Source organism: Balaenoptera ricei, chromosome 20 (genome assembly GCF_028023285.1).
Source record: "Balaenoptera ricei isolate mBalRic1 chromosome 20, mBalRic1.hap2, whole genome shotgun sequence".
NCBI classification, from domain to species: domain Eukaryota; kingdom Metazoa; phylum Chordata; class Mammalia; order Artiodactyla; family Balaenopteridae; genus Balaenoptera; species Balaenoptera ricei.
This window is the reverse complement of record NC_082658.1, coordinates 58,753,182-58,897,360: the sequence shown is the minus strand read 5'-3', so window position 1 is coordinate 58,897,360 and position 144,179 is coordinate 58,753,182. Positions and strand designations below refer to the sequence as shown.

The 144,179-nt window shown below is 41.2% G+C and overlaps 1 protein-coding gene across 3 annotated transcripts; it reads right to left on the bottom strand.

The window, feature by feature from the left end:
• Window positions 1-37,980: 37,980 nt before the first annotated feature.
• Window positions 37,981-143,488, bottom strand: MAP2K4 (mitogen-activated protein kinase kinase 4). 3 transcript variants are annotated; one of them, XM_059907716.1, is made up of 13 exons: window positions 143,374-143,442; window positions 132,783-132,815; window positions 112,386-112,488; window positions 84,114-84,288; window positions 69,366-69,485; window positions 62,440-62,559; window positions 59,983-60,034; window positions 56,955-57,082; window positions 48,510-48,587; window positions 45,942-46,090; window positions 45,651-45,811; window positions 41,766-41,811; window positions 40,481-40,569 (listed from the first exon to the last, which is right to left on the bottom strand). In XM_059907716.1, coding segments are annotated over exons 1-13 (1,173 nt in total). In that variant the 5' UTR covers window positions 143,381-143,442; the 3' UTR covers window positions 40,481-40,568. The 3 variants fall into 3 exon arrangements, with proteins under 3 accessions (XP_059763697.1, XP_059763698.1, XP_059763699.1); XM_059907714.1 differs by lacking the exon at window positions 45,651-45,811 and having other exon boundaries at window positions 37,981-40,569; window positions 143,374-143,488; XM_059907715.1 differs by lacking the exons at window positions 45,651-45,811; window positions 132,783-132,815 and having other exon boundaries at window positions 37,981-40,569; window positions 143,374-143,488.
• Window positions 143,489-144,179: the final 691 nt, after the last annotated feature.

The window sequence follows — 144,179 nt, the reverse complement described above, 5'->3', positions numbered from 1 at the left end:
TGGGATTTTAGAAGCTCCATTGTTTTCTCCTACTGTTGCAACAACTCTCAAGGTCAAAAGATTTCGCCTCAGGTCTCATATTTTCTTCTTTTGTTGCAACGGAGTCGGAAACACAGCCACCACCTTGTGCATAAATATCTTTCAAACATGTGGAAAGTATTCCCAGGATCACAGAATTTAGGGCTGAAAGCAGCTGCATGGATGATAGAGTTTATCTGCTTCATTTCCCAGAGAAGCAAACAAAGGCCCAGAAAGAGATAAGGTCTTCCAATCCAGCTACTATGGGAGGGGCCTGCTTTTCTAGTCCTCTCCTCCAGGAGAAATAGTCCCAATTCTTTCCATATTTCTCCCACCGTTCTCGCCTTCATCCATCACTGTTTTCTAGGTTTCCTTGACCTTCTTGCAAAGGCCAGGCCTTCCACATGGTATAACAACACCAGTCGAGGCATGGCCGTCAGAGCATCGCCCCCCTGCCCTGCACACAGCTGTGGAAAGTCTTCCATCAAGACCACGTTCCTTGGCAGGCCTGCGAGCAGGGGAAGCTGTGAGGTGAACGTGTCTCTCCTCCTCTCCCAGCTCACACAGTCTAAGGGCAAGTCAGGAAGCATTTCTCTCTTTTGTGTATATACCCCTCTGTGGTAAACTGAAAAGCCGAAACGTTGGTCCACGGAAGGGGGCAGGACACTGCACAAGGACTGTGGTACCTGAGGCCAGGAAGGCCGCAGGGGGATTAGGCGGGTCCACAGGTCACAACGCAAGAAATTGACATGTACATATTCGATGCTGGAAGTCTGCTGCGAAGACACTTGGGAAATTCCCTCATCAGTGCGAAATGGCTCTTGCTTAGTTCCAAGCCTCCACGGTGGGTTTGTGGCACAGGTTTCCCTGCCTATCCAATCAAAGGTGGGTTCCCATCCCCTGGTCTCCACCCATCGCATGACCCTGATGTGTGCAACCACGTTTATTTGTCTGTTTATGTTTACCATCTCCTCCTCCCTACTCTCACTCTCCCCAGAAGATTCCCTGCATTCTCTCATTTTTTTTTTTCATTTTTGCCCAGATCAAGTTCATCCTCAAATGTGCTTCTCTCCTAATAGGAAAGCGGTGCCAGCAGCAGAAATGGGGGCTCTGTGTTCCTCATTCACATCCACACACAGAGAGCCATGTCCCACGAAAGGACTGATTTTCACACCCCCAAGCCCTTGGTACCAATCCCCGTGGACAGAGGAAGGCTGAGGGCTGATTGGCTGATGCAAGGGAGATGGGGCTTCCGGGACTGGCTTACTCTACGCGGGGCTAACCCTGGAGCTCCAAACAAAACGCAGGGCAGACACACCATGCAGGTGGGAGGCTTCGCAGAGGAACATCTGGCTGCCATTTGAAAGGAAGAGGAAGAGAAATGGATGCTGAATGCACAACCAGCAAACATCCACAGCAACCGGTCAACCCCGTCTGCTTCCCAGCTACCACCCTACCCCTGAATCCCACACCGACCATACCCGTTTCGGGCCAAATTATTAGTCTAGGCACATATATAGTGTATCTTATATAGTATACTTTGTTTCAAGCAAAGAATTGATTTTCCGGGAGACTTCTGTTGTGGACTGAAAACATCTCTGTAAAACTCTACTTTGAACGGCCCTATCCGTATGTCCCTACAGTTCGTGCAGAACCTTCAAAGAACTTTTCCTAGAATTTAAACTATGACTTCATTAGGGCAAATGAGAAGGACAATCTCGTGTCTGAATGGCTTTCTGCAGCATCTGAAAATGCTTCTTTCAACTGTGAATCATTAAACAAAAAGTTAGTTTTGATTTAGAGAATTGCTTTACAGGGAGGAAGGACCTTTTGGCTGCATTCCTTCAAGAGAGGGATGGGTCAAGATAAATCTGGACAATGTGTTCAGTTAAAAAAAAATTCAGACTGGCTCACGTGTTTAGGGGGAGAAAAATGAAAACGTGAATTTTGTAAAGCTTGAGGGTTTTTAGTTTTCCAGATTTCTACAGGTTTTGTTTTTTGTTTTTTTCTGTAACTAACGTGTAGATTTGTTTCTCTCCTGGATTTCAGTAGAGTGTTATTACAGACATTAAAAGTTGCTGGATTTTTCTGTGGCAACAAAAGTGTATAAATACTGAGATGTAGATATTTAATAGGTTCAAGGTGTTAATGCACATTTTAAAATTATGATCAATTTCTTTTTTATTATTAGAATGCTAGGACTAAACAGATTTTGTTGGCTGGCTCACCTTTTTGTTTTGCAGATAAGGAAACCGAAATAAAGAAGGGTGAAATGACTTGGATCGATTCTCCAACACTCAGCCCAAAGCTCTCACCATCCGAATATATGGTTTTCCTTTTCTGGGAGCATCTTCTCAGGCAAATACCACCTTAAGTGAGCTAATCAGTGCTCCTGGGTTAACCTGAGCTAAAAGCTTGACGTATCTTTTTTCCTGACATACTAGGCTTATGTTTTACTAGTGACTTTGTAGAAACACAAAGGATTGATCAGGCAGGAAGTTTGAACTCTGGTCCTCAGTTGAAGTTCACTCACTCCACACAGGATTTTCTCACATTGTTTCTCCAGCTCTATCCCTTCCCTTTGAAAGCCCCTGTCCCTGTGCTTTGATAAATGTATATCGTGCCACACCAGCCCTGAAGGAAAAATACTGACCATCCCAAGGTCTACAGTGAGAACTTTCTCACCCCAGCAGTTTCCTCCAGGATGCTAAGCTCTAAGATGTGGAAACAGTTCTCCAGCAGATGGTTTGATCAGGGAGGTCAGGGAGGAAGGGAACTCTGGGGCAAGGCTTCTGGACTTCTGAGGCTCACTGTGTGCTGGGAACGAAGCCCAAGAGGAAAGATATGTACACTGCTGGGAGTGGAAGGAGGGTCAGGGCTGTGACTCTGTCTGCATGCCCGGCTGAACAAGGGAGGTGAGCAGAGCTGGGCAGGGAGAGCAGGGGCATGTTATGGGGGGTGAGGAGTGGAGAGCAGTCTTCAGCAACGGGGCACAGAATCAGGCAGGAGGTTGGAGGGTCAAGAGTCTTGGAAGGAGGAAGTTTATACCGAAACTTTGTTGAGCCAGTAGGGACCTAGACCAATAGAGCAGAGGAGAAGCAGGGGGGTTTATAGGAAGCAGAACCTGAGAAGATGGATTTCTCATCCTTTTTGTGACTCCACCCCCTTTACTTTTTCTCCCTGTGTTATGGGTTGAATTGTGTCCCCACAAAAGATATGTTGAAGTCTTAACCCTGAGCACCCCAGGTGACCTTATTTGGAAATAGGGTTGTTGCAGACGTTAATTAGTTAAGATGAGGTCGTACTGGAGTAGTTGGGCCCCTAATCCAATATGACTGGGGTCCTTATAAGAAGAGGGAAATTTGGAGACAGACACACACAGAGAGGAAAAAGACATGAAGACACAGATACCAGGGAAACTGAAGACAGAGGCAGAAATTGGAGTCATGCTGCCATAAGCCAAGGAACACCTGGAACTATGAGAAGCTGGAAGTAATGAAGAAGATCTGTGACTTCCCTGGTGGCGCAGTGGTTAAGAATCTGCATGCCAGTGCAGGGAACATGGGTTCGAGCCCTGGTCCGGGAATATCCCACATGCCACGGAGCAACTAAGCCCGTGAGCCACAACTACTAAGCCCACACACCTGGAGCCGGTGCTCCACAAAGGGGAAGCCACCGCAATGAGAAGCCCACGCACAGCAACGCAACTAGAGAAAGCCCGCGTGCAGCAACGAAGACCCAACTCAGCCAAAAATAAATAAATAAATAAATTTATTTTTTAAAAAAAGAAAGGAAGAAGATCTGCCGTTAGAGGTTTCGGAGGGAGTGTGGCCCTGCTGACACCTCGAATTTGGACTTCCAGCCTCCAGAACTACGAAACAATAAATTTTTGTGGTTTTAAGGGACCCAGTTTGTTGTACTTTTTTATGGAAGCCCTAGAAAACTAATACACACTGCTTTGATGATGTTCAACCTCAGCCAATTCCAGGAGAGAGAAACAAAGAGATTGTCAGACAGTGTTTACACTAATTAGCCAAAGTCTACCCAGATACCCAGACATCCACTGTCTCCATGGGCAGCCTTTGTTCTGCCCTCCACCAATTTTTTTTTTTTTTTTTTTTTTGGCCTGCACCAATTTTGATGCAGGACCCTCTTTGGGGTGGAGAGAGGATGGAGCCCTCAATATCAATTTTTCTAAAGAGCTCTTTGTGGCAGAAATCTTTTCTCGCCAGCTCTGTGAATCCTTTTCTATTCTCAAAGTGGTTGAAAGAATCTAAGTGTTGCAGAACAAGTTCTCAGAAATTCCTGATGAATATCTGCCTCTGGTGATTTGTCACCTCTGTTTGAAAGTTCATATCTGTTGTATCTTGGTGCTTAAGACTTTATTTCAACAAATGTTGAAAGATTAAAAGACAACAGAGGCTTGCACACATGATCAAGGAATGAGAATCTATTTTTAAAAAAACAACCAAAGAGATTTGAAAAAAGAACGAAACATAATTTCTAGAAGTAAAACATAGACTCATCGGAATGAAAAACCTGATGGACATGCAGTGGGTAAGGTTCAGCTGCCACCGGAAGAGATCTTACAATAATTCAATCCGTTAAAGAACAGAGTGGTTTATTTCCCTCTGATGTAATAGACTGAGGCGAGCATTCCAGGTTGATGGGAAGCTCTGCTCCATGTGGTCATTCAGGGCCACAGGTTCTTTCCATCTTATTTATCATCCATCCCCTGGGACATTAACCTCATCTGGTCCCAGGCACAGGTGACAGAACAGTTCTTTTTCTTCCAATCCTTTTTGAACTATTAGTTTTATAAAATACAAAAAAAAAAAAAAAAAAATGAATGACTTGCAAAATGATTACGTGCTTGGGTATTGTGACAGTGTTGAATTGCTATAAAGGGTCGAAAGGCTTTTCTCTCCGTTTTTTAACTAATCCCATTGTAAGCCATGAGTTTATGGACCTTTGAGTAGTACCTTTTCATCTCACAAGAAGGAGACAAGGTGTGGAAGAGACACACCCATTGTCCACACCACTTCTACTCACATCTATTGAAGGCTTAGTGTCCTGGCCACATTCGGCTGCAAAGTAGTCTGGGAAATTCCATGGAGCTGAGTAGCCAGGTGTCCAACTACAAGCGTATTAATACAGAAGAAGGAGGGGACGATGTATTGTGTACAGTCAACTGTCTCTATCACAAATGGGTTACAAACATACTGGATGGAGTGCATCAGAATGTCAGTGAACTGAAGGATACAGCCAAAGAAATCATCCAGAAGACCCTCCAGAGACAAAGAAATGGAAATATAAAAGACATGCTATGAGTCTTGGAAAAGGCCCAACAGAATGGGGAAGAGACAATATTTAAAGCAATATAGACCAAGAATTTTCTAGAATTGTTGAGAGATTCATGAAGCACAGAGAATCCCACGCTGGGCACTGTTGTAAAGGCTTATATATTAACACATTCAATGTGCACAACAACCTTATAGGGAAGGTATAGTTATCATCACCATTTTACAGAGGAGGACATTCGAGGCTCAGAGAGGTTAAGTGACTTGCCCAATGTCACACAGCTAGTAAGGAGCAGAGGTAGGTTTCCAGAGTCTCTTACCACAATACTCTTTTAACTTTTGAAAAATCTGTGCTGTTTTAACAAGAACAACAAAGGCAATGCTTTAAAAAATATACTGAATATTTTTATTTATGTCTAATTATTTACTTTAAAACTTACTTTAGGTCAATAGACCTAAATATGACTCCATCCCAAAGATTAAATTCATACTACTGGGAAATATGGTAAAATTGGGGTACATTTTCATAAATCTCTCCTAGAAACTCACCCCCTCAAAATAATAATAAACCAAAAAATAGAGAACTTCATTTTCAGTGAAACTGGGAAACAGCTGCAGCTTCACAAACCCTGAAGCCTCGAGAGCAGGCACTGCCTATTTTCATCTGATGATCAGAGAGTCCACAGAGCCAGGTCACATTTGCACCATCGTTCTCAGTGACCACAAGGAGATACCATCTTCTGTGGCCTGAGAGGTGTTTCAAGAAACCATCTTGCTCTGCGTCCCGGAGAGGCAGAAACACATGACAGCTTTCCTCCTTCCCAGTTTCTCTCTTTTCTCAGGGTTCCTTTCTCCACCCCGAGCCACGCAACAGGGAGAGGGCAGGCCTCCCAGTCCTGACTCGCTTACCAAGAAGCTGTGCAACCCCAGGCAAATCACTCTACCTCTCTGGACATCAGTGCCCTCACCTGTAAATGAGAGGCCTGATTTGCATCAGCGGTTTTCAGACCTTCCCAAGACTCCAATCTTTTTCTCCTTACAAAACCTGTGCCAGAAATCGCATACGTTGCAAGGGGAACGAAAATCAAACCACGGGAGCTGAATCAGGGAGGCAGGGACCAAGGCCCTGCCCACCGGGCCTTCCCATCGCCTCGCAGAGACTGGGCGTGAAAACCCTTCAGACTCCTCAGAGCAGTTTGGAAATCACCCGTTTCTGAGATTTCTGACATCCTTTCCAGCTGTAATAGCTGCTAATTCTCTCAGGAGCTGGACGACTAAATATTGGTCACTGCTCTCTTCTTTGGAAAAGAACTGTCCAGAGGAGGGGGAGGAGGAGGGGAGGGGAGGAAGGCAAGGGAGAAAGAAAAAGCCCAAGGAGCATTCAAACCAGAGCTACAAGTTACAACTGTCTTTGCTTAGTGAATAATTAACATGAGGTAACTGAATAAGACATTTATTAACAAGAATTATGTACCCATATCCCTTTTATGCACCATCCCATTAAAATGTCTTGCCAAGAAAGGGCCATTTGCGGCCACGGGTCTCACCTGGGGAGCAGGCAGAGGGGAAGCCAAGAAGCCCATTCCTCCCGGGCCCCGGTGAGAGCTCTGGCTTAAACCAAACAAACGTGTCAGCCCCCTGGGTAAGCCAATCTGAAGGATACCAGCAATGTGGAAACATGGAACAGGGTCAAAAAGCCTCTTCTGTCTCGAGGGCCACACAATAAAAAAAGGGTTCTTTTTTCGGGCCATAAGAAAAGAATTCCTTTAAGCGCTCAAGCTGACATTTTCATGAGAAAACAAATAGGGACGATTTCATTTACTGCCTGCAGATACTCAATGACCTGGAGAGAGAACCAAACAGCTCCCTCTCCTCCCCGGCCACAGCTGTTACTTCGCACTTGCCTTTTTTGCTTCCCTACATATCCCTCAGGTGCCTAGAACATTCTTCTATTTATTTATTCGGGGTAATTTGGAGAGCGAGTATTGTGTCTATCTGCCATGTGTTTTCTCTCAACGTCAGTAGCAAAGTAATTCTCACACTTAAACAGCAACGAGGGGTATTAAGATGGCAGTGCAGTGATGTTGCAGAAAAGAGCCCATCTCGGAGGAGCTGGCCCTTGCAGAGTGACATCTGCTCCTGCAGGACCCCCCCCCCCATGAACGCGGCACCCCCCCACACACTTGTCCCTGTCGCTGGGTACTGCTCTTCTCCCAGACCTTCAAACTCACTTTACTGTATTGCATCAAATCCGAGATCTCACCGCTTCTGAAACACTCCACTATTTTCTGTAACTTTAAGAAATACAAAATTCCTGCCCATGAAATTCTGACGCTCTGCTTTCTTAACATTCAGAATGGTTATGTTATACTTATCCTAAGACATTCTTTTAGGCTTAATTAGATGTAGGACTGGGTTGTTTATGGCTCTTGTGCCTACATAAAAATGAAGATACATGCTCGACTGATTGATTATGGTATCTCTACAATCTCCCCAGGCTGAGAGGCCAGCTCTTCTGAGTCATCAGTGTCTGTGCTCTTTCTTGGTTTTTCATCCCTTGCGCCCACCAGAGTGCTGGTGACGCTGGGTTTCTTATCGTGGTTCCTCCGTTGTCAGCGAGATTTTCTTCCAGTCACGGAAGAAATTGCATTCATTCTGTAATTTTTGTTGTTGTTGTTGTTTGTTTTAAATTTATTTATTTATTTATTTATTTTTGGCTGTGTTGGGTCTTCGTTTCTGTGTGAGGGCTTTCTCTAGTTGCGGCAAGCGGGGGCCACTCTTCATCGCGGTGCGCGGGCCTCTCACTATCGCGGCCTCTCTTGTTGCGGAGCACAGGCTCCAGACGCGCAGGCTCAGTAATTGTGGCTCACGGGCGTAGTTGCTCTGCGGCATGTGGGATCCTCCCAGACCAGGGCTCGAACCCGTGTCCCCTGCATTGGCAGGCAGATTCTCAACCACTGTGCCACCAGGGAAGCCCGATTCTGCAATTTTTGATGTGGACACTTCCTTGGTCTAACGAGAGATGTCAGTGCAAGTTTTCAGGTGACAGTTGAGACATATTCCTTTCTCAAAGGAATATAAACACCGGAGGATTTCTCCTGTGTGCAGGCGATGACAGTACGTCACAACTGCCACCTGGCCAAAAGGCAGGGTGAGATGTTATCAAGGCTCAGACTCATCCCAAGTCCAGCAACGGGAACGTGTGTGTCTGAACCCTGAGGCCACGGGGTAGATGCTGGCTCCCCTCTCTGCCCCTCAGTCACGCAGCTCCTCTTGTTCTTCACGACCCAGGGGCCTTGTGCTCTACGTCGATCCCGCCCTCCCCTTCAGGGCTTGTCTCTCGGTCTGTAACTACCCGTTTACAAGTCTGGTTACCATGCGATGGGAGGAATAAAAGATGTATTGAAAAAGATGCATGTGTGATTGCTGATGGAACTTGCACGCAGAGGTACGTCCATGTGCAGTCAAGTTTTATCCAGGTGTAAGGAATGAACATAACTGTAAATCATTTATTCAACCAACAAATTTTTTTGGAAATTTTAGAAACTATGTTTGCTTTCAGAGCTTTATAATTATTTTCTATAGATTTCTGATTTCCTTGTTATGCTCTTTCTAAATTCACTTTGTTTTGTTTTTTTTTAGTTTTTTTTGTAATTGAAGTATAGTTGATTTACAATGTTGTGTTAGTTTCAGGTGTACAGCAAAGTGACTCGGTTATACATATATATATTCTTTTTCATATTCTTTTCCATTACGGTTTATCACAGGATACTGAATCTAGTTCCCTGTGCTATATATTAGGACCTTGTTGTTTATCCATTCTATGGATAATAGTTTGCATCCGCTAATCCCAAACTGCCAATCCATCCCTCCCCCACCCCCCTCCCCCTTAGCAACCACAAGCTTGTTCTTTACGTCTGTGAGTCTGTTTCTGTTTCGTAGATAAGTTCATTTGTGTCACATTTTAGATTCCACATATAAGTGATACCATGTGGTATTTGTCTTTCTCTGTCTGACTTACTTTGCATAGTATGTCAATCGACAAATATTTTTAAGCCCCTTTAGGTAGTGTGCGTTTCAGTAGGGGTGACAGATAATAAAGATATGTATATAAAAAAAACCAAAAAAAACAACAACAAAAGATATGTATAGTGTGACGTGATGTGGTATGATCTATAATAGGTACCAATGAGTTACATCAAAGAAGATAAAGCAGGGAGAGAGGATCGAATTTAAAAGAGCAGCTTTAGGTAAAGCTTCAGTAAGTCTTCTGGGTAGGTGACATTTGAACTGACCCCTAAATGAAGAGAGAGGAAGGTCATAAAGGTATTGACTCCTGAGGGAAGCACTTCCCAGGCCGGGTGGGAAGGCAGAGGCCCAGACACGGAAGGATTTGGCATATTTGAAGGATAAAGGGCCTGGTGTGCAGGAGCACGTGGGCAAGGAGAGCTGTCCTAAACAAGGTGACGGAGGCAGCCAGAGGATAGATCTGTGGCCTGAAAGCCACTCGAGAGACACTGTGGACCAGTTAAACTGGTCAGTTGTCCTGGCGTGCTCTCCAGAGGAACTCGGCCGTGCTGATTCCCTCAGGGATTTGGGGGGCAGTGTCCCAAACAGGACCACGAGTGACCCCCCGCCCCCAATCTCCTTCCCCAACCTGGTCATCATGCACTAAAATCCCTGCCTACCCAGAGCTCCTCGGGGCAAGTGCATTTGTGCTTTGAGGTACCTTCTGGCCATAAACACTGAACAAGAGGGACGCGTAGGGCATGATGCTTACAAAGAGGCACTTTGCTTTGTCCCCTTTTCCCAGTGCTGTGCCCGCTGGGACCCCTGGCCCTGGATGAAACTTCAAGGAGAAGCTATAGACACTCATCCTCCATCTGGATGGGAAAGTGGCAAAGACATGAGGTCAAAGAGCCTGGGGCCTCCAAGGATAGCTGAAGTCATCTCTGAAATCCGTCTGCTGCCACCGAGGCCTTAGCTTAACCCCTGGGAGTGGATGACAATATCGAGACGTCTACTTCCAGCCCAGACTACTTCAAAAGTCTGCTGTGACTTTCAAACACGGAGAACTGCCTAATATTTCCACTGAGAAGCTGAAAGCAGGGTTGGGGGTGCAGGACAGACCGACGTACAAGGTGAGCTATGCTTTGGAAGACGTTACCAGGCTTGCGCGCTGGCTTATGTGTTCTTTCGGTTTTCAAGTGATTCCAAACAAACCCAAATTTATATTTCTATATTTAGCAGCCCCCAGTTTGATTCTGATCCTGTCTGGAGACTGCATGGCCTTCTGCCAACGATGAAATTAGCCTGTGGGATATCTATTGCTCTAACCAATGGGCATGGGATATTTTTAGCAACTGTAATATAGTGCTGGTAGAATGGTGCGTTTTTTTGACTTTAAAGTAATCTCTAATACGGTTTAAAAGTTGTGTCCCTTATTAACCACATAAAGGCCACAGGCCTCTGCAATAAGAGAGAAATAGATTGGGTTCTTGATCACTGAGACAGGTGACACCAGAGTACATCTGTAGAGGAAGTCTCTCCAACAAAACACATACTCAGGGCGGGTCCAGCAAAGGGCATCTCCTTCGCCACATCGGAATGAGATGAGGAAGAAGTTGGGAACGTGGGTAAGAACACCTTTCTAAAACAGCCACTTCTGTGTGCCCTGAACAATCCACTTACTTCCTGAAAAGCCCTCCCCGTCACCCCGCACACCCCCTGCTGTACTCTTCCCCGTACCCTGAGCCTACCCATCTCCACGCTCTCCTCACACGGTCTCTTCTGCTGGGATGCTCTGTCCTCAGCCCGTCTGCCAAGGCCCAGCTCAATACTGCGTTCTCCACAAAGCCTTCTCACCTCGGCTCACGGATTGTAACAAATGTCCCACACCTGTGTCAGAGGTTATCCGACGGGGAAACTTGGTAACATGGGAACCCTCTGTACTATCTTTGCAATTTTTCTGTAAATCTGAAACTGCTCTAAAATAAAAGGTGTGTTACACACACACACACACACACCTCTGCCAGCCTGCTGTTTAATTGCTACTGAAAAACAGGAGGACCTCTACTGTTAAACCTGCTGAAAATGAGTTCCATAGATGGTCAATGTTAACCACATCTGCCTCAGGAGAGAGCACAGAAAACCCCAGAGCCCAGTGACCGGGCTGTCCCTGGGGGCAAACTCTCCTCATCTACTCTGATCCCAAGACCAGATCTGCCCAAATGCGTGGGGAAAAAGAGATTTCACACAAAGGCCTAAAAGATGGATGAAACTATACGAATGGTGTTGGACATCATTTTGAACAGAGAGTAAAATGTCATCGGACACCAAAAAAAACTTGTATGAACCTTCTGGGAAAGTACTATGCTGATATCTACTAAACTGAAGAGTACATACACCCTTTGACAAAGCAGCTTCTCTTTGGGACTCAACTTTTAAAAACGAGCTGCAGGACTTCCCTGGTGGCGCAGTGGTTAAGAATCCGCCTGCCAATGTAGGGGACACGGGTTGGAGCCCGGGTCCGGGAAGATCCCACATGCGGTGGAGCAACTAAGCCCATGCGCCACAACTACTGAGCTTGCGCTCTAGAGCCCACAAACCACAACTACTGAGCCTGCGTGCCACAACTACTGAAGTCCACGTGCCTAGAGCCCGTGCTCCGCAACGAGAAGCCACTGCAAGGAGAAGCCCGTGCACCGCAACGAAGAGTAGCCCCCGCTCGCCACAACTAGAGAAAGCCTGTGTGCAGCAATGAAGACCCAATGCAGCCAAAAATTAATAAATAAATAAATAAATAAAAACGAGCTGCAGCGGGACGTGAAAACATGGGAGCGAGGGTTCTCACCGTGATACAGCTCAAAGAGGCGCAGGCTGGGCAACCCCTGAACACCCATCCACAGGGAAAGGGCGGGTTAACTGCGGTAGAGACAAGCTACAAAGTCTTATCGCGACCCTAGAAAAGAATGAGCCCTTTAACCAGCAGGAGGTTCCTGATGTCTCGTTGAGTAAGAAAAACAAGTCATGGAGGAGGAAATGGGGAAGGGGAAATGGGGAACGGCTGATGAGTGGGTATGGGGTTTCCTTTGGGGTGATGCAAAGGCTCTGGAATTAGATAGTGATGATGGTTGCACAACATCGTGAATGTACTAAAAGCCACTGGGAAAATATAAAATAATATAAGGCTCACTGAATTGTACACTTTAAATTGGTTAAAGTGATGAATATCTACCATATGAGTATTTTACTTCGATCTTTTACGGTTATAATGAATAAATCCTATATATGTGTGTGCTTTCAAAGAGGTGTTCTGAGAACTCCTTCTGGGTAAAGAAGACACTTGGTGTTGATGAGTTGCTGCAGGAGGAGAAAAGGGCTGCCTGCAGGCCAAGGTTTGCGTGGAAGGAAAGACATCTCTCCAACGGGAAAAGGAAGGGGTGGGCAGGGCACTGTGTGGGGAAGCCTGAGCGGGGATGGGCCTCATGACTGGGGCTCAGAGGAGAGATTAGGGAGGAACCTGTCCATTGAAAATATTTGGGGGGAAATTCTAAGTGCTGAAGGACGTCATCCCTCTACCACGACTTCACAAACCCTCAGTGAAGCATCAGACCTGCTTATTGACGCTTAGCTGAGGCATCCTTAGTGTGTTTCATTTTCTTGTGGAAGCCAAGGAAGAGGATGAGGTTTAAGTCAAGATCAAGATGAATCAATATCAAGGGTGAGCCCATGGGGACCTGGAGGACAGCCTACAGTGGGTTGTGCTTCTTTGGAAGGCAGGTCCCTCTGTGCCTCAGTTAATTGGGGGCACACCTGTTCCATGAGGACATGGTTGGGGTCTTGTCCATCCTTGTCATCCCTGTAGTACTTAATACAATGCCAGGCATGTAGTAGGTGTTCAATAAACACATTTATGAAAGTTGCATTGTATTAAGATGGATTTTTAAAATTGAGATATAATAAACATATAACACTGTGTAAGTTAAAGGCATTTCCCAGACAACTTTGCAGTTGGATGTGGCCAGGCCACTAAGTCTTCAACAGATGTGAGTGAAAGTGGTGTGGACAATGGGTGTGTCTCTTCCACACCTTGTCTCCTTCTTGTGAGATGAAAAAGTACTGCTCAAAGGTCCATAAACAAACTGTCATGCACAGTTTTCTCCACATCTTCACTGGCACTTGCTATCTCTTATCTTCTTGATTATGGCCATTCTAACAGGTGTGAAATATCTCATTGTGGTTTTGATTTGCATTCCCCTGATGATTAGTGATGTTGAGCACCTTTTCATGCTGTTGGCCATCTTTTCATCCTGTTGGCCATTTGGATGTCTTCTTTGGAAAAATGTCTATCCAGTTCCTCTGACCAGTTTTTAATCAGATTGTGGGGTTTTTATATTGAATTTATAAGTTCTTTATATATTTTGGATATTAACCCCTTATCTGATATAGGGTTTATAGATATTTTCTCCTGTTCCATATGTTGCCTTTTCATGTTGTTGATTGTTTCTTTTGCTGTGCAGAATCTTTTTAGTTTGATGTAGTCCCATTTGTTGATTTTTGCTTTTGTTGTTTATGCTTTTGGTGTCATCTCCTGGTGTCATGTCCAAAAAAATCATTGCCAAGACCAATGACAAAGGGAGGACCAATATCCCCCCTATGTTTTCCTCTAGGAGTTTTATGGTGTCAGTTCTTCTGTTTAAGTCTCTAATCCATTTCGAGTTAATCTTTGTGAGTGGTATAAGATAGGGGTCCAATTTCACCTTTCTGCACGTGGTTATCCAGTTTTCCCAACACTGTCTGTTGAAGAGACTATCCTTTCCCCACTGAGTGTTTGTGGCTTAAGATGGATTTTTTTTCCCCATTATTTCTAATCCAGAGATAACCTGAAGCTTGCCGAGTTAACGCTCATCCCCAAAGTCCAAAGGACATGAAAGCCTCTGTCCAGCCTTCTCTCCGTCACTCTCCCTCGGAGGCCTTCCTTGGCCCAGCCCTGTCCACTGCACTGCCAGGCGTATCTAGCATGGCAACCTGCGGGCATTATATTCAGGCCACAGACCAGGGTGTGAGGATGAACTGTCACTGCCCTGGTGGCCAGCAGAGAATCAACTAATTGCTTTCCAGACCAGATTCCTCTTCTCCCCTTACGGCTCCTTGGGCACCCTCCTGGATTTTCTCCCCAATCCCCTGCTGCCCCCAGACGGGGTGGCAAATCGCACACATGAGCGGATCACACCCTTGGCCTCACACCACGTGGAACAAGTTTAGAGTGAAGGTAATTGTCTCTGACACCTGCTCAGCTCTGTGCATTTCACTAAATTCTTTCACGGGTGGCATTATTTTGACCTCACCATAACCCTAAGAGGTACACGGGCAGCTTTTAGGAGCCCTGTGCTATGGATGACCAAACTGAAGGTCAGGAAAGTTGAAGATGTAGCAATCAATGGGATTCCCACTCAGAATCTAAATCACAGGGGCAGTTTTTGTGAGTTAGGTCTGCCCTTCTGGGAACAAAATCTACCAGCTGAAGCCAACGTGCTTGTCCATTCATTCGGTCACATGTCCGTTTGCTAATCTTTGTATTCCTCCCAATGGCACCCTGTTTAAGCTAACAGTAAGCCTCACTAAACATATTAGAATCAATAAATGGCACGTGTCCTTTTCTAAAAACGGAGCATACCATCAGTTGTAATGATAAGCAGGTCAACAGTCAAACTACAGTGTTAAAACTATAATGATATTAATTAAATTAATATTTGTTGAGCACTTGCTATATGCCAGGAGCTGGGAAGAGCCAGGAAGGTGCTTGTGGTGTGGAATTTCAGCAGTGGATGGGAGCTTGGCACCTGGAGTCAAGTCCTGGCTCTGCTATTTGAGCTTTGGGACTTGGGCAAATTATTTAACATTACAGGGTGTCAGTTTCCTCCTCTGCAAAATGGAGATCATAAGACATACTTCACAGGGTAGCTGTGAGGACTGTATTAGTTAACATACGTAAAAGTTTCAGAATGGTGCCGGGTCAACGGTAATTTCTCAATAAGCGTTAGTTATCTCTATGACTAGTTATTGCATTTAGGAAGCTGTGATGTAAAAGGCAGTGTCTACAACTAGAGGGAAACTCAGATATTTTTAAATTATAAACTTCAGATAAAATCTATGATTTTATTTTTTAAAATAATTACAACCCACCAACATATATATATATATGGTCAATTGGTTTTTGATAAAGGTACAAAAGGAATTTGATGGGGAAATGAGAATCTTTTCAATCAATGGTGCTGGAACAATTATTAGATAGCCATATGCAAACAAACAAATCCCCATCCTTATTTCACACCATACACACAGTTTAACTCATAGTGGACAACAGACCTAAACGTAAAAGCTAAAATTACAAAACTTCATCCCCAAACACTCCCTCATTCTTTTGCAGTCTCTCCCTTCACCCTTGACCACCCATCACAAGCTTGCTTTCGGTCACTACAGTTCTGCTTTTTATAATATAAGAAATGCCATATAAAGTGGCATCACACAATATTTAGTCTTTTGTATATGCCTTTTCTGCTTAGCATAATGCTTTTTTCTTCCAGTTTTGCTGAGATACAGTTGACATACAGCACTGTATAAATTTAAGGCTTCCAGCTTAATGACTTGTCTTACGTACATTATGAAATGATCATCACAATAGGTTTAGTGAACATCCAGAATCTCATAGAGACAAAGAAAAAAATTTTTTCCTTGTGTGAGAACTCTCAGGATCTATTCTTTACAACTTTCATTTATACCACACGGTAGTGTTAACTACAGTCATCACGCTGTACATTAGATCCCTAATAGTTATTTACCTTATAACAGGAATTTTGTACCTTTTGACCACCTTCATCCAATTCTCCTTCCCCCAAACCCCAGCCTCTGGGACCCACAAATCTGATTTCTTTTTCTCTGAGTTTGGTGTTTTGCTTTGGTTTTTAGATTCCACATATAAACGAAATCATACAGTATTTGTCTTTCTCTGTCTGACTTATTTCACCTCGCATAATGTCTTCTAGGTCCATCCATGCTGTGGCACATGGCAGGCGTTCCTCCTTTTTATGGCTGAATAGTATTCTACTAGGTATATCACAACTTCTTTATCCATTCATCCGTCGATAGACACTTATTTAGGTTGCTTCCGTGTCTTGGCTGCTGTAAATAATATCATAATGGTTTTGAGATGCATCCCCGTTCTTGCACTTTTCTGAAGGTTGTTCATTTTCACGGCTGAGTGGCACTCTGCGGTATAGACAGACCACAATTTCTTAATCCATTCACACGTGAACACTTGGATTATTTGTAGTTTGGGGCTACCATGAATAAAGCTGCTGTGAATATTTGAGTACAGGTCCTTGAATGGACACGTTTTCTTCTCACTTGGGTAAATAAATACCTATTCATAGGATAGGAGAATGTTTATAAGAAACTTCCAAGCCGTTTTCCAAAGTGGTCATACGATTTTGCATTCCCACAGCCTCTAAGCCAAACTGGGAGGAAGACGAGGATAGGCAGGACCGCTGGGCTAGCCTCGGACCTTCTAAAGAGACGCACATATGGTGTCAGATGGCGCAAAAGAGCCATCCCTCCTCCTAAGATAGAACCTTAGGAAGACAGAGGCAGAGCTAAGTACACAGCAAACGAATACCTACCACTGGAGCCCAAACCAAAGGCAGGGTCTCATGCTGGCATAACCTCAACACATCTTAAAGGCAAGAGAAGGCAATTTTCTTGCTCTCCAAGCTCACATTCTTCATCCCTGTGTTCAGTGTTTGGCACGCAGAAGTACAAATATTTAGGAAACAAGAGGATGGGGATTATTCTACAGACAGACCAGGGGCCCTCCTCGTGAAGTGTTTCCATTATGTGAGTATTTGATTCATATTTGCCTCATTTGTTTAAATTCATTAGACGAGGACTGAAGTCCCCATGAAACCCAACAGTTCTGTAAAAGGCCGGAGGAAACACAAACAGCAGTGGAATGTTCTGCAGAAGTGTCCCCTGCAAGTCCCTCGCTGACCTCATCGACCGCGAGGCCGCACAGACCCGGACACACAGGGCGGTGATCAAATCGGCAAAGGAAAGAGAGCGTCGTATGCTGGGCAGGGCTGGGATGGGGGAAGGGGTCGCGGGCAGATCTGAAGGCCTGATCCTCGTGGCTACAGGTGGTCAGGCCAGCATCGGCAGGTGGCCGCAGGGGCAGGGTGTAGAAGGGCTCCCAGGGGCTGGGGGAGGGCTTTTCACACGACACCCCACTGAGGACGGGAGGGCACATGGGGCTTCTGGCTCCTCTCTCTGCCTTCAACCAAAGCAGCTCTGCTTTTCAGTGTTCTCTCTATATATTCAGGTTTGCACAAGATTTTGTTGGGTTTTTTTTTTAAAGCATTTTCTTTCTAAAAGCAATTTGAAAATGACTCGTTCAGAACTACATCCCCAGATCAGGCCTCTACAGAGTAGAGGTAACATAAATGAGTGAAGAAGATGGAAAAGCATATAAAAGGGAGCGGCGGGCTTCCCTGGTGGCGCAGTGGTTGAGAGTCTGCCTGCCAACGCGGGGGACACGGGTTCGAGCCCTGGTCTGGGAAGATCCCACATGCCGCGGAGCAACATGAGGCCCGTGAGCCACAACTACTGAGCCTGCGTGTCTGGAGCCCGTGCTCTGCAACAAGAGAGGCCGCGATAGTGAGAGGCCCGCGCACCGCGATGAAGAGTGGCCCCCGCTTGCCACAACTGGAGAAAGCCCTCGCACAGAAACGAAGACCCAACACAGCCAAAAATAAATAAATAAGTAAATAAATTAAAAAAAAAAAAAAAAAAGGGAGCGGCAAGGACCGCGCAAACTGGAGAACACCCGTTCCCTAACTGGCGGCTGCTCTGGGACGCCAGCGGGCTGGGGGGCTGAGGGACTGAGAACCTGGTGCTTCCAGACCTGCGCATTCTCAAAAGAAACCAGAAAACCCAAACTTTACATAAAAAGTCTCCATCATTAACTGTCCTCAGCTAATTCCATTTACTTTAGATTAATGTCTGGTTCCAAAGCACATCAATGACCGGATTTGCCTCTAGGTCACTAATTAGCTCTGGTCTGGAAAATACTAGAAATGATAGTTTTCCATTGGAGGCGGGTGGGGCTCATACCTCCCAGGAAGGAGGAAGCTGGCTCTGTCTTTGTATTTTCTCGTAATCATCATACCCCCGGCGCTTAGCACAGAGCCGGGCACATTTGGTGCCCCCAGATATTGGTTGAAGGCCTGACTGGATCACTTTCGCCCAGCTCCCTCTGTTTGCCCAAAAAGGAGCCTGGAATCTGGAACAAATCTCCACTTTTGCTCTGATATCCAGGTGGCAGCCCTGACCCTTCAGGAACACGGAGGTGAGATCCAGAAAGCCATTCCTGGGCACACCTGGCACATTCGTGTCTTTCTGGGCACCGGTGAATAATTTTAAAAAGACAGGCTGTAGGTCAGCCTGTCAGGGGCACCACTCTGCAGTTCCCAGGCCCTTTTAAGGAGCAAGTAACTTCTGGCTCGTGCCAGCAAACCTCTCCCCGCCACCAACACTTGTACTTAGGGATGATGGAGGCCTCGCTTCTCTAAGGAAAGGACATTTGAGCAAAATCTTGAATGATAATATGGATGGATGTCAAAGGGCTGAGCCAGTTTCATCAGATGCCCCAAGAAAGCCGAAAGCAAGTACTCCCACACTCCAAAGTGAGGGATTTGGCCGACTTTGCAGGACTCGCAAAGGAAATAACTGAATGACTCTGTGACCCGTAGCCCACCTTGACCTTCCTAAAAGCTAAAAATAGGTGAATTTGGGAATCAGGGAGAAATTGTCTTTTAAGAGTACTCAGTGGGTGGTGAGGTTGGAAGGGCATTTTCCCTTCGTCTAAGCCTTGTGATGTCATGGAACCATCTGGAGAGCTTCCCTCACATCTCCTGGAGTTTGGAGGGCTCTGCGGACTGTGTTCAGGAATTTTCCACCTTCCTATAATGGTGCCTGTGTCTAAATAAGAGAAGCCGCGGCTTTCAGCCCGAAGAGGAAGACATGTCCACCCACATAGGGGACAAAGAATGTGTCTAATGGATCAGATGTGGGTCACAGGAGAGAAAGGACTTTCATGGGACCACTTAGGTCCTGCTCGAGAGATCTGCCCGGGGAGGTGTGATGGCCCCAACCAGAGGTGGGTGGTTAGACCTGGATTCCTAAGGGCAGAGGGAAGAGACAGAAGTGGCCGCTGGAGGGAAATGTATCTCGTACGCTACAAGCATAGCTGACTATTCCCAGTGCAGACCCCAGAGGACCCACAAACGCACCCCAAGAAGCAGAGTCAGCTTTGCCCATCTACCAACTTGCCATGGTCAGAAGCAGTCAACAGTCGATGACACAAATACCCGTCATGCCAGACCTTTCCTGTCGCCCACCCGTCCTCCCTCCCCTAATTAAGACCAGAAATTTCAACTAGTAAGCTGGGGGCAGGGCAGCAGGAAGAGAAGTACGGGGGAAAAACAGAAGAGAAGCTTCCCACTCACACCCCACCCGGTGCAGACACACACACACACACACACACACACACCCCACAACTTCCACAGTGGGTGAAGCTGGGATGAGAGAGGGGATAGAAAATTCAACCTTGAATAAAGTTGAAAGCATTTCTTCCCCTTAAACATTGCATTGGACTGGATATATTAATTACTAAAATGAAAGTATTCTTGAAGCTAAAAATGACCCAAAGCCTTTTTAATTCTTAAGAATGAGCTCGCCAACTCCATTGATGGCCCAGGATTTCATCAAAGTGCAGAGGAGACATTCTCCCCAGAATGTTGTGGGAAAGAACAAAATTGTTAAAGTAGAAGTTTCCTGATGTGGAGGAAGAGGGGAAGGCATTCTGGACCTTAGGACTAGGATGTCCAAAAGGCATCAAAGGTGGGAGGCTATGAGGTAGGCTGATGAGGCCAAAGCAAAGGAAGTGAAGAAAGTAGACGGGACCGGCTCACAGGGAGACTTGTTTCCAGTGCTCTGAAGTGTGTCCTTTGTTCTGCTGGAGAGAAGGGCATTCTCTGAGGAGGCAGATGTGGTCCGGTGGGAACTTTCAGAACGTGAATCTGAGGACAGTGCGGGCAGAGGCTAGAGGCGCTCTGAAGGTCATTACAATAATCCCAATGAAAGACGAAGGGCTGAACCAGTACAGCTGTGGTTGGAGTGGGAAGAGGATGGATCTGGGAACCTCTCTGGAGGGAGAACGGACAGGAACCAGGCCCCCACTGGATGGGAGGAGCTGGGGACCAGGAGAAGCCAAGGAGGGCAACTTCTCGCAGCTGGGGCAACAGGGAACTGAATGGCTCAATAACCTGGGTATGAAGTAGAGAAGGAGGAACTTGGAAGGAGAGTAATGAGTTTCGAACGCGTTGAGTCTGAGTTGCTATTGACAGGGAGTTCTTGGGAAGATGTCTGAGAAGCAGCAGGAAATTCTGGTGTTGGAACCCCAGACTGGTCAGGGCTGGTGAGAGGGAGGCCCTTCTCCCAGCTCACCCTTCTTCTCCTGGGAACAACTCCAGCAGAAGGCATTTGTCCACCCTTGGAAAATTCTCCCAATTATTTGTTACTCCATCTTAGCGGTAGAGGAGAAAAATGGATCTCCTTTTAACATTTTCATTACGTTAATTCTAAAATTATACTCTCCTGATTTCCGAGGACTTCCAGGGCCTGGGGTTGATAGGTAACCACATAACTTCACCCTCTGTATCTAATGCTGAATCACTTATGCCTTGTCCAGGGCTCACTCCTGACATGGGATGTCAGACAGAAATAGAACATGCACGTCCTGCATCTGGGGCTGAAACCTTACAGAGAATTCCATGAGCTGCCATAAATAATCCCCGACATCCCTGGAAAGGAGCTCTGTGCGCAGACAGGGTAGGGTCATTGCAGATTTATGGCAGCGGGCTCTCCAGGGCCCGGCGCAGGGGCCTGCGGATTGTGGGAGGTCCAAGGAGCAAACACTACAGAAGGATGGCTGGTCCTGGGGCAGTGACACCTGGCCACCTTGAGAGCCATGTAACAGATGCTTCCATTTTCTAGCTTTTTTTTTTTGTTTTTTAACAGTGACTTTCACTGCCAGAAAAAGAACTGGAGGTTTATGGAAATCTGGATGTGTTTTCTGACAGGCACATTCAAGTCTGACACCGAGAACACTGAGACACACTTGTGCTCTTGTGTGATAAAACATCTCCTGGCTACACAGCACGTCCAGAGGTTGGCCTTAGATGAGCGATGCCCTCCCTGCCCGGGTGACGATTCCTCCCCATCTCCCTGTTTATGTTTTCTCATCTCCCATCCCCTTGGCTTCCCTTCTCCCTCCCTCCCCTGACCATCTCTTAATTTTCCTACGAGAGCCCCCTTCTGGTGCATAGTCTGTGGTACTTTACCTCTCAAGCCCTTTATTTTCTCACCTGCAAAATGAAGGTGTCAGACCAAGTGCTTCTCAAACTCGAATGTGCAAACGATTCCCCAGAGGCTGTTGTTAACATACAGCTTGTGGTTTAGTATCGGGATCTGGGATGGAGGCCTTCACGTCTTCAGGGCTAACAAACTCACAGGTGATTTCAATGCTGTTAATCCACCAACCTCACCTTAAGTAGGAAGAGGAATCATGTGAGGCAAAGGATCCTCACCTGCAGGGCTATCTTCCATGATCCCATGCTTCAGTGGTAAAGGCTGCTCGTAGAACTGTGTTGGGAGTTCTGGGGAAGAGAAGAGAGTAGAAAAACAATAGAGAAAAATCAATGAAAATTCAACAAAATTGACAAATCTTTAGCTAGACTGACCAAGCGTAAAGGAGAAAAGACTTGAATTAAAATCAGGAATAAAAGAAGCAACATCACTAATGACATTACCAAAATAAAAAGGATTATAAGTGAATACTATGAGCAACCATATGCCAAAAAATTAAATAATTTAGATGAAACAGGCAAATGCCTAGAAAAATACAAGCTATACAAAACTGACAGAAGAAGAAATGGTAAATATAAATAGGACTATACAAATAAAAAGACTGAATTAGTAATCATAAAACTTCCCACCAGGAAAAGCCCAGAGATAATGGTGGAAGGAACGTGAAGTTGGATAAGGTTGAATTTACTGATATGGGCGCATTAAACAGAGATTCTGGACTTGATGCTGTAGCTCAAGGGGTTAGCAAGGGTTCTCATGGTATTTTTGGTGGTTGGTGGCTAAAACATGGACAAAAAGATGGTAAATACTAAATGAAGGTGAAAAATCAGAACTGCCTTGGTATACTGTAGAGGAAGGTAGCCAAAGGCTCAGGGAGATTGGAATGTTCGAGCAGATTTGTCACGTGAGACCTGCTCACTTACTGCAGGAGGGTCCAGAGGACACACCCATCACCACTACTGTGCGAAGTAATTATACGAGGGGAGCCTAGCATCCTTGAATTGCTCTGTGCTTGTTCATCTCTGAAGGTGAGAAGTTACAGTGGAATCTGCTGCCAGTGAGCTGGGATCCTTCAATACAAGAGGGATCATTGGATCTTGGAGTGGCAGGGACCAAATGTTGGCCCTTAATTGCTGAAGACAAGGTGGGTGTGATGACCATAATGGACAGTGGAGCCAAATATGCGATCAGAAGAGTCTGAGTCACAGAGACCTATGGCACTGGCAGGGGATCACGGTGTGCCAGAAGAGAAAGCGAGGCACAGTCTACTAAATGCTTACTTGACCTGTATAGGCAGAGGAGTTTTAGGCTGAGTGAACAGAAGTCCAAGTTGAATCACCAAAATAAAGAGTCATGGCTCCCTAATCAATTCCCCGGCTTGAGCCGGTTTACAGAATCAGAACCCCTTGAATGAAGGGAAGACCACCGTGTCCTATTGAGGAAAGACCCCAGTACACTGCCAAAAATGTATATTGTTAATCTTTCTCCTAGCCTTCCCCCAAAGGCACCTACAGCCTTTCACCAATGACGGTGCATTGGAGAAAGAAAATAATCAGACTTTTGGGAAATTACTGGACACCAGCTCAGAATGACACTAATTCCAGGAGACCCAAAATGTCCCTGTGGTCCACTAGTCAGGGTAGGGGCTTATGGAGGTCAGGTGATCAATGGAGTTTTAGTTCAGGTACATCTCACAGTGGGTCCAGTGCATCTCTGAACCCATCCTGTGATTATTTCACCCAGTCTGAGAAGCAAAATTGGAATAGATCTACTCAACAGCAGGCAGAATTCCCACCTTGGTTCCCTGACCTTGCAGGCCTGGGGTAATGTTCTCAGGAGTCTGTATATGCTCTAAATCAGCATTTAAACTATGGGGCTATTTCTCCCATAGCCAAGACTCATGGGTCCAGGAACCAAGAGGTGGAAATGGCAGTGGCACCACTCACTCTTACCCCTACTGATCCGCTAGCAAAAGTTTTGCTTCCTGTTCCCATGACCTTACGCTCTGCTGGTCTAGAGGTCTGAGTTCCAAAGGCAGGAATGTTTCCACTAGGAGATACAATAGTGATTCCATTAAACTGGAAGTTAAGACTATTCCCACTTGGCCACTTTGAGACCCTCGTGCCTCTGAATTGACAGGCAGAGTCAGGCGTCATTGTACTGGCTGGAGTGGTTGATCCTGACTCCCAAGGGGAAATTGGACTCTACTCCACAACAGAGAGGAGGAAGAGTTTGTCTGGAATACAGGAGATTGTTTAGGGTCTCAGTACTACCCTGCCCCGTGGAAAACTACAATCCAATTCAGGCAGGACCAGTCCTTTCAGGAATGCAGGTTTGGATCACCTCACCAGGCAAAGAACCATGACTAGGAGGTGCTTGCTGAGGAAATACGGAAAGAATAGTGGAACAAGGTAGTTATAAATATCAGCTACAATCGCGTGACCAGGGAAGACTATCATTGTTATGGGGACTATCATTGTTGTAAGTATTTCTTCCTTACTTTGTTATGAATATGTCTCTGTATGTGTATGCAGCAAACATTTTTATTTTCTTCTCTTTTCCGCTTATCATCTAATACAGATATATTAATAGTAGTTCACTTTATATCATATTATTTAAGTTATAGGCTATCAAGAAGACTGAACATCACTCAGGGCCTTTGCACCCTCTTCTGTAGAAAGGGTAAGTGTATTTTTTGGTGTACACAGGATCATTGTACCATTTAAGCTTGTGTGGTGCCAGATGGGTAAAGAGTTGGGTTGGGTAAAGAGTGAAATTATGTCAGGGTTATGGTTTGGAAACCACACCAACAATGAAGGGGGGCAAGAAAATGATTTCAGTGATTGACCATGGATTTTAAGCAGGCTATGAAGGAAGCAAGAACAGGAGAGGAGTGAGTAACAGTGAGAAGATGGTAAGATCAATGGGTGGAAGGTTCCATTGGATCCAAGTGCGTTTGGCACCCGGGCTTTGCTCCTGGCCAGTAACTTCACCGTTGTCGTCATTCACACATTAGATTCCCCTTATTTCCATTCTAAAGAGGAAGGCATAAATTAATATTCAAATAATAAATAAGATGATTTTACATAGTGATAAATGCAAGCAAACAAATAAAGCAGGGTACGGGCATGGAGAGTCGTGGCAGAGGTGAGGGCTATTTAACCTTGTTGGTCACGAGACTCTGAGCTCGGGCACTTGCTCTGCAGTCACCGTCCTTAGCCAGGTTCCTCCCCCTCTTTAACAAGCCCCAATCCCACTTCTGCGTCTCATCCCACCCTTGCCAGCTAACTGCGCTTCCTTCTTCCCTGGGAAGCATCACCTAGCAATAAGCTCCTCCGTGTTCCCTGACCTCTGCCTCCAAATGTTTTCTCTTGCTCCAGCCAGCCCACATTTCTGTCTCCGCAAGTGAGAGACCTCTCTCCTCGTAAAGGACAACCTCTCCAGCTTGCTCCTTACCCAGCATGTTTGATCTTCTCCTCACTGTCCTGCTTTCAGACAGCACAGATCTTCCCGTGTGGAAAAGAATATTCTCTTCAACTTTGGTGCTTTGCTCGAGAACACTCAGAAGGGGACCCCAACCCTGAGTCTCCTCACCTGGGAAATACTGAGAGTCTGTGCTATGGACTGATGTGGGCGCCCACCGAAAATTCACATGTTGAAACCCGCATTACCAATGGGACGGAATGTGGAGGTGGCCTTTGGGTGATAAATAGGGTTAGAGGAGGTCATGAGGGTGGGGTCCCCGTAGTGGAAGAGGAAGAGACATACTCCCTCTCCCTGCCATGTGAGGACACAGTGGGAAGGTGGCTGTTACCAGCCAGGAGTCAGCTTCCACCAGACACCATATTTGCCGGCACCTTGATCTTGGACTTTCCAGCCTCCAGAACTGTGAGAAATAACTGTTTGAAGTCCCCCAATCTAAAGTACTTTTGCTATAGCGGCTCGAACTCACTAGGATAGTCCCTGCAACTCTCATCTTCCTCCACAATGCAGCTTTCTCTCTGGCCTTCCTCTTTCTTCCTTTCATTCTTGGCTGCATATCTAAGTGACTTTTCTCTTTTCCCTGTTCTTTATTTCCAGCCTTCTAGTTCCAAGTCTTCTTCCAAGTTCCCTCACAATGCGTCTCACAGCTGTTCTTCCAGCTGGAGTCCTACTGTCCCCATGAGAGTCCACACCCTTGCCACCCAAGACTAAAAATCTTGAACAGCCGTCCGACTCCAGAATCACCTCCCGCTAATCCATCCTGCATAGATGAACCTTTCTAAACTACCATTTGGTTCCTTTCCTGCTCGAAATCATTTGCACCTCGCCCACGAAATTCCAGACTAAGGAGTTTGGACTTTGACCTGGAGACAAATCTCTGCAAACATGGCTTCAACCTATCTTTTTAGATTTGTTTCCCATCATACCCCTCAAGGACCCTTCTGTCACTGTCTGACCTGCCTTCCACCATCTCCAGACATCTCCTGCATGCAGCACCGCTGTCTGCCTCATCACATCCTACCCATCTCGTGGCCAGTGACTTTCCCCGCCAAGAAGCACCGCCTCCTGCCTCACAATAACCTGCGGGCTCTGAGTGCAGTACAGCAACTTTTGCAGTATATTAACTCATCCCATAATTTTAGAGCAAAAAAAAAAAAAGACCCTCACACTCATGTGTAAGATCAAGGACAGGGCTAGATGATTGCCCACACCAAGAGGGAGTCAGAAACTTGCTGCAAACCAAACAGGGATAAGCAGGTCAAAACTGTTTTACTGCTTTCCTAGCACCCCTTGCCTCACACAGACTAGCTCCTGAAGTCTGTATCTTTCATTCCAACAATGCGCTAAGCACTGCTCTGTGCTGGAGATGTAGCAATAAACAATGGAGAGCCCTGCCCTCACAGAGCTAACATTCTCCAGGAGGGAGATAGACATTAAGCAAAATAAATGGAATATCTAGAATTTGGGGTGTACGTGCTATGGAAGAAGGAAAGGAAGTGTGGGTGGGGGGGCTGTTGGAATTTTGAAGAGTGGTGAGGGGCGATGTGGGGGCACAGACAGGAAGGAAGGAGGTGAGGGGGGAGCTCTGCAGGCGTCTGGGGTCAGAGAACAGCAGGCGAGGGAGACAGGTCTAAGGTGGGAGGCTTCCTGGAATGTGCGGTGGCCAGCAAGGAGGTCAGTGTGGCTAAGCTGAGAGGCCAGGTGGGGAAAGAGTAGGGGACAAGGTTAGAGATATTTGGAGACACCACCGGAAGGGCGGTTACAAGGACCTGAGTGAGATGGGCCACCACTGGAGGTCTCTGAGCTGAGGACTGAGTGACACGACAGAGATTTTTAACAGCATCCCTCTGCCACTCTGCAGAGTAAGCTACAGAAGGGCAGGCGCGGGGAGATCAGCTAGGAGCCATGGCAACAACCAGAGATGAGATGATGGTGGCATGGACCGTGATGGGAGCAGTGGAGGTGGAAAGAAGTGGTCGGTTTCTGGATTTAGCCTGAAGATCACGGCCAACACTTTTGCTGGTGAATTCAACGTGGAGAATGAGAGAAAGGGTTTAAAGGCAACTGGAAGGTTGGCTGAGCAAACATAAGAATGGGGTTGCTCTGAACTAAGAAAGTCTGCTGGAGGAGCAGGATGGGAGAAGATAAGGAGCCAGTTTTAAACAAGAACATGAGATGCCTCACGGCTTCCAAGTGGAAATGTTGTGTAAGCTGTTAGATGAATGAGCCTGAAGTCCGGGGGGAAGATCTAGGTGGGAATATAAAGTTGAGAGTTAACCACTTACAGGGAATACTTAAAGTCTGAAATTGGATGAGCTCACCAAGGGAGTATGTGTGTGTGTGTCCTTATCCTTGTGTATCAGTAAGTTTCTTGAAAGCAATACCCATTGCCTGTATTTTGTAAGAACTGTGTATATATATCAGGGCATGAGATGTATTAAACAATATCTGTTAATCTATTCCTTTTTAAGCAAAGATCTCAACGAAATAAAAAGTACAACACAAATTCATCAGCCGAGAACTTGAGAAGGGTAGGATGATTTTCAACTCTACAAGGAGGAGCAGTAAATTTAGCCATGCTTGGAACCTAGTAGGCTTGTAACAAAAGTTGATTTTTTTCAAGTGATTCGCTGATGAATTGGGGAATAAAAAGACTCTAGTCTTTAGCTTACCAGTTACTTGCATGACTATGAGCAAATCACTTCTCCTCTCTGAGCTTCTGTTTCCCTGAATGCAAAAAAGAGAGAATGAAACTAGATGACCCTTAACTCTCCCTCTCAGACTAGAATCTCTACTTAACCTTGCTGGGAACTTGTCTGTTTTTCAGCTATATGGCTCCCCCAAGTGGTCGACGGAATGAATGCAACTTGCGTTTTAGGCCGTGATTATTAATAATTGCACTCCACCGGTGAACCACTGTGGTCACCATTTTGGATGCATTTTTCTCATTAAATTTTCACCAGAACACTGAGAGGCACTTATTGCTTTTATTTCTAGCTCATAGATTAGGAAATTGAGACACAGGACTCAAGGTGGCAACAGTAAGTGATGATCCAAGATTCAAACCTAGGCATTTAGTCTGAGAAAAGAGAGGAAAAACTCCCCAATTCATTCTATCAGGCAAAAGTAACCTGATTTCAAAAAAAAAAAAAAAAGTCTCAGAGGAACGGAAAAGTACAGGCTTACATCACTCAGGATTATGGATTATGGATGTGAAAATTCTAAACACAACTGTGATTATTCTAGTAATTAAGGAATGGTTTAAAGGATGGTTGAATATTAGAAAAATCCGTAAGTAAAATTCCCCACAGTAAAAGATTAAATAAGAAAAATCATATACTGATCTCAGCAGATGCAAACAAATCATTTGATACACTTTAACCTCATTCACTAAAAACAAAACAAACTCTTCATAATTTAAGGTAAAAGGAAACTTCCTCACTTGGTGAAAGAATATCTACTAAAACAAAACAAAACAAACAAAACAGGGCAAACATCATGCTAAATGGGGAGATGTTAGATCCACTCTCATTAAGATAAGGAATAAGACAAACATGGCTTTTCTCCCCCCTTCTATTTACTGTGGGATTAGAGGTCATAGCCAGAATAATAAGATAATAAAAACAAAATTAAGGTTTAAGGAAAAAAAGAAGGAAATGAGACATTCATTATTTGCAGATGATATAACCACTTAAATAGAAAACCCAAAACAAACTATAGGCCAGTTATCAGAGAAAAAAAGGGGAGTTTAGCAATGTGATGTATATATCATATATCAAGATTCATATATCAAAATTCAATTAATTTCTGTATACAAGTAAAAAATATAGAGTAGATCATATTATAATACCAGATAATATAAATTACCTAGTAATAATCTTACTAAAATGTGCTAGACCTCTATAGAAAACACGATTTTATTGAGATATTAAAGAAGATGTAAATAAATGGAAAGATACCTCATGTTTATGATAGGAGGGCATAATATGGTCAACATGTCAATGCTTCCCAGATTGATTCACAGCAGCGGTTCTCAGAGTACAGTTCACGGACCACCAGCATCAGCACCACCTGGGAACTTGTTAAAAAGGCAAATTTTGAGGCCCCGCCCAAGACCAACGAATCAGAAACTCTAGGGGTGAGGCCCAGCAATTCCTGGTTTAACAATCCCTCCAGGTGATCCTGCTCTATGCTAAAGTTAGAGAACGACTGATCTATACATTCATTGCAATTCCAATAAAAATCAAAACAGAATTTTCAAAGAACTTGATGAGATTATTCTAGAATCAGAGAGAAGAGATCAACATCTGCCATAACATTAAGAAGGGCTCCACTGACCCCTCCCCAGCAAAACTGGTGAAAAAAAAATTTTTTTTTTTTAAATTTTAAGCCTCTGCAAATGGTCCTAAAGGCAAAGGACAAACAAACATCTATTCAAGAAAACCTACAAAAATTCAGTAAGGAAAGTAAGTCTGTGGTATTTGAACCAAGACCTGCTGGCTCTCCCCGTCTCCGTTCGACACGGAGGAGGCCCCACTGCGGCCCAAACCACAGGCCCCTCTTCCCCGCCCCCAGACAGACGACTTTCTCCCCCAAAGGCGCTCGTGCTGCCTCCAGCTACCGGTCTCGGTCTCGGGGACCAAGTCTCAGGTGAGTCTGATCGAGAGGGGTGGGCTCCCTTTCCCCATCCCCCGCTCAGGAGACGGAGGCTGCAGTGCGCATGGGGCACTGAAAACATCTGCTCCCTGATGGCTCTGACTGTACTGGAGAGTCTGGCCAGGGAGATTAGACAAAGAAAAGAAACAAGAGTCGTCCAGACTGAAAACGAGGAAGTGCAACTATGTCTATTTGCAGATGATTATGACCTTGTATACAGAAAACCCAAAGGAATCTACAAAAGTCTATTAAAACTAATACATGAGTTCAGCAAGGTTGCAGAATACAAGATCTCGCAAAAAAATCAGTTGTCTTTCTATACACTTGCATTAACAATCTAAATATGAAATTAAGAAAACAATTCTGTTCACAATGGCATCAAAAATACTTAGGAATAAATTTAACAAAAGAAGTGCCAATCTTATATCCTGAAAACTATACAACATGGATGAAAAACATTTAAGAGGAGCTAAATAAATGGAAAAACACCCTATGTTCATGGGTCGGAAGACACAACACTGTTAACATGGTAAACTGACCCCCAAGCTGATCTATAGATTCAGCACAATCCCGGTAAGAATCCTAGCTGACCTCTTTGCAGAAACTGAAAGGCTGGTTCTGGAATCCATATGGAATCTCAAGTGATCCAGAATAGTCAAACAACCCTGAAAAAGAAGAACAAAGTAGGGCGACACATACTTCCCAGTTTCAAAACTTGCCACAAAGCAATGATAATTAAGTAGGGTGGTACTGGCACAAGACATATAGACATATAGGAAAATGGAATAAAATTGAGAACCCAGAAATAAACCTATATATCTATGGCAAACTGATTTTCAACAGTTTGGGTGCCAAGTCTATTCAGTGGGAGAAAGAATAGTCTTTTCAACAGGTGATGCCAGGACATCTGAAGGGCCACACACAAAAGAATGAAGTTGGACTCTTACCTCCCACCGTAAGTGACGATTATATCAAATGGGTCAAAAACCATTTGACCTATTTAAAAGTTAAAACCATAAAACTCTCAGGGGAAATAAAAAGGATGTGGAGAAATCGAAATTCTCATGCATCGCCAGTGGGAATGTGAAATGGTGCAGCCGTTTGGAAGACAGTCTGGCAGTTTCTCAAATGATTACACAGAGTTTGCCATATGACCCAGCAAATCCACTTGTAGGTATATGCATGAGAGAAACAGAAACATACATCCACACAAAAACTTACAGCAGCACTATTCATAATAGCCGAAAGGCAGAAACAACACAAACGTTCAGCAAATGAGTGGCTAAACAAAATGTGGTAGACACATACAGTAGACTGTTATTCAGACATAAAGAGGAATAAAAGACTGATACCGTGCTACTTGGATGAACTTGGATAAACCCTGAAAACATGCTAAGAAGCCAGTCATAAAAGTCCACATGTTATGTGATTCCACTCCAGAGTAGGGAATCTCCATAGAGACATAAAGTAGATCAGCAGTTGTTTAGGGCTGAGGCAGGGAGGGAGTTGGTTGGGGGTCATAGCTCAAGGGTAGGGGTGTTTTTGTGGTGGTGAAAATGTTCTAAAATTGACTGCAGTGATGGTTGCACATATCTGTGAATATGCTAAAACTCACTGAATTGTACACTTTAAATGGATAAACAAAATGTGGCAGACTCATAAATGGATTATTCAGCCATAAAGAGGAATGAAGTACTGATTCCTCTTTGTATGGTATGAGAATTATAGCTCAATAGAGTTTTGTTTTTTTTTTTAAATGTATATAGAGGTGGAAAGGTCAAGAATAGGCAAGACACCTGTTAAAAAAGAAGAGCAGGAGGGGATATCAGATATCAGGGTTTATGATGGAGCAGTAGTAAAGACAATGTGGTATTGGTGAGGGAGAGACAAAGTGACCAATGGGAAAAAATTGAAAGCCTAAAATCCCATGCATGTTTGAAGCTTTTTTATATGATAATGATGGAATGTCTGATCAGTATGGAAGAGAGGAACTGATTGTTTAATAAATGCAGCTGAAAAAAATGATTATCACATGGAAAAGTTGAAATTATATTTCTACCTCACACCATTTACAAAAATCAATTCCAAATGGATTTAGAACTTGAATGTCAGAAATAAAACTTTAAAACTCTTAGTATAAAATATAGAGTGAATATTTTTAAATCTTAGGATAAAATCTTATATCGTCTTTTAAATAAGATGCAAAAACCATGAATTATACAATACTGCTGTCTGTCCGAATAATTGATATTCATAACATTTGTTCATCAAAAGATACCTTTTAGGGCTTCCCTGGTGGCGCAGTGGTTGGGAATCTGCCTGCCAATGCAGGGGACACAGGTTCGTGCCCTGGGATCTGGGAAGATCCCACATGCCGTGTGGGATCTGGGAAGATCCCACATGCCGCAGAGCAGCTAGGCCCGTGAGGCACAATTACTGAGCCTGCGCATCTGGAGCCTGTGCTCCACAACGAGAGGCCGCGACAGTGAGAGGCCCGCGCATCGCGATGAAGAGTGGCCCCCACTTGCCACAACTAGAGAAAGCCCTCGCACAGAAACGAAGACCCAACACAGCCATAAATAAATAAATAAATAAATAAAAATTTAAAAAGATACCTTTTAAAAAGTAAAAAGATAAGTTATCGATGGAAGGTATTTTCAATACACACACCCATGAGCAATTTGGACCAATAATATATAAATGATAATAACAAATCAACAAATAAAGCATAAATAACCTAATGAGAAACTGAGCAGAAACATGAATGAGGAAAGCTAACTGGCTAATAAATGTGTATATAGGCATCTCATCATTAGTGATTAGGGAAAGTCATATCAAGGTCACAGTGGGACACCCTTTAAACTTCTTCAATTGGAAAAAATTAAGTCTGAAATACCAAATGTTGGGAAAGACGTAGAGAGTAAATTAGTGCAATTACTTGGAAAACAGTTTGGTATTGTCTCTTAAAGTTGAACATTCAATGCATACTTTCTGATCCCACAATTTGACTCAAGCACCCAAAGGAAATTTTGTCACTTGTGAAGCAGGACACATGGACAAGAATATTCATAGTGGTACTGTTCACTCTAGAAAAATCTGGAAATAAATGCCCATGAATGGGAGAATAACCCATTTTTAATGCAATGGAATATTATACAGCAATTAAAATGCAATATGGATGTAATAGGATATTAAGAGGAAAAATCCTGAAATAGTATAGACAGCATGACTTTTTGATAAAATATAAGACCTAAACTCAAAAATATGCTTGATCTATCTATCCATCCATCTATCTACCTACCTACCTACCTACCTATGGAAGGAAGGAAGGAAGGGAGGGAGGGAGGGAGAAAAAAAAGATAAAATAGTTAGAAAGGAAAGCAAGTGAATGACCACCACGGGGATTCAGGGGGATTCAGGAGGATTCAGGAGGCTTAGCTTGTGTCAGGAAAAGCAGGGAAATGTGATAATAAGTAAACTGTGTGGTTAGATACAGGTTATTGTTAGAGTTATGACTTACATTTTCACAAGTATTCATTATATTCCTATTAGTTAATAACCAATCATCTAAATAAAAGTGAGGGGGGAAATAGTCACTAGCTAGGCAACTATATGCCCAAATAAAACTCGTGTTTTTATTGCTAAAAGGAAGGAAAGGAGAAGATTCTGGGTGGGTGGGGTGGGGGAAGAAGGAAGAAGTCTCCACCGCACCACTCACTTTATTACTTCAATCTCTACATTGTTCAATTAGAGAAGTTTTATTTGATCATTTTCACTTCTCAATAGACTTAATAGTCTCTTATTCCTGGGCTCATATTTTCAAACTTCCCATTGATTTCTTTAACATATTAAACATTTATTTTATATTCTTCATCTGATAAGTCCCTGTTACTGCTTGTGGTCTCTGCTGGTTCTCATTCAGCATCTTGTTTGTGTCTTTGTGATTTTTGACTGTGAGCTATTCATTTTCCTTTGAGCCTTACCTGTGGTAATCCTTTGAACCTGACTTGAAGGAAGAGTTCCTCCAAAGATGATTTTGAGTTGCTTCTGCCAATCACCTGGGGACGATACTAACCTAGGTCCGTTTAAACTCTCTGCTTGGGTTTTTGGACCACAGAAGTAGTGTGAATTCAAACCATGAACCCACATGGAAGTTGACTTGTGGTTATGGATTCTTGGAGATTTTTAAAAATTTCCTGCGTCCAGTGCCAAGACGAAGGCAAGTATGTTTCCATTCCATCTTCCACCACTTGGCAGATTTCTTTGTCCACTTTATACTTTGTACGTGGCCCTTTGAAGTCCCAGCCTTCCTGGAGGATTTCCTAGTAGATATCCCACATGCGGCAGGCACCACACCTTACTTCCTAAGCCCTGAACCCTGCATAATTTTAAACACAAAAGTTCAAGGTTACCAAGGTTCAGCAGAAACTCTCAGCATGAGACTCACCTGTCAGCACTTGGTTAGACAACTTTCAAAAGGCCCTCACATCTTCAGGAACAAAAGTTGCTCATAGCAAGTTCTTAACACTTTTTTCTGTCCTCAACTGAAGCAACTCTTCATGCTCTGAGAATGGATTTACTTTCTAGAAACAGGAGAAAGCAGGTTGGGATAAAGAGCTCCCGCTTCTTCTCTTTATGGGGGTGCTTCGGACATTCCTTACTTTTGTGCCAACTGGGGAAAGCATTTTAAAATACGTAATTTTATTTTGTAATTACCAGTGTAGTTACTCCAGTTAGGAGTACTGTTAATGGTATTTAAGCTGTCAGCAACAGACGTCACTAGTACATGTCAGTGACAGTTGACTACTTCTGCTCACACAGGACCTAAGACTGCGTTGCTGACGATTGACTGTGTGGTGCGCCAACTACAGTCCACGTTCACTTCCTTGCTCTTAGCAGAAATATGCCATGGACATGTAAATCCAATTCACTTCGCGCTGTTCTAGGAAAAAACCATCTAGGTTCAACAGGATGAAATGCTACCTTCAGGTGTGAAAATATCAGGCTTACACGTCCTTTTTAACTGAAAAGCACTGTCATTGTAGGACGGCCACACTGACTACACCATTGGGCCACCAAGATGACTAAGGCTGACCTCAACTCACAAATGAGTAAGGAAAGAGACAACTAATGAAACATGATTAAATGCTGCATAGAGTTTTGTTTTGTTTTTTTTTAAGTGATTAGAGCTTAGAGGACAGAACTGGGAAAGGCTTCCCAGAGGGTGTGACATTTAACCCAGGTCTTAAAGAATAAGCAGGTGCTTTCAAAAGACAAGTGAAGAAAAGAATTACAAATGGAAGGGACAAGCTTAGACACCAAGAAGAAGGCATAACAGAGCAGAGCAGAGCAGGTTCAGTAAACAATGAAAGGTTGTGAATGGCACACAGATTCTGTACAGGAACCTTAATCACTCAAGCCGGAAAACAACTTTCTTCCAGGCTCCCACCCCACCCCTTTCTTCCCCTCATCAGGAGCCAGTTAGCTAATTCCACCCCAAGCTGTCGCTTAAATCCTCTCCTGTCCATTCCACTACTACACCTCCCCCAACTTTTGCCTAGAATATTCCAAGTTTCTTAATTGGTCTTAGATCTCCCCACTTCCATTCCAGCGTACATAGTCACTGAAATGATTTTTCCAAAGTACAAAACACATCAAACCACTTGCTTGCTTAAAATCTCATCTGGTTCTCCAGCACTTATGAGATAAAGTCCTTCCTTGGCATGATGTACAATTCCTTATATGATTATGATCTTAAGCAACTTCCTAACTACTTAGGAAGTTAACTGTAAGTTAACTTCCTAACTTACAGTCCCTGTAAGACTGAGGAAACAATACCCTTTCGACCTCAAAGAGTTGTCTTCATATTAAATCAGTAAGTGCTATGAAAAACTAGAAGTCCTATTTCACAGTTCTTCAGCAAAATGTGTATGTGGAGAGAAATTTCACATGCAGATAGAAATTTGACTCATTATACATTATGATGACTCAATTTTGACTTTACACTATGCTATATATGGATTGACAATTTTAAATAGCAGAATCACATTTTACATTTAAGAAATATAAATACACTTTGGCATATCATCAGAAATAATTTGTTATTGCGGATATTGAATTATTAACCCATATGATGATTTCAAGGTTTGAGATGACAATTCCTGGATATTCATTTACCTGAAAGATGGAGAAGACCAAACAATACATCACTTTAGTCTGTAGTAAATCCCCAGAAGACAATGGAAGCTGATGTTTCACAGGCTATGGGCATTCCTTACACTACACGGTCTAATACCAACTTTCCATGACACCTGTCTTACAGTGGACCCTCCGAAGGAAGCCACCCATTGCTGACTGGATTTTCCCTCAAACCACTTAACAAGGTATTTAAGGGAGCCAACAAGGTCAAGACCAACGGTTTCTAGGTTCTTTACCCGTCGCATCACCAGTAACAAGCACAGATGCTGCGGATGTGACTGGAGCATACAGCTCTGGCTGAGAGCTGGGGACACAAACCACCTCTGCACCTCTAAGACGGGCAGCCAGCATCCGGGCACCTTCAAGACTTCATGCATCCCTAATCTATCCTCCTGCAGTTAAGACAGATGGATGGAATCAAGAAGTGAAAGGGCATTTTAATACTAAAAGAGCCACCTCAAGTCCTTTTCCTGCCTCAGTGACTGCCACATTACGTCATCATGTTGATGGGGACCTCAAGGCTTCTATACTGAATTCTCAGATGTTGCGCTTAAGAATTAGGACCTAGAGTTCTCTGGTTAGTTCTAAGTAACTACCTTCTACACAGCTGCCTTCATGGCGGCCACTAAGCCCCAGTGTGGCCCCAGAACCTCGGACTTCAAGACAACAAAGCAGGCCTTGGTAAGGCTTGTGAGTGGAGCTATCCCCATAGTTCAATCTCCCGGCGCTCAGCTCAACACGTTCTTGACAGCAGTGTTTTAATTAATGTAATTTCTTATGGTAAGTGTTGGATGTGAATCTCAGCTCTCCTCCCTACTGTTATCAGAGCCAGAACTTCACTTCTCTGAGCCTTGTATTTTTCTAATCTCTAAAAAGGGCCTCTACCACCTGACTTCGGAAGGCTACAGTCAGGATAAGCTGAGGTTAGCAAACACAGGTAGTGTCCACGAAGCACGGAGTACATGGTCCACCTGCGACACTCTGTCTTGCGCACAGCTGGTGCTCAGCTGGGATCTGGAAACTCCACGGGGTCTCCGTTCCCCAGCAGATAAGGCTCAGCCAGAGGGGCCAGGACTCCTCTGGCCACACCCTTCCTTGGACAATGCTCGATAGCTACCACACCTGCTCCTGTGATGGTGTCTCCTGCCTCCGAGATCAGGTTAGCAGCAGGCACAGGAAAAGGGTAAGGTGCTGGATTAGTCTGTGTTCAACGAGTCAGGATGTCGTCAACGAGCGACAGCTGGGGGCACAACAGGTCGGTCCGGGGCTGGAGTTCCAGGCTCTTCTCTGTGGTTGTTCCCAGGCCTCTAAGGCTTTTGCTCATTTCCACTGTCCTCCATCCATAAACCTCCCAGGCCTGACCTCTGCAGGGCTCTGACCCACCGATCTCCTCCCTACCCCCTCCTCTCTCGAGTAGCCGAGAACGAAGGCATCTGAGCTGACGTCTGATGCCTGTCCAGCAGCCACAGGACGGGCAGCAGCCAGACGTCGGGCCGCGGCAGGCCGGGTTCTCACACGCTGTCTCTCCACCGTGACACAGCACCCTCCTCCTTCAGCAGTGAGAAATGCTGGGTCAGGCCAGGGCAACCAAGAAAGAAACAAATCTGAACTGACCCCATCATCACGCCCGCTCAAACAGAAAGCAAAGCTTCTTTCCAAGAAGAATAAGCAGAGAAACAGCAACCAGAAGAAGGGGGGGGTGGGGGGGGGGGGAAGAAAGAAGCCATACACACTTCCAGAAGAAGAGAATTTTTCCCAATGTGAAATGCACAGATAATTTAATGGAATTTACTTGATTTTCCCCTCTCAGGGTCTGGCTTCAGAAAATCAAATTACAAAGTCGTCATCACATCCTAGATTTATTACAACTGACCTGCAGGCAAAAGGATAGAACTATTACATAAACACTTCGATTCCATGTATATATCTTAAATAGAGGAAGAATTCAAACAAGAATACAGGATAAAATATTCCAAAGCTCCAAGAAGCAGTTATGTTACTGAGCTCCATTTTTACAGACAAATAAGGCAATATCCCTGCACATTAGCTTTTTGATAATTTTTATACATTTTTCTATGGTACAAGAGAAAAATAACCAGAGCTCACAATGTACAGTTCTTATACTATTTTCACAGTTTGTGAACACTATACACCCTTTTGTTTTAATAAAGATACATTGTAATAAACTCCTTGCCCTTAAGTTTACAGTTTATAATAATCTATGATTAATGCACTAAAATTGCCTTTTTATGTGGTCATCCACACAACAGAACGGTCAGATTAGCTCCTGGACAGTCAGAATTGCTTCTATCTCCACTGGTACATGGCAAAGTGACCCTATGCTGAGCCGACAGAAGGCTGGCGGCAGAGATGCAGATTCCTCTGGTGTCCCCGGGAACGGTGGAGGAGGATGGCTTGGTGTGGTCAGAGGCAGACACTGCAGGGCCTCCTGTAGAGCACTGGGAAGCCTGGGCTTCAGGTGCCATGGGGGAGAAAACAGGAAAACCAGGCAAGTGGACCAAAGCGATAAACCACGGGTGAATTCTGAAATTTACAGGGATGTAACCGTAAACAGCACCATTCTCCCTTTATTGTTGAGAAGTGTTTGTGACCGTCACCTGGGAGGAGACACAGCAACACCTACCACTATTTGGTTCCGTCGCAGCCCCACCTGCGTCTCAGACCACGGCAGCTTTCTACTCCAGTGTGCGGGAGCCACGCACGGTGCTGCCTGACCGACTGTCACACAAACGCTCGGGGCCAGGGAGGCCAGAGGGAAACCACTGAGACCCGGCCCATGGGTAAGGGAGGAAGGACAGCAGAAGATGGCAGATTTAAACGGCCTCTTAGAACTATTCTGGGGTTCCTTGGGGGTTTTCTGGTTTTTGTCTTTTTGTAGACTCCCAATTCCAAGAAATGGTGGTGACCTGCTCGAGATTCTCGCAGGTGATGGTCTCACCTAAGAGACTGCCGTTTCCCATCCTCCTCTGGTCAAGCGGTGTCTCTAGAAAAGATGCTCCTTCATCACCTACCACATCAGCCGGGCCCCACGCTTTTCAGCCTTTTAAACAGTAGAGCATGTGAGAGACTGGGGGCTAAAAATCCTTGGTAAGGAACATCCTTGGTAATTATAAATGTTTCTGATATAGGAGAAAAAGGCGAAATATTGGATTAAGCAGAAGTCACATAGTGGCAATAGACCACACAGGTGGGCAAAGAGATGCAGAAGCTGAAGACCTGGGCCAGTGATGTCGAACAACTGAGATTTGGTCTTTTGCTGCCTAGAAGAAATCTTTATCTAATCAATCAAGGCACATTGCTACCCGCTACTTCTCCCTGTTAGTGAGTTATGATGGCTAAAGCATCAGGCTTGGGACCAAGGGGAAATATGTAGCTGCTACAAGTTGTTCCAGGTAAGATTCTAGGGTTAAAAACATCTGTAAACTTTGCCCTCCACACTCTTTTCTTCGTCCAGTCCAGGTGGTCTGTGGCAGGTGGAACATCCAGTTGGCAGCACACCGAATTCTGAGCATGAAAGTTCTTAGGATCAGCACCTTCTCTGACAAGTGGCAGACTCCGGAGTTGCCCAGCGAAGAGCAGAGGACTGGGGAAGGAGAAAAGAACACGTTCTGTCCTGTCTCAATCTTTTAGTGTTCACCTCTCTGAACGCAACATGGTTTTTGGTAAAGATAAATTCCTTCTGATCTAACATGATATCTCAAACAGGGAAGGAATTTGGCTAAGTACATCCATCCCCAGACATCGACGGTGGCTGTAAAGCAACAGAATGTCACATCAGTAAACCTATTGCACTTGGTGAAGAAGGTAAACCCCTCCTCCGTCTCCCAGCTCCAGAAGGCAATGTGTCTCGCTGGCCGTGCCCGCTCTTCTCACTCCAGCCCGAGTCTGTGTTCAGACACAGCGCACCCATCACCGCATCCTTCCAGCATTTGGAAGTCTGACAAAACACCACTCCAGTAGCTGCGTCTCCAGGTTTCGAGTCTAGAAATGAATTTAAGATGTGATCTAATCACGGTCAACAAATTGATCATACGAACTTCCACATTTCATGAATACGTCCATCACGAAAGAGCAGGATGAGGTCTCTCTGACCGGCACTAACACTGCGTGATCGCTCAGGTATTACAGGGATGCACGTTCTAGGTGACGAGAGTATACAGACATGATGGAAACGAACACCAATCTTATTGCACATGGTGTCTGGGCGAGCAATAAAAACACTGTGGTACAGGATGAAGATTCTTTACATCTTGCTTCCTCTCAGCCCTTTTGCCTAGAGTCTGACGTAGCAGCGATGTCAGTCGACATACATGGGAGAGCTGGGAGTAGCTGGCATTTGATCCAGGATTTTACAAACATAGCATGCGACCTCGACAGCGCGCTCTTCATACATCAAAATAAAGGGATGTTTCTGCAAGAATATTGAAAAACAGAAAAAGAAAAGAAAAATGATCAATATTCGCATCAGAGCTCACACGGAACTTTTCCCAGTTTCGACACAGCACAGAACTGCAGGCTCCGGCCAGGTCAAGCTGTAAACGACTGTAGCAAGGCAAGCACAGTCTGCACTCCACGCAGACGTGTTCATGGGTGTGAGCCTCTGAGATACGATACACGGTGTCAGGCTCTGGAGGAGCCACCCTGGCTGTGAGGTCTGGAAACTTATCTGTGTACCAGGACGGTACATTCCTCAGCACAAAACATAGCTGGAGCCTCCGCCGCCATCTGAGAGCCAAGAAGAACTGCATGAATCCGGGTCGCTATTCCTCGTGGGACACAGGCATAAACTCCAACCTCCCATATCTCCCCACATGTAGCAGGAGGACCTTACAAAAAGGTTTCAGTTTCGACCCTTCTGACCCCCACTCCAAAAGAGGCACAATGGAAACTTCTCCCATGAGCTTGTGTGCTGTGCTCTCCAAAGCCCATGGCTCTGTATCTGCCTTGCAAACTCACTTTTTCGTCCTCCACCCCCAGCGATATTTTTCTTTCATAGCTTTGCTAAGTACACTGACCAAATACGTTTAGTCAGTGCCGGGGTTGACTGGAGTTCTACCTAACATCCTTGGAGAACCAGAAGCTAGTGTGACAAGTGGGTCTTTTCCTAAAATATTCCCACATTATTAGGTCACAGGACTTTCTTCACTGCCAAGACCAAGGCCAGATCCGGTAGACTGCTTAAAAAGTCCGAGTTCCATGGAAGGGTGAGAACTTCCAAAGAAATGAGAATTGGTCATACGATGTCAGTTTGTGTGAGAGCTTTTAATAAAAGCAGGATAAGCACAATAAATTCCTATGGCTGTGTTACACACACAGACCACGCAGTGGAAAATGGCTCCTCAGAGTGAATGTTCAAGCTCCTTCGGGTAGTTTTTATAACATGTAAAGGCCAAAATTTTCCATGAGAATCTAGCTAGTAAATTAGTAGGAAAATTAGACCTACAAATTTTCTCTTTCCAAATCTCTTTGCTTTAAAACATTCTTTAACAACACTCATTAAGGTCAAGCAGTCTATGACAGAGAGGCCGGCTGCTTGCTTAGTGAACCAGCATGCTGGAGGATTCAGGAGTGAGGAGATATCTCCAGTTCCCAAAGTCTCAGACTCACCAGAAGTTCTTTATACTTTGGCCTTTTGGATTCATCCTTGGTAAGGCTAAAATAACACAAAAATTAACATCGTTAAAATGGACACACAGTTACCCAAGTATTTTTATTTTCACGAACAAAGTATTACAATCAAATACGTAGTTGTTTTTTCCTTCAGATACAAAGTCACAAAGCAGACAACCTGCCAAACATAAAAAACACACAAAAAATTAGGCAATCTACAATCTAAGGATTTACCCTTAAGATATTCAATGTAGGAGCATTAGTGAAAAATTAGAAACAAGTTAACTGGTGAAAACTGGATAAATCATGGCATAGCTACATGTTAGAATACTATGTAGTTAAACGTATAAATGCATGTATAAGTATAAAATTGTAAGTGTATATGTCTGTGTATCTGTGTGTTTCTAAATATATACACATATAGATGGACACTACCCTAAGAGAAACTTGTAATCCAGTGAGTCTGGGAGATAAACTACATATGAATTTTATAAACTTATCCTTAGAATTAAAACATTTTTGCACTCTGTATCTTAATTCTGTTCTTTGTTCCAAAAGTTTACAGTAGTACAACGTCACTAAGGACTATATTGATATATTAAAAACCTCTGCCCTGCTGACATTTTCCCCTTCAATTCTACCTCGTCTAATTAATGTTGCCAGAAGTGCTTTCATTTTGTTTGTATTTTCCCGATCTATCTTGGACCGTACCTTAATCACCACTCTCCTCCAACCTCCATTACATTCATTTTTTTAGTATCAGACGTGAATCTGGGCAATACAGGTCCCCTATATCTAAACTCAGTGCTGTTCTTCACAGCTGCACCTTCTGTAGTGGACGCCTCACTGTGCTACACAGATGCCCTCTTTAGGAATGACGGACTTACTCCTCCACTGCCGGGGGGGCTGCCAGCAGGCAGCCCTCGGTTGTGGCCTCTAAGGGATGGCGTCAGTTGAAGAGAGCCGCCTCGGCCTCCTGGCGCCAGCCTGTATCTAATGACTGATCCACAAAGGGGCATAAAACTCCAAGACCCTCCCCCCGTACGAGTCAACCGTGGAGGGCCAGCCCAGCTCCACAGCTTCCTACGGGGCTGCTGGAGGCTTCTGCTGAGGCTGCACTGGCAGCGCAGCTCCCCTCTCTGCCTAACGCTGCTTTCCCTCCCTTTGCTGTTTGTTGATCCAAAGATCGCCACCTACCACTTAACCAACTTCCTGTACACTTAGTACTGTCCCCAAAGCCTGCTTTCCAGGGAACCAACCTGCAACACCCTTTTGCTGGGCTTACTTTTCTTCTTGGTCAAATATATCTTTTCAAAACAATCTATAAATGGTAAACTCTTAGGCTTTCCCTTCCTGAAAAAAAAAAAAATCTATATTTCCTCCTTATTTTGAATGATAATTGAGTGCCCATGTACAAAGTTTTAGGATGAGGCTGACAATTATTTTTCCTCAGCAGTCTGGAGCTATGACTCCACTGTTTTCTGGCAACTAGTGTTGCTGATGACAAGTCTGCTGTCAGTCTGATTCATTCATTCTTGCAGGTACTCTAAGTTCTCTTCCTGCCAACTCTTACTTTATCGTTGTTCTGCAATTTTGCTTCAGTGCATTTTCGTATAAATTTACCTTTATTTATCCTACGTGATACAGAGACTTTAACTGAAATCTGAGCACCTATCCTAGATCAATTCTCAAATCTTTTCCACTATTATCTCCTTAAATATTGTTTCTCCACTTTCAGAGTTGTTTTTCATTTCCATTATATACATCTTAGAATTACTCATTCTCTTCTCACTGATTTTTAACTATTTTCTTTCATACATATTAGTCTACATCATGCTGGGGAAACCCTTCAAGTCCATCTTCCAGTTCCCCAACTCTGTCTTCAAGTGTTTCCAGTCCAGAGTACATCACATCTGTTGTATCTTTGTATCAATAGCTATGTTTTTTCATTTCCAAGCCTTCTAATTAGTTTTCATATCCAACTGTTTCATTTCTGTTTACTTCTTCCTCAGTTTTAATGAAACTTACACCTTTACTTCCTTGGGCATCTTAAATATACTTATTTTAAGTGTATTTTAGACTATTCCATAATCTCATCTCAATTAAAAGCAGCTTTATGTTCTAGTCTGTTGCTTTTCTTTCTTTTTTTTTTTAATTAATTTTTATTGGCGTATAGTTGTTTTATAATGTTGTGTTAGTTTCTACTGTACAGCAAAGTGAATCAGCTATATGTATATATTTATCCCGTCTTTTTTGGATTTCCTTCCCATTTAGGTCACCACAGAGCACTGGGTAGAGTTCCTTGAGCTATATGGTAGGTTTTCATTTGTTGCTTTTCTTAGCATTAGACTTCATGCTTCTTCATCATTTTTTCATTATTACCCTCCCTTCCCATGAAAGTTAAATACTGCATATCTACTACAAACCATTATACTATGCAAGATTTTTCTGGCTCTCCAGAACAAATTTTTGTCCCTTAGGGGTGATAGCACTCCATTAAGAAGGCACATTCTAAACAGTTTTCAACAAGAAGTAATGATTGGATAGACATACATCATAAAAAAATACAGCTGTGACAAAAAGAAGGAAAATGGCTTGGAACAAGGTGATACTGGATTATGAGGAAACCAAATAGGAATCTGAATGATCCAGGTTAGATAAGAGAAAATGCTCAGGGACAGTAGAAGGGAGAATGGACAAATGTGGAGAGCTGATATGAGCATATCACAAAAACAGATAATACTTCAACTGTAGACCTTAATGATCTGGAATGAGATGGAACTATGTACCTACTCAGGGAAAACAACGTGAGATTCAAGTCTATAACCATTATTTATGGGCGAGAACTTGAACCACGGGACACAGAAATAAAAAGTAAATATAAATATATATACATATAAAACAAAACCAATAGAGAGATCAGGAATTAAGAAGAAAGCAGTCCTGGTGGAGTGTTCCCAGGTGATTATTTTAGATATTATGCTCTATGACTCACACAGATTCTTTTAACCAAATATTTCATTAAAGTGGAATATATAAAATGATCACATTTTGCAATTATATACTGTATATATGTGTGCAAATTGGTAAAAGTAGATTGTTTTTTAAAAGGAAAAAGCAGCCAATTTGAGTCATCCTTATGGACCTCTTCTATCTAAAAATCTTGAGGTATTCTTCTCCCCTCTGAAAACCAACACAAAAGTAGAATTTGGTTAGAGAGGATGAAAGGGACTTGAAAACTGGAGTCAAACAAATGTTTTCTACACATTCAAAAAGAGGGCAATGCTAGACCGTGAAACATTAAGTCTTAGTCTTACAGGACCTAAGAGTAGAGAGAAACCGCATTCCTGGAAAGAAAAAATTAAGAAAAAGAAAAACATTTTCAAGAATGAAAGAAGAATATACAAAATGCTCTGGCTTTTTGCTCATAAATATATTTTACTTTTAAATCATGTTGGATAAACAGAATAATTATCAAAAATATTCAAATGATAACAAAACAGGTTTTATTTAAAATTTAGATAACAAGGCACGACTGTCCTGTTGCCATATCAGTGTATATTTATTCTCACATGCTACAAACACATACACACCTGTAAAAAGGGGAGTGAACAATATCAGGCGTGGGGTTCCTAGAATAAGGAACTTTATTGGAATAAGGTTCCTTGGAATGAGGTCTCCGTGAGCCAGTATATGGTTCTACCAACTGAGCTTTGGGCCTGACACTACTACGTACACCCAGCTGGGTTACGTGTCAGGTCAGAGCAGAGAGCAACCCCTGAAAGTCTGATCTGGCAGGATCTTAACTTAGTAAAAGCTTCCAAGTGATTCTGGTACAATTTCACTGTTAGAACCACATCAGAATAAGATGATCAATCTCACCTAGGCTGCATTTCGTGTACAAGGTACTAGAAATCTGGAGGCAGCAGCTTCTCCACCACCCACATCTGTTTTTCATCAGTACCTGAGCAGCGGAATAAGAGAGCGATGCCTCGCCAGGCTGCTGGGGCCTTCCACGTAGCCACAGTGATCCAGAGTCCCGGCTGAGAAGACAGAGCGGTATGAAGAAGGCTCCCCTTCCCCAGTATAAAGTACCACTGTGGCTGAGATTAAGTAATTACCTCACTGTCCTCTCACCGTACGTCTTTGAGCATTCATAAATCAAATACTCACCACAAGTTGACAAAGTTGATGAAACTTGGGGAAAATTCCCTTTCCTCAGAATTACTCAACTGTGGTGGGTCTCCTTTCACAACTTGTGTTAGTTGATCAAACACACTATTCCACTTTGGATAAGGAAATCGGCCTGTGGCCAATTCGTACTAAAGAGAACACAGAGGAAAAAGCAAAATACACTGGGCATTACTTATTAATCCAGTACTTATTACTCCTCACTGGAAAGACCACACTGTAAATCTAAACTCCAAGCAAAACTCTTGAAAAAGCCTTGACTCAAATCAAGATCAGGTTGAGGTGCAATCTTCAGAATTATTAAGGCTAAGTGGAAAGGATATTTAGAAATCAAGATAGTATGTCCATATCGAAATCAAGATAGTATGTCCATATCTGCCACAGGTCAAACATATTTGTGAATTGTATTCTCATCTTTCTCCCACTGTTCTGAGGACAATGGAAACCTAGAAATTGTGCTTTTTCCAAGAACTAGGTTTAAATCTGCAGCATGGCCTAAATGAACCCCATTTTACATGCACTGACAGGCGACCCCAAACTTATCAGAGATGGCACATGACAGACAGAGCACTATCTGAGAAGACGGTTTTGGAGCTTCTTCCACTGAGATTTGATTTTGTCAGTTTAGTCACATATTAAAGTGCCAGTTTGCACACTGAAAGGAAGGCGAGCAAGCAACCATAAAGCCATCCTCCGACAGGAAGCTGGTACGGGAGGGCCTTCTTCCCCAGAAGAGGCCTCCTCCAGCTCTGCACATGCGCCTGTGGGAAAGCAGGCAGGTGGGCACGCACACACATGCGCAAATCCACTCCTTTGGCTGAGGTTTCTTTTTGATAAAAATACAGACGCTTGGGAAGAAGTAAACCTCCTTGATTATTCACAGCAATGGGAATTGCTTCATTAGATTCATTCTTGAGAACAGGTTTTAATAAGAGAAGGAAACAGTAGGATACAACATCATAAGGTGAAAGACTTAGAATCTTAGAAGTTAATTTCACACATCTCATAATTTTAAAAAAATTATATGAAAATAATGTCTCTATGAAAAATTAAAAAGCAATTATAAGTACTGAGCGCCTTGCTTTTAAACAAAGTTTAGCCAGAGGTACTAAAGGAAATTGCTAAAAATATTCCTATGTTAAAACCTTTCACAGAACAAAATTTTGTTTTTACAATAAAGTAAAAACTTGCTTTTTAAGCATAACTGGCTTGGATATAGATAGGTATTTCTGAATCGTGACTATCCCTTATATGCAAACAGTTGTCTCAGTTGGTAGCTATAGGTCTTGCTCCAGTCACCGGACCTAAAAGATTCCCAAGTTCTGTGTTCTCTCCTGACTAACTGGGAAGGAATCCCTTCTGGTTAGTGGCTTCACACTGAGAAAAGACTCCACGAGGTGTCTCCCACGTCTGGTCACAAGGGAAACCAGATGGAGTCTTGTGCAGAGCTGAGCTGTCAGCCTTCATGTCTCTAGACGCAGAATTCATTAGGTGTGGCACAGCGACGCACCAAGGACAGCTCACAAGGGTGTGTGATCCTCAGGAAGAGGATCTTAGCACCCTATAATGCCAATGAGCAAATGGAGATTATTTAATAAGCTACAGGAAAAGTTCACTGCTCTGAACCTGGTGTCTCGGGGCTCTGGGGTCTTACTGAAGATGGGAGGAAAAGTTTTGGGTTGCCTACCACCAAACAGGACACAGCCCCACCTATACTGATGGAAAATTCACCTATACTGATGGAAAATTCCAATGTGGAAGAAGCTGCTCTGTCTGAGATCAGAAAAGTGCCATTCAGCCCTGGTAAAACAGCAAGCACAAGAAAATAGATCTAAAACTTCAAAACAAATTTTGGTAATAAGGAAATCAGCAAATAAATCTATTTTTAAAATAGAACCAAAATTTCAATACAGTCCACAGGTGAGACAGTTTATATTTCATCGTGCTTGTTAGTTACAAACTAAGTAGTCTTCTCACTCTTCTCGCTCAGTGTTGTTCTAAGGCATTCACTGAGAACTGTCCCCTCCGTGGTTCTTGTCCTTCAACAATAGAATTACTTTCAGCATTTGTGACTTTTCTAATCGGTGATTAGAAGATTCCAAGTAGTATGTAACTACCTTCATACATATAAGTATGTGCACCTAATACACACACTGTCCACAGTATTACCGGACATATGACTCCGGCTGGAGATGGGGATGCAGCTGCACTGCTGCACCGACTGCAGGTGAGCTGGCCTCCCCGTTCCTGCTCTGAGCGCAGTTCTGACTCCTAGTATCTGTGGCCAAGAGATCCAGAGCCACTACCTTAAAGAGCCCTAGGCGCTTCACAAAACCACCAGGGAAATAATCAACTCTAGCTTGATTTTTAAGATAAAAACTTGTTTTTCTACACTTGGGGGGCAGGGAGAAACAGGTATATAAAATCAAAGACTAGAAGAGACCGGATATGTTCTTATGAGTGGTGAAAGACTGGTTATGGTTAAATTTTCTTTTATCTCTAAATGTCTTATAACACGACAATGACAAGGTTGAGTGAACATGAACATACCAATGTGATCCCCAAACTCCAGACATCAGAGCGGACGTCATATCCTTGTCGTGACGCACTTGGGTCTATTCTTTCAGGCTAAAACACAAAGAGAAATCACAGTCATTCATTACACACACCCTCCAGGAGCAAGTAATGGAAGCAGGAGCTGGGTAGGCAGCCAGAATGCCAGCACACTCCTAGAGGAATCCATGTCTAGGGACAGACTGGGAGTAACAGGAAAGAGTTCACAAAACTGAAGCTGAGAACAGACAGAGGGAGAAAAGGGGAGGAAAAAGGAAAAACATAAAGAATTACAGGGCCAGATTAGTAGCAAGTAATGGTAAAAAGAAGAAAAAAAAAGACTAAGTTTTTGGATCTTATCACTTTTTGCTTCAGTGAATAAGGACATAGCACAGTATATTTGAGACACAAAAGCAAGTAAGAGCTAAATTTATTATAATTGCTCCACTCACTCTTTATCATAAAGCTAAATATCGATACCTTTAAAGATATAGATTTACGGGACTTCCCTGGTGGCGCAGTAGTTAAGAATCCATCTGCCAATGCAAGGCAAATGGGTTCGAGCCCTGGTCTGGGAAGATCCCACATGCCATGGAGCAACTACGCCCGTGTACCACAATTACTGAGCCTGCGCTCTAGAGCCTACGAGCCACAACTACTGAGCCCGCGTGCCACAACTACTGAAGCCCACGTGTCTGGAGCCCGTGCTCCCGCAACAAGAGAAGCCACCGCAATGAGAAGCCCGCACACCGCAACGAGGAGTAGCCCCCGCTCGCCGCAACTAGAGAACGCCTGCGCGCAGCAACGAAGACCCAACACAGACAAAAAAAAATAAATAAATTATAAAAAAAGATATAGATTTACATCTATATCTTTAAAGATATTTGTCAATTAGTCTAATTGTTAACCAAATTAAGGCATTGCCAGTATCATAATACATTATCCTATCATAAAAACAGCAAAAATCATTTTTAGTAATTTCTATGAAGGGAGCATTTTTACATTTCCTTGAAATAAGGGACCATTATTTACATAGTGTGTCAGGGATAGAAAAGAAAAGAGAGAGAGGGTATCAGTAGCCCAGAGCTGACAATGGATCCTTAGCTAAGACTGACAGTAACTGCTGTTGAAAGAAGCGTCCAGAGAAGCATAATGGCCACTGTGTTATGTTCTCTGCCTGCCAGCGACAATTAGTTTGGAGACCTGTGCATTTTGTTTTGAGTATGAGTACTGTGTTGCGTAAATATTCACTGGAAGCTCCTCACTTTTACTTTTAGTTATAAATACATTTATTTACCTGATAAGATACACATTACATAAAAATCCCAGATAGTCAACCAAGAGAGAAAATACTCCATCCAACAACAGCAGAATACACATTCTTCTCCAGCTCACATGGAACATTCACTAATATAAACCATGATCTGGGCCATAAAACACTTTATGTTTAAAAACTGAAATCATGCAAGGCATGTTCTTAGACCACAAAGTAATTATATTAGAAATCAATGACAGAAAGATATCTAAAAAATCCCCAAATATTTGGAGATTAAACAACACACTTCTAAGTAACACATGGATCACAAATGTATGGATACCAAGGGGGAAAGGGGTGGGGTGGGAGGAATTGGGAGACTGGGATCGACACTTATACATTATTGATGTTATGTATAAAATAGACAACTGATGGGAACATACCACATAGCACAGGGAACTCTACCTAATGCACTGTGGTAACCTAAATGGGAGGGAAGTCCAAAAAGGAGGGGATATCTGTATGTGTATGGCTGATTCATTTTGTTGTGCAGTTCAGGCTAACACAACACTGTAAAGCAACCATACTCAAAGAAAAAATTAAAAACAAACAGAACACACTTCTAAATAACACATGGGGCTTCCCTGGTGGCGCAGTGGTTGAGAGTCTGCCTGCCAATGCAGGGGACACGGGTTCGCGCCCTGGTCTGGGAGGATCCCACGTGCTGTGGAGTGGCTGGGCCCGTGAGCCACAATTACTGAGCCTGCGCGTCTGGAGCCTGTGCTCCGCAACAAGAGAGGCCGCGATAGTGAGAGGCCCGCGCACCGCGATGAGGAGTGGCCCCCGCTTGCAGCAACTGGAGAAAGCCCTCGCACAGAGACGAAGACCCAACACAGCCATAAATAAATAAATAAACAAATACTTTAAAAAAAAAAAAAAGTAAAAGTATATTAATTAAAAAAAAAAACAAACACATGGATCACAGAAGTCTCAAGAAAAAATTTCAAAATATTCTGAACTAAATATTAATAAAATGAAGTTACAAAATGAAGTAATCAATGAAATTATTTATTGAAATAATTTCAGTAAATTATTTCACAGTACTCATGTTCAATTTCAATGGAAGTGAAATCACCAAAATGAAATCACCCAAAGTTTGTGGGATGCAGTGAAAGTACTACTCAGAGGGAGACTTATGGCAGTAATTGCATATATTAGAAGAGAAGACAGATTGCAAATCAACAGCCTAACTTGACAGCTTTAAGGAAACAGAAAAAGAAGAACAAACTAGACTCAAAGCAAGGAGAAGGAAGGGAGTAATAAAACGTAAAGCAGAAGTTAAGTGAAACAGAGAACAAAAATCAATACAAAATGTCAACAAAAGTAGAAGTTGATTCTTTGGAAAGCTTAGCAAAATTGGCAAACTTCTAGCTACACTGACCAAGAGAAAGAGAGGGAAGACTCAAATTATTAAAGTCAGAATGAAAGAGGGGACATTACTATTGATCTTACAGAAACAGATGAAATAGACATTCTTTGAAAATGAAAACCTACAAAAATAATGTAGAAATCTGAATAACTGCAAAACTTTTTAAATTTTTAAATGAATTTGTTATTAAAGACCTTTCCACAAAGTACAGACCCAGGTAAGTTTACTGGTGAACTCTTTCAAACATGCAAGGGAGAAATAACACCAGTCTTACTCAAATTATTTTCAAAACACAGAAAAGGAGGGTATTCCTCTCAACCCATTTTATGAAGCCAGCATAGCCATTTATGAAAACCTGACCAAAACATTACAAGACAATTAATATCCCTCATAAATACAGACACAAAAATTGTTAAAATATGAGCAAATCTAATCTAGCAACATATGAAGTGGTAATATATCATCATCAAGTGGGGTTTATCACAGGAATATAATATGGGCTTAACACTTGAAAATCAATGTAATGTACCATATTTATAGAATAATTTTAAAAATCATACGATCATCTCAACAGATGTAGGATTAGAATCTGATAAAACTCAACAACTGTTAGCATACTGAGAAGGAAACCTCTTATTTCATAAAATGCATGTAAAATAACCTACAGCTAACATCATATTTAGTGGTGAAATACAGAACACGTCCTTCCTAATTAATACTGGGAACAAGGCACTGCTTCTATTCAGCATTATATTGGAGGTCCCAGCCAGTACAAAAAGGTAAGGGGGGAAAAGCATGGCTTTTACTCACAAACATTTGGATTTCTACAACTGTTTAGTTAGAAAATCCCTACTAAAATTAATGGTGAAACCAGCAAGATCATAGGACACAATGTCAAAATATGCAAATCAGCTCTATTTCTCTAGAATAACAGCAAAATATTGGGAAAAAGTTAAAAATCCCATTTACAATATTAGCATCAAAAAACATGAATTCCTCAGGAATAAATTCAAAAGGTGCTCAAGAGATCCACACTGAAAACTATAAAACATCACTGAGAGACAGCAAGAAGATCTAAATCAATGGAGAAACATAACAGGTACTAAAAGACTCAGCAGTGTCAAGATACTCACAGCGGAATGGATAAATAAATTGTGGTCTATTGATACAATAACAACTTCTCTGCAATAAAAAGACTGAATGGCATATACACACGGATAGCATCGACACATCTTCAAAAGAAAGCACACACAAACAAGCACAGACTGTAGGATGGCATTTCTAAAGAACTCGAGGAAAAGCAAACCTAACCAACAGTGACAGAAAATAGGACCAATGATCCTATAAAATATGAGACATATTTTATATCTTGACTGATGTGGTGATTACATGACTAACTACATTTGTCAAAATTCAAATTGTACGCTTAAAACGGGCACCTATGATTTGTGGTTACGGTGTTAATGTCATTCTAAAACTGCTGTATGTTTATGTCACAAACAGCTGTAATGTCTAGCATATGTGTGTTAGAAAAACTTACCCAACACCAGGAAATAAATCCAAAAAAGGATTCCATTTCCTTTCAGTGTCACAGTGGAGCACCGGCAAGCCTGCCCGAGGGCTGTGTAAGTGTACTTGTTCCATTAGGGCCCAGACACTTAAGTTACACAATAACCTGCAGATTTTTGTCAGGTAGGGATGCAAATGATTTCTGTCCAACAACCCCAAAAGTTATTATTTTATTGACCTGGCGATAATTAGCAAATTTATATTTTGAGTAGCCATCTTGTTGCAATATTCCTTCTTTAGTGACTATAAATACAGAATTATGCAAATGTTCTTTGAGCCAGTTTCACTAACCTGTCTGTCCAGTTTTCTCATTAATGAGTTAAATATATTTTTGACACATGTTCGTTCTTTATTTGTATGTGTAATATTTTTAATATTTTGAAAAGTATGCTTTGAGAGGAGTAGAGATTTAAGATCCATGAAACTAATTAAAGACCCTGTATCCTAAATCTAAGCCAGAAGTACGGAGTTGAAAAACAAAAAGCTTTTTAAAATTAACTACAAGAGGAAAATATCAACTTAGAGAATAGGGTCTATAACGTTAACAAAGACAGCAAAAAAGTGGTAGGTAAAACAATTTTACATCCAAAACATATAATTTATAATAAATACACAACTCAAGTTACTTTGTATTAAAGTATACAAAATAAAAACCAAGGAATAAGGAGAAATTGACAATCTCAATGTTTTCAAATTTTGAACTCCTCAATTTTTTTAGATTAAAGTGGCAAAAAAGTGAAGAGGGACCTCCCTGGTGGTGCAGTGGTTGAGAATCCGCCTGCCTATGCGGGGGACATGGGTTCGAGCTCTGGTCCGGGAAGATCCTACATGCCGCAGAGCAGCTAAGCCGGTGCGTCACAACTACTGAGCCCGCGAGCCACAACTACCAAGCCCATGTGCTGCAACTACTGAAGCCCACACGCCTGGAACCCGCGCTCTGCAACAAGAGAAGCCACAGGGATGAGAGGCCCACGTGCCACAACGAAGAGTAGCCCCCGCTCGCCGCAGCTAGAGAAAGCCCGCACGCAGCAACGAAGACCCAGCACAGCCCCACCCAAAAAAAATTTAAAAATAAACAGTTAAAAAAAAAAGTGCTGAACAAATATAATTATAATACGGAACAGACCTCTTCCAATATTTCATTTTTTAATTGACCATTTATCATGCTAAAAGAAGAATTTTAATATGTCCCAAAAGGCAGAAACGTACCAACTAAAATGCTTTGAAAGCAAGTAGTAAGTAAAAAGATTAACAGGAATCACTTTGTACCGGTTAGCTATTTGTATAATAAAGCACCGCAAAACTTAACAGCTGACACCAACAGACATTTATTATTTCAGGTTTCTGTGAGTCAGGCTCCAGGGAGCACTTCTGTTGCTGGTTATGACTCAGGGTCTCTCATGAGACTTCAACTGAGAGGTCAGCCAGGGCTGTCGGCCTCACTGGGGCAGGAGGTCTCGTCACCAAGCTCACTCACACAGTACCGCAGGAAGCCTCTGCTCCTCACCACGTGAGTCTCTCTGTAAAGTTGCCTGAGTGTCTTCACAACGTGGCAGCTGGCCTCCCCCAGAGTGAGCAATCCAAGAAAGAAAACAAGAAAGAAGCCACATGCCTCTTTATGACCTACTCTCAGAGGGATGCACTGTCATTTCTGCCACATGCTATTCATGAGAAGTGAGTGACTAAGTTCAGTCCACACTCAAGGCTGTACTTAGCCACCGCCTTTTGAAGGGAGGTGTATTAAAGAGATTGGACAGATTTTAAAACTGCCACGTACTTGGTACTTAAAGCACTGCAGTAAACAGCTCTGACACCCAACACTTAAAACAACTAAGAAGGGCTTCCCTGGTGGCGCAGTGGTTGAGAATCTGCCTGCTAATGCAGGGGACACGGGTTCGAGCCCTGGTCTGGGAAGATCCCACATGCCACGGAGCAGCTGGGCCCGTGAGCCACAACTACTGAGCCTGCGCGTCTGGAGCCTGTGCCCCGCAACGGGAGGGGCCGCGATAGTGAAAGGCCTGCGCACCGCGATGAAGAGCGGTCCCTGCACCGCGATGAAGAGTGGCCCCCGCTTGCCGCAACTAGAGAAAGCCCTCGCACGAACCGAAGACCCAACACAGCCAATCAATCAATCAATCAATCAATCAATCAAGTAGCTAAAAAAAAAAAAAAACAACTAAGAAAAGGAAAGTATGTATATGTATACACATGCACACACACACCCACCCACGCACATGTGTGACGCTAAGGAAACAGTAAAATTTCACAGTTTTCAAAGAATTATGGGGACTCCCCTGGCAGTCCAGTGGTTAAGACTTCACCTTCCAGTGCAGGGGGTGCGGGTTCGATCCCTGTTCGGGGAACTAAGATCCCACATGCCTCACGGCCAAACATCCAGAACATAAAACAGAAGCAATATTGTAACAAATTCAATAAAGACTTTAAAAGTGGTCCACATAAAAAAAAAAAAAAATCTTAGAAAAAAAAAAAAGAATTATGTATCTTTCCCCAAAGACTCCTGGCCAAGATGGATTTCAGCCTCAAAGAACAGAAAACTATACTGTCACAACTGTTCTGAGCTCTGGGGAAAATTTTCTGAGCTTAAGGAGGCCAAAGTTATGTTTTTGATCACTAGGTGATCAATACTTTTTTACTGTATGAATAAAATAAAGATGAAAATTTTCCCAATTTGATTTTTAAAACTTGCATGACCCACCTAAAACCTTTACAATGTACACTATAAACCAATCTCAAACATTTTTATGTAGCAATCATAAATATTAACATAGCACATGTAAAAATATATTAAACATATAAACTATGAACCATGTAGGGATTATTTCTGGAATGCCAGAACGGTTCAACCACAGGAAATATTATGTTACTATGATGTGTCATATCAACAGCTATACAGAAACATTTTATCATACACTGAATGATGCCAAAAAGGCATTTAATAAAATTTAATAGCCATTTCTGATTCATTCTTATTCTCTCTCTCACACACACATTCTCACACACAGATATATACACATACACTTAGTAAACCAGAAAAAGACATTTGCTTTCAAGTCAAGCAACATAAGAATCCTACCATCAATACTGTCATTCAACATTGATATAGTTCTAGGCAAAGCAACAAAAATAAACATGAGAAAAGTAACAAAATATATATAATATGATTATAGGTAGGTAGGTAGGTAGATAGATATGAGAAAGACCAATAAATATGAGGAATGCCAAGGCAAAAACTACCTGCAGAATGGTACCTTGAGTGCCATCTGAAACCTATTCAAAAAAGAGGTAGGGACTTCCCTGGTGGCGCAGTGGTTAAGAATCCGCCTGCCAATGCAGGGGACACGGGTTCAAGCCTGGTTCTGGGAAGATCCCACATGTCGAGGAGCAACTAAGCCCGTGCGCCACAACTACTGAAGTCCGCACACCTAGAGCCCGTGCTCCGCACCAAGAGAAGCCACTGTAATGATAAGCCTGTGCACCGCAAAGAAGAGCAGCCCCCGCTCACCGCGACTAGAGAAAGCCCATGAGCAGCAACAAAGACCCAACGCAGCCAAAAATAAATAAAAAAAAAAAAAAAAAAAAAGAGGTAGATCAGTATTTTGGCTGGTTACAAAATAAACATATCAGTATAAGTAGCTTTCCTACGCATCAGCAGGTATTATGACACTCCAGGTTGGGAAATAACTAATGCCTCTACCTTGCACGTGTCAGTGAGTTTCTCTTACCTCTGAACATGCTATGAGACATACTGAGTTCTATGAGGAATTCGGCTTCCCATTCTTCTCTAACCGGAAATAGCACCACTTACATTATCAATATGTCTATTACAATAGTACCTCCTACAGTCAAGACAGCATATGGGGGTCTAGAGATACAAAGAGGCCTTCTGAGAACTAACTAGAATATAATGAAAAAATAGTAATCAGAAAAGACCATAAATGCTAAGTGCCAGGCAAAAGGAATACAGTAAGACAATGAAACAGGAGTTCACTGGGATAATTTCGCCAAGTTTCATAGAAGAGCTAGAACTGAGTTTGGTCTTCGTGGAAGAGGAGAATATTCTAGGATGGTGAAACTGCACGACCAAAGCAGATTCCTTAGTAGTAGAGCACCAAAGGGCACAGGCTCTCTGTGCAATGACTGTCAAGCAAGGTTTGGCCTTTGCACTTACTGCCATGTATGGCCTGCACCCAGCATCTCTTGTCTTGGCAATGGAGTCCACAAGCTGTCCACTGATGCCAAAGTCGCAGAGTTTAATATTTCCACTTCTATCCAGAAGAATATTGGAAGGTTTGATATCTGCAAGACACAGATGTCATTCAACGTTCAAGTAATCAATCAAACGAGCTATATTCTAAAGTATTTCAAGGAAAAATACTGAAAAACCTTAGAAAACATAAGTGATCAAGTCCTTAAAATTCAGATAGCTAAGAAGATGAGAAAATTTTCTGAATGCTAAAAACTCATTATCAAAAAACTCCTCATATTAAATTTAGGCATTCTATAACGTTTTCTTTGTTTTCATCAAGAGACATACTAATTTACTTGTTTCAAATTCATTACTTAACAGTCAAAACATGTAGGATGAATTTAATCTGTAAGAGTATACTAAGCTACTTTACAATATGTGTCAAAGATTATACAACTAAATGCAAAGTATACAAATTATAAACTCACAATTTAGTTAAAGGAGAGCTTTATCTAACTTAGGAAAGTATCCAGTCCAGTACATCTAAAAGACCACAAGCTTCGGGATCAGAAAAGCAAAGGTTCAAGACCTGGGTCTGATATTCACAATGTGACTTGGCGCAAGTTCCTGAACTTTCACTTAGCAATCACAATTCCCTCATCTACAAAACAGAAGTAATAATTCCTAACTTATAGGATTGTGGAAATGAAAACACCTATTACAGAAATTGAACATTGTTAGTACTCAGTAAATGCATCCACTTAATAATTATTTGTCCTTGAGAGATTTTCCTGATCTTAGATGGCTTCATCAAGTTTCTCCCAACCAACCTTCTTTAAGAGTCATCCTGGAGAAACCAGATTCATTTTTACCATTCTCAGAGTGTGTGTGCTTTCCTGCACACCTGAGAAAGTTGAATCCTTTCCATTTGGTTCTCCAGGTTTTATACAGTCTTGTCACATTGGTCCTTGGGTTATCACCTCCTCCTCACTCACCATCAACTAACTCACTGCCAGTGTGTGCAAGTCAGCTAGCTGGACAGTTCTCTCCCCTTGCTCACTAGTTCTCTGTCCCTATCTCAATCCTTCGAAGCATTTCATTGTCACTGTCATGGCTCCGTGAATAAAAAGGACAGAAATAAATAGAGGATACAAAACTATCTGTCTGTAACTCAGAAGGGGACCTACAAAAAAAATCCAGAAAAGAACGCTTACCATCACGGACACGGCTGACTGCCTATCAAGCATCCACTCCTAACCGTGCCATCATCCTTTCTAACGGAACTTTCATTTTACTGAGCTCCATCCTCCTCTGTGCACATCTATCCGCACCTCCAAACACGGGGTCCTGATTGGTCTAAGCTTATCAGGGTAGCCTCATGCTCCTTGCCAGGGACTAGTTTAGGTAAGGGCGTGAGTGAGACAAGAGAAAATGTGAGAGACAAGTAAGGAAGAGCTCCCTGCTGCTAAGACAGCCGCACAAAAAGAGACAGCTCCTTCTTCAAGAGGCTGTTACGCTAGGCGTGACACAGGACCTGCTTTAGTCGTTACTACCCTGAGGATGGAGCCAACACGTTCAGGAGAGCAGAGCCAGGAGAAGGGAGCCTGAACCCTAATCACATCGTGCTTGGAGCCACCCTATCTTTGGACTTACTATGACAGATAATGAGCTTCCTTGAAGTTTAAGCCAGTTAACAGGATTTTCTCTTACGTGTAATCAAAAGCACTCTAATTACAGCAAAAAAGCTAACTGATCCTAGCTGGTAAAAAAGACTGCTATAAATTCATCATTTTATTTAGTCACAGGAAAACCAAAGTTATTTTTGAAGCCTTTCCCTTTTATTTAACCTTGGGCAATGTCTTAGTGCTTTATTGTGATTGGTGAGAATCCCTAAGGTAATTGTCAGATGCCCTAAGGTAATACTCCCATAATTACCAAATATAGCCAAAAAAAAGGGAGGGAAAAAATCCAAAACAAGAACAAGATGAAGTACAAGAGGAACAAAATAATTTTGTTTAGGGACCTAATCCTACATGATTTTAGGCCAAAAGAGAAAATAAGAAGCCTACCCAATATTATTTTTAACAAGCATTAAGCCAGGCAAAATTAAATGAAATATTCTGATGTTCGAGGTTAACTAATTTCAGTGGTCCAGTGTCAACCTCAAATAAAAATTACTTAAATCAATGCCCTAATTACTAATTTCTTTAATCACAACCTTAGAGCCCTTTAACCTTAGAATTCAAGGTTTTTCGCATCTCTGAATATGACTGTTTCCTTGCTGTCCTGTGTTGTCAGGCTGAATCACACACTGCCATGTATCACCTTGGGTTTGTCCACTACAGATTTACTGAGGGCACAGAACTGTGCCTCTTCAAAGCCACTGCCTCACTACCCCAAGTCTGGCATAGTAATAAGACAGAGCAACTACTTAAACTATTTGCTGAATTAAATTCAGGAATCCCACTGTCTCCCAAAAGACAGACACCAAATGTTTGAATTTGGACCTGTGTCTAAATAAGGCCAAGATCACTGTTTTCACAAATACAAATGCTTTAGAGGAATTTCAATGTAAAATACTAATTAAAGAATCTTTCTCAATTTACAAAAATATCCTCCAAAGTAAAGAAGAAACACTTGATAGGGACAGTAGCGTGCCTTTAAAATGATCGAGGGTGCTATCCTGCAGATCCTTCTTTGACGGTCCACAGGTTCACCTTCCTGCCTTATTTGTATAGACAGAGAAACATTAATTATCTATCAGGCAAATGAATAATTATTTTTCAACTAAGCCCCAACATTCTAATAAGTTAGACTGAAATTTATAGAATCCCAAAGGGGAAAAAATCCTAAATTAATAATAAAGTTTTAGGGTACATATAGTATGTTTTGCTAAAAATACAAGTATTTTAGGAAAAGTTATACAATGCACTGTAACTTTTAATTTTTTTTTCCTATTAAGGAAGAACGTTAATTTCTAGTCTAAAAAAAAAAAACAATTCATACCCACCTCTGTGAATGATTTTCAAGTTTTCTTTTAAGTGGTTTAGTGCTTTCACAGTCTAGGGAGGAAAAAGCAGAGACGGATGGGATAAGCAATCAATTTCCTTCTAATCAAACAGCACAATAGCTTACCGTAAAGTAACAGCTCGGGTAGCTCTTTGCATTCTTTTAGGCTTAATATTTCAATATTCTGTCCATTTTTTATGTGAACTGAAGATGCTAAATTATGATTTTAGATCTGAAAACTCAGTTGCCTTAATACGCCCTTCCCTGACAGCTAAAAAAACAAACAGGTAACTTACAATTTTTTAAATAAGTCATTAAAAAGTTGTATAATCTTTCTCATACCATCGAACTTTAGGAACAGATATATTTAGTACAAAAAGGTCCAACAGTCTGGTTCCATTATCAATCCTAATTTAATAAGTTTTTCCAAATTCTCAGTTTCTCACAATCATTCACCCTCGCTGGGTGTGGAGCCTGCAAAGTAATTTTTGCAGAGCCAGAATTTATCCTATTGTTTGATCACTGCTCATGATCAGGAAATCAAAGATTTCTCCAGGAATAGAGGAAACAGAGACTTGAATTAAAATTTCTACAACAGCAAACTAATAGAGAAGTGAAGCACAGGCCTACCATTAGAAAGGTCAAGTCTCCGCTGCCATCAAGCTGCTGGGTGCAGAACACAAACTCAACAATGTTTCAAACAGCCAGGCTTGTTCATGGGGTTATTAATTAGCAAGAAGGGATTTAACACAAAGTAATTTTAAATGTTACGCTTAATATAAAGGATGATCACCAAGTCTAGAAACACAGGCAAATACATAATAAATGATTTATTAGTATACATTACATATATTGCAATATAGGATAAAATAATTTTATCTATGTTTTCCAACTTCATGATCATCCTGTCGTGCAGTGGTTAACAGCTGGATTCTAGGATCAGGCTGCCTGGGCTTAAATCATTTACACTTACAAATGTATGAAATTCAAAGCAAATTAATTACTTAACCTCTCCATGCTTTAGATTTGTCATCTGTAAATAAAAAGGGGATTACACTATTTACCATTGAGAGTTGCTATGAACATAAAATGTCATGAGATCTTGGCCTGACACAAATAAACACTCAATAACCATTAGCTATTATCATTATTCTACTATTGTTCCATTATAATTATTATGAATAGTAACAAGTTCCAAGATAAAGCTAGGTTTGGTATACTGAAGAGAGATGACTAAAGTGATCAACATAAAATTTCATACACCTGTCTGAATAATGAACAAGTTCCTAGTAAAACTTGTTTATACTAGACAGCTTCTTTATAAAATTATATGAAAGGGTGTATATCTTAACAGCTCATAAAACATTTAAATTAAGCATTAATTCAGGTAAATAATTTAAAACATTAACATGAGACCTATTAATCTTAAGATTATGACTAGAGTTTAATCTGACTTTTTAAATCCCAGTTATACACACGTATCTCTTACAACTAAAATACAGTTCAGAAACTGTCTACGTATTTCAACAGTGACCCTTAATGATTAAACAGGATAACCTGACAATTAACAGGCAGGCTATACTGGATGAGGAGGATGCAATGAAGAAAGGGGAAATTACATACAACCAGAATATCTATCTTACAACTTCCTATAAAGTTTAGTTTACACATCCACTAACCCAGGTCATGTCATTAGTTCAGATTCTCAGGGGTTTCTAAGAAACTTACTAACTTTACTCTATCAAAAAAATTTGTTTTTCTTTCTGTGAAAAAACTGTGAATGACCTTTGTTAGCTAAAAGAACAAGAAAGAAAATGATCATTAATTCATTTTCAAAACTATAAACATGTAAGCAAAACAGTGCCTCTTTTCTTTTTTGGTACTATGGTAAAAGTGATTTGACCAAATTAGTAGTAATGCTGGTTACTGAAATTGCTAGTCAACCATTTAAATAGTTTAGACAGAATAGCCCAAATCTTAAACCACAGGAAATATAATTTGTCCAAGAGTTTCAATTAAGGGAATTCAAGGAGACTGCTGCAATTCTGATTAATTTAAGGGGAACTGTGATAATATAACCTATTTAAATACCGTTAAAGTAACAAGGGAAAGAGGAGCAGAAAATTGCTTTTTCTAGCCTTATTTACAGCACAATCTATTATGGTTCACTCTGATTTTAATGGAAAGAATACTGTAGTATTTATTATTGAAATGTATGATTTCAATATGTACTTTTCGATAATGAAAAGTATCAATGTAGTATTTTGAAAATTGTTCTTACTACTTGTTGTGTTAATTACCCCACAGAAGTGATTTTTGTCTCTTTTCCTATTATAATTATTTTCCAGGAAGGTCAGTAACATTCTGTGAAGGGCATTCAGATGTGTGCATTCAAAACTCCAGTAGCATCTTTACGTAAGTGTGTATACAAGGAACAATTTGAAAACCAAGTACTTACTGCTAAAGTGATTTTGCCTAAAATTTCTTCTGGAATAACATCATCTAATACACTATATACATATTTGTAAAACTTATCAAACGAGGTAGACATGAGTTCCATACAGATCCAACAGTCACCCTATAAAAAAACAAATATCGGTTATTCTTATACATCTTAACATTAAGTACCACCTTTCCTTTACTTAAAATAGAAATACAATGAGAGAAGAAGCAATCTTCTTCTTTTTTTTTTTTTTAATTTTTGTTCCTTATTAAAGTGCTGGACAGAATATTCTCCTCATGTTCAAACACAAACTTAGTTGCCCAAGTTTCCCCACTCTTAATTGTAAGGATGGGCACAGTCTTACATAGAAAACCTTTGGACTTTTATAAAAATTTTCAAACTTTGCCATGATTAAATAGAAAAACAGAAAATATGTGGGAAACTGTTCATTCTCACTAACAAAGGAAATAGATTACAGGAATCTTGAGAAACTATATAAACTTCTTAAATTAGTAAAAAAGAAAAAAAATACATAAAGCAAACCCAATGCTTAAAGTCCTTGCTTAAATGCCATCTTCTCAGTGGCCGACATTGAAAATGCCCAATTCAAAATGCACGTCATCCCCCTCTCAGCATCCCCTTAACTGCTCTACTCTGTAGAGCCTTTATCATCTTCTAATATAAAATATAATTTACTTATTTATTATGGTTTTCATTTATCTTCCCTATTAGAACATGCAGTCCACCACGACAGGGGCTCAATAAACATTCCTTAAATGAACAAATGCTGGCTATAATCAAATCAAATCATTCAAAAACTACTGGCAGCATTATACAGTGTTTTAAACCAGTTTGAAGGCAATTTGACAATAAAACAAGAGAAATAAAAGTGCCTATACCCTTTGATAGAGTCATCCCATGACTGGGAATCTAACTTAAACAAACAGCTCGTAAATTACAAAAAGAAAAAACAAAAACAAACTAAAAACCTCTGAACTATCTCACAAGAAGAAATGGTACATTATTAAAAGGATTATCTAAAATTAAATTATTTTGAAAACTATACAGTTCATGAGGTATGCATGAGAAAACACAGGCTATAAGCAGATTCCATGTTTATAATGCTGTAAAAGTATGTGCACATATAAACAAGGACTACGAAGTACCTTGTAAGAGTGAAAAGAGCTATCGGGATGATGACAAAAATTATCTTTAAAAAATTTTGTATATGGTTACTAATTTATGGATCCAGCTATATCTTTACTTTTATTTTTTTAATTTTTAAAAATTATTTATTTATTTGTTTGTTTGTTTGTTTATTTATTTATTTATTTATGGCTGTGTTGGGTCTTCGTTTCTGTGCCAGGGCTTTCTCTAGTTGCGGCAAGCGGGGGCCACTCTTCATCGCGGTGCACGGGCCTCTCACTATCACGGCCTCTCTTGTTGCGGAGCACAGGCTCCAGACGCGCAGGCTCAGTAATTGTGGCTCACGGGCCTAGTTGCTCCGCGGCATGTGGGATCTTCCCAGACCAGGACTCGAACCTGTGTCCCCTGCATTAGCAGGCAGATTCTCAACTACAGTAGCACCACCAGGGAAGCCCCCAGCTATATCTTTAGAGATTTTCTACCACTAACCTCCTTCCCCTAACGTCTGACTTGGATTGATCATACAAGAGATCTATGCCCGTTGAAGTAAAATGGCTTGCTCAGAACAGCACTGCTAATTAGCGATAGAGCCATGAACAGAATCCATTTTCTTAACTCCTTTCTCCTATCAACACCTCCAATGCAAGGACATTTAACTTATATGCAGAGACAGCACATGCTGTGATGACTGCTGAGATGAATAATCCCACTCTTAAAACAGAACCGCCTGCTGCAACATCCATGTAGCTCCATGGCTTCACAGAACGCTGATTTGTAAAGCATATTTGACAAAGTGAACTTTCACTTATAGTTATTCCAATCTTTATTCTTAGGTCTCTTTTTCTGGGTGCTCTTGCAGAATAACCTTCATAAACGACTAACACTATTAACCCAAAACACACACTTGAATTTACTTCAATCTAAAGACACCATCTCAATAGATTTACTAGAATTTTTTAATTAGAGAAAAGGATAGCACATTTAACTCAGCTGCTTAGAAAAACAGCGAAAAAGGAACTTAACTTCAGTAATATAGCAAAGTGGGACAATCATTGATTAGAGTGTGAAGGCCTGACTTACTCATCCAGGCTCTCCCACTTTCCACTTACATAAGCTTGGGCCCCGTCAACTCCTAACTGTGAAATGGGATTTTGCCCCACAATCTTCGATGCACTATGATAAAGATCAAACGAGTTAACATACGTAAAGCACAAAGTAAAGTGCCTGGCGGCTGCTAAAAACTTGAATTAAGAAAATGAGCGGAGAAGGGGAAAGGATAGAAAAATAGGAGAGCAACCAAAAGAGAAGGAAAGACAAAGGAACAAGGGAAATAAAGGTGAGAAGTAAACTGAGGTGAGAAGGGCAGGTACAAAGGAGCAATTAGCTCCAGGGCGTGAAATCTTTGTAGTTTCTAAGGCACATAGCCTAATGTAAATGTATTTCTTCTGGCAGTTCCTTTTGGCCATAACTGAGAATAGACAACAGCAATGAGCTGCATTTAAAAAAAAAAAAAAGGAATGGTTTGAGCTGCCTCAAAAGCAGTGACAGCAACATTACTTTCATGTTCAAGCAAAAGACAGGACAACCACACAACTGAAATACAAAAATAAAAATTACTGAATACGGATTTACTGAAAAGGAAGGTGGACGATAATGAAACTGAACTACTAAGATCAAGATACGGGTTTCAGAGACAACAACCGGATAAAACCAATAACATAACTTTTATACCAACAGGAATAACTTAGAAAATAAAATGTTTAAAAAGACACCACTCACAGTAGAAAGAAAAAAACACCTAGGAATACATCTAACAAATTAGCCAAGCCACACTAATCAGGAAAAATTAGAGAAGATACAAATTACATCAGGAATGAGAGAGAGAGGGCGGTAACATCACTGTAGATTCTACAGATATTATGATGATAATATAGGGCTACTATGAATAACTTTATACCAATTAATTTGACAGTTTAGATAAAAGGCACAAATTTCTGAAAATAAAATCAAACTACCAAGTATCACTCAGGGAGAAACAGATAACCTGAACAGAACTCTTTGAAAGAAAACTGAACTGCAAAATAATTATGCTGAGTAAAAGATGACAAAAAAAAAAAAGGAGGGGGTACATGCTGTATGATTCCATTTACATAAAATTCTAGAAAAAGCAAACTCATCTACAGTGGCAGAAAGCAGCTCTGCAGTTGCCTGAGGATGGTGACAGCAGAGAGAAAGTGTGTATAACCTACGGGACACAGGAAACTCGGGAGAGGTGGGTATGTTCATGACCTTGATTATGGTGATAATCCCACAGGTGTGTACATTTGTTCCAACATATCAAATTGTATACTGTAAATATGTGCAGTTGATTGTCAATTTTACCTCCATAAAGCTGTACTTAAAACTTGCCGGGGCGGGAAAGGAAGGGGAAAGGACAACATGAGCAGAAGTAGGGGTGGAAAGGGAGGAGGTGACTAAATTCGGCTAATAGCACTGCCTTTTACATAACCTGATGAATTCCTATAGTCACAGATTACTCAGAACAGTATTTCCTACACCAGAATTTCCCCAACCTCAAAAGATATCTTAAATAAGGGATTCCTTGCTATTAAATTCTGAAAATGTATATATTAAAATACATTTTAAAAGTGCTTCTGAGTCTCAGTATTGATAACATAAATAGTAGGTCTGGCCTTTATGCAAGCTATAGACTAAAAGTCACTTTCATTATTCAATACTGTCAAGCTCTTTTTTCCCTGTCTACCAAGTCGGAAAATGAATTTAGGAACCTGTGTAATTAAATGTCTTAATAAATTATCTAAATAAAATCCAAGTTGTATTTTGGACTTCTTATCCTCATTTAGTTTCATCCTAGAAAGAAGTATACACATGGTTGGAGACAACAGCAATAAATGAGTTACCAACTTCAGTATTAAATGTTATTTATTCACTGCTCCAAATAAAGTTATGGAACTTTCAGAGGCTCAATATTACCCAATGGCAAGATTAACCTCTACATTGTTGCTGCCAAGAAGAAGAAAAATAACATCTCATGGCTCCGTGACTGTTGGTTGACTGAATCAGACCAAGAGCTGATGTCCTGTGGTCATATAAATTATGTGAAATGAAATACTCTGGAGGCTTTTCACAGGGATGGGAGTTACAAGCATTTGTCTCTCTCACAACAAGTCCTGAATGCGCTCATTCATGTCCAGTCTTTCCTTTCATAAACCCAGAATTCTGTGTCTATTATCAAAACTGAAGGTCATGTCACCAAGAAAAGATCCTTTTCTTTTAAGTGATCTATCTCAAAACTCCTTCCCCAAACCATTATTAAATAAGTGTTTATTATTTTTAACCATTGTAGCTTCAGGAAAGTTACACACTTTGACTATGCATATGCACTCTTCAAGGTGAACTTTCTGCTTCTAAAACTTCATTATTCAGAAAGTACCTATTACTTCTTGCATTCGAAGATCTAAGGGGGGCGGGGGGTGGCTTGCCTAACTAGGCATTTTGTGACTTTACACAACTTAACTGTATAGCTCCTGAGCCTTCATCTTATCACACTCAAAATCTGCAATGTTTAAAAAGCAGATTATTTCTTAAATGAAGCTCAAGTTCTTTATCCCTGGACCACTTGTGGTATAACAGAAAGAACAGTGAGATTTTTGTCTCTTAAGTCCTGTCCGTGACACTTCTTGGCTGTGTGACTTTTGTCAAATTAGTACTCAAATCTCAGTTTCCTCCCTGGAAAAAGGGGATAATACCACCAACCTCCCCGAGACTGTTGTGAAAGTTAATAAATGTGGAATCTATAGAGCATTCAATAGATGTTAGTGCTTATAGTTGCATATCTCAATTCCAGTCAACCTTCCTGAGATATGAAACTGAATTTTACCCGGCTATTCATAAGAAATCATAACGATCCTGTTCAGATACTATTCCAAGCTTTTTGTTTTGTTTCCAGTAACTTTTCAATCACTCTGCTTTCTTTTCATAAAATCAGACTTCACACTATCTAGCCTGGAGCTATATATTTAAATGTTGCTTAAATGAATTATCAAGTAAATGAACATGAGAAATAAACTGGCATACCTGAGCACTATGGAGGTGAATTAGGGCTGAGATAGAGCCCGTGAGAGTCTACGGAGACAGTGAGCACAGCATGGGAAAGCTGACTGTGGCATCCAGTTAGGAGGGAAAATCTAGTCCATTCCAGATAACTACTGCTCTTCATGAGATGTGAAGAGTAGTGTGGCCAGGGGATTTATGATTATGAAGAAGAAATTCATGGTTTGGGGGGAGAAGGGAGGAGGAGATGGCAAGATTCCTGTGCAACATGAAGAAAGTTCCAGATTCATGATCTTACAAACAGAATAACAGTATATAATACTTCAGTGCAGGATACAGTTACCTGCCTAAATACATGACTGTGTGTGCTGATGTGATGTAATACTATGTGACATGGGGAAGAAAGTTAACAAATTCAACAGATCTGGTCATAAAAATGAACACTCAAGTCAAAAAAGTACAAGGACAGGAGGAGAAAGAAGCTATGTGAGTCTAAAACTAATAGTGATTAATTAGTGATTCAACAAAGGGATGGGCTCTATCATGAAGGAGAACACTTCTGGTTAATAGAGTTATCTATTAAGAGCACAGAAAAATAAATAAATATTTCAGGATTGGGTGAAGAATTAATTGACGAACCTCTAAGGTCTTCTCCAATGATAAGATTTCCTATCTTTCTATTCAGTGTAACATTCAGTCCTGTCTTACAACATAGTATTTTTTAAGTCAATAACGATAACAAAACCCCCAAAACGACACCCTCTGCGATCCAGTCCCAAAAAGAAGGGCAGGGAGGGTGCAGTTTTTCCTCACCAGTTCATAACAAATCCACCAGTACCAGCTCATCCTAACATTTTCAGAATGATAATGGATATTTTTTTAAGAGTATTTAAAACGCTTAAGAGTTCAGTTCAATTCCCATTCACCTAACTAAATATCACAAGTGTGTGATAACTGTCCAGGACACCATAAAGTATCTGATTCACTGACAGCTCCACCTTTACTTCCTGACCCCAACTCACTTCCCTGCTTGAGGGAGTGGGGTGACTGGAAATGAGCAAGTGCACTGACAGGTGCAGGCAGAAGTGATAACCTGTAGCAGGATACGGGAGAGTCAGAGACCAAAAGAGATATATGATCCTGACACCAAGAAACTAAAGTTCTAGTTTCTACATAAAAATCTGGATAGCAGAATTAGATAAAAGAATTTCTACTGCAGCTGTTAATTTCCATGTCTGATGAATTTTATTGAGGATTGTGGGTGGACACGAATAAATGCTTATGCTAAATGCAGATACATTTGATGACAGAAATGAATAAAAGTTTAAAAAAGGGGTGGGGGAGGACTGAGGGAGCTCAAGGACAAAAGAGATAGATCTAAATACAGTAACATATTTAGAAGCCAGATGATTTGTCAGGTTCTTAAAAAACAGAAAATATTTACATATGAGGAAGGAAATATGGAATTCACAATGGCAGCCATAAAATACTTAATTAACTAATATAATTAAAGTATGAAATTCACCCCTTAACCAAAGGAACATGAATGGTAGAAATTAATGTGTAAATTATCATGGCGATATACTAAAATGTTGAGAAATTAATGTATTACTAATGTACGGCATTTAACTGAAGATTAGAATCAAATCCTGCCATCCTCTTACTTATTCCAAGTAGACGTCCACTTGTCAGCTAAGACCCAAGCTTAGGTTTATTCCTACCTCTCTGAAGAGTGCACCATAAAACTGAACAATGTACGGGCAATCACTACTTCGCATCACTACATCCAAATCCATGAGAAGTTGTTTTTGCTCTTTTTCATCCACTGTTGACCGAATTCTCTGGAAAAAAATGACAAAATTTGTCACAAAAACATAAAACAACTTTAGAAACCAAAGAAAAACCACTACCACAAGACTAAAAATTCCAAGCAGACTTCACAAATACTAACCAGACATAAAAATTATCATCTTCCTTATACTTTACAAGAATAATTTTATCACAGAAAAACAAAATAGCACTTAGAAAAAATTTTTTGGACAAAATAGCACTTAGGTACTCTTTAAGGGACACAGGGCTTTTTAACCACAAGCACTCACTGATGATGCTGGAAGGAATGCCCTGCAGGCAAATATAAAGAAAGTCCTAACGAGCCATCCTCCGAACAGTTTACGTTGAATAATTCTCAGTAGCTTCATACATACTTTTAATCACCATTTCAGAATTGTATGGGATCGGGGCATTCAACGCAAGAACAGCCCTCTTCACGCCCTGGCATCCTTACGCCTTAGCATCCTCCTTCTTTAGAGACGGAAAACAGCCCAGAACAGGTAAAACTGAGAACTAGCGTAGGGGCAGCACACAGACTACCATCCATGTCTCCCAAATCCTGTACTGGTATCTTCCCCCTTCACCACACTTTCTGTATGTTGAAAACAAAAAGTTCTACCTGACTCTCCAACTCGTGAGTCAGAATGCAGGGCAGCATAAACATGTGGAGGAAAATCTAAAAGTGAGGAGACAGAGGGCTGTTTGTCTACTCCTCAGATGACGAGGTCCTCCCCTGTACACTGCAGACCCGGGGTATATCCCCAACCCACCTGTACAACGACGACTCTGCACAATTCTAAAAGACTGCCACAAAAGATAAGGGTCCCCAGCCCTGCCACCCACCCAGGAACTGTACAGAACATGGAGATGTTCAGAGCGACAGCTCCCACTGCACTAGAGACAGGAAAGAATCAAGTTCAGACAGCGTAAAATATTAATAAGGAAGTTATAGTTTACTGACAAGGCATGCAAACAGCTCTGTTCTCATAAAAAAGTTCACAATGTCACACCGCGCCACTGTGTACAATACATAGCACATACTTACAAGGCAAGTTAGTATCAAAAAATATACAAAGTGGCACTTTGTCTTCCAAAGACTTCAAGGTATCTGTCCTCAATGTTCTTGAAAGGGTGAAGGCAGTCAATTAAACTCTTGAACCCATTTTACAGAAGAGAAGCCAGAGGCACAGAGAGATACAAAAGATGTATTCCATGCAACACGACAATAAGCAGGTGTATAAGGAATAGAAGTAAGTTCTCTCATTTTCATTTTTCCCCACACTAAATGAGGAATTCCATATATTCCAAATACAAACAAATTTAATTTTGCAACTTAAAATTTACAGCCTGCTAGCTACAGTACTTCATACCAAATAAAATTTACTAGCTGGCATCCATCTTGTACATACTGATTTATTCCAAACTTTCACACTGAATATCCCGCCCAGATAAATAAGAAAAAAATAAGAAGAAGAATGAAAAATAAAAACAAGTAAGACTAGTACTTTTAAAATTAAGAAAATCCCCCCCCCCATCCCATTTCTGTACTTTCATAGTTTGGAGATTAATAATTTTGCTTTTACATCAACATCGGCATAATGTCTGCTCAAAAGGGATAGTTTTAAAAAGTCAAATTAGCCCAGAGATGTAATTTGTATTTGCTCAAAACATGGCACTGAAATTTTTGTAAACATTTTAATTACATTAACTCCTGTTTTAAAAAATATACTTTAAAAGTGTAGCTGTGAAAATATTAATTTGGGAACGCTATTATTTTTAAAAGACTTAATAATCCTATGTATCTAAACTTAAAAGACAAAGAACTGGTAATTAGAGACAAACAGGGAAGAAAAAGCAAATGATCCTCTGGTTGCGGAAGATTTCTACCTACTAAAGAATTCTCACTATTAATAGATTAAAAATTTTTTTTTCTATTTTTACTATTTTTCCTTATTTACAAGTGTACTAACACACACACTTATAAAACACTATTTTAAAAGATGCCCTCCTTTCTAGTTTATTTTTTGTTTCCCTAAACTGGTTATATGGTTTTCTCAATTTACAATAAACCTCAGTAGTTATCATCAATAACTGACTCTTGGGGACCAATTTCTAAAAACACTGCTGTTGCTACAGAAAGGATACATGTTACTTTGTGAACTGGAGACCTAACTGAAGTCCCAGCATCTAATTGATTTAATAGGATTATTACTAACCATACTGGAGAGAGAGTTCCTGGCACAGCTGTAATCTTTGAGATCTTCAGCATGGTAGGAAAATCTGTCCATCTGTAAAATATTCTTTAATGCCACTGCTAGCACGAAAGAGAACATGGGGGGGCTGCTGGATGGCCTACTGCTCTAACGATGCCTGTCACCACCTCCTCACGCTTTCTGAACATCTCGTCCAAGTGATGGGCATTGGAGGACTAGCTGCTGGTACTGCATCTCAATTGTTTAAAACTGAGCAAGTACAGCTAGCTCTTAAATACTAAAGTTTTAGGGTCGTATTGCAACATTTATTATATGTGAGGAATTAATAAACTAAGCTAATTCAAAAGGCCTGAAAGACTCAAAGAGGAGATAAACTATAAGCATACATCTCCTACAATAGGAGTAGCTTCAAATTAATGATTTTAATTCAGTAATTCAATAAGTAATTCAAGTTGGAAAACACAAATAATTGATGATTCAAATGACAAAATACTTAGTAATAGAAGTCACTACCAGGAAAGTTTTTCTAATTGAACATCAAAGTAATGTGTATGGAAAAAATTTCTACTATTTGAAATAAGTAAGGCTCGGATTCTCTAACGAAGGGAGCATAATCGCTAAAAATGGAACACATCGCTGAGAACAAACTTCCCTTCCCCTTACAAAGCTGTCCTTAATGAGGGTACTGGAAAATGCAAATGCAAAGGTGAAGCCAATTACACTACTTGAAATTCTCTTGTAATTGAAATGTTCAGAAATCAAATGTGTTGATAAATGCCTTGAATTACAGGAAATTTTCATTTATTGATACCATAAATTTAAAGTTAGATAAGGCTAATGTTTATTTGGGCTTAGTAAACCCTTTTCTTTTTTCTATTTAAGAAAATAGAAAATATTTAAGAAAATCATCTCAAGAACCTTAAGTTTTAAAGAAAAGTTTCACTTTCACCCAAATATCATTAAAATTACTCTTGTTTCTTCATTATGGGGCTATTGAGCTTTTACTTGTCACTGTTTTATTAACCTAGCTTAAGTTATCACATTCTCTCAGGACAAACTAAACTACTTTTTGAAAATCAAGCTACATAGCATTTCCAATAATGAAGTATTTTCAAATTATTACAATTTTACTTTATTTGGAACATAATGTAGAGAAAACACTTTTAAAGCAAAACAAGAATTACTACCCTATTTATATAAGCAGGTTGCTACAGTGAAGAAATTTATATACCTGAAGCTAAAAAAATATTTTTAAAATTGTTGTCCAAATCTGTATACAAAGCTGTTTTATACTCTAATAAAGCTTTAAAAGCAGGTAAATGCCAATAAAAACTGCATGTAGCTACAGATCAGCAACACCAAAATGACTCTCATTTAAATACACTTAGTAGAGGCAAAGGAAAAAAAAGATAAATTCCTAGTTCCCTGGTTGTATGACTATTAGCGTCATACATGGTTCTTATCTAATTAAAAAAAAAATTCCAAAGAGCTTCACTTTTCTAAAGCAGCCAATCCAACTAGTGCCATTGGCTGAAGCAGCCACAAATTCAGTTACTAGAACTCTGTAAGGATTAAGCTACAGTTATAGAAAGTTAAGAAGTTCCATAGGACAAGCTAAAAAATTTAAGTTAGAAATTGCCCTCTTGCCCTCTCCTACCTCATGCACAGAACCCGGCAATGCCCACTTTGAGAACAGTCCCAGTCATACAGAAATACCAGGAAGTGGTTGAAAGTTTGCTTTCCTTCTTCCTGTACAATGTGGCATCTTCAAGTCACTGGTAAATTTAAATGTTGACAGCTTATACCTGGCCTCATCTGGAATGCCTCAATTTTTAACAACTTGAATTTAAAGTATAAATACTCCTTTACTGATATGAACAGCTATTTAAACATGGCACAGTTCTAGATGTCCTCTAATTTTTCACTGGGATTTCACACACACTATTCTCCCGCCTTATCTCCAAACCCTGCCAACCCGACCTCTCACGTAATTTGCTGGTACTCATCAAGGATGAATAGTTAGGGACAAAACTAACACCAGTAAGTATGAAGGACTTTCAAGTTGATTAAGACACATTACTAGGATGGAAAGGGACTGGGGGAACTATTAAAACTAAATTCAGTGAAGGACTGGGGTGGAAAGGGCAGAGAGAAAGAAGCCAAGAGGATGGGTGAAAACAGGCAGTACACACTCTTAAGGAAACTGATTTCACCCCTTCTTACTGAGATACTATGACCGCGTTAGTGTCGCTTTCTCGTTTCTCTTCCTTTCCTAAATTTATTTTCAGAGGTCAGGAGTGACGTGGAGAAGGGATAAAGGGAAAGAGTATGATGATGACTCACTCGCTATTATGGGGTAAGGCCAGGATGGCTCAACTGTGGCAAAGAGTAAATGAAAAAAGGCCCACAGGGTAGGTCCTCAGAAGCGGGTCTCCAAGGAGCATTTTGCCTGGGCGCTAAATGAACACCTAGCTGATTCCGGTAGTGTCCTTGCCACCCACTCTGATTCAGAGTTAACCCACATCTCCGTGTCAGAGTTCTCAGAGCTAGCTCAGTTGCTAGAGAAGCCAGGCACACACCAAAGCACTGGGGCCCGCCCTGAAAGGACCCCAGTCTGTGTCTGCCTGTGTCCTATGCAAGAACTCTGAACTCTCACCAAAATCCCAGAGTTGTTCTACCTGCCAACTCAAGCTATAAGGAAAGGTCAGGCCAATGACCAGCTCTATCTGCTGGATAATGTGTGTGTGGAGAAGGCCCTCTGGGTTACCTGATCCCATTCATGTTTAGAGAAGGAGAAAATAGGTCATCACAGACTCGAAAGACTCAGGGTAAAGAAGACTGATAAGTCATACATGTTCTCGATTAAAAACAGTAGTTCCACAATGTGTACGACAGATGTTTCTAGGATCTGGGCGTTCCAGGCAAAAAAGATACACGTCACCTGCAAACGTATCAGGAATCAAAAACCGAGGAGTCCAGGAACTGACTTCAGAAAGACTTGAAAATAGCAACACAGTCAAATAAACTTACAAAATGTCTATCAATTCTAACTGATACTCCATCTGTGTTTTTGTTTTGAAATGGAGAAAATACATGGGGAAAGAGATGTGGGGAACAGAATAAATGGGAAAAGTAATGTGAAAGGGCATGACCACTAGTCCTGGCAGGTACAGTCTCTAAACTCTAAACTCTCACATGACACATTCTTGCCGGGTCTTGGAAGGGCTCAGCTGAGGCTCCAGAGGACAGTGTAACAAGGTGCCCGTGTTCATCTGTGGCTGCTTAGAGTAAGTTAGGAATAAGGTATGAGTATTCAAAAGTGAATGAGGGGTGAGTTCCCCGATCAGAAATTTGGGCACGGACACAACGAAACTCAGCAAGGTGATGTATTCAACAACTATAGAGGAAATCAGTGTATGGCTTTAAAGATTATTCTAGGCATTGACTAAAACAATTTAACACGGAATAAAGTGATGCAAGCTATTAGTATTTGGGCCATTAGGCAAAGTGCTACTTTCAATTTACCGCCAACCAAAATCAGAGCACCAGAAGGTCTTCACCCTTCGGCAAAGCCGTGTGGGATCCGCTATCACCTGCAGGTAGCTCGAACTCAGCTCTCAGTGGCTGTGGCTCATCCCTCGAGCTGAGCGCCTCTCACCATCTAAGGTGACCAACAGTATTTATATTCTCTACTCAAGTAATTGCCAAATATCTCGCCAAAATGGGATGAAAGCTTGCGCAATCACTCACAGGACAAGAATGAGATCAAATGCTCCCTGTGTCGATCAGATGCCCCATAATATGGGGCAATCAACTGTGGATTTCTTAATAAGCCACGTGATCTAGCCAATCGAATGAGAGCCTAAGACACTGGACTGAGTAGACACTGATAAATATCACCCGTGCAGGAATCCTAGAGCTGGTACCTGGGCAGACACAGCACATGGGATCTCGAGTGGACTCCTCTCCACAGAAAATAAAGAGGGATGGAATGAAGGTTCGACAGCATTTCATTTAAAATCAAACGATGAAGAGAACAAGGATTTCTTAATTGATATAATTGTAATAAACGTATTTCGAAAGTACCCCGTTCCTAGGATCCACAAGCACCAATACTGCCCTGCCAGAAGTGCAGCCTTGTTCACTAAGCAGTCCCTGCCCTTTGGTCAGGGACTCCTCCTAAGGTTAATATGTGAGAGAATAAAACGCAAAGGGGAATCCACTGCCAGTCAGTGGACGACTTCAGATCAACCTAAGTCAGGGAGGTAGGGGATAGGAGAGCAAGGATCGCACTCAGATCCCCAAGGGTCCCCTTGGATTCTTACAAACCTTCAATCCTTACAACAAATGTGCTGCTTTCCCAGCAGAAATGTCCAGAATTCAGTTCTAATACAAAGTTGGAAAACCCCAGAAACCACTGCTGCACATCAGTGAGCTATCACTTTCCTCTGAGCTGCAGGAAATCCTAGGCATTCTTATTTTCCTAATTTCTAAACAAAGATTCTATATTCCACAGATGCAGCAAGACACTTAACCTTAGCTGCTAAAGAGTCTTCTAAACCCATCACATAAGAAAATGTCCACGATATCTTACAATACTATCACTAATAAGGTCAAAGCAGATGGCAACATTAGCCAAAACAAACAGTAAAAAAAAAAAAAAAAAAAAAAAGGCAAAGTATTTGGAGTGCTGATCACAGATGCAAAACTGTTTTTCATGTCAAAGAGTAACAAATTGTGTGTCTGTTAAATCAATTGTTTTAAATTATGAAAACACATGTTTTTACAAAGGAAGAAAGAAAGGATACTAAATCTTAATTGCAAAACCATCTGAGTCTTTAGAATCAATTTAATGAACTCTCGATTGTATCTCAGTCAAATTAATTAATTAATAGTAGGGCCTCCCCTTCTTCTCACTGAGGATACTGAGGCCCAATTAATTCCTTCTACATGTCTTGTGCTGTGCATCATCAGAGAACGTGCGAGGTCACTTCCAACAACATACGTGATATCACATCGTGGGAAGACCTGCCCTGAGGACAAAGTTAGTAGGACAAGCTTGATTACGTCTTGACAAGGGTGGTATCATCTTCCGCTTTACTCATGACATCATCCACATGTAAAGAGCACCATGTTAACCTCAGCACTGAAATATTTAACGGCCTAAAGATCACAACTTCGGTACCCATGACAACACAGTGAGATAAGAGAGAAATTTGATATACAAACCATTACAGAGGCCTGGCTATAACATAACAAAGAACGACAGAAAATGTGCCGGAGGTATTGTTCAAATATTGTTCTGGAGGATCCTCATTTAGAGTGAGGTGTGTTAAGACGGGTTTTTCTCCAAATAACTGCATAAGCTGGGATACAGTCCTATGTCACAGTTCAGTCAGGTCAGTCAAGTGAAGGTAGAGGGTTTCAGAAACTAGGTGTCCAGGATGTTCAGAAACAAACATGGTTGATTAAAGTTCACCGAGAGCAACCATTTCCAAACTGTCCACGTGGATCCCAGAGGTTCCTCAGCACTCATGCCCCAAGGGCTTCCGATGTGGGTGGGCACCTCCTATCCATCACATCAACCAGAACAGCACTGATTTTGTCTACTTTATTTATTGGGGTCTACATACAATTCTATTAACAGAAAGAATCCACTAGGAGCAACAGCAAAAGAAACACACGCAGACTAGGAGTTCCAATCCCCACTACACCAGGGACGGGGGGCAGGCCTGCCACAGCCTTGGGATCTGTCCACTCCTGGAAGGGCACCACTTACGCTTTTCATTGCGATGTCACAACATTCAAGCAACATTAGCAACATAAAATAATATGGGCAATCAACTGTGGATTTCTTAATAAGCCACGTGATCTAGCCAATCGAATGAGAGCCTAAGACACTGGACTCCAGTCTCAATTCAAAACAAGATAGCCATGACTTCTGCATCCCACAAGTGACCTGGATAATCAAATGCTAGCGCTGTGGACCTTTGAAACTCAACAAAACTGCCTAACAAAGTTCTCTATACCATCAGAAAGAAGCTTTTCCAATTAGGGCCACGCCTGTCAAGTCTCATTCCACTGCCCTCAGAACACTGGGCAAGACCAACGCTTGAGACTCAAATGACCCTCCTCCAACAGCGCTCACGGTCCCCACGCCAGCTATTCAGCACTGAACTTCCGACAGAAACGGCGAGGTCCCCACTGCGCAGCTGCCTCCCGACCCTCGCAGCCCCACCTGCACAGGAGGCCCACCCAGTGAGCAGGGGAAAGCCCCACGCTGCTCTGCTCGGGGAGGGCTGGGCTGTGGGTGCTGATACTCCCGGGCGGAGGGCTCTGGTCCTTCCCACCAGGCAGCGGGGTAACCTGGGTCTCAGCTCAAGCACACTGACGTCAAGACCCAAATACCAAGGAGAGGCAAGAATGCAGGAATCGAGATCGGGCTAGCAGCCCAGGATCAGGAAAAGTTAAACCAGCGCAGCAGGAGAGTTGGAAGAGTAGAGGAAGAGCACTGAGGGTGGAAGGAGTAACACATGTCAGGCAGATGGCCAAGAAAGGGAAACACCTGAAACCCTTAAATATGAGGTCACAAACTGCAAAGAGCCGACTGCTTTCCCGATTAACTCAGGGAACTTCTCAATTAGAAGACTCAAAGCTCATCATAGTGACCAGCAGTGACAACCTTCACACCTTCCTACCCCATCTAGAGGCCCAGCATCAGCTCCACTCTCCAGTGAGATGAGACCTTTACTCCCACGTTCACCCTCCAAATAACAGTTCCACTGCCTTCTGTCTTTAGCAACAGCAATTTCATTCCTTTCTATTCCCTCCCATTTTCATTCTTTCCTACTCTCCCCTGTTTTTCTCTCATAGCCTACAAACAAGAACAGGGCACGATCCTTCAAGAAGTCAATCCGGACCTAATTAACAACCGGGGGGCGGCAGTGCAGGCCTGCAGGAGGTCACTCCTCCCTCTGGTAGCAATCTGCCTTTGCCGTCCCACTCAATTCCAGCCATGGGCCCGAACCGTGGCACTGCAGCTACTCTTCCTAACTCTTTACTCCTGTGTCCCTGGATTGTTCTGAGTGGATTCTGACCATCTGTGGACTAACTCTGCGGGGGGTTTCTCCCAGATTCGAATTTCTCTAACCCTAGCCCGGAAACCTAATCCTGACTGCTTCTTCAAACACTTGGTCTGAATTCTGGGCTCTTCCCAGAATTGGTTGCAATAACCAGCCCTGCCAGAGAGCTAAGCAGAGCTCAGCTAAGCCCTACTTCACCTTAGAGGATGGTGACCGTGCGTGTCTAATCTTTGCATTCAGTGGTTATTCCACCATTGTGCAAAATGGGGCGTGAAATAAATGTTATTTGCAGAGGATACTGATCCAAGCCTGAAGTACCAGCTGGCGTCAAAGGACGTCCCTCCTGAGCTTTAAAAGACCCTGCGGCAATGATGGCTTTGCCCTCAGCAGTCCCGTGACTCAGTCGCTCAGGCAGAGTTAGACAAAATAGTACAAGACAAACTACTCACAGAAGAGTAAAACCGGCTTACCCAAGCGTGTGCAATTAAAAATGAAGGATTCAAATTTCCCACATCCTAGGTCTAACACAGAACCTCCCTGGCAGCTTGGGGAACTGTGCTCAGGCCAAAGGTCAAGAAACTATCGTAAGTATAACTCTTACATATATTGTGTGTTATGTTGCTGAATCTGATTTATGATATCATAACTGATTTTTAGATTAATTATCTCTTGGAGATAATTATTTCCTGTAACTAGGAGCTCATTTTTTCAAACATTTCTTATATGTGGCAAAATAAATTTGGGGAAGGGCTCCCTCAAAACTAATAATGAGGAATAAATGATAATTTTTAAAAATCAGGTTAATACCACAGTTCACTTTGGTACAGACACTGCAAGTAAATCTTAGGATAATTTCCAGGATAAGCTTAATGTCTGATAAAGAAATCCTTCTACGGAACAGGATAGAAAGCCCAGAGATAAACCCACGCACATATGGTCACCTTATCTCTGATAAAAGAGGCAAGAATATACAACGGAGAAAAGACAGCCTCTTCAATAAGTGGTGCTGGGAAAACTGGACAGCTACACGTAAAAGAATGAAATTAGAACACTTCCTAACACCACATACAGAAATAAACTCAAAATGGATTAAAGACGTAAATGTAAAGCCAGACACTATAAAACTCTTCGAGGAAAACAGGCAGAACACTCTATGACATAAATCACAGCAAGATCCTTTTTGACCCACCTCCTAGAGAAATGGAAATAAAAATAAAAAGTAAACAAATGGGACCTAAATGAAACTTAAAAGCTTTTGCACAGCAAAGCAAACCATAAACAAGACGAAAAGACAACCCTCAGAATGGGAGAAAATATTTGCAGACAAAGCAACTGACAAGGGATCAATCTCCAAAATATACAAGCAGCTCACACTCAATATCAAAAAAACAAACAACCCAACCCAAAAATGGGTGGAAGATCTAAACAGACATTTCTCCAAAGAAGATATACAGATTGCCAACAAACACATGAAAGGATGCCTAACATCACTAATCATTAGAGAAATGCAAATCAAAACCACAATGAGGTATCACCTCACACTGGTCAGAATGGCCATCATCAAAAAATCTACAAACAAGGGACTTCCCTGGTGGCACAATGGTTAAGAATCCGCCTGCCAATGCAGGAGACACGAGTTCGAGCACTGGCCCAGGAAGATCCCACATGCTGCAGAGCAACTGAGCCCGTGCGCCACAACTACTGAGCCTGCGCTCTAGAGCCCACGAGCCACAACTACTGAGGCTGTGTGCCACAACTACTGAAGCCCACGTACCTAGAGCCCGTGCTCCGCAACAAGAGAAGCCACCGCAGTGAGAGGCCCGTGCACCACAATGGAGAGTAGACGCCGCTCACCGCAACTAGAGAAAGCCCGTGTGCAGCAACAAAGACCCAACACAACCAAAAATAAATATAAAATAATAAATTTATTTTAAAAAAATCTATAAACAATAAATGCTGGAGAGGGTGTGGAGAAAAGGGAACCCTCTTGCACTGTTGGTGGGAATGTAAATTGATACACCCACTATGGAGAACAGTATGGAGGTTCCTTAAAAAACTAAAAATAGAACTACCATACGACCCAGCAATCCCACTACTGGGCATATATCCTAAGAAAACCATAATTCAAAGAGAGTCATGTACCACAGTGTTCACTGCAGCACTGTTTACAACAGCCAGGACATGGAAGCAACCTAAGTGTCCATCGACAGATGAATGGATAAAGAAGACGTGGCACATATATACAATGGAGTATTACTCAGCCATAAAAAGAAACGAAATTGAGTTATTTGTAGTGAGGTGGATGGACCTAGAGTCTGTCATACAGAGTGAAGTAAGTCAGAAAGAGAAAAACAAATACCGTATGCTAACACATATATATGGAATCTAAAAAAAAAAAAATTAGTTCTGAAGAACCTAGGGGCAGGACAGGAATAAAGACACAGACGTAGAGAATGGATTTGAGGACACAGGGAGGGGGAAGAGTATGCTGGGACAAAGTGAGAGAGTAGCACTGACATGTATACACTACCAAATGTAAAATAGACAGCTAGTGGGAAGCAGCTGCATAGCACAGGGAGATCAGCTCGGTGCTGTGTGACCACCTAGAGGGGTGGGATAGGGAGGGAGGGTGGGAGGGAGACGCAAGAGGGAGGAGATATGGGGATATGTGTATATGTATAGCTGATTCACTTTGTTATAAAGCAGAAAGTAACACAACATTGTAAAGCAATTATACTCCAATAAAGATGTTAAAAAAAAAAAGAAATCCTTCTGTATTAAGTGCATAATAAGACACTTAGTATACAGCTACCTCTAGTGAGTTTCTCATTTCACCAACACCAAGGAATATTTACAGGAGTGTGAACCACTGTCTCACAGTTCCTTTAAATCTCCCCAGTCCTTATCTCAGAGATAAACCCAGTGCATGCTCAGGAATAGAGCCATCTACGTGTAAAATGTCAGATCTAACTCCTCAATCGTACAATGCCTCTGTGTATCTGCACTCCTCAGTCTGGTCTGTGTGCCCAAGTGAAGAGTGAATAAACTCTCGGTATGATGAAGGGCTAAGTTTTTTCAAAGAGACCAACAATAATACGTTTTAAATTTGTAGTAGATGGCATATACTAGTCATCAAATTGGTATCCAATTTTAATATATATTAATGCACAAACACTCTTCCAGTATTATACGAACTCATGAAATCCAATCCTTACACCCCATCAATATGTTGACTGGAATGTCAGATTACCAAGTTCAGTGAGAGTGTGGCCATATCTCATGTTTTCCTTTTTCATTTTAAATTGCCCTCCCACCACTCCCATGTTAAACTATCATGCTTGCTCAAGAATTCAAGGTGACAAAGATAGACAGCATCACCTGATGAGTACAGACGTGACAGTTATCAGTCTGCGGGTCCCATCACCACCTGAGGAGTACTTCTTAAGAACTGGGGTTTTTAATAGCATTCCAACAGGGGATCTCAAAATAAGGTCAGATTACAAATGGCAGACAACAATTTCCTGTTTTCACTCTTAAATTCTTTCAAAATTTGACTAAGCATTATACAGTTGAAATGTTAGCAAATTAAGAAAAACTTTAACATCCAAATGAAGGAACTTCTTTATTTACCTTTAAAACCTATTAACCATGATTAAAGTCTATCCAGATTACCAAAACAGCTCATGATGCTGATCAACATAGTAAAGCACACATAGCACAGACTGAAAAAAGCAGGACATAATTATTTAAAAAGTACCTTCCCTGGTATCTGGGAGAAAAGTTTAGGACTTTAGTTATATAGGATAGCTTTCCCTTAAGCCCCAGCCACGTAAAAGTGAGCGTCATGCACAGACAGTACATAAGGGCAATGCAACACTCATGCAGAAAAGTCTAAATAAAATGACTTTCTTTCCACTCACACTACAGCTCACAACATAAAAAGAATTTTACATTCCAAGAAAAACAACATTTTATTTCAACAGGTAATCCAAGGCAGAGGTCTTAGCCTGGGCATCTTTAGAGGTCTGTGGTTATATGCAAAATTTTGTATATGTATGCATCTTCCCAAGAAAAAAGCCTACAGTTGTCACCACATTGTAAAAGAAATACGACCAAAAACAGGTTAGGAACCCATGGAGAGAATCCTAAGGTTTCTCCCCACCATTAATTTTTCATAAGTTTTATATAACCCAGCAAAGAGAAATGCTCAACAGTGAAGGAGGCTAAAACAGAGTAACATTTTGCTCACAATAAACTTCAACACAGGCAGCATTTTATATTAATGTGACACAAATCCACTCCCAAAAGTCAAGTAGGAAACAGGTCACTCCTCTCATCAAGCCATTTTGATAAACTCTCAAAACAGGGAGGGGACTAACAGGAAGATGATCAGCTTAGACTGTCGGCAAACCCATTCTCAGTTCTTGCAAACTGGGAAAGTATTTGTTCCCATAAAAATTTTAAGTTCGATGAGAGTGTGGCCGTATCTCATTTTTTCCTTTTAAACTGCCCCCCTCCCCCCATCGCTGACTTTCCTGAAATATCTTACACAGAGCAAATATTCGTTAAACATCTGAACAAACACATGAACAAGTTACAATGACGTGGGCCCTCTGGGAGTCAGACGGAAACCATGAGTTCCTCACAGGTACCAACATAAGCCTGCCAGGTACAGTCTAGCGGCCAATCTCCACTTCTGGCCATTCTTGATGTTTTTGCTTTAAATGAACATATTCAGTGGCACGACACTCACAGTAATGACAGACTGGGACAGCAGTATCACAAAGTGTGCGTTTCAGTACAACCCTGGAGCCAGGGCACAGGGCGGTACTGAGCGGAGGTGAAAGGAACAGAGAGAAGCCGAGCCGGTCAGGACCGAGTAAGGTTGAGGTTAGTGGCAACAGCATGTGCGTGGTTTCCGGGAAACCGTCAGCGAGCCTGCTGTTAGCCCTAGCCCCGCACCCTGCCCAACCCAGTGCGCCGCCTCTTCGTCCAGCTCTGGCGCGGCGCGGCGCGGCACTGCCCGGCCCCCAGGGTGCGGCCGCCCCACCGGAACTCACCTTGGCAGCCAGCGGGAGGGCCTGAAGTTTAAAACACGTTAAAGAATCATGCCGCAAGTGCAGGGGACATGCACATCTCGCAACTCATGTTTCCCGAGAGGCAGGAAACATGCCACCGGTAGGACAACCTCTATACAAAACACCCTCAAAAGAATTCGGAGAAACCATTTTAGGAACACCCATATTTACCACACCAGTAAGGACAGAGCAGTAGTAGTACTACTGCACCAAGAAATTGCACCGAGTGGACTAAAGTACCAAAAGTAATCATGGGTGTCACCTACTTTCACTGCCATTATCTGCCCACTCGGTTTGTGGACCATTTTGTTGACAGAACCATAAGCTCCTCGTCCAATTTCTCCAAGGTCTTTCAAGTCCTCTGCAGTGAAATCCCAGTGCTGCTCAGGGGAGATCTTCAGTTTTCCTGACGATTCAATGCTGTGTGTTCTCAGTCTCTCTCTGTTAAAATATTGGGAAGCAATTTTTCCACATTTTAAATAGGTTTTGACTTTTTTTCTTTTAGCTAGCACTGATTAATGCGTGGGAAAATTTGTTTTCTCATCAGTTACTAAAACAGTCTGCGCTCCGGGTTTCTGGGGATTTTTTCTGTTCGTTTGTGTCATCTTGGTTTTTTACACACTGAGTTAATTAAGAAAGGCCTAAATTTAGGCAGTCAATAAACTTAGCTTTTATGGGATTCATAAAACCAAATTTCCATTTACTGAAGAAACTAATACTGCAGACCAGTTTCATTTCCAAATATGAGATCTTTTCCGAACTTTGCAAAACTGCATTATCAAATGCAGAATCCCAGGTGCTACGAACCTCACTTCCAAAAAGTCCTTACCCTACCTTACCCAACATTAATCATTCCAGGTCCTCAATCCTTAATACAGCTGTTCACAAACTCTGCTGCTCATCAGAATCATCTGTGGAGATTTATTAAATCCCAATGCCCAGGTATCATCATATAGCTATTGTATCAGAATATGTGGGGATAGGGGTCAAAAAACAGTATATTTAAAGATACCCAGATGATTCTAGCGAAGTTTGGGAATGAGCACCTTAGGATACTGCCCTATTCATGTTAAAGCCATGCTGAGGTGGGAGAACAGTTAAACAACTAGCCAGCTGGCTCTAAGAGGAAAACTACCATGTGCTATTCAAAATTGAGCCTCTCAGCCCTTGATCAACAGATAGAGCAATGGGGTGAAAAAAGAATGATTTATGGACAGAAGCGCTCACTTGTTACACATTTTCTTTAAATAAAAAAATCATCTCCAAAATGCCAGCACGGAGATCAAAGTATTAACTTCTAACCATACTTTGTAAAAAAGCAAATCCAATGAAAAATGTAAAATCAATCTCGTTTGTGTCTGTCTCTCTCTCACACACATACCAATGTGTAGGGATGAACTGTATCAAACCAGAGAGTGCAACAGACATAAAGAAAAAGATTCCATTGAATATCATCTACATTTCTTCAATTTCATATTAAATGATCAGAATCTCTTTTAAAATCTGATCTAATGATACAAGCAAGAACATGATTGGTTATCTATTTCTTCTTCCAAAATTTAGGAAATGTTTTCGCAGATTAGTAGAACTGTTTTTTGTAGTTACTTTTAAGGTTCTCATATATTTAGAATTTTAAAATCACTCCCTCAGAATAATCATTTACACTAGTATTGATATTAATAATAACCAAGAGTCAAGGTTAGAGTTAAAAAGTTACTACGCTTTGTCTAAATAACAACTTAGTGAACCAGCATTCCAAATGCCAGATTCTCAAATCATCACTTTAATAAGTCATAACACCAGCTTTCATTCATACAAGTTCTTTACAGTTTACAAAATACTTTCACCAATATTATATATACCCTAGCATCTAGAGTCAAAGGAAGCCCAGAAAGCAGTGGCCTAAGTGACCATTCAGGTATGGAGGTGAAGCTTGAACTGGCTAAGATGGAAATCAGATCTAGGCAAGCAGATGAAGCCCAGTTGACTAATTTTCTCAGTAATCTTCTTCATGAAGTAGACAGGTTAAGCCAGGAAATATTCTAACATAAAGAAGTTCCATGAATAATGACTATTGTTCTATGATCACTGGCAAGAAAACACCATCTTTATGGCTCAATTTAATCACTGGTGAAATATACAGCACTAGCCTACTGCTGAGGGTAGTGGCAGACAGGCTCTAAGGTGTTGCCCATGACCTCCACTTTCCTGGCACCCACATCTTTGCATAAGCTTCTCTGTTTGAATATGGATGGGACCTGCGACTTGCTTCTAGCCAACAGAATATGGCAAAGGCTATCGGCACTCATGATTACATTGTGTAATATAACATTTGTTGCTAGCATTCCTGAGAAATGAAATGAAATGAATATTTCATTACTACATAAAGCCAGAGAAAAACAAGTTATAATATTGTCTATCACACTGAAGATCAAATTTTAGAATTATGAAATATCTCTGCTAATAGTTTAGCTTACTATAGGCCTGCTGCATGGTTTCTGGATAAGATTCTTTTTTCTTTTTGAAAGTGAACAGATTGACAGATAAGGGATGTGAGTTATCTTCTTAGGCTAACGAAAATGTTCAAAAATTGAGTAAGGTGACAGATGTACAACTCTGAATATACTAAAAGCAGTAGGATTATACAGTTTAAATGGGTGAGCTGTATGGTGTATGAATGATATCTCAATACAGTTGCAAAAGAAAAAGATGAACAGGAGAATGTGATTACTACCCAGAGTTCCATTTTCCCACTTAGACAGGAAAAGAGTTGTGAAAACCACGGAAAAACATGCTACGGTTATGCCATCACCAAGGCATGTTCATAGCGTCTTCATTCATACTGGACTGGCGATCTTTCCAATCAAACTGAGTCAATTTTACAGCTACTGTTATAAGAGTTAGTCCAACCATGATTGCTTCCAAAGAAGAACTGTACGTAGATAAAGCACTGTAGTGACCAGATTTGGAAGCCTGACCTGAACCTTTACCATGAAACTCTAGCAGTCAACCACTGAGGCAACTGTACCAAGTGGCCAAAACCCTAGTTATAGTTCTTTAACTTTAAGCAAATCTATCAAACAAGATTTAAGTGTTACTTCTACTAGACAGTATCAGAAATTCCCAGTCATTTCATTATTAATTTCTTACCTGGAAATTAGTCTGACTCAACTCCACAAACCTGTAAGTCATCCTCAATGCCTTTGCCTATCAGTAAACAAGTTATTTACTCTTATATTCCTTCTAAAATAGGTTAAGTGCTCTACATGGGCAATACTTAACCAGGACACCCCTCCAATGTTTTTGTTGGGTCCACTCAAGAAACAAGCAAAGGACTGAGGTTCCAAATCTCAAATTAACCCAAGTCTCAGAAAGGAATACAATCCCAGCCCCCTATCTAGCCCTCTACATAGGAAAGTCCAGTAGAAAAAAGTCCATAGAAAAATCAGTAATATTCTCCTCTGGATTTAGAGGTCTTTAATATGAAAACAAGTTTTAGTAGTCTTTGTTGTATTAGGACTTGTAATTAGATTATCAAATGATACACATTCCAGGTAAAAAATCAGCTACACACTTACATTTTTTTAATGCCTTACAGATCACAAATCTGAATTAAACATGCAATGTATCTCTTGAATACAGCATTTCAAACAGTATATATTTTTGGATAGATATTAACAGCACCAGGGAAGCTGTTTAGATATAGACTGATGTTACCATTAATATATTTTCTCCTATATAAAGGTTAGTAGAATTTTAGTGGTAATAATAGACTCTGGTGAAATCTACAGACACCAACACAAAGGATTAAAACGTAAAAAAAAAAAAAATCAATCAACCTTATCAATTTGAATCAAATTTGGAAAATCAATTCATGGACATACCATACCTTACCAACAGATACTCAACAGCTACTATAAACAGATTGGGTGTATGTCCCATGTGGTCAGTATCTTCATGTTCCTTTTCAAAAGACAATATTCCCTGGCTTTATAAAAAGATGCCATATGAATGACTGGAAAATATCAAAGATTTCAGGGCTTACCTCTCCCAGTTGTCTAAGGGAACACTTATTCCTCCCATGCCTCACTGTTCCATGCAGAGGGATCTGGTCTCTCACCTGAGGCCTTACTGACTGATCAGTGAATATAGAGAAGAAACTAAACACACTCAGTTCAATTCCTCTCTTTCAGAGCTAACCCTACAGGGAGGGTACACATGCTCTGGCAATGTCTCTCTCGTGCCTTATATCGGGCTGCCACTCACAGGGTGGGTAAGTCTACGTATTCAAGGGCAGGGGGAGTTAGCACCATAAGTTTGTTTTCTATGTCTGTGAGTCTATTTCCATTTTGTATATAGATTCATTTGTATTATTTTTTAGATTCCACATATATGCTATATAGTATTTGTCTTTCTCTGACTTACTTCACTAGGTATAATATTCTCTAGATCCATCCATGTTGCTGCAAATAGCAATAGTTCATTCTTTGTCATGGCTGAGTAATATTCCATATATATATATATCATCTTCTTAAACCAGCTGTCTGTTGATGGGCACTTGGGTTGGTTCCATGTCTTGGCTATTGCAAATAGTGCTGCTATGAACCTTGGGGTGCATATCTTTTCAAATTAGAGGGTTTTTTTTCCAGATATATACCCAGGAGTGGGACTGCTGGATCATATGGTAGCTTTATTTTTAGTTTTTTAAGGACCCTCCATACTGTTCTCCACAGCGGCTGCACCAATTTACATTCCCACCAATAGTCCTATAGGCAAGTTTCCTTTTTCTCCACACCCTCTCCAGCATTTATTATTTGTAGACTTTTTGATGATGGCCATTCTGACAGCTGTGAGGTGATACCTCATTGTGGTTTTGATTTGCATTTCTCTAATAATTAGGGATATTGAGCATCTTTTCAAGTGTCTGTTGGCCATCTGTATGTCTCAGTACTTTTCTCTGATAATTGATCTTCTGGATAGAAAGGAGCAACTTGTCCGTTTACTATTTAATACTGAATCATCACTACTATTTATTTATTTATTTATTTATTTAATTTATTTATTTATGGCTGTGTTGGGTCTTCGTTTCTGTGCGAGGGTCTTCCCTAGTTGTGGCAAGCGGGGGCCACTCTTCATCGCGGTGCGTGGGCCTCTCACTATCGCGGCCCCTCTTGTTGCGGAGCAGAGGCTCCAGACGCGCAGGCCCAGTAATTGAGGCCCACGGGCCCAGTTGCTCCGCGGCATGTGGGATCTTCCCAGACCAGGGCCCGAACCTGTGTCCCCTGCATTGGCAGGCAGACTCTCAACCACTGCACCACCAGGGAAGCCCATCACTTCTGTATTTTAATTACCATCCCTTCATTGGACCAGACTAATCTATGAATTTCTGAAATCCTACCGATTCCAAAACAACTAAAGAACTGTGACATAATGTTCCAGAACGTAATCAGACTGGGCACTGAGAAAAGCTTTATTTCTATCTCATGTGTCTGATAAAGCTGCCTGGGGCTTTGTACATAGGTGGGTGGGCTTGTTTTTTAAAGAAACAGAACAGCACGGCCAAGGTTACCTGGGAGAGCTCTAGCCCCAGCCCCACCATCTACTAAACACAGGGTTCTGCTATGCAAATTCAGCAGCAGGACAAGTTCCTGAGCCTCTTTTTCCAAGCAGACTACCCAATCCTAAATCCCTCTTACAGCTACACAGGTAGGAGAGAAATTTAAAAAGAAAAATCAATCATAATCTGGAGAAAAGTACTACTAACAATTCAGTATAGATCCTTTGCATTTTTCTGTACTATGTGGATAGGTCACCGAATGACCTGTTGCACCTACTGCTTTACAGACCTCACTGAGTGCATCGCTGACGTATCAGCCATCACCGGGTCCACGTGGCTGCACAACGCTGCCTGGAGAGCCTGCGCTGACCGAGCAGCAGCAGCCGCGAGAGCCTGTGCCCGGCCCAGAGCGCCCTTTCCCTCAGGCCAACCTGAAAGGTGATTAGGGTTAGATCACTCACTCTTAAGTGGCATTCTGATGTATCACTCTTGGAGTTGCACGTTCTGAGCTATCTGGTAAACACTGTTTCTTTGGTTAACCTCCTGAGATAACACCCCCTTAGCCAGAGCCCTCCTAGACGGGTGTTTGTTTTGCTGTCGCTGCTTCTGCTAAAAAGTTCTTTTTCTATTAACATACCTATCAACCCTTCGTCCTGTATTGCAAATATTTCTCCAGGGTGTTGTTTACCTTCCGACTGTATTTATGCATTTATATATATAAAAAATGTGGTACTTTGTATGTTTTCAAATCAGTTATTCCCATCACATTCTTTTCTTTTGCTGTCATGCAGTACCATTTAAGTTCCACATGCAATATGGATTTCATTCTACCACTGCATTTTCAGTTTCCTAGCAATGTCTTTTTTTCTCATCTATCACCCTTTTCAGTAATTCTGTTGCCTATTTATCCAAATTTGTTCTCTCCTCAGTATTTTCCAATCCTTTTTTTATGAATGTCATGATTTCATCTACTTTATTACAAATGCTAATCATTCTTGTAAAAAACGATTTGGAATGCCGCAAAGTATCATACTCAGAGACGCCCCTTCTCAAGGCACTGAAGATACTATTCCCCACTCCCCTAACTCTCCTCCTGTCTCACGACGAGCGTCTGTGGCACTTGTGCTTGGGCTATTATGGAGCGTCGGGAGACAGACTGATACTCACACCTGAAACAACTGAAAAAAAAGTCCATATACGGAAAGGTCTTGAAGACCCTGCACAGTGGACAACAAAAGGCAGCGAGCACCGAGAGGCAGGAAATACACGAGGCGAGCCCTCAACCACCCCAGCGCACTGCCCAGGGAGACTTCACAGACCGCAACACAGGGAGGGCAGATCCAGCACATCCCCACGAGGAGGCGATGGATCTGGGAGTCTGGGGAGACCGAGTTCTCAAGGCAGAGTACTAGATAAGAGAGAGCCGCACAGAAGGAGGACCCCACAGACATGCAATGGCCCCCCAGTGATCAGCACAAGCTTATGAGGAACCTACACAAGGCTGAGGAAAGAACCACCCAAAAGCATTAGAGGGAATGATACCCAGGCTCATACAACAACTCCTGTTCTTGCCCACAAGAGTGGAAAACTCCACAACTCATGGGGAATTCAGGAAAGCACGCAGAAGGATCTGGTCTCACCTACTGAAGCTGAAAAAAGAGACCCGAAAGGATCAAACTACTTCCGAGGAACTTAACCAAAGGACAGAGCTCAAAAATATTTATAAGATACAAAAACAGCCAGCACCCAATGTCTGGCATGCAATCTAAAATCATCAAGTATGCAAAGAAGCAAGATACTATGACCCATCATAAGGAGAAAAAGCAACCAATTCAAAGTGACCCAGAAATGACAGAGATGCTAGAATAAGTAGACAAGGACAATGAAACAGTGTTTATTACTGTATTCCATATGTTCAAGAAACTAAAGAATGGAGAGAAGAACCAAATCAAACGTCTGGATATAAAAACTACAAGGGGGCAGGAGGAAACTCTGGGGGATGATGAATATGTCATTATGTTGCCTGTGGTGATGGTTTCACAGGTGCATACATACCTCAAAACTCAGCAAATGTACACCTTAAATAGGTGCGGTTTATTACATGTCAATTATACCTCAAAACTGTCGAGAGAGACTGAGTTTCCTTGGGCCCCACTCTGTCTGAAAGGGATCTGCCTGTCACACGTCTACAGTTGAAAGCACGTGTACAGTTTGAGGCATCCAGGGCTCAGTGCATTCAATCAAAGCACTCACTGCTCCAAAGGCAAATATTCCTCCCTCCAATCTCCTTGTTCTCTAACGCTGTGCTCTCAGCTGACAGCAGCAAATATAAAAATACAACTCTCAGTCTATTTTGCTGCTACAACCCTTCTCTGCGTCCACCTACAACACTTCTCAGAACGACCACACTACCCAGTGGAATGTGTCTGCATCCATTTCTCCTCCTCCTCCCGTTCCTCTCCAGGTATTTTCTGTAGTTACCAGTGAGGGGGGAGGGCAGAAAAGAGAAAGAAAATGCTCGGTCTTTGAGACTAGAGGCTCAGAAGGGGCCCCCTTACCTCAGGCAGTCTCTGCAGGAATGTTGGAAGAGAAACCCTGGGTACATTTTTTTCTTTACCCTGGCTGTTATTGTTATTAGCAATCAGATATAGCGTTTAGCATTAAGTTGTCTTAATTTTCTACGTTTCATATTTTCACCTTTGTTTCTTAAATATTTTAGCAGGCAGCTGCTACTCATACATCATTTTGTACTACAAATATGAAATTGCTTTTACAAAGTCATAACTTTAGTTCCTCAAGCAAATAAGAACCAAGGGTCTGAACCATTTTTTTCATTCCTAACCTGTAGCTAATTTTTAATACTATTACTATGTGAATTATCTTTTAAACACATAACTATGAAACAACTACATTCTCAAGCTTATTTTTATTATTTTGGGGGGACATTTACCCAAATAAGTCAATGAGAAAAGAAGTTTTTATAGAAATAAATTTTATTAACAGACACGTTTTGCTATGCATCTATTTTATATAATATATCTACTTGAAATCTAGCGTATTTTTGAACCCCTTAGAGTACTTAAATTTTAGCTTGTATGAACTATGATCAACCAGCTTAATTTAATCCCAATCTGTGCTTTAAACCTTATCTCATTCTACTTCCTTATGTATATTCTAGATGCCAACAGAAAAATTAAAAGTTAAAGTATGTGTGTGTGAAAAAAAAAAAGAAAAAAAAAAAAAAAAAAAAAAAAAAAAAAGTTAAAGTAATTGTAGCGGGGCTTCCCTGGTGGCGCAGTGGTTAAGAATCCGCCTGCCAATGCAGGGGACACGGGTTCGAGCCCTGGTCTGGGAAGATCCCACATGCCGCGGAGCAACTAAGCCCGTGTGCCACAACTACTGAGCCTGTGCTCTAGAGCCCACGAGCCACAACTACTGAGCCCGTGAGCCACAACTACTGAAGCCCGCGTGCCTAGAGCCCGTGCTCTGCAACGAGAGAAGCCACCACAATGAGAAGCTTGCGCACCGCAACGAAGAGTAGCCCCCGCTCGCCACAGCTAGAGAAAGCCTGCGCGCAGCAACAAAGACCCAACGTAGCCAAAAATAAATAAATAAATAAATAAATAAATACAATTTATATAAAAAATAAAGTGATTGTAGCTAAATTTGAATCCTTCTCTGAAGCTGTTTAAGCTGAAGCACACAATTCAACACGGGTGGCACTTAGTACACAAAACATCTTGTTAAAGGAAGAAGAGAAGAAAACGTCCATTCCTACCGCTTGCTAACGTCTCAGTTTGGTGTTGAAGATACACACGGTCACAGACTAACAGAATTCAATTAGAAAGAATATATGAACTTCATCTAGTCTTGCCCTTCAGGAAACTGTGCCTGAAAATCCTGGCTCAGGCTTCGTGTTCCTCCTCTGTACCCCCATATGGTGAAATCAAGAAACACCCAGCCCACAGCAAATTCCTGATCTACAGCCCAATAACTTTTTTTTTTTTTAAAGTATAGTAGGCTAGTTTGGTACTGCTTATTCTTGGTGAACCCTAATTTGGATCCACTTCTAACCATCTTTGCTTAATTCTCCTGGTGATTATCTTCATCAAGTCTACACCAGGGGCTTCATTTTCAGGTGTACAGCTGAGGATGCAGGCCCTAGGCTGGGGTCCCTGAGATCACAGAGTGAGGAGGATTTTCTCTGCAGCTCCAGCACCCACACTGGAATCCCCCGTCTACCATTTGATTCTTCACCATGGGCATGTATCACTGCTTAAACATTTCCAAATATACCCAAATATGCTAGATGAAACTTCCAAGGGATGCAAGGATAGAGATCTACTGTCATTACTATGGCTTATAAATGTGCTCAGAAGGTAAGAGGAAACATCACGGACCTCGCCTGCCTAGGCCAACAGTCTATATGCTCTCATAACAATACAAAGGCTCTCTAACCAGAGTCAAGTCTCAAACTTACAGCTCTATTCACTCCACTCATGTATGGAATCTATGTATTTTAAATCATATATGTATTTCCCATTGTCATAATCTAGTCATAAGTCTAATCTCTCAAAATTCTGATTCTCATTTTGGTTCCAACTACCTTTCATTAAATTTCCAGATTCACTTTGTTGTTTTTTAGGGGGTGGGAGTTGAGGAGAGACTGATGGAGACATGTAACGTTAGACAACGCTCATGGTTTCCTATGAATATTTTAGTACCTTTTCTCCTGCGAATATTCCAGTACTACCTCTACCCAGCTGCTTCTGTTTGCATCACAGAGGCTGTCTGCTATGATTTTTAACTATGCCTGTATTGTCCGGTCCTTGAAAAGTAAATTTAACACCCTCTCCAGCAGGTCAACGAGTCTACTTCAGAGGATATGCCTCACAGGTTTCCAAAGGAAACCTGCCAGGAACTGACTTTTCTTAACACAGAATGTAGTCTAAGAAGCCAAAACCCAGTTCTTTAACACCATATGCAGTCGGCTGAACTGTAGCCCCAACAAAAGACATGTCCATCTGGAACCTCAGAAGGTGACCTCATCTTTACAGATGTAATTAAGAAAATGGTCTCGAGAAAAGACCATCCTGGATTAGGGTGGACCCTAAATATAATGATGATTGTCCTTAAAAGAGACAGAAAAGGAAACAGAGGCACACAGAGACAGGGAAGTAAGGACAGGCAGCAACTGGAGTTATACTACCAAAACCCAAGAGACGCCAGGAGCTACCCGAGCTAGGAATAGGACGGAAGGATCCTCCTCTAGAGCCTTCCAAAGAAGCACAGCCCTGCCAACACCTTGACTTCAGAATTTCTGGCCTCCTGAGCCCTACAGAATAAATTTCTGTTGCTTTAAGCCACCAAGTCTGTGGGAATTTGTTACAGCAGCCCTAGGAATCCAATCTAAATCTAAATCCATCTAAATCACAAGTCACCAAACTTTTCTGTAAAGGGACAGAGAATAAATATTTCAGGCTTTGCCCTCTACACAAGTCTCAGTGGCAACTGTGTAACCAAATGGGTGTGGCTACATTCCAATAAAACTTTATTTTCAAAAACTAGCAGCAGGCCACATTCGGCTCATGAGCTGTAGTTTGCTGACTACATAACCTACATGACATCTAGTCAGCTAAATATCACCTATCATTTAAATGATCTAAATCCTATCTATTTTTCATATCATGTCTTTCAAATTTACAACCATGCTCTGGAGGATAAGAAATTCCAATTATCTACCCAAGTCCTATAGATTTATTTCCAGAATTTAATCTCGAGATACATTTCAGGCTTTTTCTTAAAAATCCTCCACAAATCCACAGGGAGTAGGACTGAGGGTCTGACGGCCCTTCCCTGACTCTCCCTGCGTGCAGGGAAGTGAGTACACGAGGCAGCAGCAAACCTCCCCACACCCAGAGCAGCCCTCACAGCTGCGCAATCAGCCTTCAGCAGGCAGCAGCTCATTACCTTACCAGCATTCTCCTTCCCGTACAGGAGAACGTGATTCCCTGAGCTCGCCAACGCCTGCTAATTTTCCTTCGATAAATAAATATCTTCTTGTGTCTAGAACCACCCTCTGTAAGACCCCTTTATTGTTTAATCAGTTTGAAGTGTGTTTTCTCCTCTTATTTCATTATCGCACTCTTCTACTTCATTTATCTTTATCTTGATTTCCTCCCAATGCTATCAAACACATCTTTCTTCCCAAATCATTTTTCCTCCTTTTTCCCAAAGCTTCTCTGATTTTAGCAAGCCAGCATATACTAAAACGCCTCAAGCTGTTTTACCCTCTCCTCATAACTCGTAATCCTCCTTAGACAGGAAAATAAACATAACACATACCCTGCACAGCACTGCAACTGTTCTTCTGTGTCCATACTGTTAGGCTCGCTAGATGAATACTGCTTTATGCATCCTTCTGCATTGCAGCTCTGTTAATTCCGGAAATTTCCACAGTAAACGCAATCTGTCAGTTGCCATGGAAACTGCCTGCTTCCTGGCACTACTAACAAAATGAGTATCTTTGCTAAGACTTAAGATGAGGCAAAAGGAAAAACTGAAAAAAGAAAGATTTCTAGAAGAATCGCTCAAAGACTCCAGAGATAAACTTTCAAATTTTGATATCCATATTCAGTGAACAGAAGGTATTAATTGTACAAATCTGCAGTATTTTGAAGTAGTATTGATTTATGAAGTAGAAAGCACTTTTTCTTTAATCAACCAGGAAGACAGTAATAGAACACACGAACATTCACGTTTACATCTCGCTGCATATTCCCTAAGAGCTGATGTTTCCCACCTATGCTCAAAGCATACCGCTGAAATGGTTCTTCTGGCTGTGCTTCTTATAGAAAAGGTTAGGAAAGCTGCCCTAAACCAACAGGTTACAAGTTTCCATAAGATCCTTTCCCTATTTGGGCTCCAATCTGCACTGGTGGCTAAAACCCCATCCCCCCAAGTATTACAAGAAATCAGAGTAGTTTAAAAGGGCATCTCAGGAGTCATCACTAGCAAAGCAGCCTTACCAGTACTCTCAGAACATTAGACCTAGTTGACCACCCCCCCACCCCCGCCCTCGGAAACTATGCTCGGTTCCCATGACATCACCCTCTATGGATTTGCTTCCTACCTCTCAAACGTCTTTCCTATCCCAGCCTGTTGCTCCTCTTGTATCCAGCCTCTGAACGTCAGATTTCCTCGGGGTTCAGCCCTAGACCCAATGGTCTCATCAAGATACACTCTCTTCCTAGACAATGTTATCATCTATATGCTGACAACTCTCAACTTTTTATCTCCAATCTGTACCCTTTTCTTTGCACACCAGACTCTCATTTTCGACACCAGAGTATGTGTCATGTTTATTTCCTTGACATCTCTGATAGGATATTTCACAGGCATCTCACACTTAACACGTCTAAAACTTAACTCTTGCTCTTCTGTGCTCCCTTGTCCACTGAAGCTCCAGACCCATCCAGTGGTCCCCCATCAGTAATGGCAACTGAACCCATCATTCAAGCAGGAATTCTGGAAGTCACTATGAATGCCTTCCCCTCTTCACAACCCACATTCAAATTATTACCAATTTCCGTGAATGCTGCCTCCAAAAATCTCCGGAATCTGTCCATTTCCCTCTGTCTCCACTGTCATCAACTCAATGTCATCACCACCCATATATTTCAGCTACACCACCACAGCCTTACTGGGTCTCCCTAATTCTATTCTTGCCTCTCTCCAGGGCATACCCCACACAGCAGCCAGAATCATCACTTTAGAACGTAAATCAGATCATGTCACTCACCTGCCTATAACGTGCCACAGCTTCCCACTACACTTTGTACATCACCCCAACTCTGCCTACAAGACCCTGCATCATCTGGCCCATGACTGTCTCTCCACCCTTACTTTAAATCCACTTCTCCTTCCTCATTCAATTATTCTCCACTCAAACTGGCATTCTTTCAGTTCCATAAAAAAGCTGAACCTTTCGCACCTTGATATCTTGAAACTTCAAATACATGCTATTCCCTCTGCTTGGAACACTCTTATCAGCCCCTTCCCCAAACCTAGTAAAAAGCTACGCAAGCTTAGAAGCCTTCCATGGCTATCTCTTCACCATCTCCACTCCAAATTAGGCCCCTCTTTCATTCTTTCATGGCATCGGGTAATGTCCTTCAATAGCAGGTATACTAGTTATAATTTCATTCATTCATTCATTTGCTGAATGTCTGTGTCTACCTCTAAACCTTAAGCTTCATGAAGCAGCACTCACATCTCTTTTTCTCAACATGAAATACCCAGTGGCCACCACAGTACCTAGTAGATGGCAGACATTCAATAAACAGTTGCTGAACATATGACAGAACACCTATCGGGTTGCTTTGGTTTCTGACAGCTGTCAGTCGCTCACCAAACTCTGACGCACTCCCTGGGCTCTATGAGGTATCCCTATATCCCTTCCCTACATTCCCCTTTTTTGCACCCATTGAAACCCCAAGCTAAGGAGGAACACGTCTCTTGGATCTGACTTCTGCAGCTCCTCCATCAGGAGAGGTAATGGCAACCATCCGGGTGTACCTGCAATGCTCTGTGTGTCAGTGGTCCTCAACCAGGGGCAACTTTGCACCCCAAGGGTCTGGAGACATCTTTGGTTGTTACAACTGAGGGAGGGGGGCGCTACAGCATCTAGCGAGTAGAGTCCAGAGGTGCTGCCAAACATCCTACAACACATAGAACAGCCCCTACAGCAAGGAGTTATCCAGCCTAAAATGTCAATGGTGCCAGGGCTGAGAAGACACAGCTGTGCCTTCCAAGTCTCCTAACATAGGAGAAAGGCCAAAAACTGTCAATCTATAATCATTAAACATTTTTTAATTTAAAAAAAATGCAACATTTCACTAACACAAAGTTATTCTTAAAACATTGTCTTTAATTTAAAAATGAAAATAATCTAAATTGGCTATAAAATGCAATGAAAGGTACACAACTGACTGAAAAATAGGGTATGTGCTAATTTAGAAATATCTGCAAGATGTACTATGTGAAAAAAAACAAGCTACAAAGCAGTCTATAATAAAACTACTTTATGTATAAATATTTTCATGGTTTTATATAAACTATCACGTATTTTGATATATGAACAAGTTTTTCTGCAAGGACATATTATACTTTATAATAAAGTCGTATCTTCAGAGAGCGATATTAAGGACATGGAGCTTTTTATTTTAGAACTTTCCATACCAACTGAATTCTCTTACTAGAAGCATATATTACTCATTTTTTAAAGGGTAACATCAATTATGTGGACAGTAAAATTATGGGCCATTTTGGTTTTCTTCTTTATACTTTTCTATATTCAAAAACAGAAAAGAGAGGAAAGACAGAAAGAGAGGGAGGGAGGGAGGGAAGCAGGGAGGGAGGGAAGCAAACACCACCAGTAAATGTGCTTTTAAAAGCACAGTAGGGGGCTTCCCTGGTGGCGCAGTGGTTGAGAGTCTGCCTGCCAATGCAGGGGACACGGGTTCGAGCCCTGGTCTGGGAAGATCCCACATGCCGCGGAGCAGCTGGGCCCGTGAGCCACAATTACTGAGCCTGCGCGTCTGGAGCCTGTGCTCCACGGCAAGAGAGGCCGCGATAGTGAGAGGCCCGCGCATCGCGATGAAGAGTGGCCCCCGCTTGCCACAACTAGAGAAAGCCCTCGCACAGAAACGAAGACCCAACACAGCCATAAATAAATAAATAAATAAATGAATGAATGAATGAATAAATGAATAAATACACACACAGTAAAGACAACATGTCCCTGCACCTTATAACTTAAGGGTACACCACACCTCATGTGACTTGATGAATGTTCCAGATTAATCCTCAAAAGCAACCTGATAACCTTCTTTAACTTTTCACTCTAGGTCTCTTTCAAACATCATGACAAGGGAAACCAAATGGGCAGAAACAAAATTTGTCACAGGCACAGCAGCCAAATCCAATAAAAACACAGGGTTCATATACTTATCAAGTGACTGATGAAACACAGAGGTGCTTTGAGACCAAGAACAGAAAGCCACAAGTACTGTTTAGTGAAAGTAAATAATATACTCATAATTTTTATCATTATTGTTCTGGCCTTTTCATAATTGAAGTATCATTTTCATATAGTGAAATGCACAAACCATTAAGTATTGAGTTTGATGAGTTAGCAAACACGTACACCCTTATATCTCACAACCCTAACAAGATATAGGATGTTCCATCACCCTGGAAAGTTCTCTTCAGCCATGCTTTTCAGTCCCCTCCAGAGACACACGCTGTCTGATTTCAGCCACCATAAATTAGTTTTGCTTCCTTCAGAATTTCATAGATACAATCAGATGGTGTGTTGCGTCTGGTCTCTTCTGCTCAGCCTTTTCGGTGATTCATCAATGTGACTGTGGGCATCAGTACTCTGTTCTTTTTTACTGTTGAGAATTTCATTGAATTATATACCACAATTTGTTTATCCATTCTTCCATTATTAGACATCTGGGTTGTCTCTGGTTTGAGGGCAATTACGAATAAAGTTTTTAATGAACATTCGCATGCAAGTCTTTCTGAGGACATTTTCATTTTGGGTAAATAATAAGGAGTAGAATTCCTGAGTCATGGGGTAGATGTATGTTTAACTTTATAAGAAACTATCAAAGAGTTTTCTAAAGTGACTGTACCACTTTCTACTTCCCCAACAATATGTGAGAATTCCAATTACACCCTATACTTGCCAATATACTGCATGGTCTTTTAAATTTTATGCATTCTGACAGTATGCATGGTATTTCCTCGTGGTTTTAATTTGCATTTCCCTAATTAATGATGTTGTTAAGCACGTTTTTCATGTACTTATTATCCATCCCTATACACTTTGGGGAAATGTCTGTGAAGTCTTTTTTTTTTTTTTTTTTTTTTTTTTAGCTACTTTATTTATTTATTTATTTATTTTTTGCTGTGTTGGGTCTTCGGTTCGTGCGAGGGCTTTCTCCAGTTACGGCAAGTGGGGGCCACTCTTCATCGCGGTGCGGGTACCGCTCCTCATCGCGGTGCGCGGGCCCCTCACCATCGCGGCCCCTCCCGCTGCGGGGCACAGGCTCCAGACGCGCAGGCTCAGCAGTTGTGGCTCACGGGCCCAGCCGCTCCGCGGCATGTGGGATCCTCCCAGACCAGGGCTCGAACCCGTGCCCCCTGCATTAGCAGGCAGATCCCCAACCACTGCGCCACCAGGGAAGCCCTCTGTGAAGTCTTTAACCCACATTTTTCTTTGTTTTGTGTTGTACTTCATTATATTTACTAAAGTTCTTTGTCAGATATATTAACTATGACTATTTTCTCCCAGTATGTAGCTTGCCTATTTATTTTCTTAAGAAGCTTCTGATGAGCAGAAATTTTAAATTTTGGTAAAATCCAATTTATCGTTTTTTAGTAGTTATTTCTTTCTTTGTCCTGTCAAAGAAATCTTTCCCTTATGCCAGATCACAAACTGACTTGGATATTTTCTTTTATAAGCTTTATAGAATTTTTCCTCATAGATCTATGACCCATCTCAAACTACTTTTTGCGTATGGCATAAAGTAGGAATCAAGATTTACTCTGTTCCATTTCTTCTTCCAGTTGTTCCATCACCATGGAAATTCTCTCCTTTTCACCACTGAAGTGTATAGGCAGCTGATCAAAAATCAGTGGATTCTATCCATTCCTCTGTTGATGGACATTTAGGTTGCTTCCATGTCCTGGCTATTGTAAACAGAAGATGCAGTACATATATACAATGGAATATTACTCAGCCATAAAAAAGAATAAATACTGCCATTTGCAGCAACATGGATGGACCTAGAGATTGTCATACTGAGTGAAGTAAGTCAGACACAGAAAGACAAATATCACATGATACTGATTACCTAAAAAAAGGGGTACAAATAAACTTATTTACAAAACAGAAGTAGAGTCACAGATGTAGAAAACAAACATAGCTACTAGGGGATAAGGGGGGGAGGAATAAATTGGGAGATTGGGATTGACATATACACCCTACTATATATAAAATAGATAATAAGAACCTGCTGTCTAGCACAGGGAACTCTACTCAATACTCTGTAATGGCCTATATGGGAAAAGAATCTAAAAAAAAAAAAAAGAGTGGACATAAGTATTGATGTACGTATAACTGATTCACTTTGCTGTACACCTGAAACTAACACAACATTGTAAATAAACCATACTCCAATATAAATTTTTTTTTAAAATGGATTTTATGTTTGTCTACCGGACTTTCTGTTCTGTTGATCTATTTGTCTATCCTTAATGTCCTTCCACAAAGCCCTAATTACTGTAGATTTATAGCAAACCTTGAAGTTTAAGTCCTCCAACTTATTCTTTTATAGTATTGCTTTTGGCTATTCTAGATCCTTTGCATTTCCATATAAATTCCATGTATTTAGGTCTTTAAGTTCTCTCAGCAACATATTATAGTTTTGTAGTTTCAGTGTAGAAGTCTTATGCATTTTTCACTAAATTTATCACTAAGTATTTTATACTTTTTCATTCTCTGACAATCATTTTTTCAATTTCACTTTTCAGGTGTTCCTTTACTAATATGTTTTAAATTGATTTTGTAATAATGATCATGTATCCTGCGACCCTGCTAAAGTCACTTAATTCTAATGTTTTGTAAATTAACTAGGATTTTCTACACATGTAGTCATATCATCTGCCAAAAAAAAAAAAAAAGACTGGTTTGCGCTTTTTTTTTAGATTTATCATTTATTTATTTTATTATTACTATTACTATTATTATTATTTTTTGGCTGCGTCGGGTCTTAGTTGCGGCATACAGGATCTTTGGTGAGGCATGAGGGATCTTTCACCGCGGCATGCAGGCTTCTCTCTAGTTGTGCGGCAGGTTTTCCCTTCTCTACTTGTGGCCTGCGGGCTCCAGAGCACGCAGGCTCTAGTGGAGGCGCTCGAGCTCAGCAGTTGTGGTGCGCGGGCTCAGCTGCCCCGCGGCATGTGGGGGCTCAGTTCCCTGACTAGGGATCGAACCCACGTCCCCTGTATTGCAAGGCGGATTCTTTACCACTGGACCACCAGGGAAGTCCTATGGTTTGCTTCTTTCTTTCCAATCTTCGTGTCTTTTAATTCTTCTGCTTACCTCATTGCACTGGCTAAGACCTCCAGTATAATACTGAATAGAATTGGTGGGTACAGATATTCTTGTCTTATTACTAATCTTGGAGAAAGCATTAAGTCTTTTGTCTCTAAGTATGACATTAGCTATAGGTTTTTCATAGATGTACTTTGAACAGCTGAGAAAGTTCCCCCTCTTTTCCTAGTTTAATGAGAATGTCTATAATGAATGGATATTGAATGTTGTTAAATGTTTTTCCTGCATCTACTGAAACGATTATGCCATTTTTCTCATTTTATTAATGCAGTGAATTATATTGATAATTTTCAAATGTCAAATTAAGATAAATCCCACTTGGTCATGACATATTATCCTTTCTATATGTTGTTGGATTCAATTTGCTAATATTTTGTTGAGGATTTTCAAGTGTATGTTCATGAGGGACAGTGGTCTGCAGTATTTTTTTAATAATATCCCTGTCCAGTTTTGATATCAGGGTTACGCTGAACTCATAAAATGAATTGGGAGATGCTCCCTACTCTTCTATTTGCTGAAAAAGTTTGTGGAAGCTTAGTCTTATTTATTCCTTTAATGTTTGATAAAATTTACCAGGAAAACCATCTGGGGCCCCAAGTTTCCTTTGAAAGTGAAAGTTTTTCACTCTAAATCCAACTTTTAACAGATATGGGGTATTCAGATTTTCCATTTCTTCTTGGGTTAGTTTTTATTATTTATGTCTTATCTTTCAAGGAATCTGTCTATATCATTCAGGTTATTAAATTTATTGGCATAAAGTTACTTATTATATTTCCTTAGTATGCTATTACTGTCTGTGGGATCTGTAGTGATTGCCCTCTTTCATTCCTGACAATGATAACTTGGGCTTCTTCTTTTCTTTCATCTGTCTCGCTAGGGGTTCATCACTTTTATTTATCTTCCCAAGAAACAACTTTTGAATTTGTGACTTCCTCTATTATTTGTTCATTTTCTATTTCATTAATTTCTGCTCTTATCTTTATTATTTCCTTTCTTCTACTTACTTTGGATTTAATTTGCTCTTCTTTTCCTAGCTCCTTAATGTTGTTATTCATTACTCTGTCTAGTGATTCTGTGTTTGTGCCTTGCCTAGGCATTTAAATATTTAGGAACACTGTTATAACACTTTTTCTTTCTTTCTGATTCATTTAGAATCTGTAATCATTCTCTCAATTGAGTTTAATTCATGCCCATTTCTTTTTCAAAAAAGGACACTGGGTAATTCTCCAAAGGAAAAAATCAGGCACCTCTTCTTCACCTCACTGTGAGTATCACCAAGCAAATCACAAAGCTTCCAATCACCTTTTGGTTGCCTCTTTTATGCATGTGTGTGTGAGACAACCAAGGATCAACCAAAGACAAACAAAAAGTGAAAATACATATGAAGCTGAAGGAGAAAAAAAGTTAAGGAAAACAGGGACTCAAACTAAGAGGTCCAAAACCTAAAGTGGAGTTTCAGCAGGAGAGCTACCAGAAAGGTGAAAATCAAAAGAATAGGAGAAAATCAAAAGAATAAAAGAAAAATAAAGCATATATCCTAGAATGAAAGATAGTGGTTTCTAGTTTAAGAGAGCAGTGAAAGGAAAGAAAGGAAGGAGAAGAGAAAAGGAAAATAAAACCAAAGCAGATTTCTGACACTGGGGAAAAGACAAAATCCTACAATCATCCACAAAGAAAAAAACAGGTCATATTCTAAAGTTCAAGAAACACAATGGCATATAACTTTTTAACAGTAATCCTTGAACACTGGAAACATTGGAGCAATGCTTTCAAAACTCTGAAGAAAAATGTCTACCCCAGAATTCTATAGTCAATAAAACTACTAATCTATTAAGAGGGTTAGATAAAGGCATTTTCAGACATGCAAAGACCCAAAAACCTTACTTACTAAGAAAAAACACTTATCTTAGGAAACCGTTAGAAGATATACTCCCCCAAAATGTGAGAGAAAAACTGAAAAAGAGAGAGAAAGAAAGAGAGAAAGAGAGAGAGAAAGAGGAAGAAAGGAAGAGAGGAAGGGAGGAAGGAAGGAAGGAAGGAAGAAAACATGAAATCCCCGAAACAGGGAATCAAATTCAGGAGAGTAGCATAGGCATTCACAAAACAATGGCACCAGCCATAAAGTGCAACCACTCCAGAATACAGCAAGAGTGCTGTATACATGGACAGATGACTCTAGAAAAAAAGAACTGAGTGATCACCTAAGTAGTTAATTATGTGGAGAGGAGATTCACAGTGAACCATTAAATGAGGCAATTATTAACTCTGGGGCAAACACATTTGCTCAAGAACAGTAATATAATTATACTGTGACTCAATTTTAAATAATAATAATAAGAAAGAATACTCTGAAAAGAGATGATGTTTCCTTTAAATGGTAGAATTCCTTATTAGTAGACAGAAGTTTCCAGAAACATGCCTACATTACAAAGGCAAAGGACTTCTATAACATTATAAAGTAAACCAGAACTCAAAAACTTGCTGCCTGATTACAAATGGTTGGAAAACTCATCTAAAGCAAAGCAACCGGACATTTCTTTAAAGAGCAGAACTTTGCAGTACTACAGGTAAAGAACTAGGGATTATATATTTTAACGTCTAAGGCTCCGATTCGAGAATCAAGATGACGTAAAACACCAAAACTAAGTTCATTTTCGGGAGACAAGCAACTCAACAGCATTTATCACATTAATTTCTTTAAATAAATATTTCAGAATTAACATCCAATACCTGAGTCCAGCTGGAGGAGAATTATACTAGTGACTCTCCAAGGGTGGAGGGCCACATAGAGAATCAGCTTAGTCATATCTAGTACCACTGCCCTCCAAGTACAACCATCAGGTGCACGGAGGTGGAGTGTGGAACTGAAGGAAAGATTAAATACCTCTGAACTTTAAGAATGCAAGTTTTGAAAGATTATCTCACACAGCAGCATTATTCACTGTAGTCAAAAGTCGGAAACACCGAAATGTCCATCAATGGATAAATGGATAACAAAATGTCATATATACATACAATATAATTCACCCTTAAGAAGGAAATTCGGACACATACCAGAACACAGATGGAGAGTGAGGACATGCTGAGTGAAACAAGCCAGTCACAAAACAACAAGTATTGTATAATTCCACTTATATGAGGTACCTAGAGTAATCAAATTCACAGACATAAAGTAGAATGGTGGTTACCAGGGGCCAGAAGAAAGAGGAATGGGGAGTTAGTGTTTAGTGCATACAGAGTTTCAGTTTGAGAAAATAAAAGAGTTCTGGAGATGAATGGTAGCGATGGATACACGACAACATGAATGTACTTATTGCCACCAAGCTGTACACTAAGAAATTGTTAAGATGGTAAATTTTATGTTATGCATATTTTGCTACAGTAAGAAAAAGAAGTTTGCTGCAGTAAATCTAAACCAGCCCAAAATAAGTAAATTACCCCACAGAATTTGACACATTTGGCCTTTTTAAATTTGGGGTACTAATTTGTACCTATAAATATTTCTACCATAAAATTACTGCCATTATGTGAAAGGGCTCCACCATAGAAATGTAGAGATTCCAAATGACTATGATTACATTAAAAATTTCAGAGACAGAAAAAAAAGTTTTAAGCTCAAGTAGACTAATGGTTTTCACACTCAGGAACTGACCAGAGATGTCCTGGGACTATTCTGAGGAATGAATGTAGACAAGACCACAGAGCTCTCTCCCACCTCCACAAACAGCCTGTCAGGCTCATGCACAAGATTTTATTTCAAGAAAGGAGCACAACACTGGCTTGATTCATATTCATTCCTATTCATATTCATTTTCTCTCCCCCACCCCCCACCCCCCCGCCATTCACCATACAAAATAATGAAAGTCACTACCCTAATTCAATGCCTGAACTAAAATCAGAGTTAAGTGACACACTGAAGGTCACAGAGACCGTGATGACGCTGGGATAGAAACCAGGACTCCAGTAGTAACAAAACAGTTAATCCAAGATAATAAGTTTAAAAGGTAAAGCTTCCACAATTTAACTAGCAATAAGTGTCCACGTAACTTATAATTACTGTTCTGTGTTTTAAGATGATGCTCTACTGAGTAGGCTCATCATGGAATTAAGAATACTAGTGATTAGGCTTCCCTGGTGGCGCAGTGGTTAAGAATCCGCCTGCCAATGCAGGGGACCCCGGTTGGAGCCCTGGTCCGGGAAGATCCCACATGCCGCAGAGCAACTAAGCCCACGCGCCACAACTACTGAGCCTGCGCTCTAGAGCCCTCGAGCCACAACTACCGAGCCCACGAGCCACAAGTACTGAAGCCCGCATGCCTAGAGCCCGTGCTCCACAACAAGAGAAGCCACTGCAATGAGAAGCCCGCACACCGCAACGAAGAGTAGCACCCCACTCACCGCAACTAGAGAAAGCCCACGCGCAGCAACAAAGACCCAATGCAGCCAAAAATAAATAAATAAATTAAAAAAAAAAAAAAACACTAGTGATTAACTGGGGACTTCAAAACTTCTTTTAAAGCTACCTCCTAGATGTTCTATGGCACAACTGAGCCTTTTTCTGTTCAAATATAATAAAGATAAATGAGATCCTCTTGGTCTCAACAAAACAGAGCCCCTTAAATTTACAACATATGGTTCCCAAATGTTTAGCTTAAGCCCCCAAATGTATCTTTACTCATCATTATTTATTTCCAATGTTAGCTTTTAAGCTGGTGGTTCTTCTTGTACAATCCTGATACGTTATGAAGATAAAAGGGCTGTTCTTCCAGAATAACAATCGTATTTGGTGCATTCTAAATGATTCAGCACACTGACAGCACTCACACATCACTCAGCGTGATGAAAGCACAGAACACAGCCGTGGAATATCTACTTCTGTTCAGGTCAAATTTTATATACAGAACATGATTTTAGCACAAGCCTGCCACATTTATAAGAATACCCTTGGGGTATCAAAAAGACATATAAGTGCCTAGTATAATCCAATCCTGATGGAAATGTCAAAAGTAGCCAAACATTTTTTTCCTTTCGTCTTTCCTTGCACTCTTTAGTTTTACAGCTTAATCTTTCATTTAAAGAGCCAAATGGCAAAATGCTAACATTTCTTACATCTAGGTAGCAGGTACAAGAGTCTCTAACACTCACTTTTTCGTGTGTTGGAAATACTTATAATTTTAACCAATGATAATTAAAAACCAAGGTTTCTTGTTCAGGTTGTCTCCTCACTCTCTAAGGACTCACATGAAAGGAATGATTTTTTTTTTAAAGGAAATAAACAATAAAGAAACAGAGATTTAGACAAATTTCTGAACACCTGAAAGCAGACAAAAATATCTAGACAAAGCAAAACTAATAAATTCCAAGGGAAGGGACTCTACAGTTTCAAAAACTTGTCAGCCAAGTGCAGAGTAAAACCTTGTTTAGCTCCTGCTTCAAACTTGAAAAAAAAAACAAAGTGATGAAGTAATCTATAATACTTATTTGATGATATTAAAGAATCATTTATCCTAGTAGATATAATGATAATATTATGATTGTGTTTTTAAAAAGGAGTCCTTGTCTTTTAAAAACACATCCTGAAATATTTATAGATGGAATAATATGTCTGAGGTTTGGTTAAAACTAAGGAGGGTAGAGGAATAGACAAAAATAATATTGGCCATATTAACTGTTGAAGCTGCTAAAGCTGACTGATAAATACATAGAGATTCAGCTACCACTCTCCAGTTTTGGATATATTTGCAACTTTCCATAATAACGGGTTAAAAAAAATAGCAATAGAGAAAACTAGCACCCATAACACATGGTGGGAGGGGAGCATGCCGCCGAGACGAGAGATAGGTAATGGTCCCAACAGAACCTTAGAGAGGATTCATAGCTGGAAAGTACAAAAGCCTGAAAATGGAAGAGCGATTAAAATTCTTTCCAGAAGAAAGGTTTACTCAGCTCCTCCTTTCCTTTCCACCTGCCCCAAAATGAAAAGAGAGCATGTCTCTAAAGAAAACAAACATGCTATCTGGAAAAAACAATGCCTCCTAGGGCAAATATTGGCCTACTCATTATGGCATCTAGAGTATTCCTGGCCTAACAGCCAGCACTCAAACCATTCACAGAAAAGTCAAGTCAAGCCCACCAGTTGGCTGCCTCTAACCAGAGCTTCCAATAAGTCTTCTAATTTCCTCATCCTCAACTATCAGTGGACAACCGAGAACTACTAGACATGTGGAAAAAAGCTAACACAAAGGAGAAAGACAAAGATAAAAGAAAAAGTGACCCTTGAGGAAATAGATTACCTAAAGGATAGAAAAGAATTTTTAAATTCCAGACTTTACATCCATAAATTAAGAACAGGATACTAAGAAAAAGCCAGAATCAACTCTTAGAAATAAAAAATCAGGGCTTCCCTGGTGGCGCAGTGGTTGAGAATCTGCCTGCTAATGCAGGGGACACGGGTTCGAGCTCTGGTCTGGGAAGATCCCACATGCCACGGAGCGACTGGGCCCGTGAGCCACAACTACTGAGCCTGCGCATCTGGAGCCTGTGCCCCGCAACGGGAGGGGCCGCGATAGTGAAAGGCCCGCGCACCGCGATGAAGAGCGGTCCCCGCACCGCGATGAAGAGTGGCCCCCGCTTGCCGCAACTAGAGAAAGCCCTCGCACGAACCGAAGACCCAACACAGCCAAAAATAAATAATAAATAAATAAATAAAGTAGCTATAAAATTAAAAAAAAAAAAAAAAAAGAAATAAAAAATCAATTCCCTAAATAGAATATTCTATCGAAGGGTCAGGAAATAAAGGAAATCTCCTAGAATATAAAGCAAGAAAACAAAGAGATAGAAAATATAAAAGTCAAAGACCGAGAGAATTCAGAGATACAAAAACCAAATTAACACACATTTCAGGAAGAACGACTAGGAAAAACATGAAGGAATCTATCAAAAGAAAAGCAGCAGAAACTCTCTCAGAAAAAGATACGTGACTCTTCAAACTAAAACAACTCATCCAGTACACAGAAAGATGCTCCAAACCTAAGCATTTTCTCATATAATTATAGAACACCAAGAATAAAGGCAAAATGCTGAAAGTGAGAGAGAAATAGGTAATCTATAACTAACATCTCCACTACGATGAAACAGATCTACACATGGTCCCCAAATTTAGCTTGCGATGACACTCACCAGAATGCCATTCTCCCCTCTCTCCACCTAACCTCCTCTACGGGGCTTTCAAAGTCCAGTTCAAACCTTGTTCCTTTGTGAAACTTTTCACCAAGCTGTTTATCTGAAGTGCTCTTACCCCTCCTGCACCATTCATCTGACTTTTGATCTGTATCACCTTATGCCTTACTTCGTGAATTTCTGTCTTCTTGAAAGTTTATTTAAACTGCTATTTCTCAGAAAATAAGGACACTGTCTTAATCTTTTTTTTTTTAATCGTCCACAGAATCCTGCACCCAGTAGACATCAAATGTCAGATGGATCTGAAACTAGTCCCTGGGACATAACTTCATTAGTTACTTATATTTCATCTTATCTTTTCCTAAACTCATTTAAAAAGTTTTATATTTATATCTATAACTAAAGTTCAAGAAGAACTGAATGCAAGGAAATTTTAAAAGGAGGAAACACATATAAATGGCATAGAGGTATCTTTTTCAAAGCCTCCACCTACTGCAAGTTATATCTTCTAATTGCAAACTCATCCTAAGCAGTGATCAACAGTGGTTTTTAGTGCCTGATAGTATTCAATACACAGGAAGAATACAGAGGATCCCTGTGGAAGGCGGTGGGAAGGTAGAGAAGATATGCTGCCCTAAGCAGGGAAGCAACTGTCTCTGAAGAGTATCAATACTAGTAGTTGCCTATTCCTGATCCAGATAACAGACCAGTGCAATAATAAAACTCAAAGGCAGGGTCTAAAACTTTTACATACTAGAATCAAACTCCAAAGATTCTATCACAAAGATGTCTATTACTGTGTCCTCTCAAACTTTTAACACCTTCTGGGAAGAGATAAATAAGAAACCTAGCTGGTTACAGGATTATTATGAAGTAGTTTTAAAAAAAGAAAGAAAGAAAAAACAAACAAAAAAACCCTGATAGACTCAAATTTTGGAAGAAAGCTTTTTCTTCACCACCCGTTTACTGTTTAAAAAAAAAAGATTCTGTCCATGAATTCCCCTAGACATGAAGTAAGTCTAATGGGAAGAGAGTACAAATATGTAAATGTTTTTCTAGTTCTAAATGCAAATCAGGTTGTCTTTCTCTTTGTCCAAGGGGGCTTTTAAAAAAAGAAAGAAAGATTTGTTAAGTTTGGCGATTACTACACATCCTTCTTTTTTAGACTTCAAATGTGTGGTTCAGCTGGCAACCAAGGTAACAGAAATGGAGTATGTTCAAGAATTAGTTTTGTACTAGCTTTCACTAGAAATTCTAGGAAATGAGGAAGGAGGTTCTTTTAAGGTTCTTTTAAGTTCTTTTGTACTAGCTTTCACTAGAAATTCTAGGAAATGAGGAAGGAGGTTCTTTTAACAGTGTTTCCTTACTGCTGGAGCTCTGACTAATTAAGCAGTACTAAGAGTTTCCTTCCTCAATATGTTTCAGAGAAGGTAACAAGGTTGAGCTCTGACAAGAAGTCTCATTGTGAACAGCAGTCTAATAAAGCTGACAGACACCACTCCCAGGCAAATAAACTGCGACTCAGTTTTCATTGAAAATCTCTTTCATTCCCCTTTAGGTGATAGGTGTAAGCATAAGAGAGTACCCCACGTACATGCTGCTTCCTTCTAGACACTGATGTTTTAAAAATAAAATATTTTCAGCATTCCTACTGCAAGACAGTCTACCTTCTACCAATGTGTTACTGTTTGCAAATACAATGTATGCTAAATGTCAAACAGCAATAAATGTGCCTCTTTGGGAAGAATAAACGTATCTGTAGTCTAACAAAGTTTGAATACAAATTGCTGAGGAATTATTACAAAGCTATAAAATAATGGATTCTGACAGCTTTTTAAACCATACCTTCTACCACTTGCTTTATAGTTCTCAATACTAGAACTAGGTGAAAATTATATTTCTGGACATTAGTAGAAATGTAAATCCACTGGCTTTGACCCTTCATGTTCTTGCCAGGTTTGAGAAAAAGAAAACATTATTATTTAATACTTCACTTCACTTTGATTCAAAGGTTTCTGTAAAATATTATTATGGCAAGATTGCTTTAAATTAACTAATATATTTCTAATACTTTTCAGTAAAATGCTACAATATCATTTCTATTTTTTAATTTAAAAATATCAAGGGAATCAATTTTTTAAAAAATTACTGACACATATTCTTTCAATCTACTATGACATGGAAATCTTACAGACACTCAGTATATTAAGAATGGAGATCTATTTTGTCGCCTAGTAAGTGGGGATGATTTGTGCAGATCTACAGGAGAGAGTTAAGTTTTCTAAATACTACTTACAACTTAACTGGAAATCCAGAAGGAGAGGTAAAAATAATATTCTCAGAGTTCAATAAGAGAGAAATTAAAACGATATAAATGTAACTGTATCTTCATCTCTTTCTTTCCCTTCAAGTAAACTTTAAAAAGGAAAATTGTGTTTGCCTACTTCAGACTACAGAATCAACAGTTTTCTATCTGAGTTCAAACAGTAATATTTCAAATGGCCCAGAGGATAATAGAAATACCAACCCCTCGACTTGAAAAAATTCATAAAACACAGTAACTTTAAAACCCTTGCTTGAGTTGAGCCTTTTATTTGGTTACCAGGAATACTCACATGTGTGGGTTTTGAACTCCTGCAGGATTGGGATTCAGAGTAAACCTTGCTGTAGATTTGAAAGGTGGATTTGCAAAATTCAACTTCAGTGCTTTGCGTTTACCTAAGAAATAACAAATAAAAAGTAAAAGTTTCAAGTACTATATAAAACAGGTAGGATTCTGAGGGCAAAAGAAATTCACACCAAAAGGCAGAAAATTTTGCTTTAACATATAATTAATATTTTGAAAGGTGGCAAAGAATTACTCAGAATTAAGAAAAAGTAAATAAAAATGATCTAAAGTTGTTACTAACCACAAATCACTCATTATCTCCAGAACAACAGAAAACAGTGCTCAGTGCTTCCAGTTCATATTGCTCAGAGATGCTAAGGCTTTTGTAAGTAAAAACGCCACAGTAAAAATCATTCCCCTCAGCAGATATACTGAAAAATACTAAAATATTAGCACCTTTCCAGTGTTACATTTTACTTCCTTAGTTTAATAAAAATCATTTTCCCTCAAATGTAATATAAACAACTGAGTGAAGAATATGAAGCATTCTGCAACCATAATGGCCTAAAAGCATTATGGTACAGTCAACTTGAAGTTAATAACACAGGTATACCAAATAATCATTTTTTGGGGGGCAATTTCTGTGGTATGGGAAGGGAGAAAGTATTAATACCTTATATTATACCAAAAAAAAAAAAAATGTCCTGTACAGAAAAGCCAGAAAACTCAGAAAAGATAAAGAAACAAAAATGTATAAAATATTATATATACACCTATAAGTATATAGGGTTTTAAAAACTTGTATATACACTTAAAAGTCCAGTTACCCCAAAATAATCATTATCTATTGCACACTATTTTCTTTTACATAGATGGAGACATTATTTTTTCCTCTACAATTAAAATTGGACAACAATACTGTTTTGTAACATGCTCTACTCACTGACCATATTTTTTTCTATGTCAATAAATCTTACAAAATCATTAACGCAGGGTTCTACTATATGGAAATTTTGAAACAGAGTTGGGTTTTTCCACATTCTTAGTACACCTTGGTTTCATGTACATATTAAGGATACTTTTCCTAGCACTCACTCTTCACACTTTATTATACATATATCAATCAATACCTATTCCAACAACATCTCTGCCATCCAAGCACCTTCCCACCTCAGTGGATTCAGAAAATGGATTAGAGGGCTCAACCTGTTCAGCCCGGTGCTTTCACGAGACGTGGAAGGCTGAGCGTGCCACGCTAGTCGGACAGGACTGCAGGACAAGAGCTGGATCAGCTCTCTGGGATGGGCCTTTCTACAGGATAATGGCAGTTCCTAAGAAGCCCACTGTCAGACATAACCATAGTACAACATGAATTTTCCTCATAAGTTGCCCTTTTGGGTACCAATTTTTTTTTTTAATAATTTTTATTTGACTGCAAGTTAGAGAAAGGCCATTCAAATTATACATGCAAAAGGTACTCTACAAAAAATGGCAGATTTGACTGTATTAAAAAAGCAAACTCTGTATTTACCAAAAAACCTTTAAAAAGTTAAATGAAAACTTGGGAAAATCCTTATAATACAAAATCAGAAACTCTAAATATATAAAGACGTCACACAAATCAAGAAAAAAATAGAAAAACTGGCAAGGGTATGAAAAATTAAGCAAAGTTGAGAAAAAATTATGAAAGGTATTCATAACACCAAAAACAGTTAAAATTTTGGTTCATGTGAAATTGGGAAAGTTTAGAGGTTTTATTTTGTACACATACATTTATTTTTTTTTAATGATAACATGGTGATCAGAGTGACCAGGTAAAAGAATCACTAGCAAAATACACTGCTGGTAGAAAAGTAACCTCTGGTGAGAGGTTCAGCAATATACAAGAAGCTTTAAGTGAATACGTTCTTTCACTTCTTGGAAATCTGTCTTCAAGAAATACTTAAAGGCAGAGGATTATTTGCAGGCCCTGCTAGATTCTGAAATTGCTTGGGGCTGCTTGCTCACTCCTCTGGTCCTTCAGTTTTCTCCCTTTTTGAATGGGAATCTCCATCACTGTTATCCAATGCCTGACCCACCACTGTATCTTGGAAGCAGATAACTCATCTTCTAGTTACTAGGTTCATAGATGGAGAAGAATTTTGTGTCACAGTGGATCATACTCAAGAGTCTCACCCCATAGCTGATTTAGATGCTTTTGATGATGAGATTTAGGGCTGGTGAGCTGAAGATGTAATGAGTTAATAAGCCTTCTGGGGACGAGGGAGGAGGGTGAATGTACTTTGCATGTGGGGCAGATGTGACTATATGGGGGCCAGAAGGCAGACTGTAGTGGACTGAAAAGGTGGCCCCCAAAGTACCAGAAGCGATGAATGTTACTCCATATAGCAAAGTTTCTGGAGATACACTTGAGTTAAGGACCTTTGCAATCATAGATCTGAATGAGCTCAATGCTTACAAACTCCCCAAATCAAAAGTTGAACACCACCTGCCACGTGTGTGCGTCTGAAACTACCTGGTACATCACCCATGTTCTCTATATGGTGAAAAGTGATAGAAAACTGAGATCAAATGCTAAGGATAATAACAGAACATAGAATCATTGTGAAAACTATACAAAGAAAAACACCAAAAAGGGCCCTCTCTTCAAAAGCCCAATTTGACAGGACAGTAGCTAACCTTCCAAGGCAAATAAGGTATGTTACTACAATTAAAACGTACTCAAACTGTTCTTTTGAAAATAAATATTTCTACCTAATACACACACACACAGAGATTCCTTTTCGCACTGCATTCACATTTAAACAAAAATAAATTGAAGTCTTTAAAGGACATTTACTGCATAAATGAACAAGCACACAAGTAACAGAATGTGACATAACTTACATAAATTAGATTTAAACACACTCTATACTTCAGAAACATCTGCAGCTATCTTGAAAACAGTCCAAGTATATATTTTGATCTCTCACCAACAAAATACGCCAAAGAATTCTATAAAAGTTCAAAGCCTCTGTAAGCAGCAATGGCTCAGAGCCCGAGGTCGAGTTACACGGCCTGTTCTCAGCAGCGCACCCCAACTGCCCAAATGATGATCAGTTTAAGAGGAACTCATAAGGTGGTCAGCCTACAGGAGGAGAAGGAACGCTCCAGAAAGTCCATCAAAGGTGAGATTCCGGGAAAGGTAGAAAGAGGCAGCTTTTACAGTACCTTAAAGGCGTTTTCTGAATCTCTGTAGGCATGAGCCTTTTTGTTTGTTTAAGCATCTCTTCCTCTCCCATTAACGTTCTCTAAGTAAGAACCTCTATTAGGTCTGGTCTTTCTCATCTTAACTTCTCTTTCTCAAGGGCCCCAAAAAACTAAACCCTAAAGGCAACCTGTCACCATGTATTCAGATATTTTTAATAACAAAACTACAAACAAATAGGATATTAGATCAATGTGGGTTTTTTTCAAAAGCCTGCAACAACTTCCACAGGGAGAAAAGGGTACAAGGAAATAAGTGATACTATAAATGGCCAGTGGAGATTTTTAGAAGCTAATAGGGATTAAAATATTTGTACAAATAATTTAAAGTAATTATCAAGAAAGACCATAAATTTGTGATTATAATTACCCCTTTGGTAAGACTGTCACCAAATAATCAATTCCTAACCAGTCAACAGAGATAAACAGACCCTCCCCTTTAACTACAGTAGGATAGAAACAAAGTATGTCAAACATCTTAAATTATTCATATGGAAGAAGTGTCCCATCCAGAAGACTGTCTTTGTATACTTAAAACCCAAGTTCAGTGCCTGATATAGAAAATACTTTCAAATGCTTATTGATCTGGGAATAAATTTGACATGGACAGACCAAGACAACTGAAGTGTGGGTTAAATTAGCTAGAGTAAGTTTCTGTTGTTGGCACCCAAGAACACTGACTGATAAGGAAAACAGTATTTGTCCTCATCCCCCCAGACTTCCAAAGCGCTGCTGTATCCTTTAGGGCAATACTGCCTAACTTTTTTCATGCCATAGCTTACACAGAAAATGAGGACATTGGTTCAACACAGTGAGAAAATCAAAACCAGAGCCGGCCTGAAAGCTGGCCGAGGTGGTTCGGCAGCCTCCGGCCCCACTCAGCCACTCCAGGGACTGAAAGGCCAGCCTTTCTGCGTTACCCTTGGAATTCTGGCTTCAGAGCTCTGCCTTAAGAGAACACCAGTAATACTGACACAAACTTCTCCATATCATGCATATGCAATTTCTTCCTCACAGTTCTCATGAGAGGAGCGTTCCTAAGCATGGGATCCTCAAGAATATTCAGAACTATGATTCTGAAGAAGGATTTGTCCAAGTATATCCATACTCCCTACAGCCTAGGAATATCTTTTGCTCTAATTCTGACCACAGAACAACTCAGACTCACAGAATATTGAAGCCGAAAGGAAGACACCTTTCAGCTTTCAGACCATTGTGGGTTATGTGGTAGATTGTTACAAAAATAGCCACCAATGAATCACAGCTCCCTGTGTCCACGCCTCTTTGCAATGTGACTTTGCTGCTCTTCCCATCAACAGGTGGCATCCATTTCCCTCCCTCTTGAATCTGGGCAGGCCTTGGGACTTGCTTCGACCAGAATAATAGAGCAGAAGGGATGCTATATGACGTCCAAAGCTAATAAGCCTTATGAGCCCTTGCAGTTTGCACTCTCACCCTTTTGGAAAGCTACCGAGTCTAAATGGAAAGCAGTTCAGTCAGGCTTCCTTGATGATGAAAGAGCACATGGAGAGGCCCAGAAGTCCCAGCTACCCCAGCTGAGCTGAGACCGCCCCAACAGACCGACTAGCTGAATGCAAACATGTGAGTAACAAATAGAATCATGAAAAATTAAACAGCTGCTCTTTTAAGCCACTACTCACATGCTAAAGGAGCTGGGTAGAAACAATGAAAAAGCGATCAGAATCAGTCCCTCTTTGGGGGCTTCCCTGGTGGCGCAGTGGTTGAGAATCTGCCTGCTAATGCAGTGGACACGGGTTCGAGCCCTGGTCTGGGAGGATCCCACATGCCGTGGAGCAACTGGGCCCGTGAACCACAACTGCTGAGCCTGCGCGTCTGGAGCCTGTGCTCCGCAACAAGAGAGGCCGCGATAGTGAGAGGCCCGCGCACCGCGATGAAGAGTGGCCCCCACTTGCCGCAGCTAGAGAAAGCCCTCGCACAGAAACGAAGACCCAACATAGCAATCAATCAATCAATCAATAAATCTTAAGAAAAAAAAAAAAAAAGAATCAGTCCCTCTGAAGGAACTCCTACCACCACCACAGGGGACTCCCCAGAACCAAGCACAGGATAAAGTGGGAACTTGAACTACAATGGACAAATCACTCATATGATACCAAGTATTCCAAGCATCCCACCAGAGGTGGGGGAAAAAGAATTGCCTTAAATTCTCATTTCTCCCTTGGCTCTAAATCTGAGTACCTAATTTTCAAAACAGAAAGAGTAACCAGAATAATTTTTTAAATTATCTGTAATCACCGGAAAAGAGGAAGACAATTCCAACTATGCAACCTCAAACAATTTCAGAAATGAGGAAATAAAGTGGTAGACAAGAACTTACTTTCATTCCCTTTTCTGCCTAAATTACTACTGTGACAAGTGCCCTAACTTATTTCATAAGCTCGAGAGAATAAGAGAGGAAGGATGTTGACTTGCAGTTAGAAGAAATGGGCAACTCTGTACATTTTAGACTTGCAATCTCAGGCCTTCCAAGTAGTAAATGAGCTACTACCAGCTAATATTATATTACTCCTCTTCTGCCAGCCTTTGGTACATCAGGGTGAGCAATTTCCAAAAATTCACAAAATCTCACTTAGAACACTGAACTCTCATCAGTAAAATAGAACACTGTCATTCAGCCATGCAGCTAAGCATTTTGGAAACTGGACAGTGCTGAGTTTAAGAAACCAACAGCCCCTTTAGCACATTATGACACTTTCGTGTGTAAGATAGATTTGGGGGAAGTCCAGTGTAATAAGTTACATAGCCATTGGTGCAGAAATATCACACTTATACACAAGGTGGTTTGCCAGGCAGTGGGGACAGAAGGATAGACAAGGTAGTGACATAATTACAAAGACTATTTTCTTTGGCATCCTGCCAAAATTAAAAAGGAACATGGTGGGAGGAAGTTAAAGGGTAGGAATAGGGGGGAAAAAGTACTTTTGCTAGATGCTAAATGACCACCAATGAAATACTGATAAAGATAAAAAGAGGGATATTTCTGTGGTCTAGTAATTCACACATCTGTAAAACCAAGATAAACACCACCCCTTACTTGGCAGAACTACTGTGGTAAGGACTAATATGAGCCAGATGTCTATTACCAGCAAACAAATATAATTCCTCAGACTAAACTAGCCAATTCCTGAGTAGTCCAAACTCTTCAAAAACACCCAGGGAGCAATTTAATTCAGGAGGACCCTCCTGGGATTACCAAGACAGCACAGGTGTCAAGGCTTTACCGAGATAAACAGGGCTTGAGATGCCTGTCCACACAGTCACACAGACAGAATCAAACTTTCTGCTGAGCAGGATCCTGGCTTTGGATCGCCATGGTCCCAAGCTCTCCTGTGAGGTCCCCAGGTTCACTGAGGGGCAAAGAGGAAATCCTTCTGTCTGAACTACAAAGCCCCAGCTGAAATCACTACCTTCTGAAATGACAAGCTGGGAGAGAATATAAGGGCCTTACTGATCAATATGACAGCAAATATCCCAATTAGAAAATACACAAAGAGCATGAACAGGTAATTAACAAAAGAAGGAATACGAACAGAACAGAAATAAACCATTAACATGAAAAAATTATCAAATTCTCCTAGCTCTCCAAAAAATTAAAATTCATTTTTTGCCTTTAATACCACACATAAATGAAGTCCTAATATCAATGTTAACAAAGGGTATGAGAAGCAGCAGTCCCTTCAGAACTTGTCAGAGCTGTACTTTTACACCTATTTGTAGTTAGGTGATGCCCACCTTGCCCACCGCACCCTAAGTTTTAGGGGTGCAGAAACCATTTCTCATGTGCCTCAGTGTCTAGAATTACACCAGACACATAAATCCTTAACACTTCTTCAGTAAACAAAAGAACACAGACAAATGAATGAACAAACAAAGCACTGCTGTGAGATAAACTGGTTCACTTTCTCCATAAAAAGGGCCATACCTAGCAAGCATCTCAAAATGTCCTCACGGCCAACCCATTCCTAAGAATTTATCCTTTAGGAAGTTAAAGGCTATGCAAAGAAAGTTATTCAAAGCAGAGACATCTGTGTTAGATTAGTTACAAAAATTATGGCACACCCATAACTGGAATACTACACTACTACCAAGAAAACACACCATAAAGACTATTGACATTAGAACTAACTTTAACAGTGAGAGTTCTTTTTTAATCAGGCAATAAGTAATGTGTCTGATAAATTGTCATTTTAGTAAAGCACATGTGCATATGATAATCTATAATACACACACAGGCCACATTCTCCAGAATATCACTGGTGATTAATTCAAAGTGCTACAATTATGGGTGACTTTTTTCTTTTCCTACTTTTCTGTTTTTCAGCACTAAGCGTTTTTTGTCTCTGTTTTAATTATAGTCTCCTAGCTCCTCACATCAGAGCTTTCTAATCTGTTCTCTAAACCTAATCTTACTGAGCCCTAGAGAACAAGTAAAAAAATGGCCTTAAAAATACAAGTACGCATTGGCACTTTGACATACCTGCTAATACAACTTGGACATTTCCATATCCCTATCATCTTGTAATATTTCATAAGTTATATCATTTGAGATTTTTGAAGGTATATTTTTTTAACATCTTTATTGAAGTATATTGAAGGTATATTAATCAGCTAAGTTAACAATATTTTAATCTCCAACAAAACAGGAAAACACAATCTCCCCCCCCTCCCACATACACACAATGCCATGCTCCTGACTGTGAAAGCACAGCCTCCATGGGAATCTAAGAGTGGGAATTCCAGTTACACACCCACCTTGAGAAGGTTCCATATGGATACTCAAAAGGTGGCAGCCATACCGTCAGCGCACCTCCACCCCCAGTTTAGGGGAGGAGAGGAAGATGTGCTAATAATTCTGAGTCCTTCACGTGCCCCCAGCTTGTTGTTTAGCATTCTCTTTTATGCCATCATCCTTCACAGTCCTTGTACGAAAGGCCTAACCCACTATACACCTGCACTGCTTCCCTTCACAGAGAAGCTCAACGGCCACACGTGGCGCTGACAACCCTAGTCAGGGAGGGGAGTGTCTGCAGCACAGTAAGTCAGTAAAGGTACCCAGCACCTTGTCCAGGAGCTCAGAACACTTTAAATCTGTGCAATGCCCCAAACTCAGCCGAATCCACAGGGCATTTTTGTTCTTAAGCTTCAAATCCGTGAACATGTCAACAGGGGCCCCACGGAGACAAGTGACACGCAAACACTGTGTTGACCAACTCCAACCAAACTTTCTGTGCAGGCGGTCTGTGATGCCTTCTCCTGTGATGTGCAGGCCTCCCAATCGGACCCTTCAACATTCTAATGAAACTCCTCATCAGCTCCCCCAAGTTTTAAGTTACCGTCTCGCCACGCGCCCAAAGCAAGATGTTAGGATTTCTGGAAAACCATCCACATAAGGAGTCTTCCTTGTCAGTAGCCCTCTTTCTAGTGGGACAAGGCACATAATATGTAAACTTAGGAAAACCGTGTCAAGAAAAGTCGCGAAGCTTGTTCCGGTTTTCGTCCATACCTCGAGCCCACGCGGCGGCTCTGTGGAGGCAGAGGCACAGGCCAGAGGCGATGTTCTCACGGCGGCTTGCTTGAGCTCTAATGAGAAGCCAGAGTGCCCACTGCGCTTATATCACGTGCACGCTTCCTGCTCGGCAAACCCACAGCATCCTGCCATCATCATTTTAACTCCCCACCACCCAGAAATGAAATAAGCTCATTAACCATATTTTCTAATAATACCATCAGTATTTTTTCAATCAGTGCTTCAAACCTTTTTTATATGTACCACGGTGTTAAGAAAAGCACAGGTGCACAACACAATGAAGGAGAAACAAGGCTGTTCTTGGCTAAGCACCACTGACCTAGAGCTCTAGTGAGTGGCTCCAGGCCATAGGGCTAGGAGATGAATATTTCAGCCAACAGCAGTGCCCCAGTTGGGGAGCTACTAAAACACCCAGATCGGACTTCTTCTTAAAGAGTTTACTTAGAATAATATTATTAACCACACAACAAAGCCAGATTTTTGTCAAACGTTAACTTCTTCACTTATCTAATTTCTTTCCTCATCTGCCCAAAATACCAATAAGGATTCCCACACAGTCATAAATAATTAACTCTTCTAGACTCAATCCTTTAAGTTAGCAAGTAGATTAGGATACAGAAAGCTGTATTTTTTACAGACAATTTAGCATCATACTAGAGGTACCACTTTAGTCCTAGCAGACAGGACATCTTGATCCTTTTCACAATAGAAAATCAACCATCCACTGGCCAAAGTGATAGTGGATACCCACTCTTCTTTCCAGGTCACTATAGATTAGCCTGTCTAGAAAGCTTACTGATTCAAAGCTATACGTCTATTATATGCAGGTAGTTTTGCTACAGACACTGTCTGTGATATAATAAAAAATATACTTGGTATTTGTTGGAGGTTCCTGGCACAGAGCTCCTACAATCCTTGGAATTTCCTAAGTGATGAGCGTCTTTTATTATGCATAACAAGCCTCTTTCCACTATATCAGAGTTTTTGCGTATTAGGTGGGGGTGGGGAGAACCTCCAAAACTTCAGGATGGGAGGGCTGGTCTCCAGAAAAACCAGTCAAGTGATCAGAGGGTTATAACTTCCAGCCCCACCCACTAACCTCCATGTAAGGCAGAGGGTCTGGAGATCGAGTTCAATCCCCAAAGGCCAACGGTTTAATCAGTCATACCTATGTAATGAAAGTTTCATAAAAGCTCCTAAAGATGAGCCAGGGGAGCTTCCTGGTTGGTAAACACATCAAAGGGCTAGAAGGATGACAAGCCCAGAGAAGGTGTGGAAGCTCTGCACCCCCCCTCTCTCCACACCTTGCCCTGTGCATCTCTTCTATTTGGCTGTTCCTGAGTTACATGTTTCTAATAAATTGGTAAACATAAGTAAAGTGTTTTCCTGAGTTCTGTGAGCTATTCTAGCAAACAAGTGAACCTGGGGGCGGTGGGTAAGGGAACCCTGTAATCTGCAGTCAGCCAAGCAGAAGCGTGAGTAGCCTCGGCACCCCATTTGCAGCTGGATCTGAAGTCAGGGCAGCTTTATGGGGCTGAACCCTTTAACTTGTGAGATCTGATGCTAACTCCAGGTAGATAGTGTCAGAATTGAACTGAATTGTTGGGCACCCAATTGACATAGGAAAATTGCTTGCGGTCAGATAACACCTCAGAGTGGCAAAATGTGAAACACTGCGAAGTGAGGACTATTAAGACTTCCTGAAGGCAAAAGAAGTCACTTTCAAGAAATAAATCTTTCCTTATTTCCATTAATACCTGTAATTGATTTTTTATGCTATCCAAACCTATAAGCAAGCCTGCAGCTTGCACTGCCTAAAGCAGAAGGGAAGCTTTATTTCAAATATGGCTTCCCCAATTCTAAAACACCATGAGTAGTTTAGCAATAATTTAATAACTGCAGAGGAGGGGCACAAAGCCCCACACTACACAATTTTCAACTAGTCACCAAGAGCATACCACATTTGTTATATAACAACCCCTTGCTTCTTCGGGAACACAGTCAACATCTGAACATAAGCATTCTCATATTCATCTGGATGACTTTTGACCACTGGAAATTAGATTTAGCATTCTGGTGACTTTTCATAAAAAAAGCACCTGCGTATCACAGGAACTCAAATATTTCTTGAATAAATGAATAATCCAAGCTCAAGTTTTGATTTAACACCTTTAGGACAAACGGTTTCACTCAGACATCTTGACTGGGGGTTTTATCCATACTTCCCAATAGATCTAATTAGTTGCTTCTTTGGTTCTCATTAATCGAAAGATGCGTAACTAGAAGTTAAACAGGTTCTCTGAAAAAGTTAGCCAGCAAGCTTTAACGAGAGAAATGCTCCTAACTATAGAACTTCATGACACATGGATTAGTCGGCCATCCTCTGGCTTTAAAAAAAGATAGCTGGCATTTTTAACTGCCTTGCGCTGCATGGCCTGTGATCATCTTTTATACACTCAACCAACTTTTTCCATTTCAGTGCTGTATTACCCTATACATCTTTTTAAAGAAATTTTAAGTAATAATTCACAATCCAAATTCAAATTCAAATCCAACAGTGTTACTACCAAAGCAAGTAACAGAGGTGGAAAACGAATCAACATCCTCTATACAAAGCTAATATTGTATATGTATAAGCAATAACTACAGCACTATTATACTCCTCTCACCAACATCCAAATAGCTTCTTTGTACCCCACAGAATAATCCTTCCCAATTTAAAAAAAAACATTAAGATGTGACTAACACTTTCACTTCTTAGTGGACACAGTTAAGTACTATTTGTTGCCCATAAATGTATTCTATGAATTAAGGTTTTTAAAAGGTTAGAATAAAGTAAGATTAACAAAGAGAGTTAAATGGCACCCAAAGAGGATATACTGCACCCTATCTACTTTCTAAATATATAGTACATGAGAGTATCCTGACTGAAACGTCTCTGATTTGTTATTTACAAATTGTGCAAGGTCAAATCAGTGTTAGAACATCACCACAGGGAGACTTTAATAGTGTAGTTACAAGACAGGTGACTGAACAGGGATAGTGAAATGGGAGAGTTGCTTAAGAAAGCTGGAATCCAGTTTGGGACTTTTAAAGATCTCTTGATCTCTGGTGAAGTCGAAGAACCAGTGGGTATGTGAGACCAGTTCTGTCAAATTAAGATCAGTCCCAAACCGGATTCCAGCTTTGCTCATTAATTTATATTCACTGATTAGAATGCTCAGGTCCTTCAAGCATTATCTTGCCAGTACTTGGGAACCACAGTTAGTCATCGAAAGGCAGTTTGGTGAGACTAGAAGTAAATAGGAGTTCTCATCCGAGATATAAAAAACACGTGAGCTACTTGTGTTCCAGTTGGCAATTACCTTCTCAGTGACTGGTATGTACTTGTCCAACAGGTGTCATTATTCACCTTTTAGTAGTGACAATTTCTTAAGCAACTCTTGCATTTCACTAACCCTGTTCAGTCACGTACTTCATATCCTTCAGCACTGGTGCAGTTAAGTCATAGATGATCAATGCAATAATTTGCATTTGATAGTATGCCCCAAACACAAACTTTGTTTCTTGGTTGACAACAGCAACTATCTGCAGAGCCCACAAACGTTTAGAAACACAAGTTAACCAGTCCCAAATGAAAGAATTAATCTAGACAAAAATCACTGATGGTAGCCAGAACCATCAGGTGAAAGGCTGATGGGGAACTTTATTCCATATGAAACACACTGACGGCACCAAAGCCCACTGATCAATCTTAACAAGAGCTGCAACCAGAAATCGTATGCCTCCTGATACGATGCAACAAAAAATACACAGCACCACCTACCAAGTGTTCTTGCCAAAAATTTGAATATCTATGTGATCAAAGCCCTTATTTCTAACTACAAATTAATAGGAAATACAGGGCAATGTGAAACACTCATTACTAAAAGGATGTAATCAGCCAAATCCAAAATGTGCAAAATGCTACAAAAATATGACCCATTTTTTTTCAATGAACAAATGGCAAGAAAAAAGGAGAGAAGAGGGAACTACTATAAAGAAACTTAAGAGACACATGAACCAAATGCAGTATGTGTGTGGGCCTTGTTGAGACCTCAACTTGGAGCAAATCAACTGTAAATAAGGCATTTGTAGGGCATCTGAGGAAATCAGAACATTGAGTGGCTATCTGATACAACTGTTTTGTTTATTTAACAGTGTGATAATGGCATTAAAGTTATGTATTTAAGAGTCCTTATCACTTAGAAGATGTCTGACAAACACATTTGTGGGTGAAATAATGATAATCAGAATTAGCTTTAAAATTTTTTAGTAGAGATAGGTAGAGGGAGGAGGAACAAATGAAATAAAATAGGCCATATGCTGGTAATTGTTGAAGCCATGTAATGGGTACATGGGGTTCACTATACTATTCTAAGTTTGAAAACTTCTATCATTAAATGTTTTTAAAAAATTAAATAATGTGCTTTCTTCCACCCCTAACTATAAGAAAGTAGGCGGGACATAAATCTGAAGACATCAATTCGTTTTTAAGAGCCTGTACACAAATCTGTCCTCACACAGCGCATGGCCACCTTGTTCACTGACTCCCCAGTCTCCTGACCTACTGATCTTGGTCAGCTGTTCCCCAGACACACAAGTCGTTCGAGAATCCCAAAGCAATCCATTCTCTGCACCTGTCTAAGCCAGAATAATTCTGATTTTTTGAAAATACTTTCTCCCTAGTGGTAGATCCCTCTGTCCCTAGCTTTGGAGCCACAAGAAGGAATCTTTCCACTTAAATGTTCAGTCAGGCTCATTAGATAACGTTTTGAAACTCTCCAGGGCCAGAAAATCAAAAATGATATATAAATGTATGTCCAGATCTCATGACAATTTTCAAGTGAAGACTCCCCAAAAGCCATTTGGTTTAGAAAATCATTCCTATGAGTGCTCACTGCTTTCTTTCAAGAATCAATAAAACACTATGGTTTATAGCATGTAACCTGTGACCAAACCAAGGTCACACAGTCTGCTACTCCTTAGCTGTATGACTTTAGAAAATTCCCTTAACCTTTCTGTGCTTCCGTTCCTCATCTATAATAATTATTATACCTACTTCATAAGATTGTTGGAAGAAATAAAGAGTTAATAACTTACTTAGATAATTTAAATAAAGTGATAGATAAGATTAGATAAGATAAATAAAAAGCTTAGAACAGGGTTTGGCACACGGTAAATGAGAGTTATCTGTTATTATTTCTACCACATAGTTTGTCTATACATGTTCAATTTCTCAAAGACCATAAACTTCTTCAGAGTAGGCTCTAGATTTAATCCATCTTTCAAGACCCCAGTGCCTCTTAGCATCAGTGGTATAGATATGTTTGTTAAATGTTATATTTGTGCCTCTGTTTATTTAACCTTTTAAGAGGTTCTCTGAAGGGGAGTAAATATGTATACACTTGATTTTCACTTCTGATTAATGTTCACTGATTTCTACCTAGTGAGAAAATCAACACCAACATGGCAGGTGCAAGTTTCTTCTAGAACATCTTTTCATCTAGATACTTGTGTCTGGATTTTGAAAGCACTCATAAAATCATGCAGTAAGAATTCAAGTATTTACTATACCTTGTTTGAAAACCATCACCCTAAACTTATTAGCTAAGTTGAAAACCACTTTGATTAACTGGAGAGTTAGTTGGGAATAATTTCTGGAAACTTCTCACAAAAGTTTTGTCAAATATCCTTTCATTGCTCATAGTAAACTTCAACTGGCAAGTAAAAGGAAACTTTCTGCAATGTGGGAGAATCACTAATTTTTTTCTCATTCAAAAACACCACACAGTAAGCTTCTCCAAATGATTTTTAAGGTGCAATAGATATTTGAAACCTTCCTTCCTCTAGCAACAAAACCAATTTTCAGGAAGAATTAATGTTCCCACCACTTCCAAGATCAAAGATAATTAGGCAGCATTCCCCTTGGAATGGTACATGGTATAAAGGGGATGCATGAACCTTGACTCTGCCTATACAACGATTCTTGGGCTTCCATTAGTATAAAAGCTGTTGGAAAGCTTGGGCTTTCCCCTGGCAGTTCATCATGGTCCACAGACAGTGATGAATGTACTAGACGCTCAGTCCTAGGGGCTTACGGCAAACCCTGCAATAGTCTCATTTTGTAACTAAGTTCATCGTGTATATAGATTTAAATAAACCACGTTACCCTCCAGTAGTAGCAAATGTGGTCATTCTGTTTCTTAGGATTGCTGAAAAACTTAGGTGAGCTTAATAAATTCCAAACAATAAAATTTTAGTGATTGGGTATAGATTTTTGTTACATAAAATGGGAAAACAGAAGTTTAATTAGTTGAATGTTCTAAGCTCTTAGTTTTAAACACAGGACAGCTTGACACTCCTTCCACTCCTTCCTTTCCGTGGTTTTCTATACTCCACCTCCAGTAAAGTCAAATACTCTCTTGAGTGAAACATCATCTTTTACAGTATCAGGTCAGTAAACTTATTAATGACGTCCTCAAACTTCTGGAAAGATTCACAAAACACCCTTCCTCCTCTTTACTGTTTCATTTTTATTATTACCAATTTAAAAACAATTTGGGGTACTTATTTAAAGAGAATAGTTTCACAATGAAATGAAAATCTGTCATTAGGATACCTCCATTTTCCCCCCAAATACTTTGGTGTGCAGTGTTACCAAAAGCGATCAATACCTGTAATCTAATTTCTATTAGCGACTTCAAGGATAACAGTCAGCTCTGCAACATGTAATTTTCTAAATAAAGATCCTGTTGCTATGCAAACATTCTCAACTAAAACAATTTTTTAAAGCCATTAAATCTTTTTAGAGCTATCAAAAGTAAAAAAGGCAAAGCTACGGAAACTCAACACTACCAAAACTTGTCTTTAGCACTCAAGAACTCTACAGCCATGGGCGGAAAATGCACTGCAGTAAGGGGGGAAAAAAAGGCTAAAAGTGCCCTTGTATGAAAACTAAATTATTAAGAGTATTTGCCAAATTCCTAACTACTCTCACTTTGATCGGCACAGGATTCTACTAGGCATTTTCTGAGGAAAATCCCCATGCCCTGGGATCTTTAGTGCGTCACAATTCTCATACAAGCAAAAAGTCAAAATGCCGATCCACTAAGGTAAATTTGACATTTACAAAACCATGTCTCAAAAACTGTTTCTAGGCAAATCTCCTGCCCCCCTCGCCCCAAAAAATTGGTTTTATAAAGCAAAGCAAATCATATTCTAAAGAACTATGTTTTCAAGTTAGCTCATTAAAGCCACTGAGATATGATCATTCAAACTGAGTCATAAATCACATAAACATATTTACAAGTACAAAATCATTATCTCCAAATGGTAAATGACGAACTAATCAACCTTCTAAATGTAGGAGCTCTACATGGGAAAAAAACATTTTCCCCTGATGTAGTCTTACATACAGACCTTAGAAAAATTCAATTATCTAACAGTGTTAAAGAAATATAACACTGTTGGCTCAAATAACAATTTTATGTTAAATATATATTATCTTATATATATTTAGAAAACCAAAAAGCAAATAAATGCAGAAACTATAATTGATAAAAAAAGATCATGAAGTGCAAAGTGGATTTTTATTGAATTTCTATAAAAATCTGGTTCCAAAATTAAATATGCAGTCTCATACTATTTGTCTGTGTGTGTGTTAAAAGCCTACACACACATCACCAATAAAGCACCACTAACTCGTAACAGGCAATTGTAATAAACTGATTGGAACAGTAATGTAACAATATAAAAAATAAAAACTATGTGTAAGTCAAACAATAGGGGAAAATTAATCCTTCAGAGCTTCCATTAGTCATCAGAATCATCTTACAATAAGTCTTTTTGGTTTATGATGGAGAATTGAGCATTTGAAGCAGACTCAAACATAGTGGACTTTTAACAATATGTACTTTTGTGTTCTTTGTACTCTATCCCCTCCTACAACTACTGTATGCTATGTAATTATTTTTAGTGAATTAAACTGTAGTTTTTCTGAAAATTCTGCAACACCCTTAAAATAAAACTGGAGATTCTGGCACTAGAGTATGCACTAATAGGTAAGAAAACATCGCTTTGGTGATTTCAAGCCCTTTATTTTTAAAGAAATGAGTGACTACTTCTAACATACAGTTAATGGCTATATTCCAGAGCAAACTGGAAGACTGATTTTCTGCAAACATTACCAAATTGCACTTATAATTTTTACGACATGCAAATCATAGGACCAGTCTTGGGAAAGAGTGTTAATACATGTAAGCAACAGAAAACTTACCCTAAAATATAGGAACCAATAGTTCAAAAATAAATGCTGTCACCTTAGAGCTGGCCCTCCGTACCATCATTCCAGCTCCAACCCTCCCTTTCCTCAAGACTTCCACTGAGGTCTGAGCCAGCACAGACAGCTCTGCTTGACTCCAAAGCAGGACAGGCCATTGCTGGATCTCTGTCGTGGTCTCCAGTCAGGAAAGCAGCTATCATGAGACCCCGCAGCAGCCCTCACGTTAGTTCTCTCTCATGACAGAACAGTGGAAGCAAAGGTGCCCAGTGCATATGCGGTCCTGCACCACCTCACTCTGGGTTCAGCTACTAATCAATCTGCAGCATCAGTAGTCGCATGCTTGCAATCAACGCAGGAACAGCCCTAGCCCACTGCACTAAGAGCCCGCTAAGGGCAGAGACCTATTCTATTCACTTCTGCCCCAATAATCTCCCTCATTTGATGGTACCTATGTGTCCAACATGTGCTTTGTGAATGAATGTATAAAACTGTATGAATTCCAAAAGCTGGAAAATTAAGAGAAGGACCTCCCAAAGAGAGAGGGAGAAATAAAAGGGGAGATATGAGAAAGCAGTGTAAAGAGGTAGTGAAGGCAACCAAAAGTGGGCATCAAGTGGGAATACACAGTTAGGTTCTGCCACGTGTAATAAAGCAAGCAGCACTGCAAACCTATCATTTCTGTAACAGTGGGAGAGGGACAGTACCATTTAGAAAGTCTAAAGGCATTTTACATCTACCTACAGCACCATTTATAGTCACTGTATACACAATTTTAAATTTAATAAAATCAATGTTTCTCTTGTTTTATGTTCACAATAGGACTAAGAGAAAAAAAGCAACAATGCAAATGCAGTTTTAAATTTTTTAAATGTCAGCATTTTTCTTAAATTAGATTTTATGTCAATATGTAAATAAAAATTTAAAAGTATATTAAATATTAACAGAAATATTTAAACAGAAAGCTAAAAACTGTCATAGTAGGTGTGTTAAAATTAAAATATAGCATACAATAGAAGTTGTAAGTACATTACACGTAGATATGTATCACATATGTAGGTTCACTAAGAGCAGGAAATCATGTACTATTTTTAATTTAAGGTAAGAGAAGGATGACAATAATGCACCCATTAAACATTTTTATCCTAGGAACTAGCTGCCTTACTCTATTGCTCATTATATATTTATATCATGGATAAACCAATCAAGAAATAAATTTTTGTTAACTACTTTTCAAAGGAAGTCACAATGTTCAACCAATGGAAATTAAACATTTTGATTCCATCAGAAAATTTTAAAACAGCAGAAATGTTTTCTCCAGGTTAAACTTTATTTCGTTTGAACTAACTTACTTAAGAATGATACATATCAGAGGATCTAAAAGGTACAGCATGGTGACTACAGTTAACAATACAGCATTATATACTTGAAAGTTGCTAGAAGAGTAGATCTTAAAGGTTCTTACTACAAAAGAGAAATACTAATTATGTGAGGTGATGGAGGTGTTAACTAACCCTACTGTGGTAATCATTTCACAATATGTAAGGGCAGCAAATCATCATGCGTACACCTTAAACTTACACAATGTCATATGTCAACTACATCTCATAAAGCTGGGGGGAAAAGACAATGATGTACATCAAAAGGCGGTCGTGGGAGTTCCCTGGTGGCCTAGTGGTTAGGATTCCAGGCTCTCACTGCCGTGGCCCAGATTCAATCCCTGGTCAGGGAACTGAGATCCCACGAGCCTCGCGGCACAGCAAAAAAAAAGAAAAAGCGGTCATTATTCTTCCCCACTCTATGAGTCAACAAGCAGAAGATGAATACATTATATTTTGGGATATATTTATGTTAACTGGAAAATAGCTTTCTTGAGTTGGCATTTTTTTTTTTTTTTTTTTTTTTTTTTAAATATTTTATTTATTTATTTATGGCTGTGTTGGGTCTTCGTTTCTGTGCGAGGGCTTTCTCCAGTTGTGGCAAGTGGGGGCCATTCTTCATCGCGGTGCGCGGGCCTCTCACTGTCGCGGCCTCTCTTTTGTGGAGCACAGGCTCCAGATGCGCAGGCTCAGTAAATGTGGCTCACGGGCCCAGTCGCTCCGCGGCATGTGGGATCCTCCCAGACCAGGGCGCGAACCCGTGTCCCCTGCATTGGCAGGCAGACTCTCAACCACTGCGCCACCAGGGAAGCCCGAGTTGGCATTTTTTTAAACTGCATTTTATACAAATGACATTTAAGTTTAAAATGCATTTGTTTTAACTTTATAAATTATGCTTTCTTATAGAACACCTATTCTGTAGTATACGAAGACTGGCGCCCTAATATACAACCCTAGTCTAAGGCTTCCCTGGTGGCGCAGTGGTTAAGAATCCACCTGCCAATGCAGGGGACACAGGTTTGAGCCCTGGTCCGGGAAGATCCCACATGCCGCAGAGCAACTAAGCCCATACGTGCAACTACTGAGCCTGCACTCTAGAGCCCGTGAACCACAACTACTGAAGCCTGCAAGCCACAACTACTGAAGTCCGTGCACCTAGCGCCCGTGCTCCGCAACAAGAAAAGCCACTGCAAGGAGAAGCCCGTGCACGGCAACAAAGAGTAGCCCCCTCTCACCACAACTAGAGAAAGACCGCGCGCAGCAACGAAGACCCAATGCAGCCAAAAATAAATAAATAAAATAAATAAATTTATTAAAAAACAAACAAAAATCCTAGTCTATATTGGGGGGTGGGGAGGAGGAAGAAAAAAATTTTGTTTTAAAGAAAAAAATTAAAATTCATTAAATGTATGCTTTAAAATAAATCAATTTTAAAGCATGAGGTCTCAGAATACAGTTATACTGTATACTTTCTGCACTCCAATCTTAAAAGTGAACTTTCCTCAACCTGTGATTTAAATTATGGCTAAGTCCAAATATCTATGTACATCTTTCTATATAACTATATACATATGAATAGGTGTCTTTCTATACCTGTATACATCGTTCTAAATCTAGTATATCTGTCTATATCTATATACATCTTTCTATATTTACATACATTTGAATACCTACATATATGTTTCTCCTATTTCAATTGCAAGTGAAAGCAAGAATATAACACAGTTGTTTTGTTTTTTTTTTTGTATTTGGAAAATGAATGAAAAATGGAAGCTCTTTTAAAGTAAAATTGCCATGGTTGGTTAGTTGAAACAATAGTGGACACATTCCCAATACCAAGATGGATATGAAAAAATTAGGTAGCATAATATCATAAAATTTGTAGCTTACTTTGTGCCTTTTCACAGAAGTTTATCTGAAAGCCTAAAGTAAAAGAGATAAGTTCCAGTTCATTTACTGTAAATCAAACAAACCAAAATTAGAACATGACATAGCATTTTTATATTACATTCAAGAACAGTTCAAATCACATAACCTCCACTATCACAGATAAAACTATAACATACGGGCTTTCTTCAAAACTCAGCTCTTTCTGACGTAATTGTACTTTATTATATGAAACTGAAATCAAGTTTAAATTATAAGAGTTACGTTGTCTTTACCGTTAATTTTCACATCTATTCAATAAAAAGAATAGCTATTAGCCCTTGGAAGTTAAGAACCACTTTTAAGACAGTTTTATCAATTTCTTCAATCTACAAGTTCAGAACATATCACAAGCTATTTTATTAACTCAAATTACTGACTTGGAATTACTCGATTAATTACTATCCCTGATTCAAAAACTTTGGTAGTTGATAAATTGTGAGAGCTAAACACACATAGCAACATTCTGCCAGTGAGCGAACCTCAAATGATAAGACAGTGAACTACTAAAGAGGTGCTTAAATTCCTGTGAAGTAGGCCTGAAAAAAGACCATGTCCCTAGAAACGGTAGGTAGGACTATAGCAGTTATAGGAAGAAAACCTGTGAATTCTCCTTAGAAACATAAACATATTTTCCAAGTTCAATTGGGCCTGGTTATACCTTATGCATATATTTATACAGGTGTAATTTTGTAAAATGCACCCAGTAAAGTAAGCTGTTCAAAACAAAAGCCTTCCCAAAATATTCATTTGCCATCATAGTCTATTGTGTGAATTTCTGGTTTTCTTAGTGGTCTACCTATGCTTGTGTTTATTATTGCTTTGGGGAGCAAAATGGGGAAAGCATATTTAGAATGAGTATCATTCAAGCTGTAGTTATATAAATTCAATCAAAACTTGCAGGAAAAAAAGCCAGGACTAAAAAGGATATGTTTAAGTAGTCTTTCCCATCCAGCTATTGAAATTCCTAGGATTTTAAGATATAGTACCTATAATGCACAAAACCTGGAAAATGGCTAATGTAGCTACTCTGACATGAAGGTACCTTTGGGGCACATAAGTAACCCACTGCCTACTTACTACCTGATGGCAAAGTGGGAGGAAGTGGGAGTGGAGACTTCAAGGGACAGAAGTCCTGGGGGCAAACTGGAGGCAGTGCCCTGACACCTGTCTCTACTGCTGAGGCCCCATACATATGCTGCCCGCCCCCTTGCCCCCCACCAGATGTGCAGCAGGAACAGACATCAGAGGCAAACACAAACAAACAAACAACAACAAAAAATGGATCCTGTGGATCTTATAAGCCTAAGCAACTAAACACCAGCCAGCCTCCTACCAGGCAAAATGAGCTGGCACAAGTCAGGAGGAAAGGGAGCTGGCAGCTGGCACTGTGGAAGCAGCAGTGGAATAGGAAACACGGAGGAGCCTAGCCGCAGCTCAGAAGCCGCAGCTCAGAAGCCCATATCCCACCCCCTCCGCTGGAAGAGGGAACGGAAAATTCACCTGGAGACCAGAGAGGAAGCTGGTGAAACACTGAAACAATTTCAAGGCGATGGTTACTATTCTCTTTTTAGCTGTAAATACAGTCAATAGTTGCTACTGGGTAGCAAAAATAAAAGGTGAGCAAAGAGGTGAACTAAATGGCAAGATGAATGGGGAAAGGAGCAAGAAAAATAAATCTGAAAGGTATGTGAAAAAGAATGAATTGGATCTGTATAGTTATATAAAAATAAGTTAAAGGATAAAAGTATAATGAATAGGAAAAAATTTAAGGTATATGTAACTGGGAATGTTAGAGTATCACCAATTACTCCCCTAACACATCAGAAGTTAAGCCCACTTTTAAATGCTAAAAAATTCTCAAAACTTGAAGTTCTGTCATCAGTACAGAATCCATACATGTAGCTAAAAGGGAAGGGGTGAAATTCTCAAAGCATAACTACAGACTTACTCTTTCTACCTAATTATGGATGAAGTGACCAGATGAACAGATTCTAAGGACTCATACCTACATCTATCTCTGCATTATTTCTCACTCAGAAAAGACTTGCTAACTGACAAGCACAGGCTACAGTAACTGGAACAGATGGCTCACCTTTTCCTTGGGACTCCATGTAATCTTATCAATTAAATCAGATAAAAAGCCATTACCTAAATCTTTCTAGACCTCTAAAAGACTATATATACACACACACACACACACACACACACACACACACACACACACGGCGGGGGGTGGGGGGTGGGGGGGGAGAAACTCTATATAGAGAGATTATATATATGGAAAAGAACCCGGGACTTCCCTGGTGGCGCAGTGGTTAAGAATCCGCCTGCCAATACAGGGGACACGGGTTCGATCCCAGGTCCGGGAAGATCGCACATGCCGAGGAGCAACTAAGCCTGTGCGCCACAACTACTGAGCCTGCGCTCTAGAGCCCGTGAGCCCCAACTACTGAGTCCACGTGCTGCAACTACTGAAGCCCGCGTGCCTAGAGCCCATGCTCCGCAACAAGAGAAGCCACCGCAATGAAGAGTAGCCCCCGCTCACCGCAACTAGAGGAAGCCCGCGTGCAGCAACGAGGACCCAACGCAGCCAAAAAAAAAAAAAAAAAGAACCCACAAAGGTCAGAGAGTTGGTGCTTACAGTACAGACGTGGGAAAGTACATGGCCCCAGCCCAGTTTCTTTTCATTAAATCTCAGACCCCCAAGAATAAATATTGAGATGTACAGGGCAGGGTGCTAGTAGGCCTACCAAAGAAATAAAGCTCTGTGGGGCTTTTTCCCCTCCTTTTTCTCACCAGGACTCGCCCACCACATTTTCCCCTCATTCTCACCGTCCAACCTCAATCTTGAGAGTCCTTAACTGGCCATAACTGGAAACCTGCAATTTACTGTATTTACCAAATAAAGTGAGCTTGTCTGTATCCGTTTAAAAGGCTGTTTAGGATGTGTATAAGTGTATATTAAAACCAAAGGCAGGGCTTCCCTGGTGGCGCAGTGGTTGAGAATCTGCCTGCCAATGCAGGGGACACGGGTTCGAGCCCTGGTCTGGGAAGATCCCACATGCCGCGGAGCAACTGGGCCCGTGAGCCACAATTACTGAGCCTGCGCGTCTGGAGCCTGTGCTCCGCAACAAGAGAGGCCGCGATGGTGAGAGGCCCGCGCACCGCGATGAAGAGTGGTCCCCACTTGCCGCAACTAGAGAAAGCCCTCGCACAGAAACGAAGACTCAACACAGTCATAAATAAATAAATAAATAAATAAAAGAATGTGAATTTCTTTAAAAAAAAAAAAATTTATAAAAAAAAAAAACCAAAGGCAAAGAGTATTTGAGAAAGTAGAAAACAAAATGAAGAATGTCAGACCAGGGTTCTAGTTCCAACTGTGAAACTCAAACGAGGCATCTTGCTTGAGCCCCCGTTTCCTCATTTATATATAAAATTAAGAATAATATCAAGTAATCTTAGAATTTGAAACAGCGTGCCCATGTGTAATTTTGATTGTCTAGTGGCCCTCATGGGGCACAGCAACCATCCGCACTGCCCTTCGCCTGGGCTGAGGGTGTAGTGGGGGGGGAGGGCGGGACAGGGGCGTAAATAGCTTTCCACCTCCTCAGTAGTGCCTTATAGTTTCCTGGACACCCTGGATTCTGGTAATGCTGAAAAGGATAATGAACTCCAGTATGAAGCCACACTGACACAAAGAAAATCACAGCTGCCTGCCTTACTGGGTCAGGCCCACAGACCAAGCTCCCAAATCTTCCTTCTGCCACAAGCATGAAGAGGCCAGCAGCTTGCCGCCTTCCAACTTCAACCTCAAAATTTTGGCATGTGCCTTCAACTGTAAAGTTACTCATAGTATACCATTCTGACTCTAACATCTCAGCATTTATCTAAGCTTATCCAAACTTTGTATTTTCATTGTACTTAGAGTGAGTTCCACAAGATTTCCTGCTGTGTTACTTCCTTGAGCTTTCCTGACTTCACCTTTCTCAAACTTAAAAGGGACCCACCTTCATTTAGTAATTCCAGGTTATTTGCGTCATCCGGAACCACTCATGATTTTATGAATACTAAGCTTTTCCACATTTTAAAAAATTCAGGATCTTGTCAGCCCTCGTATGCCAGTTTCTTTCCTTCCTGTGGCTGATGACCACCTTATTCACTCTTCGGTTTGTAACTAAGCACTGTGTTACCATCGAGCCCGTTCAAGGAAGCCTAGTACACCCGGGAGAGCAACTCATGAACCATGTGACTGTGGGCAAGTATCTAACCTCTATGAGCCTCAATTTTCTCGTCTGTAAAACAGAATAATAATACCCAAAAGTGTTTTGTGATGATGAAATAAGGTAATAAATGCAACACAGAGCCTGGGATAGCGCAGGTTAATGTTATCAGAGTCATTATTATTCCTGGTCTCTCCCTCAGGTGAGCAACGATTATGGCACCTTCCCTATCAGACCAGCTTAACCCACACAAAACCAGTCCCTCTCCTTTCATTCCCAGTCACCAAGAGAGGTAAAAGCAAAGGATTCCACACTCTGCCTCTCCGTTACAGCCCTTCCTACACCCAGCCTGCTGTCCTGAGGACTTAACTCCGGAGTGGGTACTGTCTCCTGGCAGGAACCTAACCCAGATCTCAGGGACACTGGCAAACGCATCAGGAGAGCCATTTAATGTCGCTTATTTTTCAGCAAAGTCAGGCACAGATAGACACACATATATGTATGTCAGATGTATAACAGAGATCTATCTGGCAACCCTCTTCTAGCTTCCCCCTTTTGAAAACTTTGGGTGACTGCTGGTAAGATGAGCTATAATACAGCTTGAAAGAGCTGCTGTGGTGTCCACTTCCACCATCCTTCCCCCTGGTGGGGAATGACATGCTGTCCTTCAAGAATCAAGCCGTGCACGACGGGACTGCCAGCTTCTTTGTAAAGGTCCCCCTTGAGCTGCGCTAACTACTGGCCCCAGTGCTCCCTCTCACTGCGTGGCTGCTAAGTCAGGCCCATCTCCTCTCTCCTCGCCCTTGAATCCTTTCTACAGGGTCACGTTAATTCTCAACCTTGCCAAGAGTGTGAAGAGACACATGGAGACTTTCTGGAGTTGGGGAAAAGGGCCAGAAGCTAACCCATGCCCATTAGCAGGACAGTAAGTTGCCCAGATGACAAATTTAACCAGGATGGCAACGTATGCTATTAACTCCTATGCTAAGTGGGTGCCTTTTCCACACTATGCATAGTGTTGAAAGAGTTCTAGTACCTTTCAACATCTAATTAAAGTTTTCTGCTTGCCTGTAGATTTGCAATCAAAATGCCCCCAAATTCAAAGTGCCAGGGTAAATGCCCCAGCAAGTTCAGAACTCTGCAACACAAAGAAGCATCAGGAAGCCCTGAGGCTCCAAACTCAACCCAAACATGGCTGGATGCGTACAGCTTCCACCCCCTGACTGAAACCTAAAATAATCTCTTCCTTCTATTCCGGAATCTGCATCACTTCTGGCAAAGATTCTTCTCTCAGACCTGAATGGCTGAAGTGACTTAAATAGAGCTCGGAGAAGCTATGTGAACCTGGGCAGAGGAGTCGAAAGAGCAAAGGCTGCCTGTCACCAGGTGGATTAAAACCCACTTCAACTAGGGCAAATTCCTTACTTTAAATGTCAGTTCCCTAATATATGAAAGGGGACCATGCCCATCTACCCTTAAAGAGCACTTATGAGCATCAAATTAGGTAAAGACAGTGAAAAAAGAGCTGTGTTAACTATTAGTTTCCCTTCTTAATTTTAAATCTGAATTAAACTTCCTCAGGTTGTATCATGTGGGCTGTCTCTATCTCCTAGAGATGCAGACTGACCTGAATTATACGTGATGGAGTTGATTTTGACCTCCAGACCCCTAAAAATAAGAAAAACTCTATGGGCCCAAATCAACCCAGCTTCTCAAATTAGGTAAGAGAAATGGAACGGAAAAAGAGAAATTTGCAAAAATAGAGACATGACTCAAAATACAGGGTTCACTAATATCCCATCTTAAACAAGTTTCAACACACACTCACACTCTAATAAGGGACATTAAAGGAAAATGTGAGAAAATAAGTATCCTGAAAGCGTTATGTTTTTCTACTTTTTTAATTTTAATACTAGGGTTGCTCTCCTTTTTAAGGAACATACAGAAATGCAATATGTGCTCTGAGGAGGGACCAATTTCCTGACCTGGATTTTATTTATCAGGCTATGTCAAATAAATGGTGAAAGAAATAGTGTGCAACACAGTGGGAAAGGCAAGCAGTTCTAGGGTTTGGTACCTTGTCCACTGTCTGCACAATTCAGTTCTTTAAATTGGGATAAAGGCACCCTCCTATGGCTCTTGAAAACCACAAACTAAATGGTAAAAATAGAAAGACAGTCAAATACAATCACAAATAGGGCATTTCATACTAATGTTTTTATTCAAATATTATTGGGAGAAAAAAGTATACTGATTTTAAACCTTCACTTTTTCTTAACAGATATGCTTCATTACACTTGAAAGTTCTGTGTGTTTTCTTTTATTTTGTAAATATTTTTACTGAGGTATAATTGACAAACATTATATTAGTTTCAGGTGTACAACTTGATTCGCTATTTGTACATATTGCGAAATGATCGCCACACAGTAAGTCTAGTTAACATCTGTCACCACACATAGTTAAATAATTCTTTTTCTTGTGATGAGAACTTTTAAGCTCTACTCTCTTAGCAACTTTCAAATATGCAATAGAGTATTATTAACTATAGTCGCTATGCTGTACATTATTTTGCACATTTTTAAAAAGTAAAATCAAGCTATCATCTTTTTACTTAAATTGATATTTATAAAATGTTCAGCTGAGGGTAAATGGGTAAGGACTGGACTAGTCCATAACTTTTCTGTTATACATCTATATCTGAGACTCAAAAAGAAAAAAAGAAAAACTACCTACATGAGCACATTAAGAGAATCTGAGGCACTTACAACATACACTTTATAACCAGTTCCTGTAACAAGTATTTTACAAATGACTCCATGTTTTTCAGACTCAATTATAGATTCTAACTATTCTACACATTTTTTAAAAACTGACATTTCTCAGCTATCCAAGTAAAGTTTAAGGAAAAGTTTTATCTTCCCCTGCTTTAAGTCTCCTATAATAAATTTAACTTCTTGTGTTCATGAGATTTTTAAAAATCTACTATATTTTAAGGGTTTAGTAACTAAAGCATTTAAATAGCCATGTCTAATAGCAATCCTTATATACGTATAGATATTTCATAATTTTCAAAGCCCTTTCATGTGCATTAATCTAATAATGTGATTCTCACAACAGCCCTGTAAGGTATTATCCCTATTTTAACAGATAAGAAACTCAGATGAGTTCAGAAAATGTAGGTAATTTCCCCAAGGTCACAGAGCTTGTACACAGCAGAGCAGTTACCTGAACCCAGGGAGAATAAAGACTCATCAAGAATACTCTGACCAGAAATGCTCAATAATGAAAAATGGAAATAAACAGGGTAGAGAAAAGGGTAGGACCCAGTAATAATGAAGCTAAAGAAACTGGGTGATGGATCATGAGGGGTTAGGGACTCATCTGCTAATAATGAAAGAGACAATTAGACCATTACAAATAAGAGTACTGTTGCTATTAACAATGATGATGGCTAACATGTATCAATCACATCCTTACTGTGTGTCAGGCCCACACTTTACATGCATTCTCAAAGTTCCTGTAAGGTAAGCATTATTCCTGCTTCCCAACTGAGAAACTGAGGCTTGGAGAGGTTAAGTATCTTGCCCAAGGTCACAAAATTCTTAAGTCCCGATGAGGGGATTCAAATCCAGGACACCAGAGCTCTGGCTTAACTCAAGCATTATTATATAAAAAAAAATAATTCTCAACTGAGACCACTCTTGGGCCACAAACCTCAAACCATGAAAAAATGTGCAGGGTGACCCAGTGCCCAGCACGGTGCTTCTCACACAGAACGAACACCAATGTCTGTTATATGACATGTATTCCACGCGTCCCACAGCTAAACCCTGCTATTGGAAAGAGCTTGGCCATTAAAAACTCCCAGAGAGACAGTGCTCTGGGGGTGGCAGGTGACCATGCTTGGGAGTGGCATTTACCAAACATCTTCTAAGGACCTGAAGTATGATCTTAAGCCAAAGATCTGATAGGTGAAGTAAGGGAGGTTGGGCTCTAACATCACAAGACAAAAAAGATCCTACACAGCTGCTCAAGCTCACGCTTTGTAACCTGGGTTGTGCGAGAGAACGTCTTGAGAGTTTCAAGCGCTTCTCTTCATTCTGAGTAATCAAGAGAGGTTCAAGAAGATACGACAGGTTCCTGAGTCAATCAAGGCTAGACACAGTACTGATAAAAGAAAATTGATCAATAATTCAAAGAGAAGTCTTATGTCCTCCCTCTCCCTTTTAAACTGGGTTCTGCTTAGCAGAAGATTCAGTTTACTGGGTATCAAAACTCAGGGGTGTGAGAGGAGAATGGAGCGCATCAGAATAATTCCTAAACACGATGACTTTCTCGGAGTTCCTAGAACACTCCAAGCTCTTTCCCACTTTGGAATCTTCACACACACTGTTCCCTCCACCTAGAACCCTCTTCTTTATCGTAACAGAGTCCTGTTTCCAGACAGGTCTTCTGTGACCATCCTACCAAAGCATACTGCCCCCTCCCCCATTAACTTCTAACCCAGCTTGTTACCTTCATAACACTTTTCTCAATTAGCAATCTTTCTTACTTATCTGCATGTTGTCTTCCCTCCCCAATCCTATCAGGAGGGTAAGCTCCATCAGGAATGAGACCGTCTGACTCACACTTTTCTATATACCCAGCACTAGAGCACTATGCCTGGCACCAGGCAGATGCTCAATAAACATTTCTGAACGAAAATTAATTTCTACAGCTTTTTCGAACTATCAGCCTCCCTACTCATCCCCTCCCGCCCCCACCCAAAAAAAAACCTTGCATTTTTATAAGCTTTGTAAGTCACCCGTTTGGGATATGCAATATAATCTTAAATTGTCATTTTGCTGTTTCATTTCACCACCACCACCACCGAGACTGTAGAGCTGGAAGATCAGGAAACCCATCCTGTACTTCATCTGTATATTGTACAACACAGTGGCAGCCAATAGCTAATTTAATTTGAATTAATTATCTGAGGGCCTGCACAGAAAGTGTCCTCTGAGCTCTGACATCATCCTGTCTATATATCTATCACTGTTCCTTACGTATATCCCATGGGGAAGGGAACAGGGATATAAAAATGAATAAAATCCCGCCTCTGCTTCATGAATCACCCTCTCATAAACCCGAAATACTCAACAAACGTCAAACCTAACTAGACAGACAGTTAAGATAGACCTCGGAGCCCTTTAGGAAGATTTTAATCAAAGAGTAACCATGGTCACACGGACCACGAAGGGTACCCCAACTGATGCTGCTAATAATTTAACGCAAGCAAGTCTGCGAAAGTTGTCAAGAGATTTCTGAGATTTCCTGTTTTCAGAAATAACATTACTACTCAAAATTCCCCAGTAAACGCAAGGAAACGGTCCCTCATGGGCTGGGGCCTGGTATTTTCACAACAGCCCCTGTCAAGAGCCACCACACAGAGCTAAGAAGCATTCCCACCGGGGAAAGCCATTAATTAGGAGGGCTGCTTCAGACGTCCAGTCCCCGCAGAGAACCACTCTGACCCCTGCCTTTCGATTTCCCGGATCTCTGCATTTCAACCGAGCTCCCTCTGTTTCATTTATTTATTTATTTATTTGGTCTGCATGCCAGGCTAACACAGAAACCCCCGGCCTCTCCCAGGCCAAGGGCTGTCTCATCACCTTACAGGTGGCACGGGCCTGAACACCCCCGCCCCACCCGCCCAGCGCGCAGAAACCCGCAGAAGTTTGGAAACCGAGGGTCCAGGAGGACCGCGGAGCCCAGAGGTCAGGCGGCGGCCGGGCCCGGCGGCGCCCGCAGGGAACCAAGATGGCCCTGAGCGGGCCCCACTGCGGCGGCGGCGGCGGGGAGCCGGGCCGGGGCGCCAGGGCGCGGGACCGAGGGGCCGAGTGGCCGAGGGGCGCGGGGCCGGGACGCCGCCGCCGCCCTGGGCGGCCGGGACCCGCGGGCCAGGCCCCGGGCGCCTCCCGCCGCCGCAGCCCGGCCGCGCGTTCCCGGAAAGGCGGGCGGGGCGCGCCAGGTAAGCGGCGGCCACGGCGGGGGTGGCCGCGGGGCGGGCCCGGGCCAGGTGGGCCCCCGCGGGCGGCCGGGAGCCCGCCGGGCCGAGCGCGGGCGGAGGCCGCGGCCCGGGCCTGCGCGGCCCGCCGCCCGGAGCCAGGCCGAGCCCGGGGCGGCCGGCCCGGGGCGGGAAGCGGGGAGGGAGGGAGGCGGACCGGCGCGGGCGGCTCGGTGGCTTCCTCAGCCGGGTCCGGGGGCGTCCGCGGCCGCGGGGACAGGCCGCGACGACGCCGACGGCCGCGCCGGGGGGCCGGGGTCTCGGCGCCGCCGCCTTCCTTACCCTGCATGCTGCTGACGGCCGGGTGGCCGGGCGCCGGGGACCCCACGGGGCCCGGGGTGCCGCTGCCGCTGCCGCCCCCGGAGCCGCCGCCGCCGCTCGGGCTCGGAGCCGCCATTGTTGGGAGTGAGGAGCCGAGCGGCGCCGCGGCGGCTGCAATGCAGCAAGCTCGGCCTCTCGCACGACCGAGGGGCGTGGCCAGCGCCAGCCTTGGTCACGCCCCCGGCACGCCCTCCGGCACGCCCCCGCCCGCGCCTGACGCGGAGGCGCACCAGATGCTGAGCGGCAGAACTGCCCGGGTCGCCGGTGCGGGACCCCAAAAGCCGGCAGAAGTCCTGCACCGGGGCTGCGGGCCCGCCGCGGGGCCTAGAGCGGTTTGCGGAGGAGGAGTGTGTGCATTTGGGGTATAAAAGGGTACACAGCTTTTATCATTCCTACAGAGGTCTGTGACCCCAAAAGTTTCAGAAGCCCCTTGTTGGAGTCTCAGAACCCAAAACCAGAATCGTAAAACTGAAAGGGATCGCAGAGCTCGCGCTTCTTGTCCAGTCTCTGACACGGCACTTCGAGAGGGGACTTGGCTCTACCTGTGGTTCCATCTGGAGCTCCCGCTAAGCCTTGCCTAACACCCTAAGCCTCTACCCTGCCCTGGGAGATCCTAAGGAATGCTACTGAAAGTACCGTCAGTGGACCCATACCAAGAAGACTGAATCAGAACTTACATTTTAATAATATCCCCAGGTAATTTGTATGCACATTAAATTTGAAAAACAGTATCTTAAGCACGCAAGCTCCCTGGCCTCCCAAACTAT

Bases quoted from the DNA above. Each gene is read 5' to 3' on its own strand.
- MAP2K4 (XM_059907714.1), bottom strand. From the start codon at position 143,488: ATGGCGGCTCCGAGCCCGAGCGGCGGCGGCGGCTCCGGGGGCGGCAGC. The intron at 112,489-132,782 runs GTAAGCTACAAA...GTTATTTCTTAG, and splicing joins CTTCTGTGAAAAGGCACAAA to GTAAACGCAAAGCACTGAAG. The intron at 46,091-48,509 runs GTATGTTCATGT...TGTTCTCTTTAG, and splicing joins GGAGTTTGGGGATCACATTG to TACGAATTGGCCACAGGCCG.